General features: G+C 41.6%; 1 protein-coding gene across 1 annotated transcript; it reads right to left on the reverse strand.

Moving 5' to 3' along the window:
* Positions 1–6,437: 6,437 nt before the first annotated feature.
* On the reverse strand, positions 6,438–114,677 carry MAPK1 (mitogen-activated protein kinase 1). Its single transcript, XM_059140546.1, has 9 exons — positions 114,322–114,677; positions 54,509–54,691; positions 51,665–51,854; positions 40,091–40,207; positions 32,697–32,811; positions 32,284–32,415; positions 19,554–19,663; positions 16,920–17,045; positions 6,438–10,429 (listed from the first exon to the last, which is right to left on the reverse strand). Exons 1-8 carry the CDS (start codon positions 114,438–114,440, stop codon positions 16,929–16,931), a joined length of 1,083 nt encoding a protein of 360 aa, XP_058996529.1. The 5' UTR covers positions 114,441–114,677; the 3' UTR covers positions 6,438–10,429; positions 16,920–16,928.
* Positions 114,678–144,179: the final 29,502 nt, after the last annotated feature.

Consider the following 144,179-nt stretch of genomic DNA (forward strand, 5'->3'; position numbering starts at 1 on the left):
AATTCCTTCAGCTTTTGCCTAAGAAAGTATTTCTCCATTTTTGAAGGATACTTTCACTGAATACAAAATCCTAGGTTTGGTGGTATTTTGTTTGTTTGTTTTCTTTCAATATGTTTGTTTTTTTTTAAAGATTTTATTTATTTATTCGACAGAGAGAGATCACAAGTAGGCAGAGAGGAAGGCAGAGAGAGAGGAGGAAGCAGGCTCCCTGCTGAGCAGAGAGCCCGATGCGGGACTCGATCCCAGGACCTGAGCCGAAGGCAGTGGCTTAACCCACTGAGCCACCCAGGCGCCCTCTTTCAATATGTTTAACAGAAATAGTGTGAAGGGACACCCTTGCCTTGTTCCTGACTTTGGGGAAACACATAGCTTCTCATCATTAATAATGTTACCTCTAGGTTTTGTTGGTTTTTTTTTTTTGGTCATTTAATTGTAGTATAGTTGACACACACCTGTGTTTTTGTAGACATTCTTTGTCAAATTGGGAAAGTCCCCTTTATTCCTACTTTGCTGAGATTTTATGAGCAAAGGTGTTGGATTTTGCCATATGCTTCTTCTGCATCTATTGGTATGATCATGTGATTTTTCTTCTTTAGTTTGTTGATATGATGGATTACATTGATTTCCTAATGTTGAACCAGTCTTGCATACCTGAAATAAATCCTATCTGGTCATGGAGTGTAATACTATTTTAATTTTTTAAAGATTTTTTAAAGTAATCTCTACATTTAATGTGGGACTCGAACTTAACAACCCTGAGATCAAGAGCCACATGCCCCACCGACCAAGCCAGACAGGCTCCCCTATAATTCTTCTTATATGTTGTTGGATTTTTTCTTTTTTTTTTCTAATATTTGTTGAACATTTCTGCACTTACGGTCATGAAAGATAGCTTTTTTTCTTGCAACATCTTTGCCTGATTTTGGTACATTAGGGTAATGCTGGCCTCATAGAATCAGGTGTGTTCCCTCTGAAGAGGCTGTAGAGAAATCATTTCTTCCTTTAATTGTATGTGTCTGATGCAATCATGCACCAAAGGGTAGGTATTACCTGAATGAGATGAAAATTTACATCCACAGGAAAATGTGCAGACGGTTTACAGCGGCTTTATACATAATTCCCCCAGAGGAAACCACCAAGATGCCCTTTATAGGTGAATGGGTAAACAAACTGTGGGATGCCTATACAATGTAGCATTATTCCAAGATGAAAAGAAATGTGCTGTCATAAACACAGAGGAGAGGGTGGTTACCAAGGGCTGGGGGGTGGGAGAGAGGGGGAGATGCTGGTCAAAGGGTCCAAGCCTTCACTTATAAGATGAATGACTTCTGGGGATGCATGGTGCCTGTAGTTAGTGATACTGTGCTGTATACTTGAAATTTGCTGAGTAGATCTTAAGTGTTGTCATTACACATACACAGAGAAACTGTGAAGTGATGGATGTGTTAACAGGGTAGTGGTGATCATCCCTTGAAGCACATGTATTTTGAATTATCATGTTGTACATCTCTTTTTTTTCATGTTGTACATCTTAAATATATACAATTTTACTTGTCAATTGTATCTCAATAAAGTTGGAGGAAAAATGAGCTATCAAGCTATAAACTGACATGAAGTGGGCTTAAACACAACATTGCTACATGGAAGAGGCCAATCTGAAAAGGCTACACTCTTTATATTTCCAATTACATGACATTCTGGAAAAGGCAAACGTATAGAGACAACAGAGCAAAAGGGTCTGTGGCTGCCCGTGGTGAGGGGCGGGGCTGGTACTAGGAGCTCTGCCGGCTAGCTGCTCAGTTATTCTGCCATTCTTAAACTACTAAAAACAATGAAGTCTACTAAAAAAGAAAAAAAATAAGGATATGAGCCAAAAGGGGCTGAGTGGCCCAAATTGGTGGAGAGGAGCTCTTGGGAGATGCGGGGGGTCAGGAAGTGACTAAGCTGTTTTGAGAACCACCAGTGAGAGACAGGGTGTCCCAAGATCCAAGAGAATTCTGGCAGGGTAAGTTGACTGCTTTCTGGATTTAATGCATGTATTAGAGTCCTGGGGAGAAAAAAGGAGTCATAAACACACAACTCAAGGTCTACTTTATGCACAGAGTAAACGTAAGAAACCAGCAATGGGAAGAACTAAATTGATTTTTGGGGGACAGAATGTTCTGGAATTCTCAGCACCTGTCTGCAGCTCCCCCCCTCCCCCAGGCACAGATAGGGCATCTTCCACACCATGTTTTCTAACTGTAATAATTGCCCTTCTCCAACTGCCAGACTAACACAAAGTATTAAACCTCTTGGTACCTGTCAACTGCTTTTTAGAAATCCCTGTGTGCCAGGAGTGCTACCTGAATCTGGGGGGCAGTGGGACCGACAGCCCAAGTGGTGGGGTGCTTCATGGAAGGGGCTTCATCTCTCTGCTCTGGGGCCTTGGGCCTGTGCTCCAACACTGCCAATTCACCCTCAAGGCTGTGGAGGGCAGAGCCCAGAAGGGTGTGGGGTCAGATGGAGGCAGGGACGTGGTACAGAAGACCAGGGCTGAGGGGGTACCCTTGGGGGCCCCTGATGAAGCCTCCAGACCCAGACACAGATACCTGTTACCTCCAAGGAAAAACAAAACACAAAGCCAGACCAGGAAAAGACAAAGAAAGGAAAGGGGAGGGAGAGAGCTCTTGTGGAAGCTGCTGTAGGCATGGGACACACCTTTCCTCCAGAGTCCTGGGGGCCACTAGGAGGCAGTGACTGCCATCCCAATCTCACCAGCAGACTGACGCCCCCATGGCCTTGGCTGAAGGCCCTCTGCCACTTGGCAGTGGAGCTGAGTTTAGGACTCGACCTGCCAGGGGCCCCTCAGGAGGTGGGGTGCATGTCTGCTTCCCCTTCAGGAGCTACTCCATGTGCGGTGGGTGGGGGATGGGGGGAGACCTGTGTTCTCCCATCCCAGGTGAGGCATGCAACCTTGATGAGGGCATGTTCTTATATCAAGATAGGAGCTTGCACAGGCACACCAACTCGTCTGCAGCATGTGGGAAACATGCACAACACGGGGTCTAAGGGGGTGCCAGGGCCGGCTTGGTGGGCTCCCTACAGCCCCAGGTCAGTGCAGCTGCACTCCACTCCACACTTGTGGGAGAGAATCAGCCATCAAATAGTATCTCCAGTGTTTGCCGGGCATGCCCGTCTCATGGCCACAGCTGAGAAAGGAGGACGTCTGCCTCGTTCTTGCAGACTGAACTGAATTAAATTGGACAGAATTCAACCAGGGCCAGCCCCGCCCCTCCTGTGTGGCAACCCAGTTGAGGGTCCTGGGAGTGGCCGCAGAATGAATGCACAGGCCCCCTCTGCCTTCATCTGTGAGGAAAAAAAGGCAGGACAGGTCAAAGCATCCTGTTTCCTCGTCTGCCATGACATCATCTGCCTTTTTCATCCTTCTTTCAGTAAAATACTTGGTCTCATCTGCTCATCACTGACAGTAGCAACGTCTTTTTGGAGGATGAACTGAGAGCCTGGGCACTCCTGTGACTTCTCCTGGTCCTGAGTTCCCTGCTGGGGACCATCCTGGCCTTCTGGGGGCCCGAGTTGCACACACTGTCCCCATGGTACCATCCAGTTCTAATGTGCCTCCATTTCATGCTCAAAAACACTTGGGGCTAATGCAGCTGCCTTTGCACACTTTATAATCTAGCAGGACGGTGCCTCTCATTCCTGTTCTCTTTTAAGCACTTATTAAGTCTGTAGTTTTAACTATTCATTTAATGCCTGTCTTCCCTGCCACAGATGGTGCCACGAGGGCAGCTCTGCGAGCTTTGCCTCCTGCTGCCTTACAAGCTCATCTTTCTTACCTACTGCCCCATCCAACCTCATCTGTTTTTCTCCACTGGTCTGCATTTCTCTGCACTTTCAAACCAGGGGGACCTCGCCACACCTACTCGCGGGTTCCTCCTGCCAGGGACTCCCAAGCTGCTGGCCCACTGGGCAAGTGCTAACAGTCACGTGGGGTCCTGTTCCACCTCTTCAATGATGCCCTTCCGTGGCACTTGCTCTGCTCTCCAGTGCCTCTGAGTGTTCTCTGATTCCTCTCTGGTGTAAGCGTGATGCCACCCCTGGGAGGCGCTGGGCTGTCCCACCCTTGCTTATTCACAGCAGGCAGATTTTACGGATTTCATGAAAGGGCTCTGGTGATTAAAATATTTAAAAATCACTGCTGTGTGGGATGTGTGCACACAGCAAAGACTTTCAAAAGCAATTAAAAACGCAATTCCTTGCAAGAAGTCAACCTTGGCTCCTTGGAGCGGCTCCTGCCTCCCCTTCCTGGGCCTTGCACTAGTGCGGTCCGGTCCTCCTTCCCTGGCAGCTGGCGCCATCATGGAAAGCCTACATCTTCTAGCCTCTAGAGTCTGCTGGCTCCCCAAGAACAGGATATTTTAGTGTGGAAGTCACTTTGGGAAGGAAGCAAAGGCACTCTCTAGAGTTTAGAAGGGGAATAAAAAGGGGGCCTGGATTTCTGGGAGTGGTCAAGAGGGCCACCGGTCCCTGACTCTCCAAGGTGGTTTCTGCCAGCTTGGTGACACTTTGTGAGTAGAAGGCCAGCTCATGTGCCCACACCACCAGTCTGCAGCAGACATCCTGCGAGTGCCGGGGCCTGGAAGCCTTGGCCCTGGCGTCCCATGTGCTCCAGGTCACTGCACATCCCCTCGCCCCTTCTCCCACCACAGATGTGCCCTCCCAGTCCTCCCACCATTTCCACAGCTGACAATAGGCTTTGTTACCTCTTGGTCTTACTAAATACGGCACAATGGCTTCCCTGTTCCTCTGACCAAGAAATTAAAAAGGAAAAGCATCTCTACACCCAAGACGTGAGGGGACTTGCGCTCCATTCCCTCCCACACTTCCCCCAGCCTCCTTGGGTCTGTCTTGCCCTGGCACTGCACAACAGACTTACGGGCATCACCTCAACCAGGCCTCCAGGGACACGCATTCCTCTCATTTCTGCTTCTCATACTGGCTCTTTCTTATTCTCAAGAGACCCTGTTTCCCACTTCGCCTAAAAAACACCTGTCATGGGGCACAACCTCATTCCACATCCTCCTCTCTACCTTTTCTTCAAAGGACCTTTGTCTTCAGCTTTCCTTGGTGCCAGACTCCGAGAGAGCGAGCCCCCTGTGCCACGTCCACCTTGACACCCCCACCCCCCACCCCGTTCCCTGGCCCTCAGGCCTGTGAGGCCCAGTAACACTGTCCCCTCTCTGGGTCGGTCTCCTCAGATTCAAATGTGGTTAAGCCCATCGTTGATGAAAACCTTCCCTTGACTACCTCCCCGTGGACACCCCCAATCTCTGTCCTTCCTCCACACTTGGGGCTTCAGGGAGGTCTGCACCTGCCTCTACGTGCTGTTACCCCGTGACCTGGGCTTGGCTTCTGCTCTCCCAAGAGAAGAGCAGTGTGGTCACTGGTCAACTCTGAACATTCTGGTTCTGATTAAATACAGAGAACCAACCAAGATCTGAGTCTATACTGCCAACTGGAATGGCTGCACCACTGCCAAGACAAGGAGCTCATCATAATTAATGTGTAAAAAGAAGATTATTAATTCCTTGTGCTGAAGGAAGATGATCATTACAATTGATTTCCACAGCATTTGGGAGACAATAGTGTTGATCTCTCAAAGGGAAAGTTAATGCAATAATTCCATGAATGTTTCAAATACCGATCAATTTAGGTGAGATCAGTTCATTTCCCTGAAAAAATGTTCACACGGTCCTCCCCACTCAGATGAATAGAAAGCAGGTAGTTAACAGATGTCTTAGTGCTACCTTACAACAAATAAATAAAAACAAATAAATATATAAAGCATTTTGAAAGATCTACTATTTACTTTCTTTTGAGGTACTGAGCTAGAAACTTAAAATGTATTTGTATAATCTTTATGACATACCAAGTTCCACTTTCCAGTCGAAGGTCTGAGTGTACAACAGGCTGAAGCAGAGAACAGCACAATGGCCCAAAGCCAGCTGCAGTTATCAGCAGATGGTGGGTTTTGAACCCACATGTATGGGCCCAAGTTTGTGCTCTTTCTATACCACCAAACCAAAACATTGTCCAGTATTTCTGTTCTGTAAGTCATTGCACGATGCCCAGTATTGAGAAGGACCAAATGTCCAAGAGTCCCTAATACATTCTTGCTATCTTGGTCTGAAAAAAGAGGCGGCCAAGGACACCTGCCTCGGCAGCAGTGGTGCTGAAGTTTAGGAAGATGAGAAGAGACGCACATGGGCACCGTGTCTGAATTCCCAGCACTGCCTTCTTCCCCATTCTACAGCCAAGCATCTGAAGAACAATCTGGAAAACCTGATGGAGCACTAAAATCCCACTGGCCTTCAGAGTACCAGCATATGGTTCTATCACTGGTTACTATAAGCAAAGTCAAATTACAAACACACTCATTTGGGAAGCACTGTAATAAAGGATTAGACGACTTCTTATGTTCACATATGAAATTCCAATTAAGCTATACATGCGCAGTACTATGTTATTTTGGTAACACAGGGACACAATTTAATGATTCTAATTTTTTTTTGTAGTTTTTTTTTTTTACAAGTCAGGTGCCATAAACATTCAAATAATCCATCTTTTAAAAAGTACGTTTACAACATCAAAAGAATTAAGATGAAATATAAACCTTTCTACTTACAATTTTTATACAGATTAACCAAATCACAAATACCACAAATAAATGTTAAACTGTAACAATATAATGAATAAACATTCAGATTCTTAATAAAATCTTCCTTTAACATTTGTTTTTAACTTACCATTATACTAAATAATCTATGCAGAGTTTTGGGGTACAATACCAAGAAGGCACCAACAGTACAAAGCAGATACAAAGCAGTTTCAGAACTTTCTCGAGTGCTCTACACGGATGAACGGCACAAAAAAGGCAACAAGCTTTAGGTAAACCTGGTGCAACCCTAGAGAATTCCCTCTGGATTCCCAGTCATTTCCGATCCATGATGCCGAACTGGCTTACAGTGAGAGAGACCACAGATCTACTGTTACATGCTTCTCATCTGCACTATACGAGTATCATATTTCAAACACCAGCATGACAATTTTAAAGCACAAATGCTTTAAAAATGTATAAGCAAAAAGGATTGCTCAGATTTTCAAAACCACTACATTTACAAAAATATTTCCCTTAAACTTGGGATTGCTCCAAAACATTTACAAATATAAAAGTATTATGGAAGGACCCAAAGCATGTGTGCATATGTGTGTATTAACATACTGTTACCATACTATATAAAAGTTACCAATTTAAAAACCGTATTAACATATAAGCAAATAAAGGTCAAATAGTCTCCTCTAAATGGTTTGAACGTTATGTGGCATGCGGTGTGGGCAGCATACATGTGTGACTCTTTACTTAGACACAACCAGTGATGAGCCACGTGTGGCTCCAAAAGCCAGCAGGACCCTGCACACCCATCACCTATGCCTGCAGCAGCAGGACAGACTGTGAACACACCACGCACTGTGTACTGCACACAAACACAATGGTATTCTTCTACCCATGCATCAAAATGGTCTGCGTGTCTCCCTCAGCTTTGAAGACTTGTGTCAGCACAGAGTCGTCATGAGTTCTCTCAAATCCATTCCACTGGCTTCGTTAGGTATTTTGTTTCACACTAAATGAAAAGACTGGAATGTTTCAATAGGAGTTTTTTGCTTACTTTTTAGACACCAAAAAAGCCATTAGTCTGAAAGCTTATCTGAGCATACTAAAAATGGAGGCATTCAGTATCACCAATAAGGAATCTGGATGATCTAAGCAGTACATTTTTAGAGATGGAAGAAGATTCCAAATGACAAGCCTATCACACATAATAGCTAGTACTTTTCACAGGTACCTTGATTATGACAATTCTCTGACCTGTTAAACCAAGTTTGGCATGATTAATAAGAAGCACACAACTTATGACTACAGTGATTCTAGAATGCAGTTAGTGGTTTCATGCCAATCTGACTCCACAGTACCAGCGAGGGGGATGGAACAGCCTGCAGTCCCCAGGTATTTAGTAACCAAGGCTATGGCTTTCTATTTAGAGGACTGCAGATTAACCTCATAATACTAACATTCCATTTAAAAAGGACAAAGAAATAAGAGTAAGAAAACTGTCAATGCTTCTTTGAAAATGAAAACTGACTCACCAATATATCAAGTAACAGTCAAACCTCTATCCTATCAATGCCGTGCAGACCTTTACATGGCAGCTCTGAGCACGGAGATGAAAATCACGTACTTTAGGGCAAGAATCTAGATGTGGTTCTGATCTCTGAGGCTGCGTCAGCCGTCCTTTGTTCACCTGTGAGGTGTGAACATCAGCACCCTGGCCGGTTGGTGTGGGCCAAGTGATACTGGGCAGTCCTTCCCAGCACTCAGATGGTGCCCAGCAGCATTTCTGGGGCACACGAGAACCAGAGAATGCAACCTGACGTTTGGGCGTCTTCACCATAGTTTGACATATTATTTTAGACCTATGATTTGAGTAAAGGAACATGTCAGAGAGTCGATTCTCTGCTATGCAAAGGGAAACCAGAAATGCCCTCTAAATCATTTTATATAAACCAGTGTTGGGGCAGTTCCCTGGGTGGAAAGAGGAGGCCCCCAAGCATTTCTGCTCCAAGCACAGAGTGGAGCGGACTGTCCATTTGGACACGCTGATCCAGAGGAAATCGACACTGAATATTAACATGAATATGAAGATCGAAGATGTACATTTATTTTCATGAATTACAAGTGCATTTCTGTTCATATTAGCAGGCAGTCTTTATATAACCCATTCTCCATTGCTGTCAAAAACCAAACGAGAAAAAAAGGACAGCTGAGAAATGAAAAGCTAAAAATAGAATTAGTTTTCCTAAGTGATCTGCTGGATAGCATTTCCGTGGGACACAAACTCAGAGGTAACAATAAATTTTTCGTTTCAATCATAGGCATGTGGCACTTGGACAGTCATCTCTGCACAGAAAGCTGTAACAGTCATGCGAGGGTACAGTAATTATTGAACAAGGCAAATTTCTCACCACAGAGAGCAGTGGGGGAGTAAAGAGGAGGCACCGCACTGGGACAGAACACCAAGTCAACGCCACAGTATGCAGTGGCAGGAACAAATACTTAAAGAGATCAGGATAATATGGGCTAGAGCTCCAAACATGACTTAGTGCTAGCTTTTTCTCATGGTCTTAGCTCAGCTGTATCAGAAACATTGGAGAGTACTTGATGACAGAACAGTGCTTCATGTCATGAGCTCATGAAGGCTTTATTACAAATTGTTATATCGTAGGTTGAAAAATGAACTTGAGATGCTGACATGCTGGAGGAGGAAAAAGAATTGTACACTTTCTTATTTAAAGACGCAGGGCTCCTCTCTGCTAAATCCTGAGGCATTGGACGTGGCTACACTGAACGTGGCACGCCGTGTGAAGGAGCTTGGGGGCATGTGTACCCCTGCGTGTGCAGCTCTGCCCTGACATCCAGCTGGCCTGCGGGCTGCTTCTCCACACGCCTTCCTTAGTGCCCTGCTCCAGTGTCCATCTCTCACTAAATCCCGAGTGCAGCTGCCACTTTCAATCTTTCTGTGTAAGCCTTGCAAACAGTACTGCAGATAACACATCTGGGTGAGTGTTTTACCTCTATGAATAGTGTGAGAAACCACAGTAAATCTAGACAGTGAAGTTGCTGGGTGCAGTACTTCTTTCTTTTATTTAGAAAAATGAGTTTTCTAAAAGCTGGGCAAACAGCACAAACCTTAAATATGCTAGTGACTAACATGATATGAGGAAAGACACGGGCAAGTGCCCCCAAAGGTTCCCGAGATGGGAGCACCTGCTGCAGGCTGCAAAGACATCCCAGGTGTTTCCACATGCTCCTGCTCCGGGGAAACGCTGATGGTGAAAAGGTGAAGTGCAAATAAAGGGCTGTCACTGACTTAAAGTGCCCTAGGTAGTAGCCTTCCCTATCATAAAGTGAGAGGCCAGTGACGAGAGCCAATTTGGAAAGAACTATCTCTGGTGTGACTGCATGGGTCAGCAGGGCGGCACATAAGGATTCAGGAGAGGGAGGAACCACTGCATCTTTCAAACCAGAAAGCGATTAGTGACTAAAGCAACGGTAAGCAGTAGGTGCACTGAAAGTACATACTGCCACAGGTCACCAGTGGGTGACACACACAGGGATGCCAGGAACAGTTCTCTGGACTGAAGGAATTCTTTGAAAGCATAAAAGCCACAACTACCAGAAACCGCCCCTCCGAACGGCTCAAAGGAGTCAAGGTGGGTAAGCCGAGACGGGCTGGAGACAGGACCGGGGTCAAGAACTGGGAAGAACAACACCGATGTCTGAGCATGTCCAGTCCTCTGAGCCCTTGTCCTATTGAAAAACAAACAAACAAACAAGCCTATGAGTTAAGAATGACCCACATTAAAACAACATTAGCAGCAATATTAGGAAAATGGAGAAGTGAAAAGAATGTACCAACATTACGAAAACTGGAAAAATGGGAAGCAGAGGGGGAAGGTCATTTCACCTGGAACCACGAGGGCGCGCGCATCACAGGGCAGCTCTGAAGGACTGGGCTCGGCCTCCAGTCTGCAGGCGCCTCTCCCTGGGCACCTCAGAGGAGGTTCCCTATTTCTGTGAAATAGGGAACACACGCACTCATGCACACTTGCAGCTTGGCAGACTTCAGTGTTCCTCAGGTGCCTTTTATTAACTACGGTATCCACCACTCCAATGGTCAAAACCAGAATCTGAAGGTCTTTGTAAAGAACACATATTTGGGGGGGGGTCCTTGGGTGGCTCAGGTCATGGTACCAGTGTCCTGGGATCAAGTTGCACATTGGGCTCCCTGCTCAGTGGGAACCCTGCTTCTCCCTCTCCCATTGTCCCTGCTTATGTTCCCTCTCTCGCTGTGTCTCTCTGTCAAATAAATAAATAAAAATCTTTATAAAAAAAAAAGAAAAAGAAAAAGAAAAAGAAGGAACATACATTTGGGAGGTCCCTGGGTGGCTTAGTCAGTTAAGCGTCTGACTTAGGCTCAGGTGGTGATCTTGGGATCCTGGGACTGAGCCCCAGGTCAGGCTCCCTGTCAGCAGGGAGTCTGCTTCTCCCTGTCCCTCAGCCCCTCCCTCTGATTGTAGTCTCTTGCTCACGCTCTCTCGCAAATAAATAAAATCTCGGGGGAAAAAACCCCACACATTTGGGGAGCCTGCATGGCTCAGTTGGTTGAGTGTCCAACTCTTGATTTTGGCTCACGATCTCAGGGTTATGAGATCAAGCCCCACATCGGGCTCCATGCTAGGCATGGAGCCTGCTTAAGACTCTTTCCTTCTCCCTCTCTCCGTGCCCTTCTGAACACACACACACACACACACACACACACACACACACACACACGCAAAACATTCATCTGTGACCTCTTTTTCTTTTTCAATCTCTACACCCAATGTGGGACTCAAACCTGCACCCTGAGATCAAGAGTCACACGCTCCACTGACTGAACCAGCCAGGCACTCCTGCTACCTCCCCTTCTTACCAGGTCTCTTTCCCTCTCTGGATGTCCAGTTAGGACAGAATCAACCACACAGTGCCAAGCGTGTTGTTGTAACAGTCAAGTTCCCTACAACTGCAACAAAGCAGGACAAGCAAAATGAAGTACTGGCTGGAAGTGTGAGGTTGGTGGGCTTGGATTCTGGTGAGGCAGGGAGCCATGGCATGGTTCCCAGGAGCAGCAGATAGTTCTGATCACGTAGGTCTGGGGTGATCTGACAGCTGTGGCCCCACCAGTCCTGAAGGACAGCTCCCTGAGAGACAGCAGGTGGCATCCTGCAGACAAGTCTTCACTCATTCTCTAGACTTGACAGGACCCACCTGCAAGAGGTCTACTAGAAGTGTCACACCATCAAAGTACAAGAAGCACACCTTCCCCCCTTCATTATGGTAATATCTCTATTTTACATGAAGAGATTATATTACAAATCAAATCTACTCTAACCCTTTATAGGCTAATAGTTTTCAAGGGTGAGCATCAGAATCCTCTGCAGAGCTTGTTAAAACACAGACTGTTGGGGGGCAAGGCACAGATGGATCACACTTCTGAGAACCACTGCCTAAGGCATCCATATGTAATGAATTAGGTTCATCCAGAGGTTTCCATTGGTTTTGCATCACACTGTGGAGAAGTGAAACACTACTACTCCAATCACGTTGTGTTCTTGGCTCTGATGAGGAAGTCTGCTTGAGATGGCTGGAGGGTAACGTAAGTGTGTCAAAATGCAAACAAAATAGATCTTCCCTTTGGAGAGACCCTTACTGTTGTGAAATGTCTGCTAGTATGATCTAGCAGAATGTCACTTTGGTATTTCACAATGCACTTTCAGGCAAAATGGGAGTTCATCTACCACTCAGGAGTCAGGGCAGGAAGAATGATTGTTATAACCCAACTCTCTGACAAGGAGATGGACTCAGAGATGGGAAATGACCTCCCTCTAGAGATACGCTCTTCTGAACTGCAGCCAAATCTACTGTCTGGGAGAAATTAATCGGTCTGAGAAAATTCACCAACAGGCAGAAGAGGAAGGAAGTTAGGCACCTACCTTCACCAGCCTCTAGCAAGAGGAGGCTTGTCACAAAGTTAACCACAGACATATTTTTTAACTTTTCACTGGACACATTATCTAAAACTGACCCACTTAAACGAAATATAATGAACACCCCCGATCATTTCAGACCACTGAGGGCATCAGTAAAGCCTGTGCTGAGTCAAGGAGGGGACACGTGGGGCTTTTCCTGGAGTAGGCTTTGCTATCCCCTCCCGCAAAGGTGATCCCATGGCTGTACTCTGAGGTCCTGTGTGGGCACGTTTTCTAGTTCTTTCCTATGTGGCTGGGCAGTCAACATCACCTTTCTTTAAAGTCCCTGTATGTTCCAGCACCTGTACCTCCCTGACACTCCAGTTTGTAGCATCTAATCTCACTGTTGCAGGCTGGGAACTCAGTAACATTGTGGTATAGTATTGTGAATGAGCTCCTCAGCCTTTTCCAGAGCACAGAACTACTACTCCAAGGCAGCATACTGAACTTAGAAGAAAATGGGATTTCCGAGACCAAAGACCCAGAGCTGCCTAACTTTGCCAACAGTGTATAATCTTCAGCAAAATGCTTAAACACGTGCAATCTTCAGTTTCCTCAGTCATAAACATGGGCTGTATACTGACTTCAGTCAATGTTGCTGTGAGCAACAAAATAAAATGTTTGTGAAAGAACCTGGCCCAGAATTTAATGAGTGCCCCCAGCTCCACCTTCCTCTGGATTTACTTTTATATTCTAATGACTAAATTATAAGCCAATCTAGATGTTGGGACCTCCTTGGAAATGCATTAAGAAAGAAGTAAGATAGACTGACAGGCAGATGGAAGAACAGATGAACAGATATGGGAGAAAACGGGTTTCTATTGTAAAACTCAACTTTTCAAAATAGTTAAAAATTGTAATTTAAGAAACACTGGGTAACTAGATCTATAGAGATGATCATTTTGTGATGTATAAAAATCAAATCAGGGGCACCTGGATAGCTCAGTGGGTTAAGCCTCTGCCTTTGGCTCAGGTCATGATCTCAGGGGTCTGGAATCGAGCCCTGCATCAGGGCTCTCTGCTCAACGGGGAGCCTGCTTGCCCACCTCTCTCTCTGCCTGCTTCTCTGCCTACTTGTGATCTCTGTTAAATAAATGAATGAAAATCTTAAAAAAAAAAAAAAGTCAAATCATTATGCTGTACACCTGAAGCTAATATGTCAATTATGATTCAGTAACAAAAAGTTGGGGGAAAAAAGTCAGGCTATAATCATGTACCGTGGCCAAAGTGAACTAAACACAGAGTGACTGTCTTTGCCACCCCTTCCCTGGTAACAAGCCCTAATCCTGGACTCTCATAAAGTGGGGTGGACACTGGCAGCCGCTGTGGTCTCCGTCAGGAGACATCAGGCCAGCAGTTGCGCCCTGAAGCCCTAGGAGCACATTTGCCTTTGTCTCGTTCTCCCGTGGCAGCTGCACTGCCCTCCTCCTCCAGCAGCTGCACCAGTAGTCCCAAGGGTACCTTGCTCTCTGGGTCACCCAACATCCTTAGTGCCCTAGAATCACCTTCCTGATGCTTCAGAAACTGAAGAGGCCTATGAGAGAGAGGCGGGCTCCTTGGTAAGCCTGGGCTTCAGCTTCCCATGCAGACCTGACTCCCCAGCCCCACACTGCCAAGCACCAACCTCCTTCCTGGCATTCTCTCTCACACTAAAAATATGTGTGGCAGTTCTGTTTGTCTTTGTCCCCTACTAAACCGTGTGCTCCTTCGGGGCCAGGTTTAGGTTTGCTCTGCTCCCTAGAGAGTCTAACATGTGCCTGTCCCAGAAGAAGTATGCAGTATGTGTGAGCTTATCAAGAAAAAGATGGAGGGGCACCTGGGTGGCTCAGTTGGTTGAGCAACTGCCTTCGGCTCAGGTCATGATCCCGGACTTCCAGGATCGAGTCCCGCATCGGGCTCCCAGCTCCTTGGGGAGTCTGCTTCTCCCTCTGACCTTCTCCTCTCTCATGCTCTCTCTCACTCATTCTCCCTCAAATAAATAAATAAAATCTTAAAAAAAAAAAAAAAAAAAAAAAAAAGAAAAAGATGGAGAAAAACAGAGGCCACCAACGGACTTCAGGAAAATGAGCTGTTAAAAGGATTGTGAAGAAAGAAAAGCAACCGAAGTAGCTCGGCTCAATATTCTAGGCCAGGGGTCAGAAAACCTGTACTTGTAAAGGGCCAGATAAAACTTTATTTCCAAAACCCTGATGCAGCTGATCTGACCTTGTGCAGACACAGGGAAACAAGCTCTGGGAGAGACAGGACCCTTTCCACTGTGAGCACCAAAGCAAAGGGACCAGGATGGAGAACCCAAGGAGACTCAAGTAGTCAAAGCGGTTGGGTCCTGGGGTCTGACTTTTTGTCAGTGAGTGACCCTGCATATCATTATACATAAATACTTTAATAGACTCTAACATCATGGGGTATGAAAGGATAAATGAATCCAAGCCTTGCTAGACTCTGTCCTCCTCAGCCTCTTCCTCATCCCAAAGGGCTTATTTATCAGCTTGTTCCTAATGTCCTACAAGCTGGTGCTTCTTCCACACTTCACTTTGAGTTTGTCTTTTAGGACATGTCCAGTGTCAGGTGCTAGGGTCAGTAAATCTGGAGTCTTTCAGACTTTGCATTTCCTCCACTCTGCCGAACACCACTTCTCGCCTCCACAGCCCTCGTCCAAGCCTCTAGCCCTCTGGTCTGGAAGCTCACAGATTCATTTTGAGCTCTTCTCCCACCCAGTCTTCTCCTCCAACCCTTCATGCTTAGATACCAGACTTCTTTTTTTTTTTTTTTAAGATTTTATTTATTTATTTGACAGACAGATCACAAGTGGGCAGAGAGGCAGGCAAAGACAGAGAGAGGGGGGGAAGCAGGCTCCCCGCTGAGCAGAGAGCCTGATTCGGGGCTCGATCCCAGGACCCTGGGATCATGACCTGAGTTAAAGGCAGAGGCTTTAACCCACTGAGCCACCCAGGCACCCTAAAGTCACCAGACTTCTGAAAACCCCATTTTTTCTCCTCCACACTAGAAGAGTGTACTCTCTACTGGTTCCCAGCCTTACTCTGCCTGATGATGGTTTCCTCGGCCCCCTGAGGCTGAGCTGGCTATGTCAGTCCTCAATTCTCTCTACCCTTCCTTTGTCTTCTGTCCTTAATGACAGGGCTGGGAGACTGTCAACTGTACTGCTGGACTTCACTGGTGACTGGCTTCTGATGAGATTCTGCCAAAGGCCGGCAATGCAGGAAAAGCTAGGTTTCCTTTTTTCTGCTTCTTAGTGACACACGACTTTTGAGGAGAAGGGAGGCTCCTGGTTTCATAGGCACTGGATAGTTAACGGCAGCTTCAGGCTGCAGAGGGTGCCCCCATCAGTGGCAGTACAGGCTCCTGACCCCATTCACAGCAATAGTGATGCTCTAACAGCTGCAGTTACAGCAGGTGCCCAGCACCCTAGCTGGGCTGTGTGATGATCAAGGAGCCTGGCTAAAACCGTTTTACTTTTGCTCCTTTAGCTGGAGGCCCCTGGGAACAGCTTCCTGGAGTTACTGCAGGTAACCCCACCCTTTCCTATCCAGCCATTCTAAAGGCCTCTGACCAGTTACACGGTGTCTGTGTGAAACACCCCAAGCAGCTTCTGCTTTTGAGCCTTGCAACTGCCAACCCTCAGCCTGAACCACTGTCTCTAGATCCCAACGTATAAAAACAGAATGGACAGGGCAGAAAGAATGGAGCAGAGACACAGTTCTATCAGACGCATACCGCCACAGAAGCCACTCTTCTCTCGCCACCCTCACGGAGCCTCCCGTTTTGCTGCAAGCAAAGCAGCCATGTAGCTACCAGTCACCAGGCTGTGCATGACCCCGCTGTCCACGGAGAAACACCTCCAGCCTCTCCTGGGCTGCTCTGTCCAAAGCATTTCTCCAGCAAATGCTTCAGGCCTGGTTGTAATTATTGACTTCGCTGCTCATTTCTACAGACTTGAACATTATTCTCACTCCTCCACTCCCTCGAGTTTCCACACTATTCTTTCCCCTCTTTATGGATGTTCTCTAAAATCAAGATCTGCATTTCCTTTTTTTTTAACACAATTTTTTGAAAATCTTACTGATACCACTGCCTTGCTCACCAGACTTTCTGACTTAAGCACAGGAAGTTTCCACATGGAACTCAAGGAAATCTTTCTTTTTAATAACATTTAACTCATATTCTCTCTCCCTCACCAGGATTTATCATGTGGCTAAAGCTCTAGGTACCTGACAAATTTAAGATCTGTATCCCGGCTGGAATCTAGCTGTCTCTTCGAAGATGAGCTCTTTGAGCTTTTCCTTGGGCAGGTCGTCCAGCTCCATGTCAAACTTGAATGGCGCCTCGGCAATGGGCTGTAGGAGAGCACAGGATGGGGAGCAGACAAGGGTGGTTATGGCAGAGGTAATCATGTACTGATCATAATGTCTGTGGCTTACACTCCGAAATGTATACAGCAGCACTGACATCGATGGAAACCAAGAGCTCTGATAAAGCATTTACGCACCCATATCCCACCTACACGCTCCAAAAGGCACACTTTGTATGAACATGTAATAAATGGATGGGGAGCAACTACATCCATTTTGAACATTCTTCTGAATTTATCACTAATACCAAAATCAATTTCAAATTTTTAAGGCACTAGGTGTTGAAGTAACAGAAATTCACTGTTGTGTAGGTGGTAATGATATGTTTATATAATCAAAAGCCAGGCTACTCAAATCAATGTACTTAAATACATTATTTTTATGTGAAAAAATATTATGAAGCCATTAAAAAATGAAGCTGTAAGGAAGATTAATATCAGAGGGAAATGTGCACGTTTGTGTTAAACAACATGAAGCCTATTTTGTTTTTTTTTAAATTTAGATACAGAAATATAAGACCGAGAAGAAAATACTCCAAAATCTTTTTTTTTTTTTAAAGATTTTATTTATTTATTCGACAGAGATCACAAGTAGGCAGAGAGGCAGGCAGAGAGAGAGGAGGAAGCAGGCTCCCCGCTGAGCAGAGAGCCCGATGTGGGACTTGATCCCAGGACCCTGAGATTATGACCTGAGCCGAAGGCAGCGGCTTAACCCACTGGGCCACCCAGGCGCCCCGAAAATACTCCAAAATCTTAATACCTGTGTAACAAGACTACAAAGTGATCTGTGTCATAGTTTTCTGTGAGTTTTCATTTTTATTTTTCAGCACACTCTATAACTAATCAGAAGGCTATTTAAGTACATATTTAAAAAGGGGTGCCTGGGTGGCTCAGTCAGTTAAGAGTCTGCATTCGGCTCAGGTCATGATCTCAGGGTCCTGGGATCGAGCCCAGGAAAGGAGAGTCTCCTTTCCTTCTCCCTCTGCCCCTTTCCCACAACTTGTGTATTTGCTCTCTCTCAAACAAATAAAAAAATCTTAAAAAAAAAAAAAAAAGTACATATTTAAAATGTCTCTGTTAAGGAATTCCCATATATATATATGAAAAAGGAAATCAGTCAATTGCTATTATTTATATTTTGATTTTTAAGTACCCCCAAACTAACATAATGTTCTAGAACTAATCTGATGAGGATTCCAGCTGTCAATCAGTGGATGCCTAGTAGTTACCAGGCAATTCTAAATTTTATCCTTGTAATCCTCAAATCAGGCCTTTAGGGTAAGGAAACATGGGACACCAAACTCTGCACTAAGCACTGGTTTCTTGAAAGGGGGTAGAGAATTCATGTCCATGAAACAAAAACAATACCTAGTTCTCTCTCTCAAGGACAGCTCTATGTGGGGTCACACTTGTGTCCTACATATGCCATCTTTCTGGTCTTCCCAACTCCCTAATTGGGTTTGGGGTACCACCCAGGCTTGCGATTAGGACATGGGAGGCTCACAGGGCTAGTCAGAGCTCCAAACCTTACACTATCCCCTCCTTTCCCATTTATAAAATTAGAGGTATCTTTGCAAGCTGCCCCCAGTATTTCTGAGGGGATGGGGACAGAGATGGAAAGGAACTGGTTAGGAAATACTTTCTCTTTTTGACTTGTTCTTTCTCTTTATCAGTTTTTAGCTTTTATACCTTCTCCTTCCCTCTTCCATTTTCCCCTTTAACACACTCTGCTTGGTTCTCCCCGCTTTTAAAACAAGAGTGTGAAGAAGGCTTGGTTTCTACATGTGAGCCTCAACCAGAAAGACCCAAACTTGGGTATATATTGCATTTTTCTTTATTATTGTCCAGAGAATAAAGCCTCAGAAGAGTCAAAGAGGCCAGGAAACTAGGACTTTCCTGGAGAGAACATGACACACAGTATCTTTACCTGGCTGTCCAGCATGTTCCAGAGGCCTGCCACATCCATCTTTGGACTCATTTCTCACCACAAGAGGCTCTTGTATCCCCATCCCCAAGGAGGCACACCAGACATGAAGTCATCAAGTCACAGTGGGAACTATCCAAGCTGCGCACCCCCCCTTCACTTTGCAATGCCCCTCCCCAAGCAGGCAGTTGGCCTCCTTTCCACCCTCAGGAAGGCACTCTGATTTAGGTTCCTCTTCCTGCCACAAACCATGACAATGGTCTCTAGTCTTGGACCCCTTATCTGTGCTCCCCTTTATTCATCCATTCCTGCAGCCCCATCCCTGCTGCAGGTGGCCTGGAGGAAACTTTCTAAGATAGAAGGGGCTTGGTGGGTGGGGTGGGGAGAGGTTTCAAGCTGTGCTGACAGTACTGCTCCTCAAGGCAGATGATGTGGGCTACTGAGAGGACCAGGGGTGGCACCATATACCTCTTGGGGTCAGTCTAAGTATGATATCTGGGCCCTTCCTGGTTGGGCCTGCTGCTGGCTGATAGATATCCCTGGAGAAGCAGCCAGGAGTATTGGTCTTACCTCATCGCTTGGGTCATAATACTGCTCCAGATACGGATGGGCCAGAGCCTGTTCTACTTCAATCCTCTTGTGAGGGTTGAATGTCAACATTTTGTCCAGTAAATCCAGAGCTACAAAAGAAAGGTTTTGCAGTAGTGAGAAGCCAAAGGAACATTTACTGAATTACTTTCCATTCCCTGCTTAAGTAAACTTGACCGACAAAAAAATGGAACTAAGCATCACCATGGGGAGAACAGCCAACACACTGAGTGACTATTATCTGGGCTTCTGGAGATTATGACCATTTGACAATCACAAATCTAGACTTAGAAAGGTGACATAATCAGCCAAATGCTGAAAATGGAAGACCATAGTTCAAAGTCAATTTTGCCTACAAAACTGAACTTTTCCTAAACCACCATTCTGCTTTGCAGACATCTGAAGGAAAAGTGTTTATATTTCTCTTAAGTCAACTCAAAAGTCCTCTCCGCAATGGCCAATTTATCTTTCAACACATATGGTAGGCCTCTAAGGCCATAGAAGACAATGGTCACTTGTCCTCCTGCGTGGTTTCCGTATGTGTGAAGCACGGGCCCCTTGGCCTACTCTGCAGCTTGACATCTTTCTCCAAGATCCAAAAGGAAGTATTCTCTCTCTTTTAAAGTTTATTTACTGAAGCAATCTCTAATTTCTACACCCAACATGAGGCTCAAAACCATGACTCCTAGATTAAGAGTCACACGCACTTCTGACTGAGCCAGCCAGGCACCCCTAAAGTATTCTCTTGATCTAGTTGGTAGTCAGCAGCTGAACATTTCTTCCCTGTATAGAGTACAGGAACAGAAAGTGTGGGATCAAAAGGACCAAGAGGGAGGGACAGCTAATGAATGGCTTACCCTGGTGGCCTCCATAGCTAGTGTCCATGCACTACTTCAAGCCATGAAGAAAGCCAAAGGTCATGGATGACAGTGGCTGCAACATGGGTTAAGGAAAATATGACCAAACAGTTCCTATATTTAGTATCAGGAGCGGGTTTCAGTGAGAAAGAATACATGCTAGAAAAGATATTACTGCTCTTTAAAAAAATGTGTGCTTTTATTTAATGATGCTCAGAACAGGGTTTCCAATTTAGGTAGCAGGTCCTTTCCTCAAATTGAAGGCTCTTGACAGGGGGTAGGTAAGGAGCTACCCAGCTCTCTTAAGTCCTAGCTTGCAGCTCTGAGGCACCCCTGAAAAACTGAAGAATTCCAAGTAACAAGTCTGATAATCTATTCCAAGTCTGAAAAACTACTAGCAAAATAAAGAATGTTTTCTTTCTTCTTCTTTTTATTTTTAGAGAATGTAGTTATCAATAAAATAAACAAAACCAAAGATGAAAACATTGCCATTTCCTCAACGAAACCTTGTTTCTTACAGTGATAACTTATTAGGTCATTGATCTCATCCATCTGCAAATCAGCACATTATCACTAAGTCCTGAGAAGAATGGAAAAGGAAAATCATTTTAATTATCTACTCACTAAAAACTGTGTTCAATCCTGGAGAGCAGCAGGCCAGTACACAATCTGAATCTGAAGTGCCTAACCGCTGTGTGCCAGGAAGTCAACCTCAGGAGAGCACCGGGAGGCAGAACCTTACTGCCTGAGGTCATTGAAAGAACAGGCATGAGAGGATGTGTGTGCATGTGCACGCGTGTGTGCGTGCCTGCATGTGCACTCAGCTCTGGCTCCTACCTGTGACTTCCCTTGTTGCATGTCACCCATCCAATCTTTAAGACAACTGGGAGATAAATGTGGGACTTGATCCCAGGACCCTGAGATCATTACCTGAGCTGAAGGCAGCTGTTTAACCAACTGAGCCACCCAGGCGCCCAACAGAGTGCATTTCTACAAATAGTATGTTTTCTGTTTTTGCCTCCCTATCATCTTTTCAATACACATGAGTCTACCATAGGAAATTAGGGAACAGTGACATTTTACTTTGTGGGCTAGAGAACTTTTCAGAGCAGAGGAGGCTCTTAGGAATCTAGGAGGCTCTTAGGGTGTTGAATGAAGCACTGTCAGGACCGGAAAGATCTACATCCCCACTGCCATGATGCGAGGTCTCAGGGTCCATGAACAGGCTAGGTTTCAGAGGCGGCTCTCTCCAAAGTCAGGATAGTACAGCACAATGGTCAATAACTCAGGTACCTCTGGCCTTAATGCCAGGCCCCACAGAACCCCAGGCAGATATATGAACACATGACATACCAGTTTTTCAGACTTGTTGCACATTCCAGTCCTACTATCTGTAACCCAGGTGATAAACCTATCCCATCTACTGTTCCCAACCACTGACTGCTCCCCGCTACCATAAAAGAACTGAGACATTCCCCAAGAATTTTAAAAGATTTATTTATTTATAAATTTGAGAGTGTGCGTGCGTGTGCGTCTAGGGGCAGTGGGGGGAAAGACAGAATCCCAAGCGGACTCCACACTTAGCGCAGAGCCTGATGTGGGACTCAATCTCATGACCCTGAAATCATGACCTGAGCCAAAACCAAGAGTCAAACACTTCATCAACTGAGCCATCCAGGAACCTCTCCCCAAGAACTTTCTTGAGGGATTAGAAATCATTTGGCCTTTTGTCCAATTAGACACCATCTGTCAGGAAAAATCCAGGAAGGTCTGACCACAAGTCAAATCTTAACAGCATTATTTCTAAGCCATTGGGGCATACTTTCCCCCTCCAAACCTTGTTGATACTAATAGGGAAGCACTTCAAGGCAGCTGGTATTTGGCAGCTTAAGCAGCTCTAAAATAGACCTTTCGTTCTCTCAAGTTAAATTCTAGGCCCTTAAACCTATAGGCAAAAATCGCAAAGGAAGATAGCTTTTTTCTGCTACTTGAAAAATAACTGGATCTCCAGCTTCCTTTTATTGCTAGTGCTATTTCTGCATTATTCACAGCTACAGAAAGGGAAAAGGAGAGAAACGGGAAGCAGCTGGCAGGTGCTGATCCCACAGTCAGAGTGCCCAGCCTCCCTCCTCCCACGTCACACAGCAATCCACTGGCACCACTCAGATAGCATGAATCATTCTGCCTGTGCATATGCTTCCTTGGATACAGGTTTTATTTCCCCTAAAAGGCTGGAAGTCCCTTCAAGGCTGGGGTTAAATCTGACCACGATCCCTGACTCTCCTTGGTAGCCTCCTAGAACCCCATACCTTCTCTTTAACTTCAGTGGGTACACAGCAACATGACCCTGCTCTGCCCGTCTGGTCCTTCAGCCTTTTTTCTTTCCCATCTCAGCCCAGATCCCGGGGTGAGTCATATGACTGGCTCTCCACAGCATTACTGCGGGTCCATCTCACCTATCCAGCAAAACTCTCATCCAATATCAAGGCTGCAACCTGTCACTCCCATCCTCAGCCTGAATTTCTGAGTAGGGCCAGAGAAAAAGACCTAGCTGTTCAAACTGTGCCACTGCAACAATGCTTCTCAAACTTCCCAGTCTTAGAATCCTGCTCTTAAAACCTACTGATGATTGATCTTAAGAAGCAGTTAGTTCAGTCACAGTTCAAACTGTACAAGCACTTTTCTCTGAGGAAAAACCACTGCAATTGGCATGTGGCAGACATGCTCTATGTGTCTATGTTCTCATTTTGTCACACATAATGTGCACAAAACGTGTGAGAAGGACGAGATTTAATAAAGCAAGTACTTTTTACTGCTCTGTCAGGGACATTCTTAGGTGCAGTTGGCACTGGTTTTTGGCTATTAGGGCATGGCACTGCCACTGCCTTGCCCTGGGTTGAGGTGCTGGCAGTCTTGCTCACCACTGCTTCAGCACCAAGAGTGCAGCTGGCAGCACAGAGAAAGTGTGAGAACACCTTAGTGTTACTGTAAAAATAGTTTTGACCCTATGGACACCCTGAAAGGACTTGTGGAGGACCTCAGAGGTCTAAGGAACACACTACAGAGAACTGTGTATCATACAAACTCAAGATTTTTTTTAAAAGATTTTATTTATTTATTTGACAGAGATCACAGGTAGGCAGAGAGGCAGGCAGAGAGAGAGAGGAAGGGAAGCAGGCTCCCTGCTAAGCAGAGAGCCCGACGCAGGGCTCAATCCCAGGACCCTGGGATCACGACATGAGCTGAAGGCAGAGGCTTTAACCCACTGAGCCACCCAGGCGCCCCCCAAACTCAAGATTTTTAATCTTAACAAGGGCTCCCGATGTTCTGGGGCACCTCTGCTCAGGTGCTTTTCTAGTCTAAGATTCTTCCCAACTCACACAGCTTGAATCATACCCTTCCTGCCCCGTGAACCTCGTTACTCTGTGCAGGTATTACTGAGGGTGCTGAGAAAACAGAGGTCCCCAGGAGCAACCCTCCTGGATGTCCTTCCACCAGATTCACACATGTCCTTACTGCAGAAAGAGGAGACTCTCTCCCTGATCGAAATCAAATCTCCGACTGTGTAGCCCAGCTCCCCCTCATCTGGACCAGTTGTTTCTGTCTGCAATTTCCATTTCAAACTTCCCATTCACACTGAGTGCTTCAACTAGTCTTTTTTTTTTTTTTTTTTTTAAAGACTTATGTGAGAAAGAGGGAGCACATGAGCACAAGCATGCATGAGTTGGAGGAGGGGTGGAGAGGGAGAGAGAATCTCAAGCAGACTCCCAGCTGAGCACGGAGCCTGGCAGTCGGTCTCACGATCCTGAGATCATGACCTAAGCCTAAACCAAGAGTCCCATGCTCAACCAACTGAGCCATGCACGTGCCCCTCAAATACTTTTATCCAGTCACCAATGATCCCTTAGCTGGAAGCCTCTGTTCCATGGAGACTGCTGAGCATGTCCACTTTCTCATGATGCCATTTACTGCTTCTGTGAAATATGCACTAGTTATTTTCTTTGTCCATCATTCTTTCCAGTTTTCAAGAGTTCCTACTTCTATTCCATTGGCCATTGAAGGTTTGTGTTCTCAAGCTCTGAGACATCATTCTTCTTACCCTCTCAACCTCCTGTATGATTCCAAAGCAGACTGATAAATACAACTCTCTGCAGGCAGTAAAAGTATCTAGCTTATGACCCATTCACAACTAATATATGTATTTACAGGTGCAGCAAGAGTCTGGAAGCTCTTCAAACAGGTTATCTGAGAAAAGGAGACAGACTTCTTACACGAACTGCACTTTCTTAATTTCAAAAATAAATAGATGCAAGAAGAAAAGAACTGTTGGCTTTCCTGTCAGGGCCCACTGCCCCTCATTTTCTGTGGAGCTGCGCTTGCCATGGGAAAATCTCAGGCTCACCCACACTTCCTGGTTGTGCCATGAGAATGGTGACAATAGCCTAGCCACATTTCAACTTGATTCCCTTGGCCACAAAGAGTGGTCAGGTATGAGTACAAAGAAGCCGTGAGTCCCACAGTGGAGCCGAAACTATCAGGAAACAGGTCAATGTGACCAGGAGCTGCTGGGTCGCCATCTTGTCACCACAAGAAAAGAGCTAACAATAAAGACATCAGAGAAGAAGGCAAGAGGTCCAGATTTCTTGTCAAAGTGGCTATCCCCTGGAATCCAAACATCACGGAACCTGTCAAGTTATGAGAGCCAGTACAGTCCTCCTTCAGGCCTAAGCCGTTGGCAGTAGGTTCTTATGAAGTGGAACCAAGAAAGCCTTAAACAGCTGACCCTCTAGTCCATAAATGAGTCATCCAAGATCCCATCTCTCAGCACCCACAACCCCATCGCTCAATGTAACACTGAATCTTCTGAAATATTTTTTAGAATTTTTCTCTGCATGTTCTTTTACATAGCTGAGATCATACTTTATATAAAAAATGCTGTATTATTTCCCCAGTAAATACTGTTCATTAATATTTTCCTATGCTATAAAAACTTTGTTAAGAATCACCTTTAGTGACTTTATGATATTCCTTTAAGCAGAGGCAACACAGTTACCTCAACAATTCAATTAACATTTAGCCTTTAGGTGTCCTTAAATTTAATATGCCCAAATCAAAGTCTCAACTGCTACTCTCTAAAACGTTCTTCCTACTTTCCTCACCTCTTTCTTCATGTAAATTGTATTCTTATCCTTTGCTCATTTATTTATCCATTGAGGTCTTAGATTTCTCTCTGTTCTTCAGGCACAACTAATATTAATGATGAGTCCAACATCAATAAACTAATAATTCATGTAACTCTCCCAAATTTACCCTATGAGGTGGGAAATGCAATTTGTTCCAATTTTGAGATGAGGAAATTGTGAGACAGGGAAGTTAAATTACTTGTCCGAAGTCAAAGATTTGAGGTGGTGGGGTCCATTTGAATTCAGGGGCCAATTCTAGAGCACAACCTAAACCACGGTGCTAAGTTGCCTTAACATTAATAGTTTTAGGATAGGGATCCGTCAAATGCTTTTCAATTTGGAACATTTTATACCTATTGCTCACACTTGACCTAGCTAATCTATTTTAAGTCTTAAACCTTATGTGATCAAATCTACTATTTTTCTCTTATGTTTGTTTTCTTGGTTTGTATGTTTTTACAGCCTCGGAAGATAGTCTTTCTCTAAAATACTGAATATGCTAAGTATCGTTGGCTTTTATTTTTTTTTATTTTTTTATTTTTTTTTTTTTTTAAAGATTTTATTTATTTATTTGTCAGAGAGAGTGAGTGAGAGTGAGCACAGGCAGACAGAGTGGAAGGAAGAGTCAGAGGGAGAAGCAGGCTCCCTGCGGAGCAAGGAGCCCGATGTGGGACTCGATCCCAGGACGCCGGGATCATGACCTGAGCCGAAGGCAGCTGCTTAACCAACTGAGCCACCCAGGCGTCCCGTATCGTTGGCTTTTAATGCCATGATTTTTTAAAAATTTTTTTGGAATTCACATTGAAGTATGAGTAATGATTTAAATTCATTTTCTTCCAAACAGTTATTCAACTAGCCCAGTACCATCTGTTGAATAATAATTTCTTCCCCCTCACTGGAGTAATTTTGGAGAGAATCCTAAGCTACACTCCTTTGAAGAAAAATCTACAATACTACTGTTCAAAGGATTCAGCAATCAGAAATTTCTTTTTTTTTTTTTTTTTTTTTAAAGATTTTATTTATTTATTTGACAGAGAGAAATTACAAGTACACTGAGAGGCAGGCAGAGAGAGAGAGAAGGAAGCAGGCTCCCTGCTGAGCAGAGAGCCCGATGCGGGACTCGATCCCAGGACCCTGAGATCATGACCTGAGCCGAAGGCAGCGGCTCAACCCACTGAGCCACCCAGGCGCCCCAACAATCAGAAATTTCTAACAAATATGTGAAAAATATTCAATCTCAGGCTTTTTTTTTTTTTTAATAAACTAAGCTCTACACAAACATAGGGCTTGAATTCACAACCCTAAGATCAAGAGTTGCATGCTCTACTGTCTGAGGCAGCCAGGTGTCCCATCTCAGTCTAATTAAAGAAAACAAATTAAAATGTCACTTCTCCATTTGGTTGGTCCCATGACTGCTGGAACAAAAGATGTACAGAACTCCCAAACTGCCCTCCAGAGAGACTCAACCAATTTACATGCTATCAGCTGTCTCTGAAAACATCTATTTTTTCGCACAGCCTTGACCACATGGTGGGTCATCAAACTTTTTTTTTAGACTTTTTTTAAAAATTTATTTGACAAATAGAGATCACAAGAATGTGGAGAGGCAGACAGAAAAACAGAGGAGGAAGCAGGCTCCTTGCTGAGCAGAGAGTCCGATGTGGGGCTCTATTCCAGGACCCTGAGATCATGACCTGAGCCAAAGGCAGAGGCTTTAACCCACTGAGCCACCCAGGTGCCCTGGTCATCAAACTTTTGATGCTTTCTTCTACTGTTACGAGTGTTTTTTTTTTTTTTTTTTTAAGGGGGGGGGGATTACCGATCTTTCAATGTTCACACCTCATATAATAAAAATGAGTACCTTTTCCCTCATATTTGAGATATTTACATTTCCTTTTTTAAAAACTATCATTAACCGGACTTAAAAGTGCCAGTGTTTCCGCTTCAGAATTTTAGTGTTGTGAGTCCCTGAAGTCTTACATTCATCTACTTACGTCATTTTTGTACAGATTCAGACTATTAGCTCCCTGCAGGCAGGTAATCAGTTTTATTGCTGTTCTAAGTCCAGGGCCTTGGAACCCCAATGGCACAGAACACTCAGATCTATTTATTAAATAATGAATTTATGTATGTTATAGTAAAAAACTAGAAACAACCTGGTGGCAGATTAAATATGGCCAAAAATTCTTTGCAGCTCTTCCCATCAATGGGTGGATTTATTTCTCCACCAACTGAATTTGGGCTGACCTTGTAGTTTGCTTTGACCAACAGATTGCTGCAGAAGTGTCTGCTATTTTAAGACTTTGCAGTTTCTGTTCTTTCTCTTTTGGAATATTTCTGCCATCAGAAGCAGCTCAGTTGGGTCTACTGTAAGATGACAGGAAATGACATAAACGAGAAGCAACTGTAAGATATGGTGAGGCCACCTCAGACCATGCAACTTGGAGCAAGATGAGCAGACCCACTAGGCTGTGCCTGGGCCAATGGACTTAGGAACAAATACATGGTGGTCTTATAAGGTGCCAGACTGTGGAGTAGTTTGTTACACGGCAACAGATAACTAAAGTGAACTTCAATGTCCAATATAAGACTAGTTAAAGACACTCTGAGTCATCACTACAAGGGAATACTATGTACCACTTTTCATAACTAGGGATACTGAAAGATCTCCAAGATACATTAATGAAAAAAAATTCAGTCTTGAGATCTCAGAATCCAGACCTACAAATTCCAGTGGTCTGGACTTTTATATAACCCTGTGATGCAGGTCCTACCACTAACTATTTTATAAACAGGAGGGGCACCTGGGTGGCTCAGTAGGTTAAGCCTCTGACTCTTGATTTCAGCATAGGTCATGGGTCTTGGGGTCCTGGGATTGAACCCTGTATCAGACTTTGAGCTCAGGGCAAAGATTCTCAGCTTGAGAGTCTCTCCCTCTACCCCTCCCCGGGCACACAGGCACGATTTCTCTCAAATAAAGAAATAAATTTAAAAAAAAAAAATTTTTTTTAAATAAATAAATAAGTAAGTAAATGGGAAAAATTGAGGCCCAGAGAGGTTAAGTAGTTTGTTTAAAGTTCACACAGCTAGGAAGTAGCTGGACTATGAACAGAAACTAGGAGCTCTAGCTGGAAAGCTCCAGTTTCGAACACATGATGCTACACAGCTCACTCTGGCACTACCAACTCCCATTTCCCCCTTTCTTTATTCTAGTTATAGTCCCTCCCTGCTTCACTATATTCACCCAAGGACTACATTTCAAAATTAACTTCCTGAATTTTAGTAACGTTTATTGTTATCTAAATGAACAAATCTCAGAGTTCATAGCTTTAACCTAAGGACAGTAAGCCAAATAAAAATCTCAAATAATTTGATACAAATCACAACTAACAATAAAAAAGTGAGTAAACAAACAGGAGGGAAGCCTGGAGATCTACTTATTACAAACTCTTTTTTTTTTTTTTTTTTTTTAAGATTTTACTTATTTATTTGACAGAGATCACAAGTAGGCAGACAGGCAGGCAGAGAGAGAGGGGGAAGGAAGCAGGCTCCCCGCTGAGCAGCGAGCCCAACACAGGGCTCGATCCCAGGACCCCGGAACCATGACCCGAGCCAAAGGCAGAGACCCAACGCACTGAGCCACCAAGTTGCCCCTATTATAAAGTCTTAATTATGCAATTTTGTTATGTATCCACCTCTTAAAAAAAGGCAACTTAGGAAATAAGATTTAGGTAACATGCTTGGGACAATACAGAATACAAACCAATCTAATCAGTAACACATGCAATGCACTTGAAAGTATAATTTTTAAAAATCTTATAATTATAATGCATTACGTAATTACAAAAGTATAACTAAATAGGTAAAAGCTGCACACACCCTGGAACAGCAAATGTTAAAGGTTACTTTGGGATTCTGGTAATTAAGGGTGTTTCTTTTACCTATTCTTTCTATACTTCCAAACTGTCGCCCATGATAATACACTACCTTTATATCAAAGATTTTAAAAGATAGTTCCTCTAATATCCAAAATAAATTCAGTTTTATTTTATTTTATTTAAGATTTTATTTGACAGAGAGAGAGAGAGACAGCGAGAAAGGGAACACAAGTAGGGAAGTGGGAGGGGGAGAAACAGGCTTCCTGCTGAACAGGGAGCCTGACTCGGGGCTCGATCCCAGGGCCCTGGGGACATGACCTGAGCCAAAAGCAGATGCTTAATGACTGAGCCACCCCAAAACAAATTCTATTTTAGACAACAGAGTGATTCTGAGCCTTGGCTCAGGTTAGTACATAAAACAAATTCAACATCTAAGCTGACAGTTACTAAAGTAAACACATAAAGAAACACACACAGTAGCAAAAGTTAGAAAAAGCTGAATTTCCAAGATTGATGAAATGTTGCTGTTTTTAACTAGGCTCCACACCTAACATGGAGATTGAACTCATGGCCCTGAGGTTAAGAGTTGCATAATCTACGGACTGAGCCATCCAGGTGCCCCTGAATGAAATGTTTTAAAATCATTAAAGAAAAGCCAGATCTATGTACTAACATGGAAGGACACTCAAACACAATTCTATTAACAGTGACCCTTAGGGAATTATAAAAGATTTTTACCTTTTTAGTTGAATATTCCTAAAACTTCTGAATTTTTACCAAAAATGTTAGCTTATAAAACAATTATTTATAGAAAGGAAATTTTAGATAAAAATATAGATATGTATGAAGATAAAGCTGTGGAAGAACAAGCACCAAGGTGCTGGCAAGCTGCTTTCTTCTCTCTGGTTTCAAATTCTGATTTCTTCCACTTTGAAGGACCCTTGTGATTACAGTGGGACCACTGAGATAATCCACAATCTCCTTCTTCTTAAAATCAGGTGATAAGCAACCTTAATTCTGTCTGTAACCTTAATTTCTCTTTGCTATGTCACCTAACATATTCACAGATCCTCGGGATTAGGATGCGGACATCTTTGAGGAGGGGGTCATTACTTTGCCTACCACAATTTTGTAATAGTATAAAGTTTTTTAAAACAGCCAGCTATTAAAAACCAAACAACCCAACCACCTAATATATTTAACAGACACATGCTAAATGGGGATAAAAGATAACATAATTATTAAACAAAGGTAACTTAAAATGTAAAAGGGTAAAATGAAATACATTGCCTCTTTCTTTTATGGATGAGGGCTCTTGGTATTTTATCTAAGAAATCTTGGTTTATCCTGGGGTCATAAAGATTGTGTTCTGTTTTCTTCTCAAAGCTTAATAGTTTTGGGCCTTATATTTAGGCCTATGTTCCATTTTTAGGTTTTTATTTGGGGGCAATATAGATGTTTAAGTCTTCCTGCATCATTTGTTGAAGAAACTGACATAAGCAATAATACTGATAACTTTCGGGGTGCCTGGGGTGCCTCAACTGGTTAAGCTTCCAACTCTTGATTTTGGCTCAGGTCATGATCTCAGGGTCATGATATCGAACCCTGTAACCTGGTTAAAAGTCTCTCTCTCCCTCTGCCCCTCCATGCCCTACATGCTTGCACACATGTGTGCTCTCTCAAGAAAGGAAAGAAGGAAGGAGAAAGGGAGGGAAGGAAAGAAAGAAAGAAAGAATGAATGATTGAATGAATACTGGTAACTCTTTAAAAAAAAGTAGCAAAGAAGACGGGGGTTGAGGAGTGGCAAAAATGGGTGAAGAGGGGGCGCCCGGGTGGCTCAGTGGGTTAAAGCCTCTGCTTTCGGCTCGGGTCGTGATCCCGGGGTCCTGGGACTGAGCCCTATATCGGCCTCTCTGCTCAGCGGGGAGCCTGCTTCCTCCTCCCCTCTCTCTGCCTGCCTCTCTGCCTACTTGTGATCTCTGTCAAATAAATAAATAAAATCTTTAAAATAAAAAAAAAATGGGTGAAGAGGATTAAAGGGCACAAACTTCCAATCCTAAAAGTAAATAAGTCACAGGAACAAAAAACAGAGCATAGGGAATAGAGTCAATAATATTGTAATGCACTTATCATGGTGAGCATTTCATAATGTATATAATTACAGAATCACTATGCTGTGTACCTGAAATGAATTTTTTATTGTATGTTACCTACAATTTAAAAAAGAAAAAAGAACTTTTTTGGAAAGGAGCAAAGAGGAGCACCTGCCTGGCTCAATGGGTAGAGCATGTGACCCCTGACCTCAAGATTTTAAGTTTGCACCCCATGTTGGGTGTAGAGCATACTACAAAAAGGAATAAAATAAGGGATGCCTGGGTGGCTCAGTTGATTAAGTGTATGACTCTAGATTTTGGCTCAGGTCATGATCTCAGAGTTGTGAGATCAAGCCCCACGTCAGGCTCCATGCTCAGTGTGGAGTCGGCTTGCCCCTCTCCTTGTGCTCCTCCAACTCCTGCACTCTCTCTTTCTCTTGCTCAAATAAAGAAAAGTCTTAAAAAAAAAAGAATAAAATAAAAATAAAAGCAAAGGTGGCAAACTATACAATCATTCATAAATTCCTGTACCCTACTGCCCCTGCTTGCAAATAAAAGGTAAAAAAGAGTAAGTACTAAATAAGGTATTACCCAATTGCCCCAGACTTAACTTTTCAGGCCAGTGACCTAATGATTTAACTAATAAAACAAGCAAGCAAAAAATTAAGTCTAAGAAAAATAATCAATAAAATAATATTTACCTTTGGAATCAGCATTTGGGAACAGCCTGTTCCATGGCACCTTATTTTTGTGTGGAAGAGAAAGCAAGTAGTTTCTAGCTTTTAAATTTATTATACAGTTCAGGTCTTCCTGTGATGGGGATCCAAGAATACCTATCAGATAAAATAATGAGCTGTTAATTATACAGACTCAGGCCGACTGACCTTCTGGCTGTGGACACAATGGACCCTGATAACTGTTTTCTTACCATCTCCCCATGCTTACCTTTCTTAAAAGTTTTCACAAGGATCCTTAATATTTGGAATCAAGCAAGATTACAGACTCATAGGTTAAAGGGATGTCAAAACTATTCTAGTTTCATGAAATGACTCTTATGTAAACTGTGGCAGGTGAACTGAGTAAATCTAGCTCCTAAAATGTTTGGTAACCTTACCCAGAATGTGGTTCAGCTGGTCGAGATAATGCTTCCCAGGGAAGATGGGCCTGTTGGACAGCATCTCTGCCAGAATGCAGCCTACAGACCAAATATCAATGGACTTGGTATAGCCCTGTAGTGGGAAGGGAGAAAAGACTGAGAATGATATGTAATGTTACAGGACACAGTGAGATCCTCCTACAGAACAGGTACATGGCTGACAGGAATTTTACCTTCTCCTTTGGCTCTATAATTCAGAAATAAGAGAAGAGAGTGTGCAGATACAAATAATAATTTGGCTTTCTTCTAAGTTGTTGGACAACCAAGATTACTTGATTTTATTTCTCTCTTCAAAGTTGATTAACTTACTAATAAATGAGAATTTCCAAAGTATACTTCATTCCTTTCCTCAAATGATTTGAAAGAGAGCAACCATATAAGCTAAAGCTGGCAAAAGGAAAAAACATTAATATCCCTTGCTTTAGGACATCTGTGGCCAATTTATTTATTTTGAAAAACCTGGAGACCAACTCAAGGCACTCAGAGTCACTGCTATACTTCCAGAGTTTCTTTGTCCGTTTTGCAAATCATTTTCAAAAAAGTTAGGCTGAAAATCCTTGATCTCTAGTGGGGCTATGGGGTGTGTGGTGTGTGCTGGCTCCAACGTATTTTACTAATTTGTATTTGTCGTCTTTTTCTATTCAATTTTTAGGTATAATTTTTCTTTTAAAGGAATTCTGTGAAAAGACTTGTAATAATTATCTGTCTAAATCATACAACAGTGTAAAAAACATAGCTCTCCAAGGAGTGTAAGTTGAATTTTATGGAAAATGCAAGGTATAATGATAAATGAACAGAGGAAAAAAAATTCAGCCAAATATTAAAGTTTAGAGAAACACAGTGGGAAAATTTTTTTTTGAAAATCAAACACAGAATGATCCGATCTGCAACTATCATAAACTTAGGTTGAATTTCAAGATTATTCCCCAAATTCTTGTAACCCAAAATAGCTTTTGCTTTGAGCCAAAACCAAATAAAGAGGAACATTTAAAACACACACACAAAATAACTAAAAGGAACCAGGGCTCCCTGGAGAAATGGCTGCTCTAAGTCTGGGACAGGGAACATACTATAAGCCTGGAGCGTCCAGTGCCAAAAAGTAAGGAATTGCTCAAAATTAGTGGGGACATGTCACAGAGGCTCCCGTTAGAAAACTCAGGACAACTTGAACATCAAATACAGAACGGTAGGTATGGAACTAAAGCCAATGAATAAGATAACCATGAATTAATAAGTGGAGAGAACTGAAACAAAGAGGGAATGACAGAGCTACAAAATTATCAACAGATGGTAAAAGTAGTGGTTCAAAGTATGATGAAGAAGATAACTTCTATATGGGGCGCCTGGGTGGCTCAGTGGGTTAAGCCGCTGCCTTCGGCTCAGGTCATGATCTCAGAGTCCTGGGATCGAGTCCCGCATCGGGCTCTCTGCTCGGCAGAGAGCCTGCTTCCCTCTCTCTCTCTCTGGCTGCCTCTCTGTCTACTTGTGATTTCTCTCTGTCAAATTAATAAATAAAATCTTTCAAAAAAAAAAAAAAAAAAAAAAAAAGAAGATAACTTCTATAACCTTGAAGTATTTCCCCACTAATTTCTTTTTTTTTTTTTTTTTTTAAAGATTTTATTTATTTATTTGACAGACAGAGATCACAAGTAGGCAGAGAGGCAGGCAGAGAGAGGAGGAAGCAGGCTCCCTGCTGAGCAGAGAGCCCGATGCGGGGCTCGATCCCAGGACACCGAGATCATGACCTGAGCTGAAGGCAGCGGCTTAACCACTGAGCCACCCAGGCGCTCCTCCCCACTAATTTCTAATTTAACAATAATCTAATCTATTAATCTAATAATAATTATTACCATATTTAACTATAACTATCACCGCTATATGTATATGGTAAGAGAACCAGAGGATATCACTGAACCAAAATATCAACATGAACTTCACCAATACGGACATTAACCATGCCTCCTGATACAACACACTGAAAACAAAATATAGTTTTTGTGGTAGTCATGCCCAGAATACATGACATAAAACTGAGTTGCATGAGCACCTGGGTGGCTCAGTGGGTTAAGCCTCTGCCTTCGATTGGGTCATAATCTCAGGGTCCTGGGATCGAGCCCCACATTGGGCTCTGGGCTTGGTGGGAAGCCTGCCTCCCTCTCTCTCTCTGCCTGCCTCTCTGCCTACTTGTGATCTCTCTCTCTGTCAAATAAATAAATAAAATCTTAAAAAAACCCAAAAAACAGAAAACCGGAGGTGCATTCTACAAAACACTATTCTAAGGAAATATATGCTGAAATGCTTAGGGATAAAGGGGCCCATCTATAATTCACTCTCAGAAGATTCAAAGGAAAAAAAAAAAATCTACACACGTATACAGAGAGAATGAAACAACAAACAAGACAAAGAATAAAGAACTGCTGAGCCTGAATCTCAGGTGAAGGATATACAGAAGTTCTAGCCAGCAGTTCTCCCAGGTGGTCCAGAGCCCCAGTGGCTTCCCTCTAAGGATCTGAGAGGTGACACTACTTTTGTACTACTAAGGTGTTTTCCTTTCCATTTATTCTCTCACAAGTGCACTAGAAATTTTTCCAGAGGCTATACAGCATGTGACAACACTGTCCATGAAATATGACAATATCTGGAACATCTGCTTAAGTCAGTGAACTAGTATTTTCCAAAGGCTAAATATTACAAAACCATGCGTCAGTGAATGTAAGGTAGCCAAAGAGGTCCTTTTTTTTTTTTAAGTATTTTATTTATTTATTTGACAGAGACAGAGAGAGATCACAAGCAGGCAGAGAGAGACGGGGGAAGCAGGCCCCCAGCTGAGCAAAGAACCTGACGCGGGGCCTGATCCTAGGACCCCAAGATCACGACCTGAGCCAAAGGCAGAGGCTCAACCCACTGAGCCACCCAGGCACCCCTAGACCAATAGGTTTTAATAAGACTGTACAAAAAGTTCAGTGGCATGGTTTCAGACTCCACAACCAAGTTTTCATTTTGTTCATTTTCTTCACTACAATATCAACAAGGAATAGTCACAAGTAGCTAAAAAGACTACTAACATACTCCCTTTCCCAATTCTATGTGAAGACTCTTCTTCACAGACTTAAATCCAAACAACCTACTGGCCAGACTGAGTACAGAACTAGGAAAGAATTCAGCAACAGTCTATTAGGCAACATGAAATGTGAAAAATGAAAACAATGTTACTTTTCTAACTAAAATGTTTCTGTGATGGAAAATAAACATACGTTTTTATGAAAAATACTTATGTCAACAACAGTAGCTTTATTATTGTTATTTAGATATCAATACTTCTTAAAAATTTCAGTATTGGGGCACCTAGGTGGCTCAGTGGGTTAAAGCCTCTGCCTTCGGCTCGGGTCATGATCCCTGGGTCCTGGGATCGAGCCCCACATCAGGCTCTCTGCTCGGCAGCGAGCCTGTTGCCCTTCCTCTCTCTCTGCCTGCCTCTCTGCCTACTTGTGATCTCTGTCTTTCAAATAAATAAATAAAATCTTAAAAAAATTTTTTTTCGTATTAATTTCCATATAGTAAATACTGATGGATATAATGCACATAAACAAATCTTGCTTCGGGTCTTTGATACTTTCTTTTTTCTTTTTTAAAGATTTACCTTTTTGGGCGCCTGGGTGGCTCAGTGGGTTAAAGCCTTTGCCTTCAGCTTGGGTCATGATCCCAGGGTCCTGGGATCGAGCCCTGCATCAGGCTCTCTGCTCAGCGGTGAGCCTGCTTCCTGCACTCTCTCTGCCTGCCTCTCTCCCTTCTTGTGATCTCTGTCAAATAAATAAATAAAATCTTAAAAAAAAAATTTATCTTTTTAAAATATTTTATTTATTTATTTGACAAAGAAAGACACAGTGAGAGAGGGAACACAAGCAGGGGGAGTGGGAGAGGGAGAAGCAGGCTTCCCACTGAGCAGGGAGCCTGATGCCAGGCTCAATCCCAGGACCCTGGGATCATGACCTGAGTCGAAGGCAGACACTTATCGACTGAGACACCTGGAACCCCAAAGATTTATCTTAGAGAGAGAGCGTGTGAGCGAGCGGGAAGGAGGGGCAAAAGGAGATAGAGTCTTAAGCAGATGCCACATTGAGTGTGGAGTCCAATACAGTGCTCGATTCCACAACCCTCAGGATCCTAACCTGAGCCAAAACCAAGAGTCAGACGCTTAATCAACTGAGCCACTCAGGAACCCCTAGTTTGACACTTTTTTTTAAGAGAGTGAAGGAATCTTGGGGTTCAAATGTTTGAGAACCACTGCCTTATACTTTTCTTGCAAACTGAAGATTCTATGAAAATAAAATGTTATAAATACACAGCACTCTAGCCAAAATGGGGACAATATGAGTATAGAAATAAAAAGATGATAATGGACAGGATGTATTTCATGAGTCCACAATAATGTTTTAAAAACAAAGGTAGGAGGGTGCCTGGGTGGCAGAGTCAGGTAAGCCTCCGATTCTTGATTTTGGCTCAGGTTGTGATCTCAGAGTCTTGAGACAAGCCCTGCTTTGGTCTCCCCCCTCGGCAGGGAGTTGGCTTACTCCGTCCCTCTCCCTCTGCCTGTCCCCCTGCTTGTGCACATTCTCTAAAATGACTAAATCTTTAAAAGAAAAAAAAAAAAAAGGTGGGAGATAGGAAGAGAAAGAGAAAAAACAGAAAGCTCTTCATAGAAGAATGGCAGTGCATTAATGTAGAAGGAATAACACATTTGGAAAATCACCATTTTGCACCCCCCAATATAATGATAGAGGCAAGGGGTCATCATGGGGTAAATCACCAGGGTAAGACTGCTGAGAAACAGGAGCTCCATATATGTGAGTTCCAAGAATCCACGGGGTTCCTGCCAGAAAAGTGTGACCTAAACCTAATCATAAGGAACCAATCTGTACTCTGCAAAGTATTCAAGGACATGAAGAAGACAGGAAGGGCGGGAGGACCGTTGTAGAGTGAGATCATAGACTGAAAATAAAACAGAAACAGCTGTAAAGAACTTTTGGGCGGGATAACTGTGATGTCACTAAATTAATGCTATTGTCTCAGTGTGCTAAGGGTACTATGGCTGTGGGGAAAGAACACTGCTCTGTTTTTAATGAGTATTATTAGTATGGCCCAAAGGGTCTAGGAGTAAAGTCTTAGTTTATGTTGGTGAAGTATCAGAAGGTTTGACTAGACGGAAGAGAAAAGGTGGCAGAGAGGCAGGCAGAGACAGCCAGGGAAGGAGTAATAAGATATTGAAAGTTCATAAACCGAGGGAAGGGGTGTATGGGTGTTCACTGTGCTCTCAATTCTTCTACGGGTTTGAAATTGTTCTAAATTAATAAAAAGAAAAAAATAAATAGAGAACATTCTCAGGCTAGAGGTGCTGTAAATAAAAAGAATTCACACTCAGTTTTATTTTAGCTAATTCTACAAGTAAGAAGTGCTGGGCACTGTGGAGAACAGAGGTCATCCTTTTTTGGTTATTCCGCCCCCCCCGCACAGCATGCAGACAGTGGAGTCATCTCAAGTTGGGATGGAGACTGTAGGGCCACGAAGGCACCAGGATAAAAATCATACCATCTGCTCTGTTTTACAATCAGTAGGCACCACGGGCGTGTGCGCGCGCGTGCACACACACACACGCGCGCGCAAATGCTTCTGGTTTGGAATGCCTGTCACATGGCCAGTCCAAAGAAAGAACCTGCTATTTGGGATTATGTGTGATACAGAATTATGAGAATCAACATGGCATTTTCTTCTTCAAAACATCTGTTACACTACAGTTTTCTTTATAATGGAATTTCTTTTAATGGAATTTTACTTTTATAACCAAACTGAACAAATGTATATCAAGAATAACTAGCTGCTTTAAACAAATTCCATTTGCTCACAAAACAACTTATTGTTCATCTCAAGCCCTTCTACTATATGAAGGATGCAGGAAGAGTGTGAAGCCCATGGGCTCACTAATTCTCTTAAAGCTTCCTGGGTCAACTTCTGGTTCCTAGATCTGAGACACAAGGCCCCATGTCTACTCTCATTGCTTTTCTTCAGGGATCTTAACATTACATTAACAGTAGATGGTGTTGAAGATCATCACGATAACATGACTCCCAGCTAATCCTTGGGCTGGACCCTGGTAATAAGTTCCTCACCCTTCCTCTAGCCTTGGAATATGTGCTCTGCCCACCGTTCCCACAGCAGCCATTTTCAAGGATGTAGCCTTGAAAGAATACGTGTTTTTGAGACTATCTGGGCTGTATACGTTACTGAGCCCAGTTAAGGGCTCTATATAAACTTTAAAGGTTTGGCAGATGAGTGCCGAGATTTACTCATGTTGTGGCTGCCCAAGACGAGCCCTGTAATAAGTTCCCTTACATATTAAGACTGCCACTACCCATCTGGAGTGGTATGCCTCTTTATTTTCTCTTTGCCCACCTAGTACTGGGGGTAGTCTGCAAACCGAGAGATAGAATTAAGTTCAAAATCTCCTAATTTTGAGATATTAGATATAGAAGTATGTTGGGTCCACTTACTTTCTTAAATCTGACACTCATTCATACACTATTTGCAAATGATGTATTAAAAATACTGAATCTCAATCTCCACAGCAGCCCTCAATGATTGCCACCTGGCTCATAAACCTAAAAAAGATGTCATACTTCACTTTTTCTTGCTTTTATAAATTTATTCAATCATTTCTTACAACCAAGACACAGATATTGTTAGAAATGTTTGCCTTCCACCTGTATGCACTCTATACAGCCACTCTGAGATGCAGAGGTACATCTATCTGGAAGCAGGACTACCATACAATTTTGAAAGAATCCATAATACTTCCTATTCTTTCCATACCTACATTTTCTTCCAACTATGGTTGTAATTTTGCTGAAGAGACCTTCTTCATTACCAGATAAACCTGACTTTTGTAGAACAGCCCCGGTCCACCTTCAAAAAAATACGCACTATCATAACCTGTAACAAACCCAGCCTGCACTCATCTGTGGCAGCAGCAGGTGTTAAGAGCTGCCATAGGTAGGACTTTAGAAAAGTTGACCAAGGGCTAGGACACAGACCATTTATTGTTAACAGTGAAGAGATGGGCATGCCCCCCAACTCTACAACACATCATCAGCACTACTCCAGCAGAGAGACAGAGGCCAAAACCCAGGGCCCAGAAGGTTAATGCTGAACTGGAGATTAAGGCAGCAGCTTGATTCTGGCCAGACAGGTCAAGCCTCAAGCTAGGTAGAGAGGCTTACTGGGAGGGAGGCTTACTGCAACACATATCCAAAGTTCTTTTGCTTCTTGGTTTTCTTTTTATGAAAACCTATGATCCTTACCTTGGAATTCAACATGATTTCTGGAGCCCTGTACCAACGTGTGGCTACATACTCCGTCAGGAACCCTGTGTGATCATGGTCTGGATCTGCAACACGGGCCAAGCCAAAGTCACAGATCTAAGAGAAAAAAAATGGGACACCTTAGAGACGCTAATGAAATTAGTATCAAAACATCATAAAAATAAAAAAGATAATAGCAATAATGATGATGATAAGCAGATGCTACCATTACTATGTGGCAGAAGCTTCCCTGTTAATTCTATATGTTCTTTTTTTTTTTTTTTAAAGATTTTATTTATTTATTTGACAGAGACCACAAGTAAGCAGAGAGGCAGGGCAGGGGAAGCAGGCTCCCTACTGATCAGAGAGCCCGATGCAGGGCTCGTTTCCAGGACCCTGAGATCATGACCTGAGCCGAAGGCAGAGGCTTAACCCACTGAGCTACCCAGGCGCCCCTCTTTTTCTTTTTTTAAAGATCTTATTTATTCATTTGACAGAGAGAGACATAGCAAGAGAGGGAACACAAGTAAGGGAGTGGGAGAGGGAGAAGCAGGCTCCCCGCTGAGCCTAGGAGCCCTATGCGGGGCTCGATCCCAGGACCCTGGGATCATGACCTGAGCTGAAGGCAGACGCTTAACAACTGAGCCACCCAGGCGCCCCTATATACTCATTCTTATACAATCCTCACAACAACCTGGAAGGTAGTGATGACCATTCAACATGTTGGAGATGAAGAACAGGCTGGAGGACTCTGTTAAGAGGCATACTCATCTTTCATTATCTACTTATCCCAAAGAAATCTTGCTTAGGTCACTTGACAAAAACTGTTCTGGGTAAAAATAAAGTTACCAGAAACTGCCCAGGGTCCTTTCTCGGGCCTACTCCTGCTGGTCCCTGAGGATAACACTGCTAGATCGGCTCCTTGACCTACACTTGCCTTGCTTCTCAGACTTTACTTCCTGCCATTCTTTTACCTGTTCCACAAATGTAGGTATCTCCAAAGGGTCTTTTATTTATTTATTTTTTAAAGATTTTATTTATTTGACAGAGAGAGACACAGTGAGAGAGGGAACATAAGCAGGGGGAGCAGGAGAGGGAGAAGCAGGTTTCTTGCCGCCAAGCAGGAAGCCTGATGCAGAGCTTGATCCCAGAACCTTGGGATCACGACGTGAGCCAAAGGCAAACACTTAATGACTGAGCCTCCCAGGTACCCCAACCTCCAAAAATTCTTCCCACTTTCCTCCTCTTCCATGTAGTCAAATCTACTCCCAAAGCCTTACGAAGTCTCATATGCTGAAGACGAATTTTTTTAAAGATTTTATTTGACAGAGAGAGAGAAAGGAGAGCGCAAACAACCGGGAGGAACAGCAGAGGGAGAGGGAGAAGCAGGCTCTCCACTGAGCAGGAAGCCCAATGCAGGGCTTAATCCCAGAAACAGGGGATCATAACCCCAGCCGAAGGCAGACACCCAAACGACTGAGCCACTCAGGCATCCCAAATACTTTGGTGCTACTCCAGACTCCCAAACATATGAAATTTAACTATAATATACAGTTGACTCTTGAAGAACATGGGTTTAAACTATCCAAGTCTGCTCACACATGGACTTTTTTTCAATAAAATATATTGGAAAACTTTTTGGAGATCTGCAACAATCTGAAAAAAAAAAAAACTCACAGATGAACTGTGTAGCCTAGAAATACCAAAAAAATTAAGTTAGGTATTATTGCAGGAATACAGTGTATAATACATATGACATACAAAATATGTTAATTGACTTGATGTTGTTGGTTAAAGCTCCTGATCAACAGAAGGTTATTAAACTTGGGGGGAATCAAACTTATACACAGAATTTTTTTTAATGAGGATTTTTTATTGTATGGGGGGGTGATGGGGTGTTGGTGTCCCGTATCGCTGTGTTTTTCAAGGGTCAACTACACTTCAGCTCACACAACTGGAGGATGTTTTAATTCCTCAGCATCTGGAGAACTAACCTGAGAAAGCGGGAGACACGTTAATAAATACAGGCCAGAGTATAAGGCAAGGCAGCCTGGAAAACACACTGTTTTGGAGCATTACTACTTTAATTCAGTTAAGAATATAAGCCTGAGGGGCGCCTGGGTGGCTCAGTGGGTTAAAGCCTCTGCCTTCAGCTCAGGTCATGATCCCAGGGTCCTGAGATAGAGCCCCGCATCAGGCTCTCTGCTCAGCAGGGAGCCTGCTTCCTCCTCTCTCTCTGCCTGCCTCTCTGCCTACTTGTGATCTCTGTCTGTTAAATAAATAAAATTAAAAAAAAAAAAGAAAAAAAAAAAAAGAATATAAGCCTGAGCTCAGGCCATAAAAATGGAGACAAGGAGGAAAGGACATGCTTAAGAAATATTCTTAAATGGATATCAATCTTTGCTTAAATATCCCAGAGTTGGGTGTCTCAACTCAACTTCGGAAAGCTCCCATTCACTGCACAAATGTCTTCCTCTAGCCTTGGACCCGGGGATTGCCATACAGTGCCTCTGATCCCACAAGTCCTGCAGCAGACTTCGACTACACCACTGAGGAAGGGTTATGTATCTGTGGCTGAACAATCACCATCAATCTACTGCATCTTTAAAAGAAGCAAATGTCACATCTGCTTTGCCAAGTTCCTCTACCAGAGGCAATTTTCTATGTGTATTGAGTGGCCTGATGAGGAAATCCTGGTCCTGCTCTGTAGCTCTGACACTAACTCTGGCTACTATACTCTCGTAACTTCAGTCTACATTAACATCCATCATAAGCACCACCCTCACCTTTCAAAGCTGGCTTGCCAATCAATGCCATTACACTCCTAATAGTAATGGGCCTGTAAGAGAACCTGGTTGATGTATGGCCATAAGCTTTTATGTGGGCTCACAGTAAATACTAACTTTGGCTTGGCTGATCTTGAGGCTTTCAATGTCCCTGGCACCCTGTTTGTTTCTTTCAAGCCTTTGCTACTAATTCCAGTGACACCAACTGCAGGAAGGCTTCCTAGTAGTCATGCCCAGGAAGCTCACTAGCAACATGGTCCTCTTTGGCATGATTTCCAACTCAGAGAAGCAACAATTGATGATTTCTTCCTACAATCTGGAGGTGAGTCCTCTAAGCCATTCCGAGCCATCACCTGGCACATTGCCCTACCACCAATCTTTTTTAATTCTGTGGCTTGAATTCTTCAATGTATCTGTAACCCAGTTTTTCTTTTGAGAGCTAACACTTCATCTGATTCGAATTCAACCAAAGCTCACCATTCAGTCTGCCCTCTGTTGTATAAATGGACACCTAAAGCCACATCTTGAATTGTACGGAGAAGAAATACTGCATCTTGTCAGCCGTGCAAAACCAGCACAAACCCCAAACCATGGTCACAGATCCTTCATTGCCCCCATGCCTGATAGGACAGAGACTGGATGGGTCTAGACTTGATACACAGCTCTCACTGGCTAGCTGAAAAAAAAAAAAAAGTAAGTCCCAGATAGATTTAAAAAGCCAGAATATAAGAAATTCACAGATGAGGGAGGCCATGTACTGAAGCTGATGTTTCCATGGTCCTCCTGGACTGTGGACGAAGAAATGGAAGCTATGTTTTAGAGGGGTTGATTACATTCCTAGTAATCTACAAAGACAGGGGACAAGTGGAATAACTTTATACACAGTCATGGCATATATATTTTCTAAAAAGGGACACATCATTATAACCCCATCCCCCATGTTCTTCTTATAAGGTCTCTGAACTTTTATCAAGAGGACAGGATCTATCTTCCCTCCTCTTGAATCTGTGCAAAACTTTTTAACAGCCTGAACCAAGAGAACATGGCAGAAGTGATACTATGTGACTTCGGAGGCTATCATAAAATGCAACACGACTTCCACTGGGCTCTCTCTCTCTCTACTGGGGTACCTGGAACCCTCAGGAGGGAACCCAGGACACCTGGGCTGTATGTGGCTGTTCCAGGTGACAGCCAGTATCAATTGCCAGGTACATCAGAGGATTCCAGTCCCTAACTTCACATCTTCTAGCTGATATCCAGATGTGGGAGCAGAAACCAATCATCACTGCTACCCTTTGACTAATTCCTGATCCACAGAAACAATGAGCTAATACAGGATTACTATTGTTTCAGACCACTACTTTTCAGGTGATTTGTTACAGAGGAAGAAACAGCTAATACAGCGGTAGTGGACACACTACTTTTGGTGGGACAGGCACTCTGAGGAGGCCCCTCTGAAGTGATACTGAACCACTGAAAAGATGCTAACTATGGAAAGACAGGGGGAAAGCCAGAGCATGCCCTAAAGAATCTAGCTGGGCAAGTATGAGGGGCATAGGTGGCAACTAGACCTGAAGCCTCCTAAAACGGCTCTTGAATTGACTGCTTCCACATCTCAACTGTCACGACCTTAGCTGAGATTCAGTTTAGTTTGCTGGAATTAGGAAAACTAGCTTGGTTACCTGCCTGCAAGCTAATTCATCCTTTAGCTTCCTGTCTAAATGCTGCTTCTAAAATATAAGTCACCTTTCTGGCTCAAAATCTTTAACCAATCCCCTTCACCTACTGAACAAAATGCAATTTTTTTAAAAAAAAAAGATTTTATTTATTTGAGAGAGAGAGAGAGAGAGAGAGCGCACATGAGGAGGAGAAGGGTAGAGGGAGAGGGAGAAGCAGGTTCCCCGCTGAGCAGGGGCTTGATCCCAGGAACCTGAGATCATGACCTGAGCTGGAGGCACATGCTTAACCGAAGGAGGCACCCAAGCGCCCCGAAACCCTAATTATTTAAGCATAACCTTCAAGACTATTCACATGCTGCCACCAAACTATCTTCCTAATCTCCTCTCTCCTACCGCCTTCTCTGCCCACATCTGCTCCTACTGACTCAATACTACATCTGCGTTTATGACCTAACTGTGCAATGACCTTTCCACTGAGTGCCCTATCCATTCCATTCCCTTACCCTAAATCCAGCTTGAATGTTACCCCTTCTGAGAAGTTCCCCAGAAATCAACAACACCCCACCCAAGAACTCACTGCTCACTTTTCCAAACTCCTCTAATACTCTGTTAGACACATATTAAAGTATCTCCCACAATCCATGACAGCTGAGCATATGCTTATCTCCCCAGCTAAAAGATTATCAAGTCCCTAGAAAAAGGCAACACTTGACTGACTGGTTATTCCTAAATGTTATATACATAATGGACACTTGATGTTTAGTCAATAAATGACTTACTTCACATGTTTATGAAGCACAACTGGAGTGGATTAACTGGCACAGACTCTAGTGGTGACCATTTTTCACAATATCTGAATTACTGATAATCTTTTAAAAAATAAAAATCAAGGGGTGCCTGGGTGGCTCAGTGGGTTAAAGCCTCTGCCTTCAGCTCAGGTCATGATCTCAGGGTCCTGGGATCAAGCCCCATGTCAGGTTCTCCGCTCAGCGGTGGGCCTGCTTCCTCCTCTCTCTCTGCCTGCCTCTCTGCCTACTTGTGATTTCTGTCTGTCAAATAAATAAATAAAATCTTAAAAAAAAAAAAAATCAAGGTACAGAATTACCAGGGTTAATATCTTATGTTAAACAATTAATGTTAGTAAAATTACACCATTCCGGGGCACCTGGGTGGCTCAGCGGGTTAGGCCGCTGCCTTCAGCTCGGGTCATGATCCTGGGGTCCTGGGATGGAGCCCCACATTGGGCTCTCTGCTCAGCAGGGAGCCTGCTTCTCCCTCTCTATCTGCCTGCCTCTCTGCCTACTTCTGCCTACTTGTGATTTCACTGTCAAAAAAATAAATAACTTAAAAAAAATTACACTATTCAAAGTGGCAATATTGAAGAAGAAGGAAAAATTAAAAGCTGGAATTCCTAGTATTCCTTTACTAGGAAGGACAACATAACCTATCATGCTGAATGCTGCAATACAACTATCTTCTTAGGATTAAAATTAAATGTGCAGTTGTTCTTCCTCATCCTCTCCCTGCAGAAAATCCAGTCCACCCTTAAGGGGTTGGCCATGTGACATAAGGATCTCTGTGGGAGAACCACAGTGGCCCATGGGGGTATGAGGAACCCAAGCAGAAATAAGAGGGAGCTCCAGATCAGGGAATGGATGTGTGAGATGAAGAGGGAATTCATATGGGGAGGCAGCAGCAGCCCACCTAAGGTCTGAGAGTCTGAGCAAAGTGAGCAGAGGATCCATGGATGATACTGTACAAACCAATTATTTCATTGGAAGCTGCAAAATGATGATTTTTCTAGTTTACTATTTGTTCTGCATTAACTAGCTGGCATTCTTTTAAAAGAGCCAATTCTTCATCAATTGGAGCTGTTTACCCTGATGCACAAACCATACTAGAAAGACAGGAAAATGTTTCATCCCTTTCATTTAGTGACCGATGTTCAGAATAGTAAGTTGGTATAAGGGTGACCTCGTTTTACTATTTATATCCCCCCAGCCTAGCACAGGACATAGACCAGTAGGTTCTCAAAAGTTATTGGTTACAATTTAAAATACAGAGGGAGATGTGGGGTTTAAACCTCTAGATTTCACAACTCTATTCATAGTCATCAATGAAAAGCTCATATGATTTAAAAAACAGACCTAGCCAAATTTATATGGTATTGACTAAAAACTACAAAGGTTACAAAATTTAAAAAAAAAATTCATCATAATTCCATACAAAGGAAGGTATGGACAAATTGCATATGGTACAAGAAACACAAAATGAGCTCTAGCACTTCTACCTGGCTACTTTATAGGCTCTGCAAACTCAGATTTTCATTAAACAAAGGAAACCCCAAAGATAGCTTTCATGTCCTGTGTTCCAGAATCCTCCTTCCTAGGCATAACCAGAACTAAAAAGGCTATGATACTAGCAACCTGGGACTCCAATTGCGATTTCTGTGGGCTCTGTCTAGCGAACATTAAGGACACAGACTGCTAGAGACCTAATTCCCCTGGTAGTACCACTAGAAATATGCCAGCATAATCTCCAAATAGATCTACAACCCTTGTGTTTCTGTGGCCCTGAGAAATAAAATGGGAGTCTATAAGAGAGGCTCCCAGAAGGTTCTAAGAGGACAACATCTATTTGTCTCAGGGCTTCAAATAACAAGTGCAAAGCATGTTTATGGAAGTGAGAAAGAAATCTTACTATTGTTGACCGTGAAAAGTTAAGTCTGAAGACATTAATAACAGCTGATATCCTGAGGGCTCAAGAGTAAGAAATACTTTAGTTAACAGAAACCAATGGAAAAAAGGAAGAAAATGACATGACTGTCTACTTGAAAATTCAAAAAACCCTAAATGACAAGAGGCAAGATCACCGGTTATAAACTTTCTAGGCACAGGGACCTGTAGTACAGGTATCATGGTCACCCCAGGGTACTGAGGATGTGATAGATACAGTGATTTCAGAGCTCAAGCAAACAAGACCCTTCTCCCCATTGGTGCTCTCAACTCTTATATACACACCTAAACTGTCACTGTCCCTTGACCTACCTTTGGGACATGCTCACCATGACAAATCAGAGATGACAAGCCATACCTCCTGAATATTTATGCCCATGTGAATTAAGCACACCCCATACATACATTTCAAAATGTGGGTGAATTGCACTATTGTAAATATCTATATAATCCCACTGTGTTTCTGAACTTCTGTGTTATTCTGGCTTTTGAAAACAATACACAGATTGTGTGGATGGCCAACAACACAGATCAATGTGGGTATAAATTTTGGTAAGTATGAATAAAATGGCCCTAGGTAAAGAGAAGCCCACAAACAGTGAACAGACAAAAAAGTAGTCTGGTTCTGTTTGTTTTCTTTTTAAGGATGAGCATTTTCAAACAAAGTTAGGAGTCAACTTTTCCCAAAAATACTATATACTGAAAATACTGATCGAGAACATCTCTTCAAAAACAAACGGAAGCAATCTGTCATAACAGAGTTGTAGTAAGAAATAGAAAGAAAAAAGGAAGAACTAGGAGACAAAAATACTGTAATTTTTCAAGAAAATCACTAAGTGGCTATTCCTATGAGCAGCTTCATTCCTTTTGTGCCCACCTGGCTTTTAGCTGCAGATCGATGGGAAAGGATCTGGTTACACCCCACGTAAGACAAGAATCTAATTCTGTCAGATCCCAAGAGGTGACAGAGTCCAACCAAACTATATCTAATGTAGGAAGCTACCCTCTACTACATCTCACAGAATGTTGGTCACCCTGTTTCAAACACTCAATGATAGTGAATAAGCTAATCGACTACCTGGAGCAGAACCCACCGCCTTTTTTTTCAGATAGTTCCAGAAGGTTCTCCAAGATCTACTTTCAACCAACAGCTCCAGCTTAGTATCAATGACTTCCTAATTCTCATCCAAAGCTGCAGCCACACAAAGCAGGCCTCAGTGTTTATCCCTTAACTTCTTATTTCCTTTCTGTTGTTCCTTTTGCCTACTATGATACTCTTTGCTCAACACAGCCACTCCCTTACTGAAAGCCTGCCCATCTCTAGAGGACAAGCATGGATACCACCTGTTTCCTGATGCCTCTCAAAGCCCCAGCCAGAACTAACCCACTCTCTCCTTTGCATTTGTACACTATTCTTTTCAGTATCTCAGTTACAGCAGATATTATTACAATAATCTATTGTTTATCAGACTTCTGACCTATGAGTTTTCAGATTGCAGAGACAGACACTCCTCCCTCTCCCTTGCCAGGTACTCCTTAAGGGCTTCTCACAGGAATGTTTGTTAAACTGAAGTCCAAGAAATGATCACTTTATACATCTAAATGCACTTTTAAAATAGCTCTGAGATATAATTTGCATACCACATAATTCATCCACTTAAGGTATATAATTCAATGGTTTTGGTATTATACTCACAGGGCACGCAACTGTTACCCCCTTCTAATTTTAGAAAATTTTTGTAACCACACGAAGAAATCTTGTATCCATCAGCAGTCTCCCCAATCCTCCCCAATCCCACCTGCCTAGGATTTTATTTTATTTTATCCACTTCCTGTGCTACAGATTTATCTATTCTAGATATTTCATGTAAATAGAACCAAGACTGGCTTCCTTTACTTACATAATAATTTTCTAAGGTTCATCCACATTATAGCATATACCAGTATTCCATTTCTTTTTATTCCACTGTATGGATCTACCACATTTTAATTATTTACCATCAAATGGATATTCAAACTGTTTCCACTTTTGGACTATTATGCTACTTTAGATTATTTGTACACTAGTTTTTGTGTGGACATATTTTCATTGAGTGAAATCCTTACCAACACTTATCACCTGACTTTTTGATTACAGTCAACCTAGTATGTATAAACTGGTATCTCACTGTGGTTTTGACTTGCATTTCCCTATGACTTATGATAACAAACATCTTTTCATGTACTTACTGGCCATTTGCCTAACTTCTTTAGAAAAATGTCCATTCAGATTCTTTGCCGAATATTAAACTGGGCTATTTATTTTTAATTGTTGAGTTATAAGAGTTTTTCATATATTCAAGATATAAATCTCTTATCAAACACATGATTTATAAATATTTTCTCTCATTTTGTGGGTTGTCTTTTCACTTGATGGTTTACTCTGTAACACAAGTTCCTCATCTACATGAAATCCAATTTTTGGGGTGCCCTGCGTGGCTCAGTGGGTTAAGCCTCTGCTGTTGGCTTCACCATGATCCCAGGGTCTGGGATGGAGCCCCGCATCAGGCTCTCTACTCAGCGGGGACCCTGCTTCCCCTTCTAGCTCTGCCTGCCTCTCTGCCTACCTGTGATCTGTCAAATAAATAAAATCTTTAATAAATAAATAAATAAATAAATAAATAAATAAATAAATAAATAAAATCTTAAAAAAAAAAAAAAAAAATCCCAGCTTTTTTCCCTCTTGTTGCTTGTCCTTCTGGTGTAATGTATAATAGGACTGCCTAATGCCAGATTGCAGAGACTCACTCCAATGTTTTCCATTTCCATTTAGCTTCTAAATTTAGGTCTCTAGGGGCACCTGGGTGGCTCAGTCAGTTCGGCTCAGGGTCCTGGGATTGGCTGGCAACTGGCTCCACACTCAGCAGAGAGTCTACTCATCTCTCCTTCCCCCCTGCCCCTCCCCTGGCTCGTGCACACACATCAAGTGCATGCTTGCTCTCTCAAATTAAAAAAATTTATGTTTTTATTTATATATTTGACAGAGAGAGCACGCAAGCACGAGAGAGCACAAGCACAAGACAGCACAAGCAAGAGGAGTGGCAGAGGGAGAGGGAGAAGTAGGCTCCCCACTGAGCAGGGAGCCTGAGGATGCCAGGCTCAATCCCAGGACCCGGGGTCATGACCTAAGCCAAAGGTAGACGCTTAACTGACTGAACCACCCAGGCTCCCCTCAAATTAAAATCTTTAAAAAAAAAAAAAAAATTTTAGGTCTTTGATTTGTTTTGTGTTAATTTTTATACATGATATGAGCATATATTCAGTTGTCCCAGCACTTCAATCATTTGTTGAAAAGAATGACTTTGGTACTCTCACCAAAAATCAGTTATCATAACATACAGGTTTATTTACTCACTGATTAATTGATTACTATAGTTTTGTTAAGTTTTGAAATCAAGAAGTGTGATAAGTCCTTCAATTTTGTTCTTTCATACGATTTTGGCTATTTTGGTTCTCTTGAATTTCTATATGCATTTCAGGACCAAGCTGTCCATATCTGCAAAAAAGCCACCTAGAGCTTTGTCAGGGATCACACTGTGTAGATCAATTTGGGGGAGCTCTGCCTCCTAAATAGTGTTAAGTCTTGCAATCCAGACACTGCTATCTTTCCATTTATCTAGGTCTTCTTGGATTCACATGCATTTTTATCAGACTGAATCCACATTCTTTCATATCTAATACAGCCTTAGATTTCCCTCCTTGTTTAGCTTTGCTACTGTTAAAACAAATATATGTTTGCAAATGCTGCCCATTAAAAAAAAATATTTTATTTATTTGTCAGAGAGAGAGCACAAGCAGGGGAGCAGCAGGCAGAGGGAGAAGCAGGCTCCCCAGTGAGCAAGGAGCCTGATATGGGAATTGATCCCAGGACCCTGAGATCACCCAGGTGTCCCAAATGCTGCCCATTTTTATGAGAACTCTGAGGACTCTAAGGATCTAGGGTTTTTCACATTAATTGGGAACATCCTAACTACTAAAGTCATAAAGGCTAAGTTTTCAGTTGTTTTCTGAGTATTCTTTGTATAAAACTTATTGAAGAAAAAGGTTACCAATGAAATGATTTTTTAACTTATACATAATGCACATGATCCTGCTTTCATATATGTAAGCATAAATGTACACATGTATGTAAGAAAACAGCAAGAACTCTGGAAGAAAATATACCAATATGTTATAGTGGTTACCTCTAGATGGTAGAACTGGATGGAGAAGAGACCTAGCGCTTTTTACTTGTGTGTGTGTGGGGGGGGGTACATAAAAATGGTTTAAGCCCAGTGAAGGAGGACTGTTTTTCCCCCCAACATGTATCACCCTAAGAGTAAACAACCGGCTGACCTTGAGATCGCAGGTGGTGTTGAGCAGCAGGTTGGAAGGTTTGAGGTCACGATGCAGTACATTAGCTGAATGGATATATTTTAACCCTCTGAGGATCTGGTAAAGAAAATAGCAGATATGGTCGTTGCTGAGGTGTTGCGTCTTCAAGAGCTTGTAGAGATCTGTTTCCATGAGGTCCTGTACTATATATCTGTTTAGACAGGTTAAGGTAACAGAGCAAATTATCTGGTTACACTTAGCAAAGCACACTGAAATCAAAACGAACCTTCTCCCCAAACAATCCATTATTATATCATGAGGCCTGCAAGGAAAATGAGAAACTGATGAAAATCTGATTTACCTCTATGGAAGGAATCTGAAATAGTTAACCTTCTTAAGTCCTGTGGAAAAAATAGCCATTAATATCTGCCTGATATGATCAATAACAGGCCTAGACTGAGATGAGACAGGCTGTTAATACAAATACTGGATAATCTTTCATCCTAGTCCATTGTCAACAAACCCTCTCCAAGGGTGGCCAGCCGGCATCATACACTCCCCTCTTCTCTTTGGCCCAGCAACAACTTCTTCTTTTTTTTTTTTTTAATATAATTTTTTATTTTTTATAAACATATATTTTTATCCCCAGGGGTACAGGTCTGTGAATCACCAGGTTTACATACTTCACAGCACTCACCAAAGCACATACCCTCCCCAATGTCCACAATACCACCCCCTTCTCCCAAACCCCCTCCCCCCAGCAACCCTCAGTTTGTTTTGTGAGATTAAGAGTCACTTATGGTTTGTCTCCCTCCCAATCCCATCTTCTTTCATTTATTCTTCTCGTACCCACTTAAGCCCCCATGTTGCAACACCACTTCCTCATATCAGGGAGATCATATGATAGTTGTCTTTCTCTGCCTGACTTATTTCGCTAAGCATGATACGCTCTAGTTCCATCCATGTTGTCGCAAATGGCAAGATTTCATTTCTTTTGATTATTTCCATTGTGTATATATACCACATCTTCTTGATCCATTCATCTGTTGATGGACATCTAGGTTCTTTCCATAGTTTGGCTATTGTGGACATTGCTGCTATAAACATTCGAGTACACGTGCCCCTTTGGATCACTACGTTTGTATCTTTAGGGTAAATACCCAATAGTGCAATCCAGCAACAACTTCTAATGTCACTGTTCTTTTATCTCCCTTCTTGTCCCCCCTCCTTCTCCTGAAGAATAAAACCTTCGGAAACACAGACCTAGAACACACTACTACTAAATGCAGCCTTCTATGTGCTTGACTCTTTTTTTTTTTTTTAGATTTTTATTTATTTGGTAGAGAGAGGTCACAAGTAGGCAGAGAGAGAGGAAGGGAAGCAGGCCCCCTGCTGAGCAGAGAGCCTGACGCGGAACTCGATCCCAGGACCCTGAGATCATGACCTGAGCCGAAGGCAGCGGCTTATCCCACTGAGCCACCCAGGTGCCCTATGTGCTTGACTCTTAATTAAGGTTAAGATCTTAAATAAATGAGAGCATTGGGAAGTCATGCTAAGGGGCTCACGCTGCCTTTACTCCTCTTGCTTTCTTGCCTACCCACATATCTAAGCCACCTAGAATTTTATCTGTGGATGATTTCTTTCTTACAGAAATTACATTCTAGAACTCTTTAGCTTTAACTTCACCCGATTATTATTTCATTAGCAGTATTTCTGTGTATCTCTTATTCATTTCTGTGTAAATATTATTGTATGTCCCCTACAGATTTATGTTAGATGAGACACAGTATGGGATTCAGAGGAAACAGAATTTGAAAACTTGTCATCTTGAAACAGACTTGATTTTCCTAGTAAAAGGTAAAGGAGGACAACAGGTGGTAGCAGGAGGCATTTCACTTAACACTACAACTTGATAACAGAGCTGTTTAAAAAAATGGAAAGGGCTGGGGCACCTGGGTGGCTCAGTCATTAAGCGTCTGCCTTCGGCTCAGGTCGTGATCACAGGGTCCTGGGATCAAGCCCCGCATCCAGCTCCCTACTCTATAGGAGGACTGCTTCTCCGTCTCCCACCCCCTCTGCTGTGTTCCCTCTCTCGCTATGTCTCTGCCAAATAAATAAATAAAATCTCAAAAAAAGGGGGGGGGGGAGGGCTGCCTAGAGACAGTGAGCTGCCTGTCCCCAGCTGGGCAAAAAGCAAACTGGGAAAACTGGTAGGAATGCTGTACTAGCCTGAATAGTAACTTTTCTCTGGCAGACTCTCTTCAGATACTTAATGCTTCTATCTTTCAAATGCAGTCTTTAACCACGGAGCATTCTCTGGACCAGATTTCTAAATGCTGCTGATAGTTAATAACGTAATTTCAGAGCTGAGTCAAATTTAAAGACCATGAAGGCTAGGCTAGTACCTTAATAATGAGAAAACAGACCTAAAGGTGAATGACATTGTCTAAGATCAGGACAGTCTGGATTTGACCAGGTGATATCCAGCACAACCTCCTTCTTATTACTCTACTATTCATTCCCGCTCTTTTTACCTCAACAAACAATATCTAGAATGGAAAAAACATGACTGGAAATGGTGTTAAGATTTTCCATAACTATACTTAACCAAAATCTTTACTGGAATGGACAGTAAATAATAGACAGTAAAAATACAGGTTCTAAAAGACACTAAAAAGAGTTACTGACAACTCATAAAAATGAATCAAAGAAAAAAATTATACAAGTCTAATAGCAAGCAGATTACAATTTTCCCTTTAATGTGGTTTATATACTTTTCCTTTACTCTGATAAATCCAGGTATTTCAAGTTACATTTCTTCAATAAGGTGATCAATCAGTGGAGGCAGCTGTCTGAAAAGGATACACATCTTTCATTTGCTCAATGGTTGGTGCTCGAATAATGTCATTGATTCCAATGATGTTCTCATGTCTGAAGCGCAGTAAGATTTTTATCTCCCTCAGGGTTCTCTGGCAGTAGGTTTGGTGTTCAAAAGGACTGATTTTCTTGATAGCTACTCGAACTTTGTTGACATTATCATAAGCAGAGCTAAAAAAACAACAACAACAACAACAAAAACAAAAAGGAGGGGGAGGGGAAAGATGGCATTTAAAATAGTTTAGGAACATCTTGGCAGAAAGAATAAAAATCGGTAAAGTATTAAATGTTTAGCACTCTGGGTAAATACTTGTTTCATACAGGTGAAGGTAGCATGTATATTATCCACAAAAAAGCCACAAGCTAGGAAGGATGTAGCTGGCACAATGCAAAACATACTCAATCTCAAACTTAACACAGAGCCCAGCCCCGATAAACATGTAGATGCCCACTGTCATGAGCCCCCGAACATGGTTTATGCCATACACCCATACACAAAACATTTTCCCAGTTTTTAACAGCAACTGCATTTTGGTGAGAGTAATCATTTGTCTCCAAAACAACTTCCTATTGTATCAGATTCCTCTGACTCAGCAGCAACATTCAAATGACCATCAACTACATTTTCAGCCCCAACAAAAATGGACCCAAGAGGACGCCTTCATTGCTTGAATCTACTTTGTCTTATTTGCAAAATGACATGACTCTTTCTTCTTTTTTAACTGCTTTTTTTTTTTTTTTAAAGATTTTTCTTATTTATTTGACAGAGATCACAAGGAGGCAGAGAGAAAGGGAAGCAGGCTCCCTGCTGAGCAGAGAGCCCAATGTGGGGCTGGATCCCAGCACCCTGGGATCATGACCTGAGCCAAAGGCAGAGGCTTTAACCCACTGAGCCACCCAGGCGTCCCTAACTGTTTTAAGTAACAAATTAATGTAGGCTCATATAGTGCCAGGACTGACGTCATATAAATGATAAGCACATTATTCTTGAAGAAAAATGGTGGTTCTATGTGTATTAAGGTGGGTTTTAACCATAAAACACAAAAGCTATAGGGGGAAAAAAAAATCACATTTTAAGATAGTACTGGTAAGATAGTGCATGGTTTTGAAACCTACTGTAACACATTAAAAAAAAAAACACCTTGCCCTTCAAAGTTCTTTTCATATACCTAATTACATTTTGTCTTCACAATATCTTTAAAAAGTAGAGGACAGCAATGTTTTTATGTACATTGCCCAGATAAGATTCCCTTAGATATAGAAAGAATAATTCATTTACCCAAAGGACTAATATCCCTAGGCCTTCTTTTTCCAAAGTACCTTAGGTTTATGTCCTCTTCTCAGGAAGCTGTCCTTCCATCTCACTCTATCTGGGTACATGCTGCACTGACAGGCTGCCACCAGTGGATGAGTCCCATCACTTAACTAAAGTGCTACTCAAACTGTGGTCTCCAGACCCTTGCATAAGGATCACCTGACATTCTTGTTAAAAGTGCTAGTTTCGGGGCACCTGGGTTCAGTTGGTAAAGCATCTGACTCTTCATTTTGGCTCAGGCCACGATCTCGGAGTTGTGAGATTGAGCCCTGCAGCCACTGGTGTGCTCAGTGGAGTCCACCTGAGAGTCTCTCTCCCCCCACCCCCACTCTATCTTTCCCTCAAATAAATAAATATTTTAAAAATTTTTAAAAAGCTAGTTTCTGTGCCCCATCCTAGGCCTTCCTTTTTGAAAAAAAAAATTTTTAAATTCCAGTATAAGTAATGAACAGTTTATGTTAGTTTCAGGTGTACAACACCTGATTATGCTTCAACAATTCTACGTGGTACTTAGTGACTGATCATAAGTGCCCTTTCACCTATTTCATCCGTCCCCCCCCAGCCACCTCCTCTCTGATAACATTTGTTTTCTATATTTAAGAGTGTCAGGGTTGGGGTGGGGAGGGAGTAAGAAGAAAGAGTTTATTTTTTTGCCTTTTTTCTTTGTTCACTTCTTTTGTACCTTAAATTCCACATATGAATTGAATCATACAGAATTTGTCTTCTCCTATTTTTAAAAAATATTTTATTTATTTGACAGAGAGAGATCACAAGCAAGCAGAGAGGCAGGCAGAAAGAGAGGGAGGCAGGCTCCCTGCTGAGCAGAGAGCCCGATGTGGGGCTCGATCCCAGGATTCTGGGATCATGACCTGAGCTGCAGGCAGAGGCTTTAACCACTGAGCCACCCAAGCGCCCCAAGTCTTCTCTTATTTCACTTAGCATAATATCCTCTAGATCCATCCATGTCACTGCAAATTACAAGATTTTACTCTTTTTTAAAGGCTACTCGACTAATATTCCATTGTATATACACACATTGTCATCCACTTACCTACTACTGAGGGACAACTGGGTTGCTTCTGTAGGTTGGCTATTATAAAAAATACTGCTATAAACATAGGAGTACATATGTCCTTGAATTAGTGTTTTCATATTCTTTAGGTAAATAGTAGTGGAATTACTGGATCACATGGTAATTCTATTTTTAACTTTTTGAGGAATCTCCATACTGCTTTCCAGAGTGGCTCTTACTTTTTTTTTCTTCAAAGCACTTAACCAAAATATTAGGGTAATCTCCCAGCCCCCCCCCCCCCCCCGCAAAGACTTTGTTTTATTTGTCAGAGAGAGAGCACAAGCAGGGAAAGTGGCAGAGAGAGAAGCAGGCTCCCCACTGAGCAGAGAGCCCGATGTGGGACTTGATCCCAGGACCCTGGGATCATGACCTGAGCCGAAGGCAGCAGCCTAACCAACTGAGCCACCCAGGCATCCCAATATTTGGGTAATCTTACAACAAAACCTGTAACATATTCTTCAAAAAAAGAGTTCTAAGGGCATCTGGCTGGCTCGGCAGAGCATGTGACGGACTATCTCAGGGTCATGAGTTGGAGACCCACATTGGGTATAGAGATTACTAAAAAAATAAACTTAAAAAAAAAAAAAAAAAAAGGTTCCATAGCTATCACACAGGGCCGGCCCAGTTCTTTCCAAACTGACTTCAAGGTCTGACTTAACAGAATTCAGGCAGAAGCAATAATAATTATGCCTTCAATTTTGTGATGATATTAGAGTGAGTGAGTTGGGGGAAGAGGCAGAGGAAGAGAATCTTGAAGTACACTCCCCAGTGAGCGTGGAACCTGGTGCGGGGCTTAATTCCATGACCCTGAGGATCACGACCTGAACCGAAACCAAGAGCTGGATGCTCAACCAACTGAGCCACCCAGGGGCCCCACTGTGATGCATTTTAATCTTGAATGTTACCACTCTCTTTATGATCAGTACTCTATTTAATCTTTTCTATAAGAGCTTTCCATTTTAATAAGTATCAATACCTGGACCACTGAACTGAAGCAGTGCAATAACACTGACAGGCAATAAAACATTGCTTGTTTCCTCAAGTGCTAGAAATACAAAACAGTAAAATTGAAAGTTTTTTTTCTCAAATTTGTGCTTCTATGTGGTATTTGTCAGTCTGCTTATTCTGAGAATTACTGATGCAATGCTGTAGAACAATGCTGTAGGAGGCACTTTACTTTTACTTACCTCAATTCTCCCACACTACTGTTAATATATTGCACTTAGGTGCCCTTGATACTTTGATATGAAATATATTTCCTTAAATAAAAGAATCACTACTCAAATCTTTGGTTTGTTGCATGAGGGCCTAAACCACTGATTTTTAGCTCAGCAGGCAGAGGGATATGTCATTCAAACAATCCAATTTGATAATGATAATGAATATTTTTAGAAATTAAAACTCATTTTGGGTAATTAAAATCATAGAGCATGAGTCCACCAAAAGAGAATTTACAGGTTAAAATATTGGTTTAAACTCAACATTATAAATTTCTTATTTTACTGAAGCAGGGCAGTTAAACATGGCCATAAAATTTGCTTCTGAGCATGACTGTTGGGGGGAGGGGCTTATGGTTAACATGCCCCAGCAACTGTATCAACACTAGTTGATAAAATAACCAACTGATCCCTTTTAAGGGAGAAGGCATGAGATCCTCCTCATTGGTTCCCACTTGAAAAGAAGACACGACTCTGTCCATGGAGTTGGGTCATTTCCTATCGGTTTTCTAGCTCCTTTTTGTTTTATATAATCTGTCATAGAACTGGTCACAAATACTCTTTTTGGAAATTAAAACTCTTTTCCATATTCTTCCATAACAACTCTGTATTTACTCATTTTTCCTTGGATTTCTCAGTTTCGTTTTCTATATTCTATTTTGCTATATCTTATCATAGACTTTTTGGTGTTAGCTTTTGTTTTAAAATCACTCTGGCATTACCAACTCTTTTTTTTCTTTCCTCTAAGAATTTAATCTTTGCTCACCTCCATCTCCCCCCACAACTGATACCATGCTACAACTTTTACTTGAAATGTGCCTCTGTAAACAATTTATGGGTACAGTTTAGGACCTCAATCAGTATGTGATTATACTGTCTTTGGATGAGTTGATTTTAGATATTCAAATTTTTTCTTTGAACTGATAAACTTGCTCTTTTCAAAATCAAAAATTTAAGTAAATTGTTCAATATTAAGGAAAGGAAAATCTTAGGGTGCCCAGGTGGGTTCATCAGTTAAGCATCTGCCTTCAGTTCAGGTCATGATCTCCCGGTTCTGGGGATCAAGCAAGCCCCACACTGGGCTCCCTGCTCAGCAAGGAGTCTGCTCCTCTCTCTCCCCTTCCCCCTGCTTGTGCTCTCTGTCTCTCTCAAATAAATAAAATCTTTAAAAAACAAAAAGGGAGAATCTTCCTAACTCATCTCTATAAGGCAAATAAACTTTAACAGTAAATAAAAACTGATGATGAAAAAGAACTAAAACTAAAACTAAAGACAGAGGCACCTGGGTGGCTCAGTCAGTTAAGCATCTTGATCTTGGCTCAGGTCATGATCCCAGGCTCCTGGGATGGAGTCCTGCATAGGGCTCCTTGCTCAGAAGGGGAGGCTTCTTCTCCCTCTGCCTGTCACTCCCCCCGCTTGTGCTCTATCTCTCTGACAGATAAATAAAATCTTTAAAAAGGGGGGGGGGTATGACCACTATGGAAAACGGTATGAAGGGACCTCAAAAAATTAAAAATAGAACTATCATACAATCCAGTAATTTCATTCTAGGTATCTACCTAAAGAAAATGAAAACACTAATTCAGAAAAATATGTGCAACCATTCTTCAGTGCAGCATTATTTACAATAGTGAAGACAGGGAAATAACCTAAGTGTCTGCTGAAGAATGGATAAAGATGTGGGATATATGTGTGTGTTATGAATATATATGTACATATGTATATACACACATTTCACCTTTAAGTGGAATCTAAACAACAAAATAAAATAAAACCTAGACTCATAGATACTGAGTAGTAGTTGTCAGAAGGGAAGGGGTTGGGGGCAGGGTGAAATGGGTGAAGGGAATAAAAAGATACAAACTTTCAGTTTTAAAATAAATGTCATGGTGATGTGATGTATAACATGGGGAATACAGTTAATAATACTGTATGAATTTTGCATGGTTAACACATGGTAACCAGAACTATTGTGGTAATCAGTTAGCAATGTATACAAATGTTACATCACTACAGTGTATACATGAAATAGAGTACTGTTGGGCACCTGGGTGGTTACGCATCTGACTTTGGCTCAGGTCGTCCTGGCATTCCCCCTCTCCCTCTGCCCCTCCTCTCACTCATCCACATGCTCTCTCTCAAATAAATAAAATCTTTTCTTTTTAAATTAATTTTTTAAAAGATTTTTATTTATTTATTTGACAGACAGAAATCACAAGTAGGCAGAGAGGCAGGCAAAGAGAGGAAGGGAAGCAGGCTCCCCGCCAAGCATGGAGCCCGATGCGGGGCTTGATCCCAGGACCCTGGGATCATGACCCGAGCCGAAGGTAGAGGCTTCAACCCACTGAGCCGCCCAGGCATCCCTCAAATAAATAAAATCTTAAAAAAAAAAAAAAAAAAAAAAGAAGAAGAAGAAGAAGAAAAAGAGAGAGAAGAATTGAATACAGAACAGAATACTGTCAATTATATTTCAATTAAAAAAATTTTAAGGGGTGCCAGAGTGGCTCAGTTAGTCAAATGTCCAACTCTTGATTTCAGCTCAGGTCTTGATCTCAGGGTTGTGAGTTTAAGCCCTGCACTGGGCTTCATGCTGAGCATGGAGCCTACTTAAAAATAAAAAAATCAGGGGTGCCTGGGTGGTTGAGTCGTTAAGCAGCTGCCTTTGGCTTGAGTCATGATCCCAGGGTCCTGGAACAGAGCCCCACATCCGGCTCCCTGCTCCTCAAGAAGGCTGCTTCTTCCGCTCCCACTCCCCTTGTGTTCCCTCTCTTGCTGTGTCTCTGTCAAATAAATACATAAAATCTTTTAAAAAACTAAAATTAAAAAAACTAGAAACAAATTTAAGGGGAAAAAAGAGACATGATAACAAGGAAAAAATTAAACATTTCAAGATGTCAAAAAGAGTGATAGTGGTTTAGGGGCACCTGGGTGCCTCAGTCAGCTAAGTGTATCCCTTCGGCTCAGGTCACGATCCCGGGGTCCTGGGACTGAGCCCTGTGTGGCTTCCTGCTCGGTGGAGAGCCTTCTACTCACTCTCCTTCTGTATGCCACTCTACTTACATGTGCTCTCTCTCAATCTGTCAAAAAAAAAAAAAAAAAAAAATTTGTGGTTTATGAACCTACATATGTGATAAAATTGCAAAGAAAATACACAGAAATGAGTGCACATTTTAAAATTAGTGACATATGAATGAGTTCTAGAGTGTATCAATGCCAATCTCCCAGCTATGGTATTGTGTTGTAATGTATACTGTAATGTATGATTGTAACACAAGATGTTACCTGCAAGGGAAACTGGGATTTCTCTGTATCATTTCTTTTTTTTTTTTTTCCTCCTAAGATTTAATTTATTTGAGAGAGAGAGAATTGGGGGTAGGGTCAGAGGGAAAGGCAGACTCCCTGCTAAGCAGGGAGCCTGATGCGGGACTCAATCCTGGGACTCCAGGATCATGACCCAAGCTGAAGGCAGTAGCATAACCAACTGAGCCACCAAAGTGACCCTCTCTGTATTATTTCTTACAACTGTATGTGATTCTACAATCATCTCAAAATAAAACGTTAAATTTAAAAAAGCATCTAACAACAGGGAAGTCATTATTCATAAAGTGAAAAATTCTGCAGCTGAGAAAGAGTGAATAGAAAGATCTTCGAGATTGTTAAGTGGAAAAAAAGCAAGGTCCAGCAGTGAATAACATGCTATCTTTTTCTAGTAAATAATAAAAGATATATATTAATATATTAATATTTGCCTGTGTTTGCATAAAGGAAGTCTGGAAGGATACACAAGAAAATAAAGGATCGGGGCGCCTGGGTGGCTCAGTGGGTTAAAGTCTCTGCCTTCGGCTAGGGTTGTGATCCCAGGGTCCTGGGATCAGGCCCCCACATGGGGTTCTCTGCTCTGCAGGGAGCCTGCTTCCCCCTCTCACTGTCTGCCTGCCTCTCTGCCTACTTGCGATCTCTGTCTGTCAAATAAATAAATAAAATCTTAAGAAAAGAAAAGAAAGGATCAGTGGTGCAGGCACAGACAGCCAGGCTGGAGTAGGGCAGAAAGGAGTGCAAAATCCTTTACTATATACCTCTTAATTGAAGAGCCATGTGAACCTCTTCAAAAAAAACAAAACAAAAAAGTCCCACAACTTTTTAATTAGGGGAAAAAATGTACAGGAGAGATACCAGTGGAATACTGGAATCTTTAAAAGAGGAAGCACAATTATTTTGAAATTCCTGACCAATACAAAAATACTTGAAAAATTATTGGAAAGAGGTGCAAAATATCTTTACTTAACTTTGTTCCCACCTGAGAGAATAGTGTACTCTCTCTATCTTTAATAAATTAAAAAATTTTTTAAAAAATAATTTATTTATTTGACAGAGGGAGATCTTAAGTAGGCAGAGAGAGAGAGAGAGAGAGAGAGAGAGGAGGAAGCAAGCTCCCCACTGAGCAGAGAGCCCGATGCAGGGCTAGATCCCAGGACCCCGAGACCATGACCTGAGCTGAAGGCAGAGGCTTAACCCACTGAGCCACCAAGGCGTCCCTGTTTTAAGATTTTATTTACTTAACTGACAGAGAGACAGAAGGAACACAAGCAGGGGGAGTGGGAGAGGGAGAAGCAGGCTTTCCTCCAAGCAGAGAGCCCAATATGGGGCTCAATCCCAGGACCCTGGGATCATAATCTGAGCCGAAGGCAGGCACTTAATGACTGAACCACCCAGGTACCCCAACATTACTCTGCTCTTGAGGAATTCAAGCTACTGATAGCCAGTCATCTCACATAAATGTAGCCTCAATTTCCAGATAAATCCTGAGATCCATAAATCGTGGGGAAGGTATAGGTCTAAGGCTGGAGGTTAGCATACTCAATATTTAAAACAAATTCCTGCTATTCAGCAATAAAAGGGAATGGACTTGATATAAACACCACAGAGGAATCTCAAAATAATTATTTTGAGTAAAGCCTGACTACCAGAAAAGTACTTCCATTCATAGAAAACACAAACTCATCTTTGGGGACAGAAAGCAGATTTTTGGGTTGCTTGGGGCTGGTGAGGAGGGAGGCTGGTGGGATAGAAAGACTACACAAATAGAGACCCAGTAACTTTGGAGGTGATGAATACATTCCTTATCTTGGTTGTGTTGATAGATTCATGGGTGTATAATATGTCAAAATATAAACTGTACACTTTAAATATGTGTAGTATATTGTTTATCAATTGTTTCTCAAGAGAGAAGTTCCTAAAAAAAGGAACCAAGGCTCCCTGGATATGTGGTCAATTTCTGGGACAGGGTGGATGGGAACAGATTCCAGAAACATATCTAATCAGTAAATGTGGAAGTAGAAGCCCACAAAATTCTGGAGTAGGTTATTTAACAGATGTTTTGTGATCACTTAGGGAAGAAAAGGGAACCAGCATGAGTCAATTATGAACAAGTCATGCTAAACTAACTTCATTTCCTGTTTTGATAGGGTTACCACAACAACACGAGAGTGACACCAGAGCTGTGGTGGACTCAAGCTGCACTTGTCAAGTACTTCCCATTTGTGAGACTTCATGTTAGGGTTGGTGACAAAAACAAGTAACGATCCTGCCCTGAAGAAGCTAAGAAACGTGCAACAGGAACAGACAACATACACTGCCTTTAACATAGTAAAGCACTTCTGAAAGAAAAGGCAAAGCTGGATTTGGATTAAGTCCAAACAAGGGTCTTAGGAGAGGATTAAAAGACGATGAGACCTATAGAAACCATACCCTGAAGGATGAGCAGGCTTCTGAAAGAGGCGCAAGGGCACCAAGAAACACAAGAGTTAACACATGGATAGGTAAACAAGCAGAACATCTATGGGGACCACTGGCCTCACCTAGCTGGGCCCCTCTCCACAAGGAGGTATTTACAGGGTCTGGAGGACATGCTCATCAGGAGCCCCAAAATTCCCTACTGCCTGAGTCTGCATCAAAGGCTGTGCAAGTCTCTTACACAGCAGCTCTGCTGAGAGGAGAATGTTCCTCCAGTTTTTATATCACAGAGTGGCCAAAGGGTAGCTGTTTGCAGGGTGTGCACTGCACCTGCACTGTCATGTCAAGCTGGGTATCCCGCTTATGAGACACACATCAGCTCAAGCTCATGGCAAAGGCATGGGTCTGGGCTCTGGAACTGCTGACACCGAACTCCAAGAAGCCCAAGAATTTTCCATTTGAAGCTCATCTTTTTTTTTTTTTTTTTTAAAGATTTTATTTATTTGAGAGAGCATGGGCAAGAGTAGGGGAAGTGGCAGAGGGCAGAGGGGAAGCAGACTCCATACTGAGCAGAGAGCCCAACGCTGGGCTCCATCCCTGGACCCTGAGATCATCACCTGAGTGGAAGGTAGTCGCTTAACTGACTGAGCCACGCAAGAACCCCAATTTGATCTTACAGGTCTTTAAAAAGGTTTATCTGTGTGATAGGAGGAGAGACTATATTTAAGGTTTCTTAATTTGATGTATATGGTACATGCGGCTCCATTTGTATTGTTCTTTTTTTCCCACTTGCATTCTTGACTCAGGCCTTGCACACATTAGAACTGGGTTTGAGAAGTACAAAATGAAGATGTGGGGGCTGGGAAAGACAAGAGCCGTCTTTAACTTCCTGATTTTAAAGATCTAAGGATGCTTGTGGGTGATAAAGATGGAGGAAGTGAAGATTCTCTTCTTCCAAGAGCATTAAGGAGAGATCAAAGTTGAGAATAAGATATAGGAATCTTTAAAAGAAGCCAACCAGGTAGAGGCACCTGAGTTGCCCAGTGGGTTAAGCATCTGACTCCGGGTTTCAGCTCAGGTCATAATCTCAGGATTGTGAGATCGAGCCCCGCATCCAGCTCCATGTTTACCAGGGAATCTGCTTGAGATTTTCTCTCTCCCTCTCTGCCCCTTCCCCCACTCACACACACACAACTGTGCTCTCTCTCAAATAAATCAATCTTAAAAAAAAAAAAAAAAAGAAGAAGAAGAAGAAGAAGAAGGAAAGAAAGAAAGAAAGAAAGAAAGAAAAAAAGCCAACTGGGCAGGACAGCTGAGGAGAGTTGATGTTGTGAAAAGGGATCTGAGGTCAGAATTCAGAAACAGTCAGAGGAAGAGGAAATGGCTGAAGAGAGAAAGTAGTATAAGTAATAATGGAATGAAAACCCTTGTTGTCCAACACCAAAACCACATGCTAAACCACATCCAAGAACCAGGAGAAGGTGGTGTTTCAGAAGCCAAGGACGGAAAGAGTTCCAAATAGGAGAGGCTAAGGAAGGTAAAAACTGCAAAGCAGTGACTGAATTTATGTGTGGTAATGTGGGTATAAGTAAATGGAGGAGAATGGCGACAGCAGTGGAAAAAGTACAGCTGACTGTTTTTTAAAGAAGGCAAGGAGGAGGAGAACAACTAGCAAATCCAGGTGAACAACTGAGAGGCACAGGGTGTTATGAAAGTACTGGGTGGTCGGAGGCTGGGGCACCAGGTGGAGGGAAAGAAAAGGTTCCTTAGAGCTAGCTAGGGGGATGAGAGAGAGTGCTTTTCAAGCAAAGCATGTGCGAAGGTGCAGAGGCCTAAAGGAACCCGGGGTAATGGGATGTAGGATATGGGAAGGGACATGCTGGGGTTGAGGCTGGAGGTGTAAGACTAGACTAGAATTAGATATGGGAGAAATAGTAACTTTACAGTGGAGAAATCTGACAGACACCACCTCAACCAGGAGATAACAGTTTATACCCTTAACTGATAACAAGTGAATACTGCCAATCCCCTGACAGGAGGAGACAAGAAAGGCATTCACCTCTGTGATATTCCTTCCCAATACCTGTAACCCCAGGCTAATAAAGAGAACATCAGATAAACCCAAACTGAGGGACATTCTACTAAACACTTCAGCAGTATTCCTTAAAACCATCAAGGTCATGAATAGAAAGGGTGCAGAACAGTCCCAGAATAGAGGAGATGAAGCCAAAATGACAACTAAACGCATGTGGTATCTTGGGAACAGAAAAGTGAAATCAGAATAACGTCTGGAGTTTAGCTAGAACATACTAATGGTGGTTTCTTGTTTTCATAAGCTTACTACAGCAATGTAAGATGTCAGCATCAGGAAAAACAGAATGGGTAGGGGCAATGGGAACCCTCTGTACTCTGTTTGCATCTTCTCTATAAACCTAAAATTATTCCAACATAAAAATTTATCTGAAAAAGCTATTCTATTAAATGATAACTCCAAAACAAATGAAGTGATTAGTATGTGGATAATATGGGCTAAATTTAATAAGCAATTCATAAATACATATTTTAATTTCTCATAAGTGAATGTTTGCTAGTATTAAATTATTCCTAAAAAGGTAACTGAAAACTTTACCCAACTGAACTTTTTTAAAAAGATTTTATTTATTTATTTGACGGAGAGAGAAATCACAAGTTGGCAGAGAGGCAGGCAGAGAGAGAGGGGGAAGCAGGCTCCCTGCTGAGCAGAGCTCAATCCCAGGCTCAATCCAGGACCCTGAGATCATGACCTGAACAGAAGGTAGAGGCTTAACCCACTGAGCCACCCAGGTTCCTCCCCCATTTTTTTTTTTTTAAGATTTATTTATTTGAGAGAGAGAGAACAAGTAGTGTGGAGGTGCAGAGGGAGAGAAAGCAGATTTTCTCCTGAGCAGGAAGCCCAATCCAGAGCTTGATCCCAGGACCGAGATCATGACCTGAGTAGAAGAAGGCAGATGCTTACTGAGCCACCCAGGAACCCCTACCTACCCTAACTGAACTTTATAAGATAAATTCCACCTCAATCATTTGATAAACATTTACTAATAAATACCTAACACTGTCTAAATATTCACTGCAAACTGAAGTAAATAAAACATTCCACCTGTCTTTCTCCCTTTGAGCATCCTAAGAATAGCGATGACAGGGCGCCTGGGTGGCTCAGTCAGCTAAGCGGCTGCCTTCAGCTCAGGTCATGATCCTGGGGTCCTGGGATCAGGCCTCACATTGGGCTTGCTTCCAGCAGGAAGCCTGCTTCTCCCTCTCCCCCTACTTGTGTTCTCTTTCTCTCTCTCTCTGTTAATTTTTTTTTTTTAATTTTAAAGATTTTTATTTATTTATTGAGAGAGAGGTAGTGAGAGAGAGCATGAGCGAGGAGAAATCAAAGGGAGAAGCAGACTCCCCATGGAGCTGGGAGCCTGATGCGGGACTCGATCCCAGGACTCCGGGATCATGACCTGAGCCGAAGGCAGTCGTCCAACCAACTGAGCCACCCAGGCGTCCCATCTCTCTGTTAATTAAATAAGAAAAGTCTTTTTTTTTTTTTTAAGATTTTATCTCAGGGTCCTGGGATCACGACCCGACCCGAGCGGAAGGCAGTGGCTTAACCCACTGAGCCACCCAGGCGCCCTAAATAAAAGTCTTAAAATACATATATAGAGACAATAAATGAAGATATATACTGTAGCACTACCTAAAAGAACAAAGCTGTACTATCAAATATCAAACATAAGGATTAATACATTATGGAATATTAATTTAAAGGGTCACTGTGCAGTTATTAAACTGAGAATGAATACTCCAGTAACTAAAGGTAAGATTCAAAATAAAATAAAAGACTGAAGCTTTAAAATATTACCTAGAAGAGGCAATTTATGAAACAAGCTAGGATGGTGGGATCATGAGTGATTTAAGATATAATTCAAATTGTCTTTTGTCTCACCATTTCTGTCTATTCCATTGGGAGAAAAAAATAACCAATAAAGTGTAGGTTATATAAAACAAGAGACAGCTTAAAATAAGGCAATAACCTGAGGTTTGAAGGACTTCCTAAAGTTCTAAACACCTTCACAGGATTTTGCTCCTAGCTATGACAAAGGAACACAGGCTCATTTACTCTCCGATCTTTATTTATTTGACAGAGATCACAAGTAGGCAGAGAGGCAGGCAGAGAGAGAGGGAGGAAAGCAGGCTCCCCGCTGAGCAGAAAGCCCGATATGGGGTTCGATCCCAGGACCCTGAGATCATGACCTGAGCCGAAGGCAGATCCCAGGACCCTGAGATCATGACCTGAGCTGAAGGCAGAGGCTTAACCCACTGAGCCACCCAGGCGCCCCTACTCTCCGATCTTAAACAATGAAAAAAATCCAGACAGTATGTATGTGAAACAAGTTTTTGGATATCTAACAATGGCCAGTACAGAGCAGGGAGGTCAGTCCTTTGGCCACCCCAGCTTACTGCTTTGAGTTTCCAGGCTGCAATGTAGAGAAGAGAAACCCAAACAAAGCCTGGCTGAGTCTCGGACAGAATTCAAATTTGGAAAGTCAAGTAAGAATTTGCTGGGCAGAGTACAGGACAGGAGAGAACTTCAGAAGGCTGAGGAGATCAGCAAACAGGTTCCCTTCGAGTCCTCAGCTGAGTAATGATCAGAAGCACATGCACAATGAAATTCTAAGGCTGGGAAAAAAGCCACATGGGCCCAAAAAATGTTTATTAAGTAAGCTTTGAAAGAACTGAACTGTACCTTAATTGCATCCCAGAGAAAAGCGCCCCAAAATATTTAAGTAATACAAAAAAAAAAAAAAAAAATCTAGCACTCAGTAATGTAAAATCCATAATGTCTTACATCTAATCAAAACCTATCAATATTAAAAAAACCAGGAAAATACAATCCATAATGAGGAGAAAGCCAATAATAAAAAAAGACCCAAAATTAGAGATGACAGAATAGACAAGAATGTTAAAACAATTATAAATATAACAAGAAAAAGAAAGTAGAGCATCACAAAGAGAAATGGAAGATATTACTCAAACTGAACTTCTAGAGATGAAAAAAATACAATGGCTGGAGTTAGGAACAGATTATACCCAAAAGAAAGGAAAAAAAAAAACCCAAAACTGGTGACTCAGCAGGTATAGCAATAGAAACTAGTCAAAATGTAATATCAAGAGAAAAAAGACTGGGCATGGGGGAAAAATAGCATCACTGAGCTGTGGGACAAGATCAATGGCTTCTTGTACATTTAATTGGGATTTAACACCTTCACAACTACAAAATCTGAGAGAAAGTAAGTAACTTATCTCTATAAAAGTACTGGAAAAAAAACCCATAGTTCTCTCTCAACACTGGTTTTAAAACTAAGCAACAGGCATTAGCTAAAAGAGGAAAGACACTGTCATGACAGAGAGTGAAAAATGTATTCTGATGTCCAAGTAAAAGCCGAGTGGTTACAGTTACATACTTAAAATATATACCTTAGACTATAAAAGGAAGCAATTATTAACATTCCTACTTTGAAACACAGGAATACTTTTTATATATTCTGGACTCTGAGAATCAGTAGAACCATTTCAAATCTTCCATTTGCCAACTAGGTCTGACACAAACAGTCTTCTTTGGAGGGGGAAAAACAAGTGGAGAAAAAAAAATACGGCCTTCTCTAAATTGCCATACGAAACGGTAACTTTTGTACTTTAAAAAGGCACTATTTCAAAATCTCAAGATTTCTAAAGGTGCCTGGGTGGCTCGGTCAGTCAAGAATCTGACTCTTGATAAGCTGAGGTCGTGATCTAGGGGTTGCAGGATTGAGTTCCACATCATCACTGGACTCCAAGCTCAGGGAGGGGTCTGCTTGAGATGCTCCCTCTCCCTTTGCCCTTCTCGCTCTCTCACATAAAAGTAAATAAATCTTTAAAATATTTTCAAATTTCTAATTATTTGGTTCTTAGAATTTAGGAATTAAATTTTATTTTTAAGACTTTATTCATTTGGATAGCTTTACCTTTGTGGTATAGTTCCTTTCACTGATAGTATTTGTTTCTTTTCTTTAATAAAGATATTTATTTATTTATTTATTTTTAAGGATTTTATTTATTTATTTGACAGAGAAAGATCACAAGTAGGCAGAGAGGCAGGTGGAGAGAGAGAGAGGGAAGCAGGCTCCCCGCTGAGCGGAGAGCCCAATGTGGGACTCGATCCCAGGACCCTGAGATCATGACCTGAGCCGAAGGCAGCAGCTTAACCCACTGAGCCACCCAGGCGCCCCTTTGTTTCTTTTAACATTAATATCCCCCACCCCTGCTATCCTGAATGTACCTGCTTTTTCCTAGATACATCTGGGCCTGAAAGTAGGGTGCTCCACACTATTACCACTTTCCAGTCCTAGTAGTGCCCGTATAAGCTCAGCAAGCAGTAAGTCAATTTGATCCCAATAGCTACACTACTTCTACCACTAACTGCATTCTTACACAAGCCATCTAGGCTTTGAACTGCTCTACACGGCTGGTTTATACTGGGAACTTTTCATACTCTCTGTTTCTGATCGCATCTCCTCCTTTCTAGGTCATATTTACTATGGTATAAAAAGCAACAACAGTTAACACGGTTGCTATAGTACTTTCAACTCCTGCTTGCCCCACGCCAAAGTTTCTGTTTTTGGTGTATGTTATATATGAAGCAGGTAAGTACTGATCAGCAATTAAAGCACGTTAAAAATGCAGGAAAAAGAATTCTTAGGAACTTGATGGCTTTGTTTTATTAAAAAATGACTGGGGATGTCTGCCTGGCTAGGTCGGCTAAGCATCCAATTCTTGATTTCAGCTCAGGTCTTTGATCTCAGGGTTGTATATCAAGTCCCATATCAAGCTCCATGGGGGACGTGGAGCCTACTTAAAAAAGTAATTTTTTTTTTGATGATTGACAGTACTCTAAATCTACCATGTCTATCAGAATTCCAGGTGGATTTTTGGGTGACCAAATATAAAGGATAAGAAATATCTACTAAATCATTTTCTCATTGTGCTCTGATGGAAAATGATAGCCATTCAAACCAAGATCAAAACAATATTCTAAGTATTAATCATTTATGCACTCACTTTATATTATGCTTGCTTACACTTACTGATGTATTGCTCTGCCTTGTTCCCTTTATGTGTATCACTCAAAATGTTTACAGTTTACTTACCAGGAACTAAGTGGTGGTGATAATGAAAAGTTTTATGAACAATTCTTTTTAAATAATTGCTACAATTTACTGAGTGCTTATATGTCAGGCACTGCTCTATATTACTATCTGTGGATCTCGTTCAGAAGGTGATATTTTTAAAAAAGCAGGCAGAATTTTAAAATAGGCAGTATATGACAAGGGCTTGTAAGAGGAAGGAGCTCTAGGAGCCAAAGTATGTAAAGTTGAGTACAAGTGCTGAATCCTTCCATATGGCTGGAGTTTAAGACCCATCCAGAGAAAGAGCAAAAGGTGATGTCAGACTGAAAAAGCTGAGAAATCTACGCTTTCTTCTTCTAATAGAATCCTCAGGACCCAAGAGTGACACTATCAAAAATATGATACAAAAGTGATGTAGGGGATTGTATGGCTCAGTCAGCTAAGCGTCTGCCTTCAGCTCAGGTCATGATCCCAGGGTCCTTGGTTCAAGTCCTGCATGGGGCTCCCAGCTTGGAGGGGAGCTTGCTGCACATTCTCTCTCTGACAAATATATGAATTCTTTTTTAAAAAGTAAGTAATGGGGCACCTGGGTGGCTCAGTGGGTTAAGCCTCTGCCTTTGGCTCAGGTCCTGGGATCAAGCCCTGCATTGGGCTCCCTGCTCAGCGGGGAGCATGCTTCCCCCTCTATCTCTGCCTGCTATTCTGCCTACTTGTGATCTTTCTCTCTATGTCAAATAAATAAAATCTTTAAAAAAAAAAAAAAAGTAAGTAAAAATGATGAAGGAGACTAAAACTAGAAACAGGAAAACCTACTCCAAAATTACAGAGTTTATGAGACCTGCTGCTTGATCTTATTATTTAAGGCATTAATAAAGAAGCACATCCATCAGGATTAAGAGTACACTTATCATGATGAGCAATGAGTAATGGATAGAACTGCTGAATCACTATACTGTATACCTGAAACTAATATAATACCACATGTTAACTATACTGGAATTAAAATAAAATCTTACTTAGTTTGTTCCACTGACTCCCTAAAAGATAAAGATTAAGAAGTCTTGTTTCCATGGCAATTTACAGATTCACCAGAAATGACAGAGACAGAAAACTATTATAGCAATTTATAATCAAGAGAAAACTAGGACAGGGGTAGCTGGGTGGTTCAGTCGGTTAGCCTCCATCTTTGGCTCAGATCATGATCTCGGGGTCCTGGGATTAAGCCCTGCATTGCACTGCGCTCCCTGCTCAGTGGGGAGTCTGCTTTTCCCTTTCCCTCAGCCCCTCCCCCTTCATGCTCTCTCTCAAATAAATAAATAAAATCTTAAAAAGAAAAAGAGAAAGGATAGTTTAGGATCTTGAAGGAGGCACACCAGATAACCTTAAAAACATTCATTTGTTTAACACTCAAATGTTAAAATCAATTTTATTTATTCATCAAAGATCTACTAACTATCCACAGAGCACTGACTGCTATGGAAAAAGCAGTGAAAACAGAAAGCTCCCTGGTATCATTAACTTTATACAATATGGGGGAAATATAAAGAGAATGTATTAATATATATTTATTTATAATACTGTATTATGTGACTAAATAAATTTGGATGGATACCAAGAAAAAATGCAATTGGTATAATTAATGCCATTATGGATAACTAGACAACCTGGCTTAAATGGTTTAGAAAAGGTTTTTTCCTCTCTAAGAAAGTAGCATTTAAAACAGATCTGAAGGGGCACCTGAGTGACTCAGTGGGTTAAAGCCTCTGCCTTCTGCTCAGGTCATGATCTCAGGGTCCTGGGATGGAGCCCTGCATCAGCCTCTCTGGTTGGCGGGGAGCCTGCTTCCCTCTCCCTCTCTCTGCCTGCCTCTCTGCCTACTTGTGATCTCTGTCAAATAAATAAATAAAACCTTTAAAAAAAAAACAAGCAAACAACAAACAAACAAACAAAAAACACACAACAGACCTGAAGGATGAGTGGGAATTAGGTAAGCTGAAGAAGGGCAGAGAAAGCAAATATTCTACAAGAGAGGAGTTGGGCTGCAGTATCTGTGGACTCAAAAGAAGGCTACTGTGGCTAAAGCCTACCAAGCAGATACAGTATGGTTCAGAAAGAAGCTGAAGAAATAGGCAGTGGATCTGGCAGTTCTGCTAAGGTTCTGCTAAGTGAAGATTTAACTTAAGTATTCTTCCCCTTTATCTGGGAACGAAAAGTGCCCAATTTATATTTTTAAGTAATCTCTCCAGCTGTAATATGCAGAATGAATTGTAAAAAGGTAAAAAGTAAAAAACAACAACCAAAAACAAAAACAACAACAACATTTGAAGCACTCCGGTGGTATCAGTGAGACAGGACAGCAGCCTGGACTAAGCAAAAACATCAGTGACACTTCAAGCAGGTTGGTTACGGTGTGAAACCATGCCACCTACTACAGGACATTTAGCATCCCAGGCCAAAAGGCACTATGAATGACCAGCATTCCCAAGGCAGGAAAATAATTTTAAAGAGAAAAGAAAAACTACCATACCTTCTGAGGGGAGTGGTAAAGCCCCCCTAAATGTATAAGAACAATGGCAAGGAGACAGAAGGAAGTTAACAAGACTGAAAAGACTGCCAAGTACGATAAGGCCAATGAGATGGTTGAGCAAGCCAGATAGTAACACTGGGGTCCAAAAGAAGCTGGGCAAATGGGAGAAGAAATTTTGCAACATACAGGACTTCTATTCAGAATATATAAAGCCCAAAACTTCAAAACAAGAGGACAAACAGCCCAGTATTAAAAATAAAATAAACATTTTTTTGTGTGACAATAAACACATGCAAAGATGACTGATGAATCATAGGGGAAAATGCAAATTAAAACCACATACCCATTACAATGGCTAAAATAAAAAGGACTGGTCATACCAAGTGCTGATAAGGATGTATAAAAGCTAGAACTCTCACATACTGCAGGTGCAACTGTACAACCACCATGGAAAAGCTTGGCAATTTCTGAAAAGTTAAAGGTACACTGATCACACAACACAGCAATTCCAGGGCTAAGGCTTTACTCAAGAGAAATACAAATATATGTCCACTCAGACTTGTATACAAATGTTTGCAGGAGCTTCACGCACAGTAGCCACAAACTTGGAACAACCCAGCATTCATCAACCATTACCTCTTAAACAAGAAGAAGTAAACTGCACCATCAACCCCTGATGGAAGTGTACTCAGCAACATAAAGGAAACAAGTACAGGACTAATGTATCACCAAAGGTTAATCTGAAAAACACCATGTAAAGTGAAAGAAGCCAGGCACAAAAAGAGCACAGACTTTTTTTTTCCTCCCCCATTGCCCCCCCCCCCGAAGGAGACAAAGAGAAGGTGGGGAGCAGAGGAAGAGGGAGAGAGAATCCTAAGTAGGCTCCATACCCAGTGCAGAGCCCACTGGGTTTGACCTCACAACCCTGAGATCATGACCTGAACTGGAATAAAGAGCCAGGCGCTTAACCAACTGAGCCACCCAGGTGCCCCAAGAGTACTGACTCTTAAATTCCATTTACATGAACTTCTAAAGATGAAGCTGAGCTATAGTGATAGAAGGCTGATCTGTGGTTGCCTGAGGTGAAGACTGACTGCAAAGGGGCTCAGGGGTGCTTTCTAGGGTTATGTAACGTTCTTTATCTTTGCTGTGGTGGCTACACAAGTAGATCCATTTGCCAAGATTCACTGAATTGGACATGTAGAGAGGTGCATTTTACTATATATAAATTACACCTCAAAGATGATTTAAAAAATTGAGCTGGGCTACAAAATTACAAGGTTGGTTTTCCTTCACAGTTCATATGCTCATATTGAAGGCAATTTCAAGAGAAATGTTACCAACAGGTTTTGAGCAATGGCAAGATCATCAGAATAAATGCCCAGACTTCCATAGTCATTTCTGAGGCTTTAATATAAATATGAAATGTCTGGTATGTTCAGGTTTTCTCATCCTCCCCAGTCCACTATAGTCATTTCTTAGCAGAAGCTCAATAATATTTGTGGATAATAAAGTTTGTCTAAAGTAAGTATCTTACCACGCACAAGCACCACATACTGTACACGTTGTTAAGCAACTAAAATGCTACCTATCAGCTGTGAATGGATTATTTTTAGGAAAGCTATTAAGCTGTTCTCCAAGCTATCTATTTTGGTGAACTTTAATTATCTGAACAAAACTACAGTATTTCGTTTTGTTTCACAGATAAAAATTAACTTGTCTTCAGATGCTAAGTGAGTTAGACTGATCCAAATTAATGTTCCAAAAATAAGAAGATAGATAATACAAATAACTGCTTTAAAAGAAAATGTATTCCTTACTTCAGCTTGATTCTCTCATAATTTACTAACCAAGATAGCCAGTGTAAAGGTTTTTTTAAGAGGGTGCAACCCAAAATCTGTGAAAAAACATGTACTGAATATGTACTCCCTTATGAAGGGAGAAATAGGTAGACACCATATTAACCAAATTCTTAAAGTTAACATCTCCAGAAAAAACACGTATCAACATCATGAACTCCCAAACTTGATACATTCAGAAGGACAAAACATTACTTCTACCCCATTCTTGCCAAAACTGTATCATCTCATTCCCCTCATGAGAAAACATCAAAAATAAACTGAGGGGCAGTCTACAAAATAACAATCTAGTACTCTTTAAAAGTGTCATGGTCATGAGGCACCTGGGTGGCTCCATGGGTTAAAGCCTCTGCCTTTGGCTCAGGTCACGATCTCAGGGTCCTAGGATCGAGCCCTGCAACAGGCTCTCTGCTCAGCAGGGAACATGCTTCCTCCTCTCTCTCTGCCTGCCTCTCTGTCTACTTGTGATCTCTGTCAAATAAATAATAAAATCTTAAAAAAAAAAAAAGTGGCATGGTTGTGAAAGACAAGGACAGACTAAATGGCATGGAGGAGAGACTTAAGGAAAGATAATAATTAAATGCAACATGGGATCCTAGAAGAAAAAAAATGACATTACTGGGAATATGGGAAAACCTGAGTAAGATTTCTGTCTAGTTACTAACAACACTGTACCAGTTTTATTTTCCTGGTTTTGTTAATTTCACTACAGATACAGAAGATGTTACATTAGAAAAAGGTGAATGCACGGAAACTCTGAGGACTATTTTTGCCACTTTTTCTATTATTAGCAACAGACATCTATTACATCAAAATAAAGTCTAAAAATTTACATACTTATGTTAAAAATCGTCTGTTTGTGTGTGTGTTGTAACAAAGATTTTAAAAAGAACAAGCAGAAAAAGAAGGAAGAATGTGAAAATAAAGGGATACTAGACTTGAAAGGAACAAAGTTCCTGGTGAGAAAAATAGCTAACAGTGAGACATAATATGGAAGAATAAATTAAATAAAGGACTGACTAATTCCTGGCACAAAATAAATGCTTGATAAGTGTTTTTGATTCATATATTACAAAGAAAAGAAATAAAAATGGAAATGGGGGGCGCCTGGGTGGCTCAGTGGGTTGGGCCGCTGCCTTCGGCTCAGGTCATGATCTCAGGGTCCTGGGATCGAGTCCCGCATCGGGCTCTCTGCTCAGCGGGGAGCCTGCTTCCTCCTCTCTCTGACTGCCTCTCTGTCTACTTGTGATCTCTGTCTGTCAAATAAATAAATAAATAAATAAATCTTTAAAAAAAAAAAATAAAATAAATAAAAAAAATAAAAAAATAAAAATGGAAATGGGCAGAGCCATGATGATGGCAAGTTTCCTGTTGCACTGGCCCAGTGGTTCTCAACCTTGGCTGCACATTGGAATTACACATGGAACTTTCCTCTTTAATGTCTGGTCTCACACTCAGAAATTGACTGACTTGGTCTAGGATACAGTTCTGCACACTGGAATTTTTTTTTTAAGGACCCTGAATCATTCTAATGTATAACTAAGATTTAGATGTATTGCTCCAACCTTCTTCTAAGTCTACTTCGCCTGGGTTTTAGGTTACTGTGAGAGAGATCTCCCTACTGAACAGAAAAGGCAAGAGAACACAGGTTCTTCCACTATCCCTTTCTCTCTCTTTTATTTTTTTAGATTTTCACTTTATATTGAAATAGCTGGTGTTGTATAGATACAAGCAATCACTGGTTCTGGTCATGAGATAGATGAAGATGACTGTAACATCTCTGATATATATGGGGCGCCTAGGTGGCTCAGTCGGTTGGGCGTCTGCCTTTGGCTCAGGTCCTGATCCCAGGGTCCTGGGACTGGTTACCCCACTGGACTCCCCGATCAGTGGAAGTCTCCTTCTCCCTCTCTCTCTCTGCCTGCTCCCCTTGCTTGTGCTCTCTCTCTCTCTGCATCAAATAAATGAAATCCTTTAAAAAAAATTGATATATACACTAAATCTCTTCTCCAAGAGTAAATAACTCAGTTCTTTGAGTACATCAGGGATTAACCACAAACTATAATTTCATGTACACGCAAAAACAACTTAGGTATTTCTGGATCACTGACAGTTCCTTTAATCATCTTCAGGTCTTACCTGTAAGCATCAGTACATCCTAACATTGACTTATCATGAATTATTCAATAGCAACAGCATTTAAATGTTACATATTGCATACATGTTAGTTCTCTATGATAATGGCAGAGAAGCGCAGTAAACCCAAAATATGTAAAGCCATCTAGACTTTGAAATTTAGAGACTGTTATTGCCATTATCAGGAACAAAATTCTTACTGAGTCACATAAATTCATAATTTCATATTCTTTAGCTCCTCCTTCCTCCATATGCCCTTAAGAGATCCATTTTTTAAATTTAAATTCAAGTTAGTTAACATATAGTGTAGTACTGGATTCAGAAGTAGAATTTAGTGATTCATCACGTAATATAACACCCAGTGCTCATTACACTATCCTTATCTTCTCCAACCTACCAGAATTAACTTCTGTGGGATTATACTCAGGAGGAAAAATGAAATTCAAGTAATAAGTACCAAAAACTGGCATTACTTCACAGATGGGAAAACTGGTCACTTCCAGTCCTCAGTATCTTCAATTTTTTTTCTTAAACAAGAAGTTTTTTTGGATTTTTTTAAGATTTATTTTTTTTTATGAGAGAGAAAAAAAGAAAAACAGAAAGAGAGAGAAACAGTGCACAAGCAGGGGTATGGGTGGAGGGGAGAAAGAATCTCCAGCAGACTCCCCACTGAGTGTAGAGCCCAACTCACAGCTCAATCTCATGACCCTGAGATCATGACCTGAGTCGAAATTAGGAGTCAGAGATTTAACCTCCTGAGCCATCCAAGTGCCCTGGGTTTTGTTTTCTAATTGTTTGTTCCCATCCCTGTCTTTATCCACCCCTAAGCCATAAACATCTTTTTGAGTTTTCTGTTTATTCTTCCATTATTTCCTTATGCAAAGACATACTGATTTATTTACATGTATTGGAGTAAAGTGATTTCCAAACCTAAGTAGGCATCAGAGTCACTCAGGGAACTTTTAGAAGTGTGGAAAACCCGTTTCTATTTCACACCTACTGATTGAAGAGAACATCTGTGAAGTGAAGCCTGGAATTCTTTGTCCAAAGTGACCTTCTGTGAGACCTCCTTTAGGGTATCCAGCCAGCTCACATTCCCCTCACCTATGTAGATTTGCCCCGTTGCCATGGTGACTAAGTAACACCCAGCATACAGAGAAACCATCCAAAAGCTGAGCTGGATCAACTAGCTTCTCTTCTGCGAAAATATATGTTTGGAGGGTGGAGAAAGAATGCTGGGATGAGTCACACATGCTCACACTTCATTCTGCAGAGAGGAGTATGAAGCAGACAGAACCACAGAGAAAGGGCCTGCTGCTCCTAAGGTAATGACAAGAGCGCTGCCTTGATTCTGGATGACTTCCTAATTCCTTAATCTAGTCTTCCATCCCTCAGGTCCTGGCCTCAATTTTTTGTTTCAATAATCCAAGAGTGTACACACAGGATCCCCTGAGGACTTCAGAGACCTACAAGAATTCTGTAAGATACTAGTCAGCAGAATTATGAATTTTGTGAAATTACTCAAATTCTTCATTGCTCAAGTTACTGTGGAAATCTTATTTTTGAAATCAGTTTCTTTTCTCTCCATATTATCTCCTCACTTTCACCTTTGAGCCATAAATGTATCTGTGCCCAAACACAATCAAAGATCAAGGCAGGGAAATACTGCCAGAGAGAGGCTGCCCACAGATAACGCCCAATACTGACCCACAGCATATGCAAAGTAACTGATGATCTAGGACAATGGCTGAAATTCCTGCTTTTACACACTCCAGAAAACATACTGACATGACAGAGCTGCATGTATTTGAAGAAATAACCTTAAAGCTACTCGGGTTTTATTTTGGGTCAAGTTACAAAGGCTGGTCTTGAAGTCCTGAAATCTGAATTCAAGATCTTACTTACACTGTCACAACTCCATGCTTGTAACATTGGCCAAGTCTCTTAACTGTGCTGAACCTCAGTATCTTCCCTTGCAAAATGTAACCACTACTTAACTCTCACATACTGTATAGGGTTATCTGGAAGAGTAAGCATCTGTGAACTCACTTCATCAATTCAGTACATATGCAAACAATACCACTGCCACCTAGGAGACAATTTTTATGAGTCCCAGCCCCAACAATCTGTTATTACTTTATTACCATTTAAAAATAACCATTAATTGTGTAAGACTGATGATTCAGAGACCTGTATTCCTGAACCAAATAATACATATGTTAATAAAAAAATTAAATCACTAATAATAATATCAATTTTCTGTTGACCATTGTAAACTCTGCATATTTTAATTCTCCTTTTATTTCCATTACACATTAAAATACACATTTTTAAGAACACAATACAGAGCGCCTGGGTGGCTCAGTGGGTTGAGCCGCTGCCTTCGGCTCGGGTCATGATCTCAGGGTCCTGGGAGCAAGTCCGGCATCGGGCTCTCTGCTCAGCAGGGAGCCTGCTTCCCTTTCTCTCTCTCTCTCTGCCTACTTGTGATCTTTGTCGGGTAAATAAATAAAATCTTAAAAAAAAAAAAAAGAACACGACAATACAAAACTTTAAGAGTTAAAGTCCTATCATATGATGAGTCTAAGTGACTGAGTCAAAGGCACCCAATGAAAGGGTGAGGATCAACACTTGGTCTTTAACCTGAATTCTATGTTCTTTCTATTCTACAAAAATGTGCTCAGAAAGCCTTATACAACAGAACTTTGGGAAGCGCTGAGAAATGGTACAGAATGCCTCCTTCAAAACCCAACAAAATAAACAAACATGTTACAAACAAAGAACAAAGACGAGACTCAAATGAAGGAACACAGCAAGCATATTTTAAAGGGCAACACAGGCGCTGGGAGTGGTAACGAAATACAAACCATAAAGGCCCAGGAGAAAAGCAGCAGGCTTGGCCAAGGCAAGTCTACAAGAATGGAGAAGAATAAAGACAGAATGGGGCTCTTGAACAACATTTAAAGTGTTACACATAAGGGGAACTGCTAAAAAAAAAAAAAAAGATTACAATATATACTGCAGAACCATAACATATTACGAAAGAATTTAAAACACCTCTGAAGGCAGCAAATGGCAGAATGGGATTAAGGGGGGGGGGGCACTGAGCCAAGTAGAATATAAATTATAAGATGACAACTTATAAAATAATGACAGAAACCAGGCAACTAAATAGAAGACAAAGCAAATGAAATCAGAGCTGGAGGGGCACCTAGGCGGCTCAGTAGGTTAAGCCACTGCCTTCAGCTCAGGTCATGATCTCAGGGTCCTGGGATCAAGTCCCACATTGGGCTCTCTGCTCAGCGGGGAGCCTGCTTCCCCCCATCTCTGCCTGCCTCTCTGCCTACTTGTGATCTATCTCTGTCAAATAAATAAATAAAATCTTAAAAAAAAAAAAAAAAAGAAATCAGAGCTGGAAATCACTGAAAAAAGAATTAACATGCAATAATAGAGGCCCACAGACAAAGCAAAGATTAACTGTTTAGAATCACAAAGGATATAATCAAATATTTTTCTAATTTGAACAAAACCCACAAAAAACGAAGGGCATCACTGGCAAGAATGAAAGAACACAGTGTGCCTACTAATCAGGGTTAACCCTAAAAGAAAGAAGCTCAAAAAAAGGGTATTGAAAATAACAAAGTTTAAACAGGAAGAAAAAAATACAGATCTGAGAATGTAAAAAGAATGAAAAGACAACACACCTTGGCCCAACTAAAGAAAATTCTAAGTGTAATGATTACTCTCCAAGTAGATTTTATGGAGTCACTGACAAATGGTAACTAATGACTCTGAAAAGTAAATCCAGACAAGTAACAAAAAGTATAATGCATGTAGAAAGGATAAAGAAGCAAGAGTGCAAAAGTATACATAGTAAACTCAAGGAGCTCCACAGCAGCAGGGCAGGCTATGTACTATTAAGGAAACAGGGGTTGCTGTTAAGGGAGAAAAGGAGTGACCACTAATGGTTACAGGGTTTCTTTTTGGGGTGATGAAAATGTTCTGATACTAGATACTTCCTCCCACCCCACAAAAGCATGGTCTCTCTTTTATTTATTTTTTTTTAAATTCCATTGTCGGGCGCCTGGGTGGCTGGCTCATTTGGTTAAGCATCTGCCTTCGGCTCAGGTCAGGATCCCAGGGTCCTGGGATTGAATCCCACATCAGGCTCTCTGCTCAGCAGGAAGCATGCTTCGCCCTCTTCCTCTGCCTGCTACTCTACCTACTTGTGCTCTCGAGCTTGCTCGCTCTCTGTCAAACAAATTAACAAAATCTTTTAAAAAATAAAAAGGAAGGGCACCTGGGTGGCTCAGTCATTAAGCGTTTGCCTTTGGCTCAGGTCATGATCCTAGAGTCCTGAGATCAAGCCCCACATCGGGCTCCCTGCTTGGCGTGAAGCCTGCTTCTCCTTCTCCCACTCCCCCTGCTTATGTTCCCTTTCCCCCTCTCTGTCAAATAAGTAAATCTTTAAAAATAAAAAGGAAATGGTTTATAACATCACATCTCCAGAAAAATAAAAATCTTGACAAGGTGATGTGGTGATGAAGGTGACCTCTGGGAAAAAGCCACCAAATATAGAAGGATCAAAATTGAAAAATACTGCACATTTCTTAATGTACATAGCATCAGTTCTGAGTGAAGTGCTGGGTGTGAAGTCTGACTGCAGTGTGGACAAGTAGCAAGCCCAAAGTATCAGAAAACAGAGGAAGGAGACCATTCCTGAGAGAATCTGGGTATAGCAAGAACAAAAAGTTCTCTTTCTCCATCTTTCAGATTCTTGGACAGAGTGAAGGAAAGTTCAAGACTAAATTAACCAATGAAAAAGCACTGGATAGAATAACAAAAACTGCTATTTTCTTTCTTTCTTTTTTTAAAGATTTCATTTATTTATTTGACAGAGAGTTAGAGAGAGCGCACAAGTAGGCAAGGGAGAGGCAGAAACAGGCTCTCCACTGAGCAGGAAGCCTGACACGGGGCTCGATCCCAGGACCCTGGAATCATGACCTGAGCCGAAGGCAGCTGCTTAACCGAATGAGCCACCCAGGTGCACCCAAAACTGGTATTTTCAATAAGTTTTATATCAGGGGCGCCTAGATGGCTCAGTCATTAAGCGTCTGCCTTCAGCTCAGGTCATGATCCCAGGGTCCTGGGATCGAGCCTGGCAGGCATCGTGCTCCCTGCTCTGCAGGAAGCCAGCTTCTTCCACTCCCCCTGCTTTTGTTCCCTCTCTTGCTGTCTCTCTCTCTGTCAAATGAATAAACAAAATCTTTAAAAAAGAAAAAGAAAGTTTTACAGCAAAAGATTTGTTTTATTAAAATTTTTTTCACCATAAAACTGGCTAACACAACTTCAGAAAAAGAATATAATTTAAAAATAATTATCTTAGGGGCCCCTAGGTGGCTCAGTGGGTTAAAGCCTCTGGCTTTGGCTCAGGTCGTGATCCCAGGGTCCTGGGATCGAGCCCCACATCAGGCTCTCTGCTCTGCAAGGAGCCTGCTTCCTCCTCTCTCTCTTTGCCTGCCTCTCTGCCTACTTGTGATCTCTGTCAAATAAATAAATAAAATCTTTTTTTAAAAAAAGTATCTTAAATAAAAAAGAAATATGTACAAATCCCTAGTCACTTAGGTTTCTAAGGTCTTGTTCCTGAACAAAACAAGGATGTCAGGGGTGCCTGGCTGGCTGAGTTGGAAAAGCATACAATTCTAGATCTGAGGGTTGTGAGTTTGAGCCCCATGCCAGATACAGAGATTACTTAAGTGAAAAGAAGGACAGATGGATGGAAGGAAAAGGAAAAAAGGAAGGGACAAGGATGTCTAAGTCTGGCCTCACCACCTCTCTTCAACATTATACTTGAGGTTCTAGTCAAGGCAATTAGGCAAGAAAAAAGAAAAAGGAACCACAGTAGGAAAAAAAATACAATTATCTCTATTTGTAGATGACACAATGTTGTATACAGAAAATCCTAGGGATACATAGGTGGCTCAGTCAGTTAAGCATATGTCTTCGGCTCATGACCTGGGACTGAGTCCCATATGGGTCTCCTTGCTCAGCAGGGAGCCTCCTTCTCCCTCTCTTTCTGTCTGCCACTCTCCCTGCTTGTGCTTGCTCTCTCGCTCTCTGACAAATAAAATCTTTAAAAAATTTTTTAAAAATAATAAAAAATAAAAATAAATCTTGAGGAAAAAAAAAAAAGAAAACAAAAAAATCAAAATAAATTTAAGACCTAAGTCTAAAAGCTAAAGTTACAAAACTCTTAAAATAAAGCAGGGGTTGCCTGCCTTGGTCTAGTTGGGCTGCTAAAACAAAGCATCACAGACTAGGTAGCCTACATACAGAAAGTTCTGGAAGCTCAAAGTTTGAGATCAGGGTGAGGGATCTCTTCCTGGTTTGTAGAATCTTCATTGTATTCTCACATGGTGGAAGGAACTAGGGAGCTCTGTGGGGTCTGCTTTGTAAGAGCACTAATCCTACTCATGAGGATTCAGGGCTCCACCCTCATGAACTAACAACCTCTCAAAGGCCCCAACTCCAAATACCAGTACAGTTGGCATTAGGACTTCACCAAATAAATTTGGATTGGGGGTTAAGGGAGAAGGGAGGGACACAAAAATTCAGACCATTGCAGGAGTAAATCTTCATGACCCTAGACTTGGCAATAAATTCTTAAATGACACCAAAAGCACAAGCAACAAAAGAAAAAAAAAAAAAAACAGATAAATCTGATTGGGTCAAAATTAAAGCCTTTGGGGCAACTGGGTGGCTCAGTGGGTTAAGCCTCTGCTTTCAGCTCAGGTCATGATCTCAGGGTCCTGGGATCAAGGCCCAAATATATCCAGCTCTCTGCTCACCAGAGAGATGGCTCTTCCCCCACTGCTCTGCCTACTTGTGTTTTTAAAATCTTTAAAAAGAAATTAAAGCCTTTGTGTTTCAAAGGACACTATCAAAGTTAAAAGGTAGGAGGGCCTGGCTGGCTCAGTAAACAGAGCATGTGACTCTTGATCTTGGGATTGTGAGTCTGAGCTCCATGTTGGCGGCAGAGTTTACCTGAAAATAAATAAATAAATAAATGTAAAAAGGCAATTCATAGAATGGGAGAGAATATTTGTAAATCATTATATCTAATAAAGAATCTATAAAGAATATATAAGTAACTTTAACAATCAATAATAAAAAGACAAATATTCCAATTTAACAATGGGCAAAGGAAGGGTGCCTGGGTGGCTTAGTCAGTTAAGCATCTGCTTTCAGCACAGGTCATGATCCCCAGGGTCCTGGGATCAAGCCCCTCATCAGGCCCCTCTGCATGGCTGGGAGCCTGCTTCTCCCTCTCCTTCTGCCTGCCACTCTGCCTAATTGTGCACACTCTCTCTCTATCAAATAAATAAAGTATTTTTTAAAAATATATAAATAACTTAATAAAATTAAAATGGGCAAAGACTCTAAATAAAGAGACATTCCTCACTCCCCCCCAAATACGAATGGCCAATAAACACATGAAAAGATATTTAACATCATTAGTCATTAGACAAATGCAGAACAAAACCACAATGGGATACCACTTCACACCCAACAGGACAGCTATGGGGGAAAAAAAAAAAAGGAAAATACCAAGTGTTAGTGAAGAAGAAACTGGAACCCTATACAACTCCTACACACTGGTGGTGGGAATGCAAAATGGTGCAGCCACTTTGGAAAACGGTCTGGCAGTTCTTCAAATGGTTAAACATCAAGCTACCATATGAACCTAGCTAATGAAAAATAGGTCTACAAAAACTTGCACACAAATGTTATAGCAATATTATATCCAACCTGAAATGTAATGAAGTACTGATAAATACAACATGGATGAGCCTTAGAAACATGAGAAATTAAAGAAACCAGTCACCAAAAAACCACATATTATATAAGGCTATTTACATGAATGTGTAGAATATGCAAATCTATAGAGACAGAAAGCACATTAGGAGTTGCCTAGGGCTAGGACAAGGGGGAGACAGTAAGAGGTGACAACTAGAGGGTACAGAGTTTCTTTCTGAGATGATAAAGACATTCTAAAATTGATTCTCATGATGATTGCACGTATCTGTGAATATACTAAAAATATATTAAAATTTATACACTTTATTTTTAAAGACTTAACTATTTTTAGAGAGAGTGTGAGCGAGCAGGGGGGGAAGGAGAGTCTTAAGCAGACTCCAAGCTGAGCACAGAGCCCAGTGGGGGTGTGAGACCTTCAATCAGGCTTAGTCTCACGACCCTGAGATCACTACACCACCCAGATGCTCCCCAAACCATACATAGTAAATGTGTGAATTATACAGTATGCAAATTACATTTCTTTCTTTCTTTCTTTTTTAAGATTTATTTATTTGAGAGCGCACGGGCATGCACAGGGACAGGGTAGAGGGGGAAAAAAATCCCAAGCAGACTCTGTGCTGAGGGGGGAGAAGTACAACAGGACAGGACTTGACGCTTGATGTCAGGAGCTCAAGAACATGACCTGAGCCAAAATCAAGAGTCAGATGCTCATCTGACTGAACTATCAAGGCACCCCACAAATTTTATTTCAAAAAGTGTGGTTTGTTGGGCGCCTGGGTGGCTCAGTGGGTTAAGCCGCTGCCTTCGGCTCAGGTCATGATCTCAGAGTCCTGGGATCGAGTCCCACATCGGGCTCTCTGCTCAGTGGAGAGCCTGCTTCCCTCTCTCTCTCTCTGCCTGCCTCTCCATCTACTTGTGATTTCTCTCTGTCAAATAAATAAATAATAAAAAAAAAAAAAAAAAAAAAAAAAAAAAGTGTGGTTTGTTTTATTTTTTTAAACTTAAGTCTCTGAGGCAGGAAATGTACTAGGTGAGCCTGGAGCATCTTGGAATGGGAGGAAAGGAAAAAGGAAAAAGGGAAGAAAGAGAGGGAGGGAGGGAAAGAAGAAAAGGAAAGAAGGAAGGAAGGAAGGAAGGAAGGAAGGAGTAAGTCAAAGGGACATAGGAACCAACTGAAAGAGCTCCCAATGGCCAAAACTTCCAACAATTTGAGAAAAAAGTAAAGTAGCATTAGATTATAACCCAAAATGTAAAATTAATAGCCATGAGTCATACTGATATATATGGGAACAAACTTCCTAAGCAGAATCTTAAATAATTTATGTAAATACTCTCACACTTCCCACTCCTTAAGGGGTAGACGAAACAACTTGCTCCCAAGGAGTACATTATGAAAAAGGAAAAATAATTTTATGATGGGGACACCTGACAAACAATACCTCAGTAGAACAAGGTCAATGTCAACAGTGTTGTCATGTTGACAGCCAATATAACATAGTAACACGGCACTTTATTTTTGTGGTCTTCCTCCCAAAACCCCAGTCTAATTGAAACAAAAACATTGGATAAATCCCAAAATATCTGACCAGTACTCCCCCCAACAGTCATGGTCATCAAAAACAAACAGAAACTGTTACAACCCACAGAAGCCTATGAAGACATGACAACTAAATATAATGTGGTACGCCCTGATGGGACCCCGAAACAGAAAAAGAATCTTAGGTAAAAAACTCGGGGAAAATGAATCAAGCAGGGACTTTAGCTAGTGTATAAATACTGATTTCTTTAATTGTGACAACAAATGTGAAATGTTAAAAAAAGGGGGAACTGGGTGTTGTGGATTTTATGGGAAAATTCTGTACTATCTTTGTAATTTTTCTATATATCTAAAACTATTTTTTAAAAAGTTAAGCCCCTTTTTTTTTTTAAAAGACTTTATTTATTTATTTGTCAGAAAGATAGAGTACAGGCAGACAGAGGCAGAGGGAGAAGCAGGCTCCCTGTGGAGCAAGGAGCTTGATGTGGGACTCGATCCCAGGACGCTGGGATCATGATTTGAGCCGAAGGCAGAGGCTTAACCGACTGAGCCACCCAGGCATCCCAAGTTAAGCCCTTTTAATTTTAGTATTTAAATAGATTGCTTTGTAATACATGAATGATATGGTTTTAAAATTTTGACTGTTTTCAAAGAAATGTTCAGGAGCTTGGAAAATACATCATGTTGGATGAAAGTATCAGAACACCAAATTATATACAACTGACCTTTAACAACATGGGTCTGAATTGCATGAGTCCATTCACACGTGGCTTTTTTTTTTTTTTTGTATGTAGTACAGTACTGTACATGTACTATTTTCCTCTAGCTTACTGTAAAAATTCAGCATATATAACATATAAAATATGTGTTACCTGCTTATGTTACTGGCAAGGTATCTGGTTGAGAAGTTTGGGGGGGGGGGTCAAAAATTATATGCAGATTTGAATCTGTGAGAGTTTGGTACCCTGAACCCCATGCTGTTTTCAAAAGTCAACTGTAGGGGCGCCTAGGTGGCTCAGTGGGTTAAAGCCTCTGCCTTCAGCTCAGGTCATGATCCCAGAGTACTGGGATCGAGACCCGCATCGGGCTCTCTGCTCTGCGGGGAGCCTGCTTCACTTCCTCTCTCTCTGCCTGCTTGTAATCTTTGTAAAATAAATAAATGAAATCTTAAAAAAAAAAAAAAATCAACTGTAATGTAATCCCAATTTTATTAGGAAAAATGTGCCAAAATGTTGACAGCAGATATCCTTAGTTACTAGACTACAGGTGAAATTTCTGGGGGTATATGTGCCTTTCTGTATTTCCAGATTTTCTATAATAAAAAGCTGACACAATTCTCAAATCGTATTATTTATTTGGATGTTACAAATTGTACCAAGTTCAGAAGAGCACATTCATCAGTTCTTAGCTAAAGCCTTTGGAATCAGAGGTGTTTCAAAATTCAGTACTTTTCAGGTTTTACAAAGGTAACAGAATGCATACAGATGTGGCATACGACACCCCTGGCAAGGTCTGGTGCCATATCCAACAATCCAACACTAGTATTTCAATATTAGTATTCCTACTGAATGGGAAAAATAAAGGCTATACATACCCTCTTGACAGTTCAAGGTTTTACCCTGAAGGAGTTACAAAAGAATCCAAAAAGGCTTGAGACTTTAAACTGTGAATTAGGACAGTGGACCTGTAGAGGAGGCTTCTGGTCTGAAGGTGGACTTCCAACCCATAGAACCAATTCCAACAATTAAGAGCCCCTCCCCTCATGGCTTTGCTGAAACAAGAACTCAGTATTTCCAAGTGTGAGGGGTACAGACCATATTCGGAGATGATGAGATAGGAAAGGGCAAAGAGAATGTACTTCAAAGATTTTATTTGTGACAGAGAGGGAGTGAGCACACAAGCAGGGGGAGCAACAGGCAGAGGGAGAAGTAGGCTCCCCACTGAGCAAGAAGCCAGATGCAGGACTGGATCCTAGGAGCCTGGGATCCTGATCTGAGCCAAAGGCAGATGCTTAACCCACTGAGCCACCCAGGCATCCCAAGAATGCACTTGTGCAAAGGGCAAGGCAGGTCTCCTGCCAGAGGAAGAGCACAGGGGGCTACCAGGCAGCTCTCTGAAGATTGTCATAATTTCAACTAAGCCCATCAAGACTGTACTTCTGATATGTCTGATAGTTACTTGAGTTGTGTCACTTCATGGCTCTGCTGAGCCTTGTAGATCTAGCCAGCATGCATATGTATTTCTAAAAATTTAGATGTACAGACCCACTTATTAAAGATTCAAAATGCTAAGAATTATTAGCACATTTTTAAAAACAAGTGAAATTTATGGAGAATAAACATAGCACTCAAATGGTTACAGAAGACAGAAACACTTAACATTAACTTCCTGCTTAAACTTACTTACTTCATAGTGTTGATTTACAAATATAAAATGTAAATAAAACATCATCCTCCACTGTACTGTAGAAACATACTTTTTTAATTTGTATGTGTGTTTTCTTTTTCTTTCTTTCTTTTTTTTTTTTTTTTGGTGTTTTGTTGTTGTTTTTGTTTTTTAAGTAGCCTTCATGTCCAATGTGGGGTTGGAACTCACAACCCTGAGATCAAGACTCGGAGCTTAACAGACTGAGCTTCCCAGGCATCGCTGCAATAGGCTTACTTTTATTATTTTTTTTTTAAGATTTTATTTATTCATCTGACAGAGAGACAGCATAAGAAGGAAGACGAGCAGGTGGAGCAGGAAAGGGAGAAGCAGGCTCCCCACTGAGCAGGAAGCCTGACATGGGGCTCAATCCCAGAACTCTGGGATCATGACCTGACTAAAGGCAGATGCTTAACAACTGAGCCACCCAGACTTACTTTTTAATATAGGCTTACTTTTTTAACATGGCTTTGCTACAACAAGCAATATGGTGTCCACTCAAAGTAGTAGACATTATAATTCCAACAATCTTTGAAATCTCTATTCTATTTAAGAGAGTTTAAAAAGGCAAAAACAGCTGCTGTATTAGTTACAATTCCATTACATGAGTCTTACAGCAAATGACTGTCCTAACCTCCAAAGGAATATAGGCCAAACTCAGGAACTTGCTTCTAACAACAAAAGAAGGGGTAGAGGTTGGGGGTCAAAGTGATGGTATGTCTTTCCAGGCTAGGTCATAAAGGTATTCTTTCTCTCTGGGAAAACCTGGCCAACCACAATGTGGTGACTATACTCAAACAGCCTAGTTGGAGAAGCCTCCAGGGGGAGAAAGGGAGGCCTAACCTCTTGTCCCCCTACCACTAACAACTGCCAGCCCTGTGAGTGAGAAGCAGATGCCCTCGCCTCAGACAACTCTTCAGATGTCTGTAGCCCCAACTGAGATCTTGGCTGCTATATCATGAGTCCTTGAGCCAGAACTGTCCAGCTAGCCCCACTCCTCAATTCCTGATCCACAGAAAGTATGAGGTAACAAATTTTTATTGTTAAGTCACTAAGTTGTACAGCATTTATCACATAGCATTAGATTAGCAATAGAGCAATGGAATGAGGAAAACAAGATAACAGAAAACTTTATAGACACCATGTGGTCTGGAAAAGAAATGTAAGAATATAAAGGTACTCAAGAACTTCTTCCCTCCAGATATGGAATATTAACAGCACTGCAAAGCCACATGATCAATGACAGAAAAATGAGGAAAGTCTTTTCCTACACTGTCAGTAGTATGCCTTTTTTAAGTAAAATAACTTTGAAATATAGACATACACAATATGGATGATTCTCACAATGCCAAATTAAAAAAAAAAAAAAAGACACAAAAGAAAACAAACTGTAGGGCCAATTGACGTAAAATACAAAACCAGACAACTAATCTGCATGTTAGAGGTCAGGAAAATAGTTACTGGTGGGTAAGGGGTGCAGGGGAACATAGGCAGGCTTCTATAATGCCAATTACATTGTTTCTAGAGCTGAGTACTGATTACCTAGGTGTGTTCAGTTTGCAAAAACTTATTGGGCGGAATAATTAAGATACGTATAGCACTTGGCTAACTGTATATTTCAATAAAACATAATAAAAAAAATCTTTGAGCAAATAAAATATCAGTTATTCCTGGTACTAGAAATAATAACTAAACCCATAATTAATGTTTTTCTTCAGCTACAGGCTTCTCATAAAAAACCTGACTATCACAAAAGGAATTTGACAGTTTCACCCTATACATTAAGCCACACACACACAAAAAAATCAAGTTCATACTCACTACAGCAACAAGGAGATGAATGCTTTCTATGCAGAAAACTGTGAGATTCTTAGGGAAGAAAGTAGTACCTCTCCACCTCTACCTGTATCCTCACACTCCACCCCCACAGATAAAGCAAGCTGGACTTTCCCCTACCCTCTCAATACATACTACTATCCTCTGGGTACTACCCTTTCCCGCTGCCCCATTAAGTGATCATGAAGAACTTGAGGGCAAGCCCATCTTTCCACCCTCAGGAAGGCTGTAAGCCCTGAAGGCTCCATCCTCATCACGAGGCTGAGGAAAATGGAAATTCTAAGATTATGAGTTCCAGAATACTTACGAAGTATAACCTGAATAATTGGAAAATTTATTATCATAAGGTCTTTCAAATTTAATTGAAAACCTAAGGAATAAAAATAAAATATTGCTTAACTTTCAATGTTTAACATCATTAATTCACTAACCATGGCGATACTATTTGACCCTTACTTTGAGAAGTACTTTTATAATTATCTAGGAAAAAAGGGCACGCTACGGAAAACACACACACATATACACAAGCAGACATCTAAATTGTAAGCGGCCTACTTTATTTGCTGAAGGCTCCTCTGAGATAAGGGTTGTGCCTGACTCATATTTTTATCCCAGCAAGTGCTTAACACCATTTATTAAGAGAGTCACTCCCATTTTAACTGCCAAATAGCCACTGCTGACTGAAAGCACATCAAACATACAAGGCACAAGATCCATCAAAACAAGCTCTCCACCTCCCACCTATCAGAATGGCTACTGTCAAAACAAAAAAAGAAAACAAAACAGAACAAAACCAAAAAACAGTAAATAAGTGATGGTGAAAATGTGGAGAAATCAGAACTTATGTGTGGCCCTGTAAAATGGTGCAACTGCTTTGAAAAACAGTATGATGGTTCCTCAAAAAAGTAAACCTAGAACTATGATACGATCTGGCAAGTCCATTTCTGACTACATAGCCAAAGGAAGTGAAAGCAGGGTCTTACAGAGATATCTGTACATCTATGTTAAAAGTAGTATTTTCACAACAGCCAAAAGGTGGAAGTAATCCAAGTGTGCCTGACTGGATAAATGGATAACAAAGAAGGAAATCCTGCCATTTGCAACAACATGGAAGAAACTTGACGACATTATGCTCACTTATAAGGTAAAATTCATAGAAACAGAAAGTAGAATGGTGGTCACCAGGGGTGAGAGAAGGAGAGAATGCAGTTGTTTAATGGACAGAGTTTCAGTTTTGCCAGGTGAAAAAGTTCTATAGATTTGTACATTAACGTGAATATACTTTTACTAACTATACATTCAAAAATGGCTAAAATGGTAAATTTTATGTCATGTGCATTTTACCACTAAAAAATAATTTAAAAACCCCCAAACCAACCTTACAAGTTACCTACTTATACAGATGTCCAGCCTGTACCTCCCAGTTTTCATTTCAATGCTTTATTCTCTAGTCTCATATTGGGATGCAAGAAAAATTGCTCTCAGGATTAAATAGTGAATTATTTGATGTAGTCATTTCAACACTCATAAGACATGATCCCTGCTTCACTGAAAAGTGAAATGAGACTCTGAGAAGTTAAATGACATGCTCTAAGTCACCCAGCTATTAACACCAAAGCCAAGATTTTAAATGAAGTTTCTAAATTGATAAATGAAACATGTTCCCTGCTGCTCTTAAAGAGGCTTATAATTTAGTAAGGAACTTATTTCTTCCCTGAATTCAAATTGAGGGAATTTTCAAATGATATAAGGAAAAGAATGGAAATGTGAGAAGGTGAAAACTATGAACAGCACAGAGCCAGCCAGCCTCAATGTACCATCACTGGCACTGTTCTATCTGGTTGATTCCAGGAATATTTGCTGAGCACCTGCTATGTGCAATGTGAGTACTAGGTGCTGGGGATGCATCAGGGAATAAAGTCATCTCTCTCAAGGAGTAGAGCCAGTCCCTTGATTCATGTCTAGCTGACTTTCAAGCACAAAACAGCTGTCTCTAATTTTCTTCCCCCTTTCCAAGCCTCTGACCCTTCATACAATGCACTTGTAACAGATGTCTGACCTTACCTTCTACTTGACTCAGAAGCCAATGGTACTTGGCCAAAAAAAAAATCTCTTACATATACTCAGTTTGGCATGGTTTTACAGTGACATCTGTTCCCATAGCATCCTGCAAAACTGCACCAGAGATAATGAAGGTACAACTGTCAAAGGCCTGTTCCTTTTTCCTTCGTTGGGGCCTTCTTCCCACAAATATCCCCTCTTCTAACACTGCCAATCTAGCCAGCAGAAAATATATGACAAGATGATTAAGTTCACTAAAGAAATTGAATCTGTGGGGGGGCGTCTGGGTGGCTCAGTGGGTTAAGGCCTCTGCCTTCGGCTTGGGTCGTGATCCCAGGGTCCTGGGATTGAGCCCCGCATTGGGCTCTCTGGTCAGTGGAAAGGCTGCTTCCTCCTCTCTCTCTCTGCCTGCCTCTCTGCCTACTTGTGATCTCTCTCAGTCTGTCAAATAAATAAAATCTTAAAAAAGGAAAAAAAAGAAATTGAATCTGTGAAGCAGAATCAGAAAGACTCCATCAAGAGCATGAAAAGGCAACTCCTGGAATGGAGAAGGTATATGTAATTCATAAATCTAAAAAGACACATGTCTAGGACTATTAAGAACTCCTATTACATACTAAAGACACAAATCTGTCAATTAGGTGTCCGACTTTTGGTTTCAGCTCTGGTCATGATCTCAGAGTCCTGAGATGGAGCTCCATGTTCAGCTCTGCACTCAGCATGGAATCTGCTGGATATTCTCTCTCCGTCCCCCTCTTGTGTGCACACATGCTCTCTGAAATAACAGAATCTTCAAAAATAAAACAAAACGAAACAAAAAACAACAAAAAATCCAAGAAATCTCAATATAAAAATCTGCCAAAAACCTGAACACTTCACAAGATGGTCAAAAGGCTAACAACCAAAAAGTAATCTGAAGAGCTAAAAAGGTCAGGGAGATGGCAAACAGACCTCACAGTGCATACCATTTCACACCTACCAGCATGGCTAAAACCTTAGTTTTAGAAAATATCAAATGCTTTTGAGGATATAGAGCAGTCTAAACTCTAATACACTGCCAGTGGGTGTGAATATGACTTAACATCTTTAGAAAACTGTATGGCAGTAGCCACAGTGGACTCCCCACTGAATCTATGCATACCCTGGATACAGCCACTCTGCTCCTAGGTATATGCCCAAGAGAAATGTGTATACATGCTCACCAAAGCACACTGCACTACCATGTTTATGGTAGCCTACTAATAATGATCAAAAACTAGGAAGAATCCAAATGAATATTAACCGGATGAAGAACTATGGTATAGTCATACCACAGAATACTAACACTACAATGAGAATGATTTATTCACAACTGCAAAAGCATGATGCTGAATAAAAGAAGCCAGATTTTTAAGAAACATGTTATATGGGCGCCTGGGTGGCTCAGTGGGTTAAGCCGCTGCCTTCGGCTCAGGTCATGATCTCAGGGTCCTGGGATCGAGTCCCACATCGGGCTCTCTGCTCAGCAGGGAGCCTGCTTCCTCCTCTCTCTCTGCCTGCCTCTCTGCCTACTTGTGATCTCTGTCTGTCAAATAAATAAATAAAAAATCTTAAAAAAAAAAAAAAAGAAAAAAAAAAAAAAGAAACATGTTATATGCTTCTATTCAAGTAAAGTACAAAACAGAATGAATCTATACTATGTATCAGGACAGAGTCACCTATATATCTATGGAGAATGATGGGAAGGGAGTTCAAGGGGAGCTTCTGAGTTGCTGAGGTTCTGCTGATCTGGACACTGGTTATTTACATGAGTGTGCCTGGTTTGAGAAAATTTATTAAGCTGTAATCTTATGATATGTGCACTTTTCTGAATATGTTATACTTCAATAAAAGTAAAAAATAAAAAGGGGGTGGGAGGCTGAAAAGAACAGTCATCACAAAATCGAGGTTAGTGGTTGACTCCAGAAGGGGATTTCAAGAGGCATTCCTAAGGTACTAACAATGTTCTAGTTTATGACTTGCATAATTACATGTACTTAAATATTATTCTTTAAACAGTATATATGTTTGAATACCTGAAAATAAAAATAAGAGGTAAGAAAATACAATACTCCAATAAATACAGAAACAAATTCCTAGAAAAATATGAATTATCAAGAAGAAATAGAAAATGTAAAGTTATATAACCATTTTTTAAAGATCTCTGAATCAGTACTTTAACATGTTCCCACCAGAAACAAAATAAAAGCAAAACAACAAACCACTCAAGTCCAGACTTCTTTATAGGTCAATTCTACCAAACTTATGTGAATTAATCATTTCAATTTTACAGAAATAGAAATAATGGGAAAAAAAGAAGAAACACTTCCTGATTTTGTAAGGGTGGTTTTTTTTTTTTTTTAAAGATTGGAGAGGGAATGTGAATGGGGCGGGGGTAACAGAAAGAATCTCCAGCAGACTCTCATTCAGTGGGGAGCCAGATGTGGCCTAATCCCACAACTCCAAGACCATGACCTGAGCTGAAATCAAGAGTGGGATGCTTAACTGACTGAGCCACCCAGGTGCCCCAGGATAATCTAATTTTGATACTCAAGCTAGACAAGAACATGAAAGCATGAAAAAGGAAAAACAACAGGCCAATTTCATTCATGAACACAATGAGGAAACTCTATTTCTTAGCAAACCAAATGCAGCAATATATAATAAAGATAATACATTGTGACCAAGCTGGGCTTAATCCCAGAAACGAAAAACTGGCTCAGCATTTAAAAAACCTATTAATGCAGTCTGAAATTTATAACAGATGAGAGGAGAAAAATCTACATGAAAGTTTCTATAGATACAGTAAAAAAGCATGTGGAAATTCAACACTCAGGAAAAAAGAAACAGAAAAACCTTGAAAAAGAAAACCCTGGTCCGCCTGGGTGGCTCAGTGGGTTAAGCCTCTGCCTTCGGCTCAGGTCATGGTCTCAGGGTCCTGGGATCAAGCCCCACATCGGGCTCTCTGCTCAGTGGGGAGCTTGCTTCCCTTCCTCTCTTTCTCTGCCTGCCTCTCTGCCTACTTGTGATCTCTGTCAAATAAATAAATAAAATCTTTAAAAAAAAAAAAAAAACCTAATAAGGAAAACTACACTAAAATAGCCCCTCCCCCATTTGATTAGCACTTTCCTTTTATCAGAACAACTCTGCAGATGCTACTATCACCACTGCTCTCAAGATGAAAGAAATCTAAGTAATGGGCACACTTGGGTGGCTCAGTTGGTTAAGCGTCTGCCTTTGACTCAGGTCAAGACCCAGCGTCCTGGGATTGGTCCTGCATTAGGCTCCTTGCTCAGCAGGGAGCCTGCTTCTCCCTCTGCTTATGTGTGCATGCGTATGCTTTCTCTCTCTCTCTCTCATACTTATATATCTATCTTTAAAAAGAGAGAGAAGAAAAGAAATTTAAGTAATGAAAAGAAGAAAAACTGTCAGGATTTTCAGATGATATGCTTGTCTTGAAAATATTTAAACACAAATTATTGCAGTAAGAGTTTAGCGAAGTTTAGCAAACAGATAAAAATTACCACAGTGGGGACGCCTGGGTGGCTCAGTTGGTTAAGCAGCTGCCTTCGGCTCAGGTCATGATCCCAGCATGCTGGGATCGAGGCCCACATCAGGCTCCTTGCTCGGCGGGGAGCCTGCTTCTCCCTCTGCCTCTGCCTGTCATTCTGTCTGCCTGTGCTCGCTCTCTCCCCTTCTCTCTCTCTGATAAATAAATAAAATCTTTAAAAAAAAAAAATTACCACAGTGGGTGCCTGGGTGGCTCAGTGGGTTAAGCCTCTGCCTTTGGCTCAGGTCATGATCTCAGGATCCTGGGATGGAGCCCCACATCAGACTCTCTGCTCAGCAGGGAGCCTGCTTCCCCCTCTCTCTCTGCCTGCCTCTCTGCCTACTTATGACCTCTCGCTCTCTGTCAAATAAATAAATAAAATCTTCCAAAAAAAAAAAAAAAAAAAGACAACTTTAAAAAAATTACCACAGCAACAACAAATATAAGGTACCAAGGAATAAACTTATTTATTATATTAAAGATTTTAATATTTTAGGGGGGAGAGAAAATGAGTAGGGGGGAGGGGCAGGGCAAGAGAGAAAACCAGACCCCCTGCTGAGCAGGGAGGTCCTACCGAGGTCTCCATCCCAACACCCTGGGATCATGACCTGAGCTAAAAACAGATGCTTAACCAACTAAGCCACCCAGGAGCCCAGGAACAAATTTAACAAATGATATACAAAAATAATAGCACAAAAATTTGCTGGAAAAACTACTTAGGAAAACAGGGTGGCATTACCTAGTGAATACATATGCATATGCCCCACCACCCAGCAGTTCTATTACTGGAGATGTGTCCAAAGAAACTCTTTTATTTTTTTAAGATTTTATTTATTTAGGGGCGCCTGGGTGGCTCAGGGGGTTAAGCCTCTGCCTTCGGCTCAGGTCATGATCCCAGGGTCCTGGGATCGAGCCCCACATCGGGCTCCCTACTTAGCAGGGAGCCTGCTGCCCCCCTCTCTCTCTGCCTGCCTCTCTGCCTACTTGTGATCTCTGTCTGTCAAATAAATAAATAAATAAAATCTTTCTCTAAAATATTTATTTATTTATTTATTTATTTGACAGAGAGATCACAAGTAGGCAGAGAGGCAGGCAGAGAAAGGGGGAAGCAGGATCCCCGCTGTGCAGAGAGCCCGATGCAGGGCTCGATCCCAGTACCCTGGGATCATGACCCGAGCCAAAGGCAGAGGCTTTAACCCATTGAGCCACCCAGGCACCCCCCAAAGAAACTCTTGTACACCAGAACCACTGTAATAAAAAGAAACAACCCAAATGTCCACCAATCCCTGAATGGGCATATTGCAGTATATTAATACATGAGACTTATTAAGCCATGAAAATGAGTAACGGTATCAAAAACGTAACAATGAGTGAAAAAAGCTAGTTGAAGAATGTGTATGGTATGATCCCACTCATACACGTGATGATGCTTAATGGGTAGTTAGAAATAAGAGTTATGGTGGTAGTTCTGCAGAACAAACTGGAGGAGCAAGAAAGTAATGGCAAAGAGACCAGGCAGAAACAAAACCTCAAGGAAACACAAAAAAATCACCAGACCAATGGTCTCTTAGGGAAATTCTGCCACTGAAAGATAAGGTAATCCTAATGCTATCCTGGAACACAGAAAAAGAAAACTTCCAAATTCACTTTATGAAGAAAGTGTAACAGTAACCCCCACACCTGCCAAAAGACTGCACAAAAAAAGATATAGTAGACTAACACCATTTGTGAATATTAACACAAAATCTTCAAACATTAGCAAACAGAATCCAATAGTACATTAGAAAGAAGAATACAGGGGCGCCTGGGTGGCTCAATGGGTTAAGCCTCTGCCTTCAGCTCAGGTCATGATCTCAGGGTCCTGGGATCGAGCCCAGCATCGGGCTCTCTCTGCTCATCAGGGAGCCTGCTTGCCCCCATCCCCCCCCCGTCTGCCTGTCGGCCTACTTGTGATATCTCTCTCTCTATCAAATAAATAAGAAAGAAGAATACAGCCTAACCAAGCAGGATTTATTCTAAGAATATAAGGGAGGTTCAATATTAAGGAAATCCATTAATATGGATATAATGCTAGAGAAGAAAAATCACAGGATCATCTTCACGGAGGCAGAAAAGTTTACATTTGACAAAATTCACCCATTTATGTTAAAAAACAAAAATAGGAAGTGATGGATACTTCCTTCCATAAATAAAATATACCTCGGCGCAATGCCAGCAGCTTACTTAGTAGGGAAGCATGAGAGACTTTCCTGTTTAAATCAGAAACCATGAGAAGCCACAAAACATCATCCAATTTACATTTGTATAGATTAGCATTAAATTCTAGGTTGCTACACAGACATTTACCAGGTCTTGGAAACTACATTCTGCCTGCTGGGGTAACCAAAAACATTCCTGAAGTTTCTATAAACTTCTTATAACCATTCCGTCTTACACTTTCTTGGAGACCGGAAATAAATGGCTCTTCTGAGCAGTTACATCAGAGTGGACAAGAATCACAAATGTCCTTTCTTTCCAGCTCCTCCTGGACTAAGGAAGGAATTTACAACAGTTCTAAAGAATATCACTTTTATCATCACATGGATGGTAAAGAATCAGAGTTGTCCTAAAAGGATGCTTGAAAACATCAGCAAATATGGGACAGGTATCCCCAAAATTGGGGATGGGTATCCCCAAAAAGAGGACAATTGTTCCTAGCAACAGTCCTAGATTAATCCAGTGTTGCTGTCAACTGTTTTTTTGCTGATGTTAAACATCATATCAAGCATTTTTATATGTCTATATGGTCTTGCAAAAATTGATTTATGGGAAAGATTACATTGGTCTAAAAAAAAATCTTCAACTATGGAACAGAAACAAAGATGATTTAATGGAGGAAATAAAGTTTTATTTGAAGATAAGTCTGCATTGCCAGATTGAAAAGGGAAGAACATTTTAAGTAAGCCCCAAACTAAACATTTTCACATTTCTTTTGAGGGAATAAATAGCAGTATCCTCAACTCTGACTCAAGATAAAACCTGGTGGCCACAGTAAATTCTGTAGGTTTTGCTCCCCACTTTGTAAGCCTGTGTTCAGTGGAAATTTAGATATTAATTGGGAAATACATTGGTTTTGTTTTATTTTCTTCAGCTGTACAGTTAAAAATTTTTCTTCTATAAATAAGATTGTACTAAGTTTTCTCTTTTTCAAAATTACTTGTAATCGGGCATCTGACTGGCTCAGACAGTGGAGCATGTGACTTTTGATCTCAGAGTTATAAATTTGAGCCCCACACTGAATGTAGAGATCACTTAAAAATTTAAAAAAAAAAAAATTTTTTTTTAAAGATTTTATCTGAGCAAGAGAGCAAGATTTTTCTGGTGTTGCCTCAAGATTAGATTTGGATTATGCTTCAAATTTTTAGCTTATTAAAGGAAAACATGGAGAGAGCAAAGCTATATATACCAAAACCAAATGAAAGACAAGAATTTTTTTTTAAACGGGCAGAAGTTAGGACCAGACACTTCATCAATTAAGATATACAACTGGTTAATATGCACAGAAAAAGGGGCACCTGGGTGGCTCAGTGGTCTGAGGCCTCTGCCTTCGGCTCAGGTCATGATCCCGGGGTCCTGGGATCGAGCCCCACATAGGGCTCTTTGCTCAGCAGGGAGCCTGCTTCCTCCTCTCTCTCTGTCTGCCTCTCTGCCTACTTGTGATCTGTCTGTCAAATAAATAAATAAAATCTTTAAAAAAAAAATATGCACAGAAAAAATCATCATTAGTCATGAGGAAAATGCAAAGTAAAATTATAATGCAATACCACTTACAATACTCAATCAATAACGATATAATCAAAAAGACTGACTAAACCAAATTTTGATAAGGCTGTGAAGAACTAGAATGCCTCACACACTGCTGATAGAAATGTAAAATGGTGTATCTACTTTGGAAAATAGTCTGAAAATAGTCTTTCTTCAAAAGTAAAAATACAACAATTTTCAGAAGAGTCAAGGTACTAGAGCCAAAGGAAGTCTAACGAACTGCTCCAGCTAGGAGACCAAAGACAGGACAACTAAATGAAATGAGATTGCTGAACACTGGCTAAAGAGTAGGAAGTAATAATGTGTCAGTGTTAATTTCCTGATAGTGATGGTTATATTATGGTTATGTAGGAGACATTCCCTGTTTGATAAAAAAATACACATTGAAGTGTTCCGGTGAGACGGGGCACTGTATCAGCAATTTACTCTCAAGTGGTGCAGGCAAATACCTTCTTTGTACTGTCCTTACAATATTTCTAAACATTTCAGACTGTTTTTAAAAAATTGTTAAAGGGCGCCTGGGTGGCTCAGTGGGTTAAGCCACTGCCTTCAGCTCAGGTCATGATCTCAGGGTCCTGGGATGGAGCCCTACATCGGGCTCTCTGCTCAGCAGGGAGCCTGCTTCCTCCTCCTCTCTGCCTGCCTCTCTGCCTGCTTGTGATCGCTCTCTGACAAATGAATAAATAAAATCTTTTTAAAAAATTTAAATGTGTAGCATTGAAAATGTTTACAGAAAAAAAAAATGCCTTCCTCTTTCCACTCTACATTTTTTTTTAAAAGATTTTATTTATTTATTTGACAGAGACAGACATAGGGAGAGAGGAAACACAAGCAGGGGGAGTGGCAATGGGAGAAGCAGGCTTCCCATGGAGATTGGAGCGCCATGTGGGGCTCGATCCCAGGACCCTAGGATCATGACCCGAGCTAAAGGCAGACGCTTAACAAGTGAGCTACCCAGGTACCCCTCTACTCTATACTCTTAACCTATTTTATAGAAGTTTTCTTCACAGCACATACTAGTAAGTGAAATGCTGGTCTACCTTCTCCACTGAAGAGTAAATTCCTCATGGTCAGGGACTAAGTTCTGTTTACCACACCATTCTCAGTGCCCAGAATAGTGGCCCATACATAGGGTATTCATATTTGTTCAGTGAATTAATCTGTAGTCTTGTTATGGATTAAAATAAAATCATTTTACCATCCTCTCCCCAAACACACACATACATTATCACTTGTTCTATAACCCAGCAACTCCCAAGTAACCAAGAGAAATAAAATCAAATATCCACAGGAAAACTTACAGATGAATGTATAACAGCATTATCCATAATAGACAAAACCCAAAAACTTCCACATGTCCATAATCTGGTGTATCTATTCAGGTAATTGCTATTTAATAAAAAAATCCAAGAAACTACAGATCCTTGCAATGACACTGATCAATCTCAAAACCACTGAAAATGAAGAAAACACCAGATACAAAAAAATATATCTTGCATGATTCCATTTTCATGAAAGTTCAAGGAGAGGCAAAACAGAAAGCAGATCAGGAGCGGCCTGGGGGTGGCAGTGGGGGTGGGAGCTGACTGCAAATGACAAGGAGGAACTTTTTGGAATGATGGAAATGTTCTAAAGCTGGATTGTGGTGATGGTTGCACAACTTTGTAAATGTACCAAAAATGATTAAACAGAATACTTAAAATTTTATGAATTTTATAGTGTATTGATATAGCTATTTTAAAAGGTAGAATGAAGGCTAGATACAGCTTCCTTTCGCTTGCGGTTTGGTCAATTTTTTAAAAATCAGTCTCATTTAAAAGGATGAACACAGCTACATCCTGGAAGTGGGATATCAGCTTTTTTTTTTTTTTTTAAGATTTTATCCATTTATTTGACAGACAGATTAAAAGTAGGCAGAGAGGCAGCCAGAGAGAGGAGGAAGCAGGCTCCCTGCTGAGCAGAGAGCCCGATGTGGGGCTCGATCCCAGGACCCTGGGATCATGACCTGAGCTGAAAGCAGAGGCTTTACTCCACTGAGTCACCCAGGCACCCCGGGATATCAGCATTTTATAAGAGCTTGTTAAATCAGATTAAGGTCCAAACTGCAAAAACTGAGACCCTGATAATTAGTGGAAGCTGCAGCCCTCATATTTTTTTAAAAAAGATTTTATTTATTTATGTAAGAGAATATGAGAGAGAGAGAGAGAAAGAGAGAGAGAGAGAACATGAGAGAGAAGGTCTGAGGGAGAAGCAGACTCCCTGCTGTGACTCCAGGATCATGACCTGAGCCAAAGGCAGTGGCTTAACCAACTGAGCCACCCAGGCGCCCCATCAACCCTCATATTCTATCTGTTTGACCCCTCAAGTTGGCCTTAAAGGGAATTCTCAGAATCTGCATCAGACTCATACCTGGCCATCTCTTCAACACCCAGGGTAAAAGGCTCTGGGAGTACCTACCCTTGGAATAACAAACCCATTAAAGCTAGTAATTGAAATAAAGTTGCAAAATTAGAGCTAAAAGAGTTTGGAGTTTGTGTAGAGGGCACTGACTGGCTGAGAAAGAAACTATTAATTTTCTTGGTTAGGATATCCTATAACTTTTTAGTTGTTAACCACAGTTTTATTTCTTACAACAGATTCTTACATAAGGGAGGACTATTCTGATATGGCTTCAAATTCTCAAAAATTATTTTGGGGACATGTGAGAAAAAGGAAACAAATATGATCTGCTTAGTATAAAAACTGCTCAGAGGGGGTGCCTGGGTGGCTCAGTCGTTAAGCATCTGCCTTCAGCTCAGGTCATGATCCTCCGGTCCTGGGATCGAGCCCCACATCCGGCTCCCGGCTCAGTGGGAAGCCTGCTTCTCCCTCTCCCACTCCTCAGCTGTGTTCCCTCTCACCCTGTGTCTCTGTCAAATAAATAAACCAAATCTTCAAAAATATATTTTTTTTAAAAAACTGCTCAGAGATGCTTTATTTTTGTTTAATAACAACTGAAAGAATAACCCACTTAAACAATAGATTTGTCCATGGGATGCTTGGCTGGCTCAGTGGATTGAGCATCCAATGCTTGCTTTCAGCTCAGGCCATGATCTCAGGGTCATGAAATTGAGCCCAGAGTTGGGCTCCATGAGCTTGGTGTGAAGTTGACTTGAGATTCATACCACCACAACCACCCCCCAACCGCCTCCCACTCCTTCCCCGCTCATGCACTCACTCACTCTCAAATAAATATTTTTCTTTTTCTAAAAGAAAAGGATATTCCAAGAGACTGAGGTGGGTCTTGTCATAATTCAAGGGAATTATGATTAGAGCATTAACCAGATAACTGAGCACTCAGCACTTTCACCTACATTCCTCATTTAATCCTCACAACACTGAGGTATACACCACTACTCCCTTCCTACAGATAAGGAAAATAAGGCTCAGGCTGGATAATCTGCCATAGCTGCATATATATATGATATACAAATGGTGAAAAACCATGCCCTTACCCACTCCACTGTATAGACTTCCAGAAAGAAGTTAAACCTTGAAGTGAAGGCTGTGGCCAAGACAATGTGATCAAGAAGTCACTGAGGGTAGGGGCACCTGGGTGGCTCAGGGGGTTGGGCCTCTGTGTTTGGCTCGGATCATGGTCTCAGGGTCCTGGGATCAGCCCCTCGTCAGGCTCTCTGCTTGGTGGGGAGCCTGCTCCCGCCCTCCTGCCTCTCTGCCTACTTGTAATCTCTCTCTCTATCAAATAAATAAATTAAAAAGAAGAAGAAGAAGAAGATGAAGTCACTGAGGGAGGAGCACTTAGTGGCTCAGTAGGTTAAGCCTCTGCCTTCAGCTCAAGTCATGATCTCAGGGTCCTGGTATTGAGCTTCCCCCCACCCCTAACATTGGGCTCCCTGCTCAGTGGGCAGACTGCTTCTTCCTCTCCCTTTGCTCCTGCCCCCACTTGTGCAGACTCTCTTAAATAAATAAATAAAATCTTAAAAAAAAAAAAAAGTTACTCACAGAGTTGTAGGTTCTTAAGTGTTTACTGTTAGGTTACATAATTTACACATGCTACATATGTATCAAATACCAAATAAAGCTGAAAGATACTGCCCAGTTTAGGTGCCACCCCCATTATACCAGAGACAGAAAAAAGAACCCTAAAAGCAACCCAAAGCTCTTCTGTCTCAACTACTTCTCCCTCTCCTCTCCTCTCTTCCTTCCCCACAGACTCCAAAAGGCAAGGAAAAATCCCAGCCTTGAGAAGAGCAGGGGAAGCAGCACCAAGAACTTGAACCTGGCAAGTCAGCATTCAGCAGGAGACATCTTCTGACTACTGCCACCTCATCCCTCATCCCTTAGAGAAGTTCAGCCTTTTCAAATGACTTCACCAGCTGACTGGACCAGAGATGGACACTATCCCAAGCTGGATCAAATTCTCTCTCCCAGGAATTGGATTCAGAGTGTGCTCTCAGCCTCTGGTAGTCAACGTACTAAAGACATATGCCTTGAGGAAGCTAGGATAAGCTCTCTTCTGCCAAATGCATGTGGATGTGGTAAAAGAAAAAAGAAAAAATCCCCAGCCATGCAGAAATGCAGAGTGCAAGATTTTGGATACATCAAGACAGAGGGAGGTAGGGGACTTGGTCTATTTTCTAGTTCCCGATTACAACTGTATATTGACGTTGTAAATGCGCTTCCCATCCCTGCATTACCATGGGAAGGATCCCTGAATTTTAATCACAAACTCAATTTCCACAATCATTTTCTTTTTTTTTTTTTCTTTTTTTTTTTTTTAAAGATTTTATTTATTTATTTGACAGAGAGAAACCACAAGTAGTCGGAGAGGCAGGCAGAGAGAGAGAGGGAAGCAGGCTCCCTGCTGAGCAGAGAGCCCGATACGGGACTCGATCCCAGGACCCTGAGATCATGACCTGAGCCGAAGGCAGCGGCTTAACCCACTGAGCCACCCAGGCGCCCTCCACAATCATTTTCTACAAGGTAGTACATTAAACACTCCAGCACCTTATACCACCTTTCAATTAGTTAGCTCCAAGTCATTCTTCAGATCCCAACTTAAATACCACTTCTGCCAGGACATATTCCGGGACTACTCAAAACCACCCTAGCTCTCCTTTTAAGCTCTCCAGTAGCATTGTGCAGCTCTTCAAACTCAGTCAACACCACAGAGTGAAACCACCCTTTCTGTTCACCACTTTGATCGTACTGCTGGGCACATAGGTCAGATACACGCTATTAAGTAAATGGAAATGAAAAAACTGTGGAAGAAAGTAGAAAAGATGAGAAGAAATCAACACTACCCTCCTGATAAAAAGTAGGTTTAACCTGGGGGTGCCTGGGTGCCTCAGTCGTTAAGCCTCTGCCTTCGGCTCAGGTCATGCTCTGCTCTGCAGGAAGCCTGCTTCTCCCTCTCCCACTCCCTGTGCTTATGTTCCGTCTCTTGTGGTCTGTCAAATAAATAAAATCTTTTTCTTTTTTTTTAAAGGTTAAGTTTAACCCTACCTCCTTTCCAGGTATCCAGTTTTTCCCTCTTCTACCTCCCTACAGACCCAAGTCATCTATGACAATTATCATTTTATACTTTGGTGCCAATGCAGTCAAGAACCCAGGCTGTAGGAAGCATTTTTTCAGGTAGCTTGGTGTAACAGAGTAAAGCCAAATAAATAAATATTTTTTTAATCAATAAATACTATTTATTTATTTATCACTCATTCACTCACAGGTTTGGGGTATATATAGCTAAATCTCAGTTCTGCTATATATTTATTGGTTGTGAACCTTGGACAAATTACCTGAGACCTGGTTTCCTTATCTATAAAGCAATAATAATAATAAAATAATAATAATAAATAAATAAGCAAATTATCTCAAAGATGAGAATGAAAATTAACCTGGAATCATAGTACCTAGTAGGCATGCAACCAATGTCACTTAATTGACCATGGTATACCCCACACCCTATTAACCAACTCCTATTGGCCATGGATTCAGAACACAGAGACTGAAGACTGAGAATCCAAAAAGGACCTTGGAGAATATCTATCCTGCTGGCTTTCCAATGTGAGGGAGCCCCAAGTAATGAAAGAGAAACAAAGGGGAGAAACAGCACCTCAGGGTTAGGTGGGTGGGTAGAGTGGACTGGATACAAGGTGAAACAGCTCTGGATGTTTGTTGGGGAATCAGTTCTTTTTTTAACTAGCAGGTATCTTAATGTGAAAAAGGTAGAGAATAAATTATATATGGTTTCTAAGAAAATGCAGATGCTTTTCATAAAACTTTTCATATAATACTTGAGAAGTGAAAACCTGCAATTCATGGAAATGGGTTATCAGTCATAGCTAACTACCAGAATTGTACACATCAAAAGGGTTGTTATTAATACCAAAATTCATTTCACTGAGTTACTTGTACTCGTAAGTGTTCAGAAACATTGAATTTTCATTTGCTCATGTAAGATGGCCTGCCCAGATCACTGAGTTCCCAGATGCATACAAGACACTTCACTGTTAGAAGTTAACAGGCAGGGGCGCCTGGGTGGCTCAGTGGGTTAACCTCTGCCTTTGGCTCAGGTCATAATCTCAGGTTCCTGGGATGAGCCCTGCATCAGGCGCTCTGCTCAGCGGGGAGCCTGCTTCCCCCTCTCTCTCTGCCTGCCTCTCTGCCTCCTTGTGATCTCTCTCTGTCAAATAAATAAATAAAATCTTAAAATTAACAGGCAAAACTAAGAATCTGAATCCAGATATACTTGTAAGTCTTGAGCTTCTACAGATGATATATACTACTGCTGGTCTTGCCTTTCAAACAGGTGGTACAAATACCCAACAGAGTCTCAGGAAAGGAGGGAATGCTACAGCCAACAGTAATAAGGGTAAGTTTATGAAGGAGATGAGCCAGAGGAACACAAGAGTTAAACAGGGCCCAATGTTTTGGGGGGATGGACTAGAGGGGTTTACTATCATCTTGACAGGACGATGCTCTAGTACAGGGACTGTACCATGCACTGCAGATCGTTTAGCATGCCTGCCTCCACCATATACACATGGAAGGCCTATAATACTCCCCAACCAATGTAACAACCAAAAAACAAAACCCACCTACATTTCAAAATGCCCCTGGAAAAGGGATGTAAGTCACACCCACTGAGTAGCCCAAAATAAGAAGGATAAGAAAGTAAGCACAGCAGGTAGAAAGCATAAGAGACACAAAGAGGGGAACATAATTCACAAAATTTAAGAGGAACTGGCAGAGACAAGGCCATCCTTTAATAACTCTCTCACTTACAAAATCAAGTCTAAATTCCTCAGTAAACAATGTCCTTCAGGATTTGGCTATCAACAGCTGTCAACAGCTTTCTCCTAAAAAGACACACTACACTCCTGCCATCCCAAAAAACTTGTGGTTTTCCTGGCCTGGTATGTTGCTTTGCATGTACATTTTCCTCCACCTAGAATGCATATCTCAAGGCGAATTCCTATTCATACTTCAACACCCAGGTCAAAAGTCTATAAAGCCATACAAAGACAGCCCCGCATCACTCAGGCCTTCTTTTTCTCATAGCACTACATACATTCTTTCTGAATGGACTGGTATATTCTCTTTATTATTGCCCAATTCCATCCAACCATTTGGACTGAAGGATACTAAAAGGCAGGGACCATGTGAGTCCCAGCACATAATAGGTACACAGTAAATATTTTCTGAGTGAATGACCTTGCATGGAAGTTTTTTATTTTTTATTTTTATTTTTTAAAAGATTTTATTTATTTGACAGAGAGAGATCACAAGTAGACAGAGAAGCAAGGAGAGTGGGAGGGAGAAGCAGGCACCCCACTGAGCAGAGAGCCCGATGAGGGGCTTGATCCCAGGACCCTGAGATCACGACCTGAGCCGAAGGCAGAGGCTTAACCCACTGAGCCACCCAGGCGCCCCATGTTTCTTAAAAGGCTGTAAAGAGTGAGCCTGGGTGGCTCAGTTGGTGAGTATCTGCCTTTAGCTTAGGTTATGATCCCTGGGATGAAGCCCTGCAGCAGGCTCCCTGCTCAGAAGGGAGTCAACGTCTCCCTCACCCACTCCCCTTACTTGTGCTCCCCCTCTCTCAAATAGAAAAAATCTTTTAACAAATAAATAAATGACTAAAAACTGGGGTGCTTGGGTAGCATAGACAGTTGAGCATCTGATCCTTGATTTTGGCTGTCATGATCTTGGGGTCCTGAGATTGAGCCCCACAGTGGGTTACAGGCTCAGCATGGAGTCTGCTTGGGATTCTCTCTCCCTCCGCCCCTCCCACTCACGCCCGCACCCATTCACGTTGTTTCTAAAATAAATTTTAAAAATCTTTAAAAAATAAAAAATACAAGGCTAAAAGGGGATACAAGCAAAAGCAGACAATAGGTCCTTCCTATTACTGAAAGAATATACCTTCTCAACTTTGATCTTTGGTTGAGTATCATTTAGGAACCAGACAGACTGGGATGCATTATCACTTACTAGCTTGTGTCCTTGGGCAAGTCAATCTCTCCGTCTCAAGTTTCCTCACTTTTGTACAAAGTAACCATGTTTGCAGTGTGGTTATGAGGATTAACTGATGCATATAAAGTAAAGTGTTGACTAAATGGTAGTTCTACTAGTCTGCCACAATCAAAAACTTAGTAAGACAGGATATTGCACCATTCAGAAGGTGATCACACTGAAATTTTGCTTGGAGCCATCTTTTTTTTTTTTTTTTTTTTAAGGAGAGCTGAAAATCACAAAGTCCAATAATTTGTCTTCAAATTGCGTTGTTTGTTTGTCCTTTATACAATGTTAATCCCTTCTGACCACAATCTTCTTGGCTTCTCTGATGATCTACACTCCTGACTGGTCTCTTTAGCCACACTTCCTCTATCCTCTTTTGTAACTTGTCCTCTGTTGACACCTAAAGTCAGGCATTCCTGTGGCTCAGTTCTCACATTTTTTCCTCCAATCTTATCCACTCTCAAAGTATCTCTACTTCAATTAGTATCTCTATGGAGATAACCCTATGACCTCTCCAATCATATTCAGAAAGTGTTTCAAACTCAACTTACTCAAAATTTACTTATCTTGGTTAATAAGTGATCAAGCATACACAGCTTCAGTTTTTCCTCTCATACAATTTTTTTTCCTGATTCTAACATGTCTCACTAGTCCTCAGGCTCTCATTCCTTTGCCTACCTCTTAAAAATATGTCTCAAGGGGGAGTGCTTGTGTGGCTCAATCGGTTAAACATCCGTTAAGCTCAGGTCATGATATGGGAGTTCCGGTTCAGGTCCCACACTCAATGGAGAGTCTGCTTCTCCCTCTCTGCTCCTCCCAATTGTGCTCTCTCATATATATATATGTATATGTATATACATATATATATATACACACATTTGTCAAGGGGGCATGTGGATGGCAAAGTCCATTAAGCATCCCACTCTTGGGTTCAGCTCAGGCCATGATCTCAGGGTGGTGAAATTGAAATGGGGGTCAGACTCACGCGCATCAAGGAATCTGCTTAAGACTCCCTTCCTCTCTCTCTGCCCCCCTTGCGCATGCTCACACTCACTCTCCCCCTCCCTCTAAAATAAATAAATCTTTTTTAAAAGTTTGTATGGTTTACCTCTGTGGTCTTCCTGTTCTACCTCAGTAGTTCTTAACCTGTCTAGGACAATGGACCCCTTTGAAAATCTACTGAATGTATGGATTGTTTACTAAAAAGATGAATATACACAACTGCTTGCAATTTCACCTCATCAATCACCTCAGATAAGAATCTGTGCTCATCCACACAAGAGTACTACTTTCGGGGCGCCTGGGTGACTCAGTGGGTTAAGCCTCTGCCTTTGGCTCTGGTCATGATCTCAGGGTCCTGGGACTGAGCCCCGCATTGGGCTCTCTGCTCAAGAGGAGCCTGCTTCCCATCCCCTCTGCCTGCCTCTCTGCCTACTTGTGATCTCTGCCTGTCAAATAAATAAATAAAATCTTAAAAAAAAAAAAAAAAAAAAAAAAGACTACCACTTTCATAAATTTTCATCTCCAGATTCCCTCTTCTAAATTTCAAGATGCCTTCTGGATATAGCCTAAATGGCCTACAGTCATCACAACTTAGTAAGTCTCAACTCATTATTTTTCCTTAATAAACCTTCTTTGTCTACAGTATATTTCTTCTCTAACAACAGCAACACCATCCTCCCAGACTCCCAAACTAGAAGCCTTGGAATTAACAAATATACCCATATCCAAACTGAAAAATCCTTGTCTGTGAAATCCCTCTTAAATCCAAATCCCACCTCATTAAGACTCTTGCCCTTCTAGACCTCATCATCCTTTGCTTCTTCCCATACTTGCCGTAATTCGTTCTTTCTACCATTCTTCTGATAAAGAGCTCATATATTTTTTTTAAAGATTTGATTTTCAAGTAATCTCTATACGAAACATGAGCTCAAACTTAACAACCCTCAGATAAAGAGTCACATGCTCCACTGACTGAGCTATCCTGGCACTCCATGAATTCTTTTTTTCTTTTTCCTTTTTTTTTAAAGTAGCCTCCACTCTGGGCATGAACTCACAACACTGAGATCAAGACCTGAGCTGAAATCAAGAGTTGGACACTTAACTAGCTGAGCCACTTAGGAACACCCACCCAATGGATTCTATCTTAATAAAGTCTCTCAGCACCTCCATCTGTTGCCTTCCAATACCACTGTATCACTTCACCTCTAGACAGTTAAAACAGCTTAATTGTAATATCACAGTTTTTTCTCCATCAATTCCACCAGTGTTGGTCTACACTCCAAAAATCCCAGAATTAATCATATGACTGCCTGTTTTCAAAATAATGGATACTTAGGGGTGCCTGAGTGGCTCGGTGGGTTAAGCCTCTGCCTTCAGCTCGGGTCGTGGTCTCGGGGTCCTGGGATCCGGCCCCACATCGGGCTCTCTGCTCAGCAGGGAGCCTGCTTCCCCTCTCTCTCTGCCTGCCTCTGCCTATTTGTGATCTCTCTGTCAGATAAATGAATAAAATCTTTAAAAATAAAATAAAATAAAAATAATAGATACTTCTTCATTGCACAAATATAGAAGCAAATTCAGTTTTGCCTTTACAGTCCTCTACAATTTTCTACCTACTTTTCTAGGATTAGATTCCACAGCTCAATCTATCATTTGAGCCTATCATCCATCAAAATCATAACCACTCTTAAAAGATGGAACTCAAACTCCACTCTTCATCTTTATACCCTCCATATAATGATTAAGAAAGGGCTCTGAACAAAAAAGGGCAAAATTCTCAATTCTTGAAAATCTTCAAATCTGACTGGAAGCATTACATTTTTTAAAAATCACTATTTAAACATTAACATTTCATTTAAGAAGCCCTCCAAAAACCCAGCAAAAAAAACAAAACAAACAAAAAAAAAACCTTTCAATTAAAGTATCCTAGGGGTGCATGGGTGGCTTAGTAGGTTAAGCCTCTGCCTTCAACTCAGGTCTTGATCTCAGGGTCCTGGGACTGAGCCCTGCATAGAGCAGGCACCCCTAGGATACTTTAATTGAAAGGGTTTTTTTTCTTCTTCTTTTTCCCTCTGAAGAGATTCTTACTAGTCTGAAAATAATTTAGATACGGTAACTATTTCTATCATTGCTGTAGACATTTGACCTTCCAAGTCTCAGTCGGGGGAGATGCCGAGTACTTTCACAGTAATTTTCTTTTGCTAAGTTCCAAATACCAGTATAATTGGAAGTAGAATCCTTGGTCCAGATTATTGCTTTTAATCCTCATCTTAGTAAGAATGTAATCTGTGTTGCACATTATTAGCATTTAATAAATGTTGATTAAGAATGCTGGGTTTTTGGAGGGCTTCTTAAATGAACTCCTCCCCCCGCCCCCCGCCTGCCTACTTGTGATTGACCTCTCTCTCTCTCTCTCTGTTAAATAAATAAATATTAAATAAAGTATTCTAAATCTAAAGATTTTTTTCAGTCTTTATTTTAGATGTTAAATTTTTAAAAAGAGCTGAACGCTGTTATGGGCAGCTCTGAACCTCATGACACCTGTACTGGCATACTTACCAGCAGATGGAATAGCAATCAGATGTATCACAGAGAAGTGATGCTATGGGCAGTACTTTCTAGGGCCTTATATCTTTTAGACCTGACCTAATTTAATTCCTCTTTTGGTTCCTAAACCTCTGAGTTCACATTAATTTTCACAGTTGCATATGTGAAGCATTTTGCTCCTCAAGAGAATGAAAATAGTCAAGATTTAATTAGCTTTTTAAAATTTAATTAGTCTAAGATACTTGTTAAAACATGCCCTTTATGGCATTTCTACAATCACAATCATTCAAATTTGAATACATTTATAAAACAGACTTGCTTACAACAGTAAAATATGCCCAACTCTAAAGCTATTAATAACACTATTTAAAGACAGCGGGATATAACAGAGCTGCAGCATTTGAGACAGGATCTCAGTCTACAATCTCAGGTCTGGCTCTTCAGTAGTATGACCTGAAGAATTTGCTTCACCTGAAAATACATTCTCCCCTGAAAGAGGGGTATCAAGCCCTTTACTCCTTCGAGGTGGCTGTTCAAATAAAATGAGATGATATATCCAGTACAGTACCTGCCACCAAGTGTTCAATAAATATTAGTTTGCCTCCTTCACTCAACGCAAGGCACACTCACAAGAAAAACAGGTGTAAGGGAGTTTACACTTCATTAAGTCCTCATCAGAACAAAACAATATAGTTAATTCTAATAAACAGAACCACGAACGTTTCTGAGGAATATGGATCAAGATAAGGGAGAGTGCCTGTAATTCTGCAAGAACTCTATTAAGGCTGCATAATTACTGACCACTAAAACATTAACAGGGAAAGTCCACAACTATTGGGCTAAAACATCTGAATACATTTACGCTAGTAAGAGAGCTCACTCCGGGTAAAGAAAAAAAGAGTGAAATTAGGCCCAACTCCAATCGACTCTTTAATAAATCAAGAGAGCCGTGCGGGCTTATCCTTTCTGAAACACAAATGAAATGGGTATTAAAATCCATTTTAAAACTTCAAGATTAAAACAGTTCACAACCAACAGTGATGCTACTAACGCTTTTTATAGAAAGCCTGCGCAGGAAAACACCGTTAGCACTACTAAAGATATTTAATGAAAGCCGTTCGCGGAATACAGGCGAGGAGAGGAAGGTAATTATTTTCTGCGTTCTGCACACATGCCGAGGCGAAGCGCTTTTAAGACCGTGGCCAACACCACCACCGACAAGCTTCTGAAGGAATTCCCGGCTCAACAATCGGATGTCAAGAAGAAAGCCACGATGCTAGCAAACCGGAGGATGCGGGGACGGGAAACCCTAACGTTCTCTTCCCGGAGATCCTGGCTGTAAAATCTGCGCTACGCCTGTATCTGGGGGTACGCGGGTACTGGCCTCCGCCCCCTATGCCCCTCCCTGCGGCAAGCGAAGGCCGGTCGGCGAAACGCCCGCGAGCAACACTCCAACCTCGACCGGCCCCCGGACTCCGCCAGAGGCCGCCGGCGCACCCACCGCAGTGAAACCAAGGGTTGGGGTCGAGGCGGCCCCGGAGGCCGGGGCGCGGACGAGGCCGCGGCTGCGTCCGCTGTGTCCCCGGGCGGTCGGGTGGGCGGGCGTGGCCCGGCCTGCGAGAGGGCGCGGACACTCACCACACCATGCCGTAGGCGCCCTCGCCGATGTACGAGAGGTTGGTGTAGCGCGGCCCCACATCGAACACCTGCCCGCGGACCATCTCCGGGCCCGCGCCCGCCGCCGCCGCCGCCGCCATGTTGGCTGCCGGGCCGCCGCCGCCGCCTCCGCCGCGAAGGGCTCGACGCTCTGCAGCCGCCGCTCGGCCCACGCCGCGCCTCCCGGAGGGACCGCGCCGCTGCGAGGGCAGCTGCCGATGCCGACCGGGAAGGAGCAAGGGCGGAACCGCTTAGAAAAGCAGGAGAGGACACCACCACTCGGACCGACTGCCTGCCTGACTGACTGACGGACGGGCCAGCGGGCGGAGGGAGGGGCGCGCGCCGTGGAGGGCGCCGGGGAGGATCCAATAAGCGTGCAGGCGGATTGGCTCCCCACCGTCTGGGGGCGGGGCTGCACGGGCCGGCGGAAGCGGCGAGGTCGGGGCGGAGCACTGCGGCGGCGGTAGAGTCACCGCCCTGCTTGGTCACGTGCCTTCGTGGGGGAGTTGGCGTGGGAGGAGGCTCTCTAGACGCACAAGAACACCTAGGGGGGCGCCTGGGTGGCTCAGTGGGTTAAGCGTCTGCCTACCGCTGGGGTCATGATTCCGGGGTCTTGATGTCGAGCCCCACATCGGGCTCTCTGCTTGGCGGGAGTCTACTTCTCCTTCTCTCTCTGCCTGCTGCTCTACTTGTGATCTCTCTCTGTCTCTCGCTCTCAAATAAATAAATAAAATATTTAAAAAAAAAAAAAAACCCGAGGCATCGGCAACAGCGAGAGGTGTACCACTGAGCCTGAGAGGCTGTTGGGGCAGGGAAAACCCGGGAGCCCGGTACTGACGTGGGATAGGGCGTGGGGGACGACGCCGGGGAGCCACAGGCCGGCCGCAGGCGTGGGGCGGGCCTCCGCGACTCGGTGGCCCCCACACAAACTTAGAGGCCTGGAGACAAGGACAGAAACAGAAAGACATGACCGAGACCGCGAACGATATTTGCATACTGAGAAAGTGTAAAACACAAAAGTTTGAAACTAAAGCGAGAGACTCAGGATCCACTAATCACACACGTTTGTTCAATCAGTGTTTGCTGAGCATCTAAGTTGTTCCTGGGCATCCACATTCTAGAGTGAGGAGATAGGTAGTAAGAAAGAAAGGAGGGAAGAGGGGTTAAAATATATATATATATGCTCAAGTTGTGATAAATATTGTGAAAAACATAAAGCAGAGTAAGGGGTAAGAGGGTAGTGGAGAAAGGGAGATTCAGAGCCTGAGACCCAGATTGGTACAGATGGGTAGAATCTTAGGACATGCCAAAACAAGAATGCAAAGGTGTAAACACCAAAACTAAAATATTAAGATCTAGAGAAAATGAGACAAACACACTGGGGCCCTGAAGTACACACAAACACCAGAGGTTGGAAAATAAAGATCAATCCTAAAGCCTGTGAATACCAAGAATGGCTAAGACAATGAGACAGAAATGAAACAACCACTGCTTCGGAACATTTCCCAGGCCATCTTTGGAGGGGAACTAAGGATGTAAGATCCTGCATCTCAATTGTCCAACACTGTGATCTTGAAAGCCCTCAACTCTGGACTTCTAGAGGTCAGCAAAATTCAGTTAGTCAATCTCAAGCTGAATAGGCAAATTATTTAAAAACCTGGTATGAAAAAGGTACGTGGCATGTAAGATGAGAAATAAAGTGCTAGAGCCAAAAATTACTCCTTTGAAGTATATTTAGTCCACTAAGCACAACCCAGTTTTAGATACATCTTATTTTTATTCTTGATTATAAGAGTACATTGCATCTTTGGGCTCCTGGGTGGCTCAGTGGGTTAAAGGCTCTACCTTTGGCTCAGGTCATGATCCCAGAATCCTAGGATACAGCCCCACACAGGGCTCTCTGCTCAGCAGGGAGCCTGCTTCCCCCCTCTCTCTGCCTGCCTCTCTGCCTACTTGTGATCTCTCTCTGTCAAATAAACAAAATCTTAAAAAAAAAAAAAAAAAAAAAAAAGAGTACATTGCATCTTTTAAAGAACAGACCAAGATAAATGGAGAGTATTATGAAATTTAAACCACAGTAACCATAGTAAAATCCAATAGTTAATGCAGTAAAAAGCAGATTTGACAACACAGAAGAGCAAATCAGCAATATAGAAGACAAGCATAAGAAATACTCAAAGTGCTGGAATTCTTTGAGAAAAAAATGAGTAGGAGAATGTCATGAAGATTCAAGCTATAGGCATCCCTCCTCAAAAGAAGACAGAGTAAATCAACTACAAGCAGTAATTTAAATTACAATAAAATTTTCCTTAGGATTGAAAAGATCTGACTGCAGGTAGAAATTTGAGTAAATTCACTGAGATCTAGAAAAACTAATCAGCAGAAACCAACTTTAAGACCTGATCTGGAGGGATGCCTGGGTGGCTCAGTTGGTTAAGCAGCTGCCTTCGGCTCAGGTCATGATCCCAGCGTCCTGGGATCGAGTCCCACATCGGGCTCCTAGCTCAGCGGGGAGCCTGCTTTTCCCTCTGCCTCTGCCTGCCATTCTGTCTGCCTGTGCTCGCTCTCTCCCCCTCTCTCTCTCTGATAAATAAATAAAATTAAAAAAAAAAAAAAGACCTAATCTGGAAATTTTCTTTAATTTCAGGGATATTGAGAACAAACACTAACATTATCCAATAAATAAAAATATATATATATATATTTTTTTTCCAGATTCTTCCTTTGCAATAATCAAATGCAAAAGGAAAATCAACAAGACTGACAGCACTCGGAGTGCCTGGGTGGCTCAGTCATTAAGTGTCTGCCTTTGGCTCACATCATGATCTCAGGATCCTGGAATTGAGCCCCACATCGGGCTCCTGGCTCCACAGGAAGCCTGCTTCTCCCTCTCCCACTCCCCCTGCTTGTGTTTCTTCTTTTACTGTGTCTCTCTCTGTCAAATAAATAAACAAAACAGCACTCAGAATGGTAGATTGTAACCTTCCTCGGATGGTTTCATTCTCTCTAATCCTAAATTACTCCCAGGTCTTCAACCACTGTGCAGAATCTCATGCCTGAACTCCAGGCGAGCTTGTTTACCTGAACAGCTTTATGCGACATCTCCACAGGTGTTTCAACTCCACATATCCAACCTTCCCATGGTTAGCTGAAGGACGTCTGTACTCAGTGCCAGAGCGTTTCAATCTTGGCAGTTCCACTTAACTACTTGTATGACCTCTACCTCAGTTTCCTCACTCTTAAAATGAAGATCACAATAGTACCTACTTTGTAAGTTTTTTGTAGAGAGTAAGACAACATATGTAAACAACCTGGAACATAGCAAGTACTCAATAAATGTTATCTTTTATTATTATCTACCCCACCCAAACCTGTTCCTCATCTTGTATCTGTGGATAGCATCACCACCCAGATACTCAAACTGGAAATTTGAGTATGATCCTGGACAACTCATTTTCCCTGGTTGCCAACTCCCCCCCACCCTGCCCAATCCAACCAGTCACAAACTCCTGTAAATTCTGTTTCTTAAATATCTCTGAAATTCTGGGGCTGCCTCAGTTGGTGGAACATTTGACTCCTGATCTCGGGGTTGGAAGATCAGGCCCCACGTTGGGTATAGAAGTTACTTCAAAATAAAATCTTTAAAAATAAAATTAATAATAATATTTCTGAAATCCTGGTTACTCAAAGTATGGTGTCTGGACCTATAGCACCAGCATTACGTGGGAGTTTGTTGGGAATGTGGCATCTCAGGCCCTACCCCAGAAATACTGAGTCAGGATCTGCACTTTAACAAGATCCCCAGGTAGTCTGTGTGCATAATAAACTTCAAAAGCACTTTTTTTTTTGAGGTATAAATGACATACAATATCACATTAGTTTCAGATGTATAACGTAATGATTCAATATGCGTAAATATTGTGAAATGATCACCATAAGTCTAGTTAACTCTAAGCATCACACATGGTTACAGACTTTTGAAAAGCACTGTTTTAGGCATTCCCATGTCATCCCTGCTGCCATTCTGCTAAGTCTGCTGTGTCAACTCTCTCACCTAGAGTACCACCATAACCTTAGTCTTTCTGCTTTCAGTGTTTCCCATCTCCAAATGCCTCTCTTGTACCCAGATCGATCTTTCCATAACAAATTTGACCATGTCTCTTTCCTTCTTAAAGCAAATCAGAGGCTTCCCATTGCACTGAGAGTGAGGCCTTTGCTGACCACCCGTCTACCCCAACTCTGCTTAATTTGCGCTCCCTACCTTCCATGTTTTGGCCAGATTGGACTACTCTCAGTTCTCTCTTGTCTTTCTTTCTTACCACATACCTATCTCTTTTCCTGTAACATGTTCTCTCTTCATTCTTTCAGCATATTTGTGGACGTTTTAAAGCCACCACACTATCATGCTATGATCCATCTAACCACTAATTTTCTCCAGAGAACTTCTCTTGCCTGGTTCCATGCGCACTGAATAACCTTATGATTACAGTTTGGCTTCTCCGGTGGTTTTCAACAGGGAAAGTTTACTAACTAGAGGACAGCCCTGTTCAGGTCCTTTGGCAATCACTATTTATTCTAAGATGGGAATTAGATAGACATCAGTCTCTGCTGAGTCAGGTTAGCATGAGTCAGGCCCAGAGGGAACAACCATCTAGCTACACTGACAGCAACCAACACTTGGAAGCACAAAGCTGAGAAGTAGGTTCTGGAACACTGTGAGACCGTATGAAATCACTATCTAAGCACAAAACTTAGAAGGGCACCTGAGTGGTTCAGCCAGTTAAGTATCTGTTTTCAGCTCAGGTCATGATCTCAGAGTCCTGGGATTGAACGCCGCATCCGGCTTCCTACTTAGGGGGAGCCTGCTTCTCCCTCTCTCTCTGCTCTTTCCCTTGCTTGTGCTCTCTGTCAAATAAACAAATAAAATCTTAAAAAAAAAAAACACAAAAAACAAAACCCTGCTTAGATGGGCAGCTGACCACGTGGATGTCTTCTGTGTTGTCTGTCTAGAGTGTAACAGTTCATAGAACTATAGAATATTAGAAAACAATGGATGTCTGTTATTTTTGCCTGCCCAGCATCAACTCTTCCTTCTGGAAGCAACAACCCAATTTTTCTTTGGTGAACTGTCCCATCTATACTCATAGGAGGTTTAGGAGGTTTGGAGGGTTGGCCTCACTCTCAAATCAAGTGTAGGGATGTGACCCAGGGCTCTCCAATAAGAGCCACAGACATTGGTTCAAAGGATGGGCATGTGACCTAATCCAGGCCAATGACACTTGGCTCAGATTTTTACAGAAACAGTTGGGAAAAAAGTGCTCCCTTTCTGCTGGGGTTCTAGGGTAGTGAGTATGAGTTGGAGTGAAACATGACACAATGTGAAAAATGCCCTCTGAGGATGAAGGCAAGATTGAGAAAGAAGAGCCCGGAAATGGAGACAATTTCCTGATGACACGTTTTGAGGCCAGAGTCAACCCAATCTGGACTTGACAGGTTCATGAGCCAATATGTTCTTTTTTTTTTTTTTTTTTTTTTAACCGTAGTCAGTTTAAAGTAGGTCTCTGTCACTTGAAACCACAAGAGTTTCTGACGAATACACTACCCAATTAACTCACTATTCTGCAAAAATTGTTCAGAATTGTATAATAAGCCACTGAGACATGAATCAGAAACTCATGAATGATGAAACGAGAGGAAAGAACTGGCAATAAGCCTTGAAACCAGCTAAAGATAGAGCAATAACTGAATAAAAACAACGCTCAGTAGAGACTGTTTGATGCTGATAAGTTGAAATCATTTTTGTTGCTATGGTAACAAACAAAATGCAAAAGAAAAAACTGAGTAAGAGGATTTGTAAAAATTGGATTTTTAACCTCAGATTAATGCAATGAAAACCGGAAAAGAATAAAGAAGGTAGAAAAAACAAGTTATAGGGGCACTTGGGTGGCTCAGTGTGTTAAGCCTCTGCCTTCGGCTCAGATCATGATCTCAAGGTCCTGGGATTGAGCCCCACATCGGGCTCTCTGCTGGGGAGTCTGCTTCCCTCTCTCTCTCTGCCTGCCTCTCTGCCTACTATGGTCTCTGTCTGTCAAATAAATAAATAAAATCTTAAAAAAAAAAAGAAAAAAGAAAAGGCAAATTATTAAATCTTTGTTTTACATACACTGAAGTTAAAAGTTATTTTATTTTTTTTAAGATTTTATTTATTTATTTTACAGAGAGAAATCACAAGTAGATGGAGAGGCAGGCAGAGAGAGAGAGAGAGGGAAGCAGGCTCCCCACTGAGCAGAGAGCCCGATGTGGAACTCGATCCCAGGACCCTGAGATCATGACTTGAGCCGAAGGCAGCGGCTTAACCCACTGAGCCACCCAGGCGCCCCAAAAGTTATTTTAAAGGTAGTATAATTTCCATATATTTTTTCACTGTAAGAAGTTCTATCTCTATCTTATAAATCATTATAACAGATAAAAAGGAAGGTATAATTCGTGCAACAAAAATCAAGAGCCTTTACCAAGAAGCGTACCAGACACTTTTGTCACATTGTAAATGGAAAGAAATAGCAAGGAATCATAAAAAATGACATCAAGAGCAAGGGAAAGAAAAGCAGAAAGAAAAGCAAAATCAAACTATTGGAACAACACCAAAATAAAAAGCTTTTGCACAGCAAAGGAAACCATCAATAACAAACAAAAGGCAACCTACTGAATGGGAGGAGATATTTACAAATGATATGTATATAATGATATAAATGATATGTAATATAATTTGTAAATATAAGATATTTACAATTATTATATAATAATATAATGATATATTAACCCAATAATAGGTTAATATCCAAAATACAAAAAGAATTTATACAACTCAACTCCAAAAAAATAAATAATCTTATTTAAAAAAGGTCAGAGGACCTGAACAGACATTTTTCCAAAGAAGACATATAGATGGCCAACAGATGCTTGAAAAGATGCTCAACGTCACTCATCATCTGGGGAATTCAAATCAAACCTACAATGAGATAGTTACCTTACACCTGTCAGAATGACTAAAATAAAAAACACAAGACACAACAAGTGTTGGTAAGGATGTAGAAAAAAAGAATCTTTGGGCACTGCTGGTGGGAATGCAGATTAGTGCAGCTATTGTGGAAAATAGTCTAAGTATAAAGTTTTTGCAAAAAAAATAAAAAGAGGGGTGCCTGGACTGGCTCAGTTGGTAGAGCATGTGACTTTTGATCTCGGGGCTGTAGGTTCAAACCCCATGTTGGGTGTAGAGATTACTTAAAAATAAAATCTTTTTAAAAAAATTAAAAAGAGGATTATCCTATGATCCAGTAATTCCACTACTGAGGATTTACCCAAAGAAAATGGAAACACTAATTTGAAAAGATACATGTACTCCTAAGTTTATTGCAGCATTATTTCCAATAGCCAAGAGTGGAACCCAAGTGTCTTCCATAGATGAATGTACAAGGATATGGTATATATTCAATGGAATATTACTTCATCCATAAAAAAGAATGAAATCTTGTCATTTACAACGACATGGATGGACCTAGAAAGTATAAAGCTAAGTGAAATAAGTCAGTCAGAGAAAGACCATATGATTTCACTCATATATGGAGTTTAAGAACCAAAATAAATGAATGAACAAAGAAAAAAAGACCAGAAAAAAAGGCCTTTAAAAAAAAGATTTTATTTATTTATTTGACAAAGAGAGACACAGCGAGAGAGGGAACACAAACAGGGGAAGTGGGAGAGGGAGAAGCAGACTTCCCGCTGAGCAGGGAGCCCCATGCAGGGCTCAATCCCAGGATGCTGGGACCATGACCTGAGCCAAAGGCAGTTGCTTAACCGACTGAGCCACCCAGGCGCCCAACAGTACACTTATCTTGATGAGCACTGCGAAATGTATAGAGTTGTTGACTCATTATATTGTACACCTGAAACTAATACAACACTATATGTTAATTATAATTAAATCAAAAAATAATAAAAAAGGTTTAGGGCACCTGGATGGCTCAATTGGTTAAGAGTCTGATTTAGGCTCAGGTCATAATCTCAGGGTCCTGGGATCAAGTCCCAAATTGGGCTCCCTGCTCAGCAGGGAGTCTGCTTCTCCCTCTGTCCCATTCCCCATTCGTGGGCTTCCCCCCACAAAAAATTAAATAAATAAATAAAATCTTTAAACATTTTTTAAAAATTTAAAATTTTTATTTTTTTTAAAGATTTTATTTATTTGAGATAGAATGAGAGAGAGAGAGCACAAGCAGAGCAGAAGGGCAGAGGGAGAGGGAGAAGCAGACTCTCCACTGAGCAGGGAGCCTGATGCAGGACTTGACCCCAGGACCCTGAGATCATGACTTGAGCTGAAGGCAGATGCTTAACCCACTGAGCCACCCAAGGGTCCCCACAACTTTTTTTTGAATCACTGAAGACAGTGTTTCACCACAGAATGAAGATTTAAAAAACCAAAACATCGAAACACCAGAATACTAGAGGATGGAAGTTAAACTAGGTTTAACAAATAAGGCAAATGTAAATAAATATGAAAAACAGAAATAGCTAAAGTTCTTATATAAAAATAGGAAAATCTCAGATTGGATCAAAAGACAAACTATAGGGGCACCTGGGTGGCTCAGTTCTTAAGCATCTGCCTTCAGCTCAGGTCATGATCCCAGGGTCCTGGGATGGAGCCCTGCATCCTGCTCTCTGCTTAGCCGGAAGCCTGCTTCTCTTTCTCCTACTCCCTCTGCTTGTGTTCCCTCTCTCACTGTGTCTCTCTCTGTCACATAAATAAATAAAATCTTAGAAAGAAAAGAAAATCATGAAAATGAGATGGCTACTACTGCAAGCTTGGAGGGCAATTTCTTTAATATTAGGCTGAAGGCTGCGCTGGCCACCGGCACCATGATTATGTAACATCACTCTGGTCCAAACAGAGCAGCTATTTCTCATCCCCTTTTGTGGGTTCCTCATTATCTGTCCATTCCTTAAATTTCAGTGTCCTCTGCTTGCCAGATAGAAGCTTTCAGCTGTAGGTTCAGAAAACTTTGAATCACACAGAGCCAGGATTAGGATGAGGTTTTCGAGGCTCCAAAGGTGCACTATTTAAGGAGACAATCACTCCCGGCGTCAGGCAAATACGGCTGCAGCATCCGAGGGAGGGTTCCTCTTTCAGTGTTGCATCCCACAGGTGCCTCCATTGCCTCCCTCTGGACCCCACCGTGCCAAACTAAATAGTGATAAACAGTAAGGACTTTCTCATCTAACAGGAATCCCACAGGTAAGGTTCTCACTCCTCCTCTCTGCCCTTTTCTAGCCTCTACCCAATTCTGAGTGTTGACATCATCCTCGGGCAAACAAGAAGATGGCTGTAGCATGTCCAGCCTGCCCATGGTGTTACATTACCCAAAGGCAGGAAAGGGTTTGTGTCTTTGGGAGTCTCCTTAGAAGACAGGAAACTACAGAGCCATCCGGCAGGGTTCTGCTCATGCCTCATTGACAGATGGGGTTATATGCCTACCCACTCTAATCATCCTTAAGAAGGATGGGGTGCCTGGGTGGTGCAGTGGGTTAAGCATCCAGCTCTTGTTTTGGCTCAGATTGTGATCTCAGGGTCATGAGATCATGCCCTACCTGTGGCTCTGTGCTCAGCAGAGAGTCTGCTTGGGACTCTCTCTCTCTGCTTCCCTTGCTCTAAAATAAATAAATAAATCTTTAGGAATAAGGAGACTACCATGAGTGCCTTAAGCCAATCGAGGTTTACCCTTGAAAACTAGAAGAGGGTGACCCTCACCAAGCTGCATGGGGAAGGGTAGATACCCCAATCAAATGGGTACTCAGAAAGAAAGAGGGAATGGACAAGCCACCAAAAGGGTTATCCCACTCCTCTTACAGGATGTACTTATCCCAGAGTAGCCATCATCTTCACCCGAGTCTCCCTATCTAGTCCAAATTGCACATACCAGTTTGGCATTCAAGCACAGGCCCTCATTACAAATCTCTCCTTGAACTTCCCACCTGCCCACTCTGTTTCCAGCTCACCCAAGGGCCCCTCTGCTTTCTCAGTTCCCCACGCCAAAAAGTAAACACCTTCTTCAACCTCACTCCTTACCAACCCCAGCATCTAATTCATACCCAAATCTTCCTCACTGGACTGTCTAAATAGTGCTTGTTGTTTTTTTTTTTTTAAGTAAACATCATTTTGTAGATTTACAGAAAACTTGCAAAGATAGTACAAAGTTCCTATTATCCCACACTGAGTTTCTCCTGTCATTAACACCTTTTATTAGTGTGTACATTTGGTACAATTAATGAACCAGTATTGATACATTGTTGTTAATTAAAGTCCATAATGTATTAAAATGTCCATAGTGTTTTACCTGAGGTCCTTTTTTCTGTTCCAGGATCCCACATTATATTTACTCGTTGTGTGGTTGTGACAGTCTTTTGCCTTTCCGAGATTTTTTTTATTTAAAGATTTTACTTATTTATTTGAACCATCCAGGTGCCCCACTTTCCACGCTTTTGATGACCCTGACAGTTTTGAGCACTAGTTGAGTGTTTTGTAGACTTTCCCTCAACTGAGATTTGCCTAATGGTTTTCTCATATGTGCATTTTGGGAAGGAAGACCACAAGAGCTAAAGTGCCATTTTCATTACATAATATCAAGGCCACATGCTACCAGCATGACATCACTATTGGTGTTGACCTTGATCACCTGGCTGAGTTAGTGTTTGTCAGATTTCTCCCGGTTAAAGTTGCTCTTTTTTTCTCCCTTTCCAGACAGTACACTCTGAAGGAAGTCGTGATGCACAGCTCACACTTAAGGAATGGGAAGTCACGTTCCTTCTCCTTGCAGGTCGTGTAGCTGCAAGAATTAGTTGGAATTTTTCTGCATGGGAGCTTCATCTCAACAGTATTTGATTTTTTAAAAGATTTTATTTATTTATTTGACAGACAGAGATCACAAGGAGGCAGAGAGGCAGGCAGAGAGAGAGGAGGAAGCAGGGTCCCTGCTGAGCAGAGAGAGAGCCTGATGCGGGGCTCGATCCCAGGACCCTGAGATCATGACCTGAGCCAAAGGCAGAGGCTTTAACCCACTGAGCCACCCAGGCACCACTAGTATTTGATTTTTATAATTTATTTTGAAATAATATAAAACTTAATAGTTATAAGAATAGTATAAGAACTTCCATATCTCCTTTCTATCCTCCTCTCTCCATATATACATATATATAATTTATGCATATAATAATATAGTGTATCTTAATAAACATACATTAATATATATTAGTATATAGTAGATAACATATATGCAATATAATATATAAAGATAAATAATTTATAAATAATGTATAAAGATATATAATTTATATATGATATATTAATATATATAATTATTATAATAATTCTTTCATGAACGATTTGAGGGAAAGTTAAAGAGTTGATGCCCTCATCATCCCTAAATACATCTGAGTATATTTTCCAAACAAGAAGGTTCCTATGTAACCACAGTATTCTCACCCAAATCAGGAACTCAACACCAAGGCAACACTGGCATCCAATCCTGATTCTCTTCAAATTTCACCGACAGCTGCACAATGCCTCTTATTTTTCCAGTTTATGATTCAATCCAGAATCATAAGTTGCATTTAGTTGTTGTGACTTTTTAGTTTTCAGGATGTAACAGTCCTTGGTCTTTCCCTGTCATTCATGACCATGTGTTTTTGCTTTGTTTGTATGTTTAGTAAACTATTTTTAAATTGTTTTAATCTTCTAAGTTGACACACAGTAAAATTAACTTTTAAAATGTACAGCTCGTGCGCCTGGGTGGCTCAGTGGGTTAAGCTACTGCCTTCGGCTCAGGTCATGATCTCAGGGTCCTGGGATCCAGTCCCGCATCGGGCTCTCTGCTCAGCAGGGAGCCTGCTTCCTCCTCTCTCTCTCTCTCTCTCTCTCTACCTGCCACTCTGCCTACTTGTGATCTCTCTCTTTCAAATAAATAAATAAAATCTTTAAAAAAAAATAAAATAAAATGTACAGCTCTGGGATGCCTGGGTGGCTCAGTCAGTTTAGCCTCTGCCTTCCGCTCAGGTTCCTGGGATCAAGACCTGCATCAGGCTCTCTGCTCAGAGGGGAGTCTGCTTCTTCCTCTCCCTCTGCATATCACCCCACCCCACTCCTGCTCTCTCTTTCTCAAATAAATAAATAAAATCTTAAAAAAAAAATAAATAAAATGTACGGCTCTGGGGTGCCTGGCTGGCTCAGTTGGTAGAGCCTAATCTTGGGGTTGTGGGTTCAAGCCCCATGCTAGGTGTAGAGATTACTTAGAAACAAAATCTTTAAAAAAATAAAAATAAAAATAAAATTTACAGCTCTATGGATTTTTTTTACAGCTCTATGGATTTTAATACATGTATAGATTTATGTATCTATGACCCCCATAAAGCTATAGAACACTTCAGCGAGCCCCCCAAAAGTTCCCTTGCACTATAGTCAAACTCCCTCCCATCCTTTACCCTTCCAACCCACTGATGTATTTTCCTCCATTACAGTTTCATCTTTTTTTTTAAATTTATTTGAGAGAGAGACAGAGACAGCAACCTAGGAATAGAGGAAGGAGCAGACTCTTCTGCTTCTTCAAGAAGAAGACTCTTCTGCTTCTTTATCACCCCACCTCTGGGGGGTTGATGCAGGGCTTGATCCCAGGGCCCTGAGATCATGACCGAGCTGAAGGCAGAGGTTTAACTGACTGAAGCGTTCAGCTACCCCTTTATATTTATTTTAAGATTTTATTTATTTGAGAGAGTGAGCGAGCAAGAGAGCACAAGTGGAGGAGCAGCAGAGGGAGAGGGAGAAGCCGAGTCCCTACTGAGCAGGGAGCCCCATGTGGGGCTCAATCTCGGGACCCCGAAATCATGACTCAAGCTGAAGGCAGAGGCCTGAGACACCTGGGTATCCATACTGTTTCATCTTTTTGAGAATGCCACATGGGGCACCCAGGTGATTCAGTTGGTTAAGCATCTGACTCTTGATTTCAATTCAGGTCATGATCTCAAGGTTGTGAGATCACGTCCCGCATTGAGCTCCATTCTGGATGTGGAGCCTGCCTAAGATTCTCTCCCTCCCTTTCCCTCTGCCCCTCTTCACCACTGCTCACACACACTTTCTCTCTCTTTCCTGCTTAAAAAAAAAAAAAAAAAAAAGTGGGTGGGAACCTGCGTGGCTTGATCAATTAGGTGTCTGCCTTTGGCTCAGGTCACAATCCCAGAGTCTTGGGATCGAGCCCCATGTCAGGGCTCCCTGCTCAACAGGGAACCTGCTTCTCACTCTCCCCCCTGCTCATGCTCTCTCTCTTGCTACCTCTCCCTCTCAAATAAATAAATGAAAACTATTAACAAACAAACAAAAAAGAATTTAAAAAAGAGAGAGAGAATGCCATATAAATGGAATAATAAAATATGCAACCTTTTCCAATGATCTTCTTTATTCAGCATAATGACTTTGAAATTCATCTAAGTTGTTACGAGTCTCAAGAGTTTGTTCATTTTTGTAGCTGGCTAGTATTCCATCCCACTGTATACATGTACCAGTGTATTTACTTGCTCACCAGCTGAAGGACATTTTTCTTGTCCAGTTTTGGGTGATTATGAATAGAGCTGCTATAAACATTTGTGTATCGGTTTTTGAACGGAAGTTTTCATTTCCTTAGAGAAAATACCCAAGAGAGGAATTGATGGGTCTTATGGTGAGTATATATTTGGCTTTATAAGAAACTGCCAGATTGTTTTCCGCTACATTTTACATTCCCACCAGCAACATCAAAGAGTGCTAGTAACTTTATATCCTTTCCAGTACATGGTATTGTCAATATTTTTTATTTCGGCTATTCTAATAGGTATATAGTAATATTTTTTATGTTTTACTCTGTAAGATTTATAGGTTTACATTTTACATTTAGAGCTATGATCCATTTTTAGTTGATTTTGGCATAACCTGTGAAGCTTAGATTGAGGTTCTTTCTTATTTTAATTTTAATTTTTGTTTTTGCAATGAAGCTTCAGTTTTTCCAATACCATTTGTTGAAAGGACTGTCCTTTTGCCATTAAAATGCCTTTGCAGTTTTGTCAAAATCAATTGTCGAGAGATTACATCAGAGAAGAGAGCAGAGTAGGGAGTTTCAGGACTCCATCTATTTACAGAAACCACTGAAGTAGCAAAACTGCCTGAAGCAACTATTTAGGAAGTCTGGAGTCTAATAGAACACTTGCAGTAGCAAGGGGAGGGGTTGATAAGGAGTCTGGTAAATTTCAGTCAATTTAAGTTTTTTCCTATGGTAGCAGATGCCATCCCTATCCCTTATCCTGCAGCAGGCAGCTGCAGGAACTGTAGCCTGCATTCCTGGCACAGCCTTTTGGACCCAAGGTGATCAACAACAACCTTGTCTTCCAAAAATCAAGACTGTGAGGTCTGATTACTAATTGCAGCTTTTGATTGTTAAGAGGCCAGTAAGAGGTTGTCCATTGTTTCAAACCCCAGAGGCTGAAGCAGCTTCCCAACTCCTATAGTATTTACAGAGATAGGACATATTTATTTCTCCACTCTTGGGAGCCAGACATTTAAGTAAATTTCATCAGCTTATTAGCAGACCTTAGAAACAATGAAAGAGAAACTTCAGTGGACACCACAACAAGGAATTCACACTGCAAAAATAGCTTGGAAAAGTCCAGCCATCAACAAACAAAACCAACAATCCCTAAAGAGTGAGAGAATTAGATCTCCAGAATTACCACAAAACAGGACTCAGAATGTCCAGTTCTGTACAAAAAATTACAAAACATACAAAGAAATAGGAAAATAGTTTATTCACAGGAAAAAAATAATTTGACAGAAATCATTCCCAAGGAAGTCCAGACATTGGAATTATAAGTCAAAGATTTTAAATCACCTGTCTCAAACATGCTCAATGAGCTGAAAGCGAACCATGAAAAAGGACAAAAAGAAATCAGGAAAATGATGTCTGAACAAATGGCAATAACAATAAGGAGATAGAAATTATAAAAGGGATCCCTGACTGGCTCAGTTGAAAGAGCATGGAACTCTTGATTTTGGGGGTTGTGAGTTTGAGCCCCACATTGGATGTCGAGATTAATAAAATAAATAAAAAAACTTAAAAGAAAAGAAATCATGGGCCCCAGGGTGGCTCAGTCATTTAAGCGTCTGCCTTTGGCTCAGGTTATGATCTCAGGGTCCTGGGATCGAGCCCCACGTTGAGCTCCCTGCTCAGGGATAGTCTTCTTCTCCCTCTCCCTTGGCCCCTCCCCACTTCTCATTCTCTCTTTCTCTCTAATAAATAAAAACTTTTTTTATTTTAATTTTTAAAGATTTCATTTATTTATTTGACAGAGAGAGACACAGTGAGAGAAGGAACACAAGCAGTGCGAGTGGGAGAGGGAGAAGGAGACTTTCTGCTGAGCTGGGAGCCAGATGCGGGGCTTGATCCCAAGACTCTGGGGTCATGACCTGAGCCAAAGGCAGATGCTTAATGACTGAGCCAGCCAGGTGCCCCAATAAATAAAATCTTAAAAATAAATAAATTGGGGTGCCTGGGTGGCTCAGTGGGTGAAAGCCTCTGCCTTCGGCTCAGGTCATGGTCCCAGGGTCCTGGGATGGAGCCATATCAGGCTCTCTGCTCAGCAGGGAGCCTGCTTCCTCCTCTCTCTCTCTCTGCCTGTCTCTCTGCCTACTTGTGATCTCTATCTGTCAAATAAATAAATAAATTATTAAAAAAAGGTTCCAAATAGGAATTCTGAAACTATAAAGTACAATGATTCAAGAACAGATTTGAGGAGGCAGAAGAAAGAATCATTGAACATGAGGATGAGACATTTGAAAGTATCTAGACTGAGGAACAATAAGAGAAAAGGATGAAGAAAAAAGAAAAGAGGGGCGCCTGTGGGTTAAAGCTCAGTGGGTTAAAGCCTCTGCCTTTGGCTCTGGTCATGATCCCAGGGTCCTCGGATCAAGCCCCGCATTGGGCTTTCTGCTCAGCAGGGAGCCTGCTTCCTCCTCTCTCTCTGCCTGTCTCTCTGCCTACTTGTGATCTCTGTTTGTCAAATAAAAAATAAGAAAAAAGAAAGAAAAAAGAAAAGAAAAGAGAAATGAAGAAAAATAACAGGCATAGAGACTTTTGGAATACCATCAAGCATACCAACATATGCATTATAGGAATTCAAGAAGGAAAAGAGAGAGAGAAAGGGAAGAAAAAATATTTGAGAAATAATTACTGAAAACTTCCCAAATCTGATGAAAGATATGAATATACACATCGAAGAAACTCCATGAATTCTAAGCAGAGTAAACTCAGAGTTTCACATTGAGACACATTATATTCAAGCAGTGGAAACTCAAAGATGAAAAAAAAATTTTTTTTTGAACAGCAAGAGAGAAGTGATGCATTATGTACAAAAGGTTCTAAATAAGATTAATAGCTCATTTCTCTTCAGAAATCATGCAGGTCAGAAGGCAGTGGAATGACAAATTTAAAGCCTTGAAAGAAAAATACTGTCAGCTAAGAATTCAATATCCAGCAAAATTACCTTTAAAGAATGAAGGAGAAATGGAGATATTTCCAGATAAACAACAGATGAGGGAATTCATTAGGGTAAACCTACCTTATAAAAAATGGTATGGGCACCTATGTGATTTAGACAGTTAGGAATCTGACTCTTGGTTTTGGCTGAGGTCATGATCTCACGGTTCTGGGATTGAGCCCTGGGTGGGGTTCTTCCCTCAGTGTGGAGTCTGCTTGAAATTCTCTCTCTCTCTCCCTCAGGCCCTCCTGATCATGCTTTCTCAAATAAATAAGTATATATATATATATGTTTTTTAAAGAAATGGTAAAGGGAGTACTTTAGGCTGAAATGAAAAAAAAAAGATAGTTATTTGAAGATATCAGAAAAAATTAAAAAACACCAGTAAAGGTAATTTCAAAAGCAAATAGAAAGCTAATATTATTGTACTCTTGGTTTGACTTATAACTTACCTCTTTTTCTTATATATGTAAAGGTAAATGCATAGGGGCACCTGGGCAACTCAGTCTGTTAAACGCTCTTTCTCTCAAACAGGTTTTTAATCTTAAAATTTGTTTTAAATAAATAAAATCTTTTAAAAAATAAAAGGTAAATGCATAAAGCAATAACTATAAATTTATGTTAAGGGACATACAATGTATAAAGAGTAATCTGTGCAAAAATATGCAGGAGGAGAGTTGAAAACGTAATATAGTTAATATACTATTGAAAATAAGTTGAGGGGGGTGGTGCCTGGGTGGCTCAGCTGGTTAAGCATCTACCTTCAGCTCAGGTCATGATCCCACTGGGATCATGTCCTGCATCAGGCTTCCTGCTCAGTGCAGATTCTGCTTCTCCCTCTACCCTTCCCCCTGCTTATGATCTCTCTCTCACTCTGTATCTCTCTCAAATAAATAAATACAATCTTTTTTTTAAGATTTTACTTATTTATCTGAAAGAGAGAGAAAGCAAGAGAGGGAACATAAACAGGGGGAGGGGGAGGGGGAGAGGGAGAAGCAGACTTCCCACTGAACAGGGAGCCAATGTGGGGCTCAATCCCAGGACGTGGGATCATGTCCTGAGCCAAAGGCAGATGCTTAACAACTGAGCCACCCAGGCACCCAATAAATAAAATCTTTAAAAAAGGAAAATAAGTTGGTATAATTCAAATTATTTTATCATATATTTGTTTTTTATTAATTTTTTAGAGAGGAGGAGAGGAAAGGGAAGTGAGTGGTAGAGGGAGAGAGAATCTTTTTTTTTTTTTTTTTTAAAGATTTTTATTTATTTATTTGAGAGAGAGAACATGAGAGGGAAGAAAGTCAGAGGGAGAAGCAGACTTCCCGTGGAACTGGAAACCCAATGTGGGACTTGATCCTGGGACTCTGGGATTCTGACCTGAGCCAAAGGCAGCCGCTCAACCAAGCCACCCAGGTGCCTGGGAGAGAGAATCTCAAGCAGGCCCCACACCCACCCAGCACAGAGCCTGACATGAGACTCAGTCTCATGATCCTGAGATCATGACCTGAGCTGAAATCAAGAGCTGGATGCTTAACTGACTGAGCCACCCAGGCTATCTTATAATTGCTATCTTATAATCTTATCTTATAATTGCTTTTAATTGTTATTTAATAACAATTGTTTGTAAGTTCTATAATTATTTTATAATTATAATTATAATTATTTATAATTATAATTATAATTAATTATAATTATTATAAGTTTAAGATGTTAATCATAATTCCCAGGATAATCACTAAGAAAATACTTAAAATATAGAAAAGAAAAAAAGAAGGGAATTAAAATGACACACTTAAAAAAAAAATCAACTAAATTTTTTTTAAGTGATGGTAATGGGGGAATTGAGGAGTAATATATCTATATAAGCATTGTACATATATATGATTATATCTATCAATCCAGATATATAACACACAAAAAACAAATAGTTAAATAACAAAAAATAAATCCTTCTTGACTAGCAAAAGGAAATTCTAGGACATTTGTGTACCAGGCTTAGTGAGGAACCAGTCCAAACTGGAGCACAAGGACAGAGTTCTGTGGGATAGAGGTCTGCAGGGAAAAGAGGGAACTGATCAATTATGGAATAAACATTTAGAAGGATTGTTGCTATGTGGAAAATAGCTCCAGGTATTCAGAAAATGAAATATTTTTAAAAAGAGAAACAATTAGAAACTGCAGGTAGTTTATAGCTTGAGTGAAAAATGTTTATTTGGTCAATAATGTAAATGCAAACTGTTGCTTCAGTGATAAACTACGGAAAACTATAATGTGAAAATAAGGGGAGAAAAAATGAGGGTTAAAATGGCACAAGAAAGCTAATTCCTCAATGTCAGAATAAGAAATACTGTCTAAAGTTGATAAAAAAAATAAGTCCTTGTTTTCTAGTAACCACATTAAATGTAAATGTATTAAACTATTATTATAAAAGATAGAGACTGGCAGAGTAGATTTTTAAAAATGAAACTTGTTGGGGTACCTGAGTGGCAGTTGAGCATCTGATTCCTGATTTCAGCTCACATCATGATCTCAGGGTTATGAAATCGAGCTCAGTGTTGGGTTCCACGCTCAGTTGGGGGGCCCACTTGAGATTCTCTCTCCCTACCGCCCCACCTCCTGCTCTCTCTCTCTCAAATAAACAAATAAATCTTTTTTAAAGAGATGTGTTTTTATGATGTCTACAAGACATCCATATTAGATATAAAGACACAAAGAGATTGGAAGTAAAAGGATGGGAAAGGGTACTCCATGAAAGTAGTAAATAAAAGTCTTGGGGTGACTGTATTATTACCACACAAAATAGACTTTCAATCAAAAGTTTATGAGAGACAAGGAAATACATTATATATTCATAAGAGGTTAACAAATCAAGAATATATAACATTTATAATAAATATATATGCACTTAGGGATGCCTGGGTGGTGCAGGGTTGAGCATCTGACTCTTGGTTTCGGCTCAGGTCTGATCTCAGGGTCGTGAGATCCAGCCCCTCTCAAGCTCTGGAGTCAGCATGGAGTCAGCTTTGGTTTCTCTCTCCCTCTCTCTCCCCCTCCCACCGAATAAATAAAATCTTTCTTTTAAAAAAGTATATATGGGGGTGCCTGGGTGGCAAAGTGAGTTAAGCCTTTGGCTCAGGTTATGATCTTGAAGTCCTGGGATTGAGTCCCACATTGGGCTCTCTGCTCAGCAGGGAGCCTGCTTCCTCATCTTTCTGCTTGCCTCTCTGCCCACTTGTGATCTCTGTCTGTCAAATAAATAAATAAAAATCTTAAAAAAATAAAGTATATATGTATTAAGGAGTTACAAAATATATGAAGCAAAAATTGACAGAATTTTGGTGCACCTGGGTGGCTCAGTGGGTTAAAGCCTCTGCCTTTGGCTCAGGTCATGATCTCAGAGTCCTGGGATCGAGCCCCCCATTGGGCTCTCTGCTCAACGGGGAGCCTGCTTCCCCACCCTCTCTACCTGCCTCTCCGCCTACTTGTGATCTGTCTGTCAAATAAATAAATAAATAAATAAATCTTTTTAAAAAATGTATAGAGCAATCAGACTGAAGAACAATAAAGAAATAGAGAACTTGAACAGCACTGTAAACCAATTAGACCTGATATAAATAGAATGCCACACAACAGCAGAACACATATTATTCTCAAGTGTTCATGGAACATTCTCCTGCATAGATTGTGTGTTTGGCCACCAAAAAAAACCCCAAAAACAAAACCCAAAAACTCTCTCTCTCTCTCTCTTTTTTTAAGATTTTATTTTTAAGGGGCACTTGGTTGGCCCAGTTGATTGAGTGTCCATCTCTTCATTTCACTCAGGTCCTGATCTCATGAGTCATGGGTTGGAGCCCTGCATCAGGCTCCACATTCCACCCAGAAGCCCCCTGAGGGAAGTTTATAGCTGTAAATGCTTACATTAAAAAAGAAGAAGGATCTCAGATCAATTGGCTACCTTAAAGAATTACAGAGGAAGGGGCGCCTGGGTGGCTCAGTGGGTTGAGCTGCTGCCTTCGGCTCGGGTCATGATCTTGGGGTCCTGGGATCGAGCCCAACATCAGGCTGTCTGGTCAGCGGGGAGTCTGCTTCCTCCTCTCTCTGTGCCTGCCTCTCTGCCTGCTTGTCATCTCTCTCTGTCAAATAAATAAATAAAATCTTAAAAAAAAAAAAAGAATTACAGAGGAAGAGGGGTGTCTGGGTGGCTCAGTTATTAAGCATCTGCCTTCAGCTCAGGTCATGATCCCAGGGTCCTGGGGATGAGCCCTGCATCCAACTCCCTGCTTGGCAGGAAGCCTGCTTCTCCCACTCCCACTCCCCCTGCTTTGTGTTCCTGCTCTCATTGTTTCTCTGTCAAATAAATAAAATAAAATAAAACAAAATAAAATAAAATAATTATAAAGGAAGAACAAACTAGGAGAAGAGTATAAATAATAGCAATTAGAATGAAGATTAATGATATAGAGAGTAGAATAACAATAAAGAAATCAGTGGAACCAAATGCTGGTTCTTTGAAGAGAAAAATCAATAAAATTGCCAAATCTTTAGCTAGCCTGACAAAGGAGAAAAAAAAGAAAAAGACAGTAGACACAAATAAAATCATAGGTAAAGCTGGGAAGCATTGGTGCCTGCGTGGCTCAGTTGGTTACACATCCAGCTACTGGTTTTGGTTCCAGTCATGATCTCAGGGTTGTGAGATCGAGCCCCACATTGGGCTCCATGCTGAGCTTAGAGTCTGGTTGAGAGTCTCTCCATCCCCCTCCCCATCTGCCCCTCACACTGCTCACGTGGGAGGAAAGAGCGGTGCTCTCTTTCTTTCTCTCTCTCAAAAAAAAAAAAAAAAAAAAAAAAAAAAAAGGAAAGAAAGAAATGAAACTGGGGCAATTACTACAGACTTTAAGGAAAGAAAAAGAATATTAAGAGAATACTATGAATAACTACTGTATGTTAACAAATTAGGTGACCTGGAAGAAATGGACAAACTCCTTGAAATGCACAAATAACCTAAATTGACTCAAGAGGAAATAGCAGATCTCAACAAACCTGTGACAAGTAAAGAGATTGAATCAGAAATCAAAACCTACCAGTAAGCAGGGGCAGCTGACTGGCTCAGCTGGTAGAGCATGTGACTCATTTTTTTTTTTTTTAAGATTTTATTTATTTATTTATTTGACAGACAGAAATCACAATTTATTTATGTCAAATTTATTTATTTGACAGACAGAGAAGCAGGCAGAGAGAGAGGAGGAAGCAGGCTCCCTGCTGAGCAGAGTCTGATGTGGGGCTGTGGGGCTTGATCCCAGGATCCTGGGATCATGACCTGAGCCGAAGGCAGAGGCTTTAACCCACTGAGCCACCCAGGAGCCCCAAGAATGTGACTCTTAATCTTAGGGTCATGAGTTCAAGCCCCATGTTAGGGCTTAAGTAGGCAAGAAGCCTACTTAAAATTAAAAAATAAAAACAGGCATGCCTGGGTGGCTCAGTTGGTTGAGTGGTTGCCTTCGGCTTGGGTCATGATCCCAGTGTCCTGGGATCAAGGCCCAGAGCAGGCTCCCTGCTCAGCAGGAAGTCTGCTTCTCCTTCTCCCTCTCCCTCCTCCTGCTTATGCACTCTCTCTCTCTTTTTCTCTGACCAATAAATAAGTAAAATCTTTTAAAAACTTAAAAAATAAAAAACAAAACAAAAAACCAAATGTACCAATAAACAAAACCTCTGAACCAGATGTCTTTGCCGATGAATTCTACCAAACTTTTTTTTTTTTTTTTTGTGAGTAAAGTGAAAGGAATTTACCAGGTGAAGATACAAAAAACGTTCTCAAGAGTGAGAGGGGTCCTGACAGGGCTGACTCTACCAACCATTTAAAAAAGAGTTAACACCAATCCTTCCCAAACTCTTCCCAAATATTGAAGAGGGGGTACATTCCTATTTCATCCTATGAAGCCAGTATTACTCTGATACCAAAGTCAAATAAAGGTATCACAAAAAAGAAAATCACAGACCAAAATCCCTTATGAATATACAGGGAAAAATCACCAGCAAAATATTAGTACATAAAATCCGAAAGCATTATTAACCATGATTGAGGGAGAATATCCCTGAAATGAAAGGATGGTTCAACACAAGAAAATCAATCAATATATCACACTAATATACTGAAAGGAAAAACTACATAATCATCCGATACTCCTCATGATAAAAATATTCAACAAAGGGGACACTTGGATAGTTTAGTTGGTTAAGCATCCAACTCTTGATTTAGGCTTAGGTTATGATCTTGGGGTCATGGGATCAAGCCCCGTGCCAGGCTCCACACTTAGCAGAGTCTTCTCTCGTTCTCCCTCTTCCTCTCCCTGTGCACTGTCTCCTCTCTCTTTCTTTCTCAAATAAATAAATTTATTTGTAATAATGTAATTTATTTATAATAATGTTATATATATAAAGACATTTATTTATTTGAGAGAGAAAGAGAGAGTACAAGTAGGGGGAAGGGGCAGAGGAAGAGAGAGAAGCAGGCTCCCCACAGAACAAGGAACCCAATGCAGGGTTCAACCCCAGGACCCTGGGATCATGACCCAAGCTGAAGGCAGATGCTTAACTGACTGAGCCACCCAGGCACCCCAATAAATAAATCTTTTAAAAAAATACTCAACGAATCAGGAATAGAAGAAACTACCTCAACATAATAAAAGCCACACAATAATTCACGGCTAACCTCATACTTATGGTGAAAGATTAAAAGCTTTTTCTCTAAAATCAAAACAATATAAAGATGTGAGCTTTCAGCACTTCTATTCAACATACTATCGGAAGCCCTGGTCAGAGGAATTAGCCAAGAAAAAGAAAAAGGCATCGAAATTGAAAAGGAAGAAATAAAATTATTTCTGTTTGCACATCGCATGATCTTGTAAGTATAAGACCCTTCAGATCATACAAAATACTGTTAAAGCAATAAGCAAATTGAGTAAAGTCGCAGGAGACAAAATCAATGCACAAACATAATTGCATATTTATACACTAACAATGAATGATTCAAAAGGAAAATTAAGGAAACTATTTCACTTATAATAGCATCAAAAAGTATGAAATACTTAGGAAAAACTTAAGTAAGGAGACCAAATGTTTGTATGCTGAAAATTACGAAGCATTGTTGAAAATAAAGAAGACACAAATAAACATAAAAACATCCCATGTTTATGGATTGAAAGACAATATTGTTTAGATGGCAATGCTACCCAAAATGAGATACAGACTCAATGCAATCCCTACCAAAACTCCAATGATATCTTTTGCAGAAATAGATAAATCCCTCCTAAAATTCACATGGGATTCCAAGGACTCCAACTACTCAAAACAGCCTTGAAAAAGAAAAAAATAATAATTGTAGAACTCATGCATCCTGATTTTGAAACTTACAACGAAGCTACAGTAATTAAAACGACACCAACACATACTGGCATACAGATAGACACGAGAACCACTTTAACGTCTTTGTCAGACATTTCTGACATCTATGCCATGTCAGCGTTGACACCTATTGATTGCCTCTTGCCAGGCAAATTGAGATTTTCCTGGCTCTCTTTAGGCTGAGTAATACACGTTCACTGTTACAAAATCATTGGATTGTATCCTGGACACTGAATCTTATGTCATGGGACTCTGTGTTCTGTCTAAATCCTGTGAGAATGTTGTTATTCTTGTTTAAAAAGGCAGTTGACTTGGTGGAGTTCAGGCTGCAAGTTTTATCCCGTTTTCTGTGGGTTGTGATTTGGTATCAGTTCCATCTACAAAGCCTTCACAGGGTTATTCAGCTCCGTCCTCCCGATGTGCCATCCAGTGGCCAGTCTGGGACCCGGATGGTGTCTGTCCTAGTTTAGTTTTCAAAATCCATGGTGTGGAGTCAGACCCACACAGAAAATAAACCACGTTGCAATCTTCCCAGTCCTTTCCACTTCCTCGGGGTTGGTTCCCTTTTGTGGTCCCCTGGACCACATTCTCCCATGACTGGACCCATATCTAGAGCCAAGCAGTGGAAGGGGTGGAGAGAAAGAGAGAGAGATTAAAGCTCACTCTCTTGGGAATCATAGCCCCTTTGATCAAAGGTGGAGATTTTCCTTGCTCAGAATTTAGGCTCCTGAAGCCCCCCTGCTGCTGCTGCCACCATCAACTCAAAATTGCCTAGGGTGAGAAAAGAAAGACCAGGAAAAAAGACAAAAAGGAAAAAATGGTATCTTCCCCTCTTCCATATCTCTCTCCATGTTTAGAGTGCTCTTTCCCATTCTGCTAGTTTCTGGGGCTCTCCATTCACGCTACGTGCATTTCCAGATTTCAGAATGTGTTGACTCTAGACTTGGGGATACTTGAGGTTTGGGAAAAGGAGGAAATTCACTACTGGTCCAGTAACACTTTGAATTCTGGCATTCTTCCCCAATGCGCCCATTATGATTTACTTTTTCTCTGCGGGTTTTATATCTACATTCAGTGGGAGAGACAGGGTGGAGTGTGCTGATTCCATCTCATCTGGAACATTTCATTTTGTAGGATGTCCTCAAAGCAGGGATGCATGATGACTGTGGTAGGTCCTAGGCACTTTTGCATTTGTGGGCTCCTTCCTCTATAGAAGAAAAATAAAATACATTTTATACCGTGTTGGTACAAAGATGACTATAATCTAGGCTACATTTATTACATTAACATTCATTTCTTCCGATTTCAAAATAAATTAAGACTAAAATATTTCTGGGGCACCTGGGCGGCTCAGTCGTTAAGCATCTGCCCTCAGCTCAGGTCACGATCCCAGGGTCCTGGGATCAAGCCCCACATCAGGCTTCCTGCTCAGCAGAGAGCCTGCTTCTCCCTCCTCCACTCCCCCCGCTTGTGCTCCCTCTCTCGTTGTCTCTCTCTGTCAATTAAATAACTAAATTTTAAAAATCTTTTTAAAAAAGACTAAAATATTTTTGTGGGTCTCTAAAAATATCCTGGCTAAATTGGCAGTGTCTCAATATGGGTCTGTTCAATGTTTCCTTGAGACTAGACCCAGGACGTGTCAGAGTGCTGCTGAAGTGATACTGTGTTATTCTCAGCATATCAAGATGACTTGATCATCATGGGAACTTCAGTTGGTCATAGGAACCTTGGTTCCATTGTCAAATTGCTGTCTGCAGCACTTTTCCTCCAGAAAGTTAGCATTTTCTCCTTTGTGCTGGATAAGTATTTGGTGGGTAGATACCTGAGGTTTTGCTAATTCTCCAGTTGTCTCTATTTGTCTAATAAACCACCTTCAAATTTAATGCCTTTACAAAAATAATTTTATTGTGCTTCTGGATTCTGTGGATCGGAAATTCAGACAAGGCACAGTAGGTCAGCCTTGTCTCTGCTCCTCCATGATCTGGGGCCTCAGCAGAAATGACTTAAACTGCCAGAAGTGTCTTTAAATGGCTGGTGGCTGGAGGATCCGCTTCCAAGATGGCACCTGGGCTGGGGTGGCTTATAGACCAGCTCAGTGGGGATTCTTGTCACCAACATGTGGTTTCTCCCCATGACTTGGGCTTTTTATAGCTTAAGCAGGGAGTTCTGAAAGTTCACAAGAACACCGGAAAGAATGTTCCAGGAGATGAGGGCAGAAGTTGCAGGGTTCTCGTCGTCTGGCCTTAGAATTCAGGGTCACTCCTGCTATGTTCTTTGGATTAGCAGTGACTCCCTATGCTCTGCCCAGAGTCAAAGAGAGGGAAACTATTCACCACCTGATAAGGGTGTGCCGGAAGAGCACGTGGGGTGGGGAGATTTTGTTGAAACCAATTTTGTTTTTTAAAAATACACTCTGTATTTTGCAGTATTCTGCTCCTCGTCAAACCTTCACCTACCAGCCTTAGAGTATCCATGAATTCTCGAGCCTCGATCAATCTACCACTATGATGGTTTCTTTCTTTCTTTCTTTTTTTTTTAATGATGGTTTCTTGATTTCCGTCACCCCCTCTACTTTTATTGGTTGGCTTTGTACTGTAAGGAAGAGCTTTCCCTTCTCCTCAGTCAATATGACTCATGGAGTCTTAGGTTATTCAGTTATTTTTATTTTGATGCTCTAATTGTCCCTGACATGATCGGTGGGAGCTCCTTTATTTCCTTTTAGCATGTCACTATTATTCTGTTATTTTAATTAATTAATTAATTAATTAATTTTTAAAGTAGGCTCCATACCTAGCATGGAGTCCAGTGTGGGATTTGAACTCACAACCCTGAGATCAAGACCTGAGATCAAGACCTGAGCTGAGAGTTGGGGGGTGCCTGGGTGGCTCAGTCCTCTGCATCTGCCTTTGGCTTGGGAGGTGATCCCAGGGTCCTGGGATTGAGGCCCACATCGAGCTCCCTGCTCAGCGGGAGCTCTCTCACTCCCCCTGCTTGTACGCTCTCTCTCTCTCTGACAAATGAATAAATCAAATCTTAAAGAGAGAGAAAAAAAAAAAAGGGTTGGGTGCTTAACAGGCTAAGCCACCCAATGCTCCATCCCTATAATTCTTTAAGTGGTTTCTTATCTTTGAGGTGCCCCACTGACATTGGAATCAGCCTTTCCTTCAAGAAGACCTAATTCCTTTCGGCGAAGGATGATGTTTAGAAATGAGGGTCTGGGTACCTGATTTACTTGTTGCTAATGGGATGGCAAGGCTTCTAGGCCCTCTCAGTGGGCTGCGCTGGGGAAAAGGGCACACACACAAACATATGTGTGTGTATACAAACACACATATACATACACATATACAAATATATTGTATAATATAATATATAATCCATGTGGTTATGTAATTATACAATATATGCTATATGTGTATATGTACACGTGCATACAATGCCTACACACACGTACAGTTCACTCTGACAGCTCCAATTCCTCAGGCCTGCCCCCCTTCCACATTTGTAATTCTCCTCCAACAGCGAGAAAAGCCTGGCTCCCTTTATCCTCAATACATTTGCTCAGTCCCCTGTGTGTAACTGATTTTCCAACCATTCCAGCTGCCTCCTTGGCTTCCAGCCATGTTGCCATCTCCAAGGGAAAGGAAGGCAGAGGGAGGGAGGGGAGGGAGTGGAGGAGGGTTGCAAGCACTTTGCAAACTGGCCCTCCTACTTCCCCTGCTTTAGTCCATGCTGACCCCGCCCGCCTGGCCTCTCTGTGGCTAGGAGCCCTCTGTTCTCCCTGCCTCACCCTCCGCTTCAGCTCTTTCACTTCTTCTTGCTCCCGAGAGAGCATCTTTCTTTCCATTTTACGATTTAAAAAAATTTTTTTTTTTTTTTTTTTTTTTTTTTTTTGGCAGAGAGACAGCAAGAGAGGGAACACAAGCAGGGGGAGTGGGAGAGGGAGAAGCAGGCTTCCCGCGGAGCAGGGAGCCCGATGCGGGTCTCCATCTCAGGACCCCAGCACCATCATGTAAGCCAAAGGCAGACGCTCAAGGACTGAGCCACCCAGGCGCCCCACGATTTTTTTTTTCTTAATAACAAAAACATTTCATGGTCATCTTTAAGAATTCAAATAATGCAACGCAGTAAAGCAAAGCCTGAAAGTGTAAGCCCTGCCCCCCAGCTCCAAGAGATAACCAGACTTCTTTCCCCTGCTTCCAAGAGCACACTCATGGATATTTATATAATTTTAAATATTCATAAGATAGTTTGATATATTTTCATTGCTTGTTTTCTGGGTCTGAGCATAACACATCTGCCACAATCTTTAAACAGACATATTGGAATCCATTAAAAGAATGTACAGTAATTTATCCTTTGACCTACTGACTGTATTTAAGGGTAACTTTCACTGGTGCCGGACGCCCTTTATAACCACTGCCCCCCTCAGAACCCTGTTCAGCATCGGCAGGCGGGGTTTCAGCCCGGATTCGCTCAGGGTAAGCGGGCAGGGATTCGGAAGGTGAAGGAGAGTGAGTTCTGGGTGCTTTAACGACCTCGCTAATCCGCCGGGCTGCACCTGGCCGGCCACGACCTCACAGCTCCTGCAGGGGGCGCTCTCCACCCAGAGCCTCCTCGCTTCCCTCCAGGCTCGGGGCGGGGTTTGGGGCGGGGGTTTGGTCGGGGGGGGAGACGCTCCTGCTCTCGCTCGCTCCCCCCACTGACCAGTCCTTTGTGCTTTCCCTCCACCTTTCCCACACTTGAGTAAATAGTCCCTTTATCAGACTCAGATTAGCCTATTTGCATGTGCAGGACGGTTGCCCATGGGGCCGGCACAGCGTGGTCTCTGGAACCGTTTGCCAAGCGCTCACACACACCACCTCCAGCAGTTACCGAGGCCTCGCTAAAATGTGAATGCAGTTACTGCCCCGCCCCCACCCCGAGAGACAATCGAGGGCTTGTTACCGCTGAAGAATAGAGAACAAACCCTGGGGTGCAGCCCTGGAGGCCCCTGGTCTGCACATACCACACCCTTGCTCCAGCCACACAGCGGGAACAGGCCCTCCCCCTCACCCCCGTGCCCTTCACCCCCTGACTCTGTATTAACCTTTGCTGACTCTGTATTAACCTTCTAAAGAAACCAACCGGTCAGCTGGGGAGACGTGAGGTTTCAGTAAAGCCTGCTGGAGGCTAAGTGCCAGCACACACAGAATTCTAACACATCTATTCTATTCTGACTCAGCCACATGGACAGCCACGCAGCGCGGGATCTGTCTCTAACACACGCAGGTGCGCGCACGCGGACACACACACACACACACACACACACACCACCACAGCCATCACCACCCCCACAGCTATCTGGCAGTCCCTACCACAGCAGGTGATGACCAGAAGTGGGGAAGCTCTGTTCCCGACTCTGGGAGAAGGCTGCCTGGGTTCTGCAGCATACTGGCCATGACCTTGTGTTGTCTGCCTTCCTGCTGCCCCCAGCCTCTCCTCAGAGATCACAAAGACCTTCAGGACTGAATGAGGTCGGTAGGGGCTCTCACGCCCACCCGGGGCACGCTCAGAAGTGCTAACTCTCTCCCGACCTCCTCAAGGGCTCACTCAGCTTCCCTTAGAGCTCCTTCCACAGCCCTGTGGCCACCTTAGAGCTCCTTCCACAGCCCTACTGCTGGAACCTCCCTCCCTGGGAGGCCTTCCCTATCAGCTTTCTGGATGCTCCCAAGCACACTGGCCCCGCCCGGGCAGGGTGGGGGGCACCCAAAGTCTGGCCTGAGCCTTTGTGCTTTTTTTTTTTTTTTTTAAAGATTTTATTTATCTATTTGACAGAGAGAAAGGGAGAACACACAAGC

The sequence above is a fragment of the Mustela lutreola genome, chromosome 11 (assembly GCF_030435805.1).
Source record: "Mustela lutreola isolate mMusLut2 chromosome 11, mMusLut2.pri, whole genome shotgun sequence".
Classification (NCBI taxonomy): Eukaryota; Metazoa; Chordata; class Mammalia; order Carnivora; family Mustelidae; genus Mustela; species Mustela lutreola.

Bases quoted from the DNA above. Each gene is read 5' to 3' on its own strand.
- MAPK1 (XM_059140546.1), bottom strand. From the start codon at position 114,440: ATGGCGGCGGCGGCGGCGGCGGGCGCGGGCCCGGAGATGGTCCGCGGG. The intron at 32,416-32,696 runs GTAAGGTTACCA...TTTATCTGATAG, and splicing joins CCAGCTGAACCACATTCTGG to GTATTCTTGGATCCCCATCA. The intron at 17,046-19,553 runs GTAAGACCAATA...GCTCTCCTACAG, and splicing joins ATTATGACCCAAGCGATGAG to CCCATTGCCGAGGCGCCATT.